Consider the following 144,179-nt stretch of genomic DNA (forward strand, 5'->3'; position numbering starts at 1 on the left):
TCCCTACTATTAGATTTGAAGATATTATATTCAAGTTTTATTTTTTAATTTAAGTCACATGGCATGCATGTGATACTTGTTTCAGGGTATATTGAAATTTTTTTCATAATTGAAGGACTTATTCTTAAAAAAAAAAAAATAGTGTATAGAGTTAATTTTGGAAGGTAAATTAGACGTTAGATTCGCAACCTATATGCAACGTTAATGGCTTAGAGACAAGAAAATGACATTATTACCCTCTAAAATGTGTCATGTTACTTAAGTTGATGAAAAATTGGATAAAATAGTTTTGAAAATAATATTAGTGATGAAATTTTTTGTTTTTAATGAATTTAGGGCTTGTTTGTTTGCCTTTCTTTAGTTTCATTGGACTGAATTGACTTAGCTAAGCCTACTAATCTGTGTTTAGTGAACACAAACTAACTTAAATGGAATTAAGTTAGACTCGCTCTGACTAAAGGCATCGCTAAGTCATCTTAGCTCGACCCACTAAAATGCATGGGATTGCCTTTGTTGTCTACGACTCCTCCTCCCTCACCCATGCCCAGATCTGAAACCTATCCCCACCCACCGCTTGGATCTCAAAATCCAACCCAAAAAATTCAAAAGAAAAACAGAAAAACCTCTGTGTGTTGCATTTTGTGGGCAAGTTAAAAAGTTTTGATATGAATCAAAATCTATGAGAATCCAAACCAATATTACTTATGGGAGATATCAAGCATTAGCCAACATTATCAATGTTTAGCTTTAATTTTTATGTTCCATAAGATCCATTCATTAAATCATTTTATACATCAAATATTTAATGACAAAATTAATATTTACTAAATTATCATGCGTCAATTGAACGAATATATTTTTTGTATCGACGAAGATGGGTATAACCGTCAACTGATGGTGAATCCGTTACCCGGTGGGTATGGTTATGGATAACCACCGATAGTTAATTGCCGGTTATGGATATGGTTAACTTTCGTGGTTAAGGGGATGGATATAGCATTTTCGTCCTGAAAACCGAACCGTTGCCATCCCTAGGTGAGGGAGAGAGTGGGGTAAGGATTCTATAGTTAAGGTGAAACAGAGAAAATGATGTGAAATTGAGAGGATGTTATATAAGGGAATTTTGGAAATATAGCCATTTTAGAGAGCACTTATTGAAATATGGCCTACTTTTTTTAACTCTTAAATAACTAACCAAAATTGATGTTCAAAGACTAAATTACCCCAAGATTAAAAACTTTCTCTTCTCCTCCGATGTTTTTCCTCGGTAAACTCCTCATCTCCATTTCAATTATTGAATTTTACTACTCAAGGTCTCGAATGCCTCTCCTAGACTCGCACATCACTCAATGACTACTCTATTATGGCTACGGTAGTATTCGTGAAACTCATCGTGCAATGGAGGGCATTAACTGCGGGGTTTCTGGTAAGAAAAAAATGGAACTCCGTGGTGTGCTAATCTCTTAGTTTAATTGCTTATGAGTAGAGATAACAATGTATTGCGGTGGTGCCTGAACCTTGTTGGTTCAACAATGAGGATAAGGTTCAGAGTAAAAAAAATCATAATGTTAGGAGGTAGAGAAAGTGTTTTAGTCTAAGGGTAATTACGTCTTATGAACATCAATTTTGGTTAGTTTTATAAGAATTAATAAAAACAGGTTGTATTTCAAGAAATGCTCTTTAAAATGGCTATATTTTCAAATTTCTCTTTATATAAAGGTGAAACAGAGGAAGAGATGTTAAAGGAAAAGGAAGATAGTGGGTCGAAGAAAAAGAGGGATATGTTTAGAGAGAGATAATTCTATAAAAAAATAAAAAGATAAATAAATATGAATTAAATAATATAAGTTGTGAGTACTGGAAGGCTTCATCTATATTTACTTTGAATTTAAGATATTCAATGTGTCATATCCCGGCCCGAGCCCCCACCACATCCTAGGCTTGACTCCACTGTAGCACGATATTGTCCGATTTGGGCCCTGACCATGCCCTCACGGTTTTGTTTCTGGGAACTCACAGAGAAATTCCCAGTGGGTCACCCATCCTATGATTGCCTCACGAGAACTCACTTAACTTCGGAGTTTCGATGGAACCCGAAGCCAGTGAGCTCCCAAAAGGCCTTGTGCTAGGTAGAGATGGGAATATACATATAAAGCTTACAGGATCCACACCCCTGGGTGATGTAGGATGTTACACAATGAATTGACTGAGGGTGAGGATTCTATGCCAATTGAAATTAGTGGTTATGAAAATATTCGTTATGAAGATAATGAATTTAAAATAATGATGGACATATTAATTGAAAATAAGTTTTATCGTGAAACTTACTTGATGACTTACAATTGACTGGTAAAATTTACTAGGAGAATTGGATGATGGTGCTTGTAGGCATCCTTCTTCTAAAAATGAAAAGTAATTACAATATTTGATTTCTTTGAATACAGTGTAAACTCAAAGAAAGTTTGAATTGGAGAAAATAGATGGAAAGTAACTTGTTTTCTTTGTCTTCAGAGTCTTCCTCTTATAGACTTGGAAAATGAGACTTGAATGATTGAGTTCTTTACTGGTGAATCACGGGATGGACGCAAACTTGCTTTTACTGTTGATGAATAATGAACTTGTCGAAATACTTATTGCTTTTACTGTAGAACATATTGAGTGATTCTTGTTGATTGATTGGATCCTTACTTTCCATGCAAATAATGTCTGAACTTCACATGGTGTCTTAAAATGATGATTGAATTTTTACATGCTGACTGACATTGTGACTAACTACGTTCATATTGCTTGCTATGATGATGCATCTAAAGAATTCGAGGAAGTTTCATCTTCTTCGTCTTCATATATTAATTGTAATTGTAACTGGGCTACTTGTGACTGTAACTGGGCCGCTTGAGGAAGGAGTTTTTGTCTAAGGTCTTCAATTTTTGCAGCTTTGTGCTTTGATTTTGATGAATTCGAGGACTTTGACTTTCCTTTGAGTGAGAATGATGGAGAGATGTCTAATAATGACTGTGTTTCAATGACTGGCATAACTGGCTGTGGTTCAATGGGAAATTCACTAAGAACCTATTCAATGATTCTCTACTAGTTGAATTTCTCCCACCATTTAACTGATCTAACTCTAAGGATTTCTTCATTGTCTGCTTCATACCCCCATTATAAAATCCATGGAACTTTATATTTGCCATCAAAATTAAAAGAAGAGGTATTTTCTTGTTGAATTGGCTTCTGTCGAATCTTGACTGAAAATGGTTGACTGTGCATGAGCAATTTCAAGATGAGACTAGTTGTTGGGCCATGGACTTACCACCACTTGGAGAACCAAGTTGGAAATATTGGTTGAAATTTCTTGTCGAAGTTGATAGAGGAATATGTTGGTCAATGCGTTGATGTAATCATAATAATTGTATTGAATATGGGTGGTTGAGTGTAAAATGGGGATTCCCCATTATTTTTCTGACATGATTTTTCCAATGTCAAATTATGATAAAGGATGTTGTCTTCATCTGTGTGATTGGTGATGGGTTTAGTGGTTATTGACTCAGTTTCAAAGAGAATGCTTTTGTAAAATCCTAGGGTTTTGTATAACTCTTCTGGTTGGTAGTGGAACTTTGGAGGAAACCAGAATTTGGCTAATTTTGCTGGTGTTGGGTTTGGAATAAGATCTGGAGGATAACTGAACAAATATTCACTGGATAATTTTGGAATGTAAAGGGATATTTGATTGTAATTGATCATTAGTTGTGATCGTCTCACTAAGGTTTTGTAAGGATCATAAGGTGTACCAAGGCTGACTAATAGTTTGGTCAGAAATTCTCTACGGTAGAACCTAAGGGACTGAAATGGTTTAATGAACTGTTGGATGAGTAAGGTACAAGGCAGAAAGCCTCATTTGATCAGGATTTCGTGTTGACATTTTTTTCCTATAGAAACGCTCTTGTTTGGAAATCAGGAATGCAATTTTGACTACCTTTTACATATTCGATTTCAAAATAAAAATACTTAAAATTGACTCCCATCGTGCAAAAATTTATTTTGATGCAATGTTTTAAACATCTTTTTGTAAAACATGTTTTGCACTTTTGCAATCGACTCTTATTAACAAAAATTGATTTAACAAATCATCTTGAAATTTTGATATGCATAGTACTATAGATAGTATTTCTTTTTTAATAGTACTATAATTACTTTGAGCTAGATTCCAGACTCCTGAATGGAACCAAACAATTTGTTCATAAGCACCAAGATGAGTTAACTGTTTAAGAATACCTATGTAACCAATATCAGAGGCATCAGTTTCAACAATTTTGAATGAATTGATTCTAGGAATACCAAGACAGGGTAATGTCTTGACATGAGATTTGATTTGTTTGACTATGGAAGTATGAGTAGAAGACCAAGATGGGGGGTTAGTCTTGAGCGTGTCAAATAATGGTTTCCATTGTTCTCTTAATTTTTGGTGGAATTCTGCAACATAATTTAATGATCCTAGAAATTTCTGGAGTTCGGTTTTGTCAGTGGTTTCATTTGGGAATTTATCTGCAAACTAGTTACTCTGTCTATAGGTTAGATTGTTGACTGATGGATGTTGTATCCTAAGAATCTTATGTTGATTTGAAACAATTTTATTTTTGTAGATGAAACGACTAATCCGTTTGACTTAATTATTTTGGTGAACATATTTAAATGTTTCCAATGTTCATCAATTGACTTTGAATAAATGAGAACATGATCAATGTAAATAAGGGAAAAGTGACTGTATTAATTGAATATTTCATTCATTATGTTTTGGAATTCACTGGGTGCATTTTTCAAGCCGAATGACATTACATTCCATTCATAATGGCCAAAGGAAGTGACAAATGTTGTTTTGTATTTATCATCCTCATGAATTTGAATTCGCCAGAAGCCCGATTTCATGTCAAATTTTGAAAAGATTATTGCCTGACTTAATCTTTTTATTAAATCTCTTTTACTGGGGATTGAATATCTTATCCATTCTAAGACTTCATTTAATGGTTTATAATTAATGACTAATCTTGGGGTACCTCTTTCTAATTCGGCACTTTTCTAAACATAGAAAGCAGGGCATGACCAAAGTGACTTAATCTTTTGGATTATTCCTTTGTTGAGTAATTCTATGATTTCATTTTTACAAAATTCTATAGTTTCTTGACTCATTTGGATTGGTCTATCTTTTGTGGGTATTTTCTTTTCATCAAAGTCTTTGATGTAAGGAAGTTTGACTATATGTTGGTTCCTATGCCAAAAGGCATTAGGAATATCTGAACATATTTCTTCAACAAGTTTTTGTTGAAAAGAATTAATTATTTGTTGTATGGGTTTGTTGTTTAACTGTTCTTCAATCCTTTTGTAATTTATTTCCTCTTTTAAATATCTGATGTGTTGTGTTTTTCTTTCAATTATATTGACTGTTTTTGAAATATTGCTTTCTTTTAACTGGTTTATATTTTTGAGCTCTGATCTGGAAGAGAACTGAAATTTTACTTCTTGACCCATATTGGTAGAAATTCCATCATAGTGTACTGTAAAAGGATATGTTAAGCTATGAAAGGCAGTCCTAAAATGATATGGTTTGATATATTTTTTATCAAAACAAATGACATTTTAAAACAAACATTGTCTTCACAAATGTGTGCTTTTCTTATTTCATAATTTAATTGCATTGGGGAATGATTGGCTGAGCTAAAGATTTCAGTTGATTTGTGAAAGTATTTGATTGGAATTATTCCTTCCTAAATACAATTCAAATAAGCTCATGAATCGATTAAAGCAATTGTTTCTAATTGGAAATCTTCGATTATTCTTTTGACTTTTGAATACCATTTTTTTATTTTAATTTTATTGAGTAAACTCAAAATTGGACTGTTGGTTGAACCTTTATCTTTTCTTCATGGTTCTTTTCTCTTGGTTCTTCGTCAGAAGAAGAAGAAGAAGTTGATTCATTGTTTTGTTTAAATTCTTGTTCAATTAATCTTTGTGTTTGAATGAAACTGAGATGTGACTTAATTTCTTGATTGTTTGTTTTAAGAATTTTTATTTTTTTCCTTAGTTTTGTTTACTTCATATTGTAAATCTATAACTGTAATTTCCTTCTTTAACTTATTAAGCCTTTCTAAAGTTGCACTGAGGCATATTTTACTTTAAGGAGTTGGCTGCTGACTAGTGTTGGCTTCTTCTTGGCTTTCTTTAATTTTTTTCAAGTAGTGAGATTTTAATTCTGGATCATCAATTTTACTATTTAACTCAATTAACAAACCTTCTTGTTCTTCTTGTTTGTTTAAGACTAAAATTGTTTTACAACAGCTATCCCTGCACCCAATACTTATGTTTGGTAAGGCAGAGCTATTTGTGTGGTTTGACTCGAGGAGTTGGAATGAAACTCTTGTTCATTTTCACTCTGGTCTGTGTGTTTTAAATCTAACGCTTGGATTTTCATTTTTATCTTCTTCAAATATTTTTAATTGATTAATTGTCTTCTTGACTTTACACTTACTTGCGTAGTGGTCAAATTTACCACATTTGTAGCAATTATCTTTGTTTTGGTCTTTGGAATAATTTTTATTAAATGATTTTTGCTTCCAATTTTTATTAGATTTGCTTTTTTTCATAAAATTTATTGGTGTTAAAAAAAAAAAATTTCTTTCATTGTATTTGTCATGCTTGTGATACCTTTTATTTGGGTATTTATTGGGGTATCTTTCTATTCTTTTCTTTTTACTAGAAGGGGCAATAAGGAGTAAACCGTATTGTTCACAAAACGTTCTTAATTCATATTTGGCTATTGATTTATCTTTGTTGACTCGTTTTGTTATTTTCATAATAATACACATTTTTAATCCTTCCTTCTGGATAATATTAATAATATTTTCACAAGTAAGGGTATGATATGGCATGGTACCTTCTTGGTTGACTAAAACTTGTCTGATTTTGTGTGCAACTAAGTTTGGTAACCCATTTACAAATTTTTCCTTTCCAAAATGACTCTTTACTGTCTTCTATAAGCATTACTTTAAACATGAAAACATCTTTGTACCACCGAAAATCGCTTAAGGTGGGGCATCTTAGATTACTTAGTTGATCATGTATTCTAGAGGTTACGTTACTTGGCGCTTCTATGAAGTGTTCAATTATTGTGAAGAGTAATGTGTTGACTGCGTCTGAGAATCCCACACCGATTCTTTCATCAAATATAGGGGTTCCATCTTCATATGTTTTTACTGCATGTTTTATTGTATTTCTAAATTGTTTAGTAAGATGTTTTTCCCACCAAAAATATAACATTCCTATAAATTCAATGACTAATAATCAACAACTTCTAGTTGACTGAGAGTATGATTGGTAACATTACTGTTAGCAACCATAGTTATATGCTGTAATTTGTTTAGAATTTCTTACTCGGATAAATCATCTATACTCCATTCATAAACTTTATCTGCCAACACTGAGAATTGACTTTGGAAATTTCTTTCCTCAAATTGAATATCCGGAGGTGTTGGCCTTGGATATGAATTCTTGGAAAGACTAGTTGGATTTATTTTTCCTTTGTTTGTTATTCTTTTTAATTTGAAATTTTGGAAAGCTACTTCCAATTTTTTGACCACATTACTGTCCTCTGATTTTGAGTTTTCAAGAGTTGTTTCTGATTGTGATTCTTGGTGTCTTACTACATTAATGGTGTTATGTTCCTTTTTAAATTCTTTCAACATTTGGTCGATTTTTTCACTAGTAGAGTTTGTTTTTAGAGCTGTTTACTAGATAAGGCACATGGGAAGTTTACTAGAGGTTTTTCTTTGGGTATGATTTTTTGTTGTGGTACCTTGTCTATTTTACTTTCAATTTTATCTTATTGTTTTCCTGTAACATGTAGGCTTTGGTTTGTGAAATTATTTTGTTCTATGACTAGTTTAATCCCTGCATCTTCTTTAGGGATCTTATAGGGTGTAGCTGTAACTTGTGATTTGAGGTGGAGATTAGTATTGTTTCTTGTGGAGGGTGACTCGAAGAAATTATTGTTTTGTCCTGTTTGACCCAATTTTCTTTTGTGATTACTTCTATTTTCTTTTCTGATTCCTAATATTCTTCAACAAAATCGAAGAAGAATATATCAATCTTGTGATTATTCATAAAGTTTTCCCATCTTTCGTAAATATCTAATTTTTGATCTTGGGTGTAACTTTGTCTGAATCTTTCTCTCCTTGGTATATTTTCTTCTGCTTTGATGTTAGCTTTTAATGATTTCCAATGTATTTTAAATGGCTTGCTTAAAACTGATAATTGTTGGTTTACTTCAAAATCAGTTGTTGGTGAAATTGGTTCTTCTTGAGTTTGGGTAGTTTTGGTTTGGGCTTGGTTTTTGTCACAAGGGTGAGCAACTTGGGAGTTTGTTTTAACTGGTTTGAGTCTCATATTTATTAAATCATTAATTAAGTCTCAATCACGATCTAATATCTTTGTTGAAGTTGATCCTGAAAATGAATTTAAACTGGTTCTTTGAACCTAGTTGATTGACTTAATTCATGAATTTGGACGCTCGACTTTCTAGCTGGAGTGTTGAAATTGATTTTAAATGTACCGTCAAAGCATTGTTCTATGTTGTCTAGATTGACTAAGTTGTTTTGAATTTCAACTGGTTTGCTTTCATTAATTAAGAACCAATCTGATGGTAACCTGACGTCTAACCATTTGATGGTTCTAGGTATTTTGATATTGGCATTTTCTTGATTACTTTGGATTAAGTGTGTTCTCTAGGACTCTTGGCTATGGCTTGAAAGTTCATATTGGTACTCGTACACTTGTAATAGACTCTTTAAATTAGAGCTAATGGTTGGACACCTTCCAAGACTTGATAACCAGAGGTTTTTATGAAAATTAGAGCTAATGGTTGGACCCCTCCAAGACTTACTGGGTTTTTGCTCTCTCTCCGCTCCTCTTGATCCACTCACGCCACATCCTTGGGACTTATTGTTTGGATACAGGCTCTTCTGGTTTGGTTCGAGATTGGAAACTCAGACAATTAAGAAATCAATGAATTAATTATAAGGAGCCGCCCCGCCTTGTTTTTGTATAAACTATATTGGACCCACCCCGAACCTGCTCCGAATTGCTTGTACCCGCCCCAACCTGCGAGTCTAAGACCCGTTTGCCCACGCCTAGTTATTATGGACCAAGTGGGAGAATGTAACAATATTTTAATATTCTAAGGTGGTCCATATGACATGGTCCATGTGAAAAGTAGGGTTTAACGAATTTATTATTTGTAAACAATCGTATTGGTCAAATTAAGAGATTCAGTTTCCTATCTTATTACCGTGATGGGTGGTAATTGATTATAGACTTCAAAAGGAAATGGTTCCTCTCTCTGCTTAATAAAGTGCATATACTCATCTAATTTGTACATCAACAGAAAACACGATTATGGCATTTACGGGCAAACTAAGGCAAAAGAGAGAACACCAATTTCCTCATCGTTTACACAGATAAGGCTTGTGAGGTTTGTGGGTATTGTATTCCTAAGCATTGCATCGCTTTCGAATATTTGGGGGATGTCTAGAGATTGAACAGACTCTTAAACAAAAATTCACCTCTACAAAAACCCAGGACAACCGGGAATGCGATAGGATGGAAAAAGATAGCAATTAATATCAGAATTCTGAAACACACCCATGTTTCGATCAGGTGTAGACACGAACAATATGAAATCCTTCAACATCTTATATATATGTATATATATGACAAACATACTGATTCGTTCTGAATGCAGCATTCTATATAATGCCTCCTTAATATTTGGAAACCCCCATGCTTTCTTCCCATATGAACAATGATTACCTGTTGATGGATGTATATAAGCACGAAACTGATCCATCGATGTAGCAGGCACGCAAACCATCCATCAACAGGTAATGATCATAAGTCTGCAGAAAACAAATTAAAGCAGCATTGTCATTGTTTCCTTCAATCACAATTTTATGTTCAAGAGAGAATATTGCAGTAGCAAGTTATAAAACAAAATAAGCATGCCTAGCCGATCAAAATGGCCAACCTGCTTTCGATCAAAGGTACATTTTAAGTATTCATTGCCATTGTAGTTTAGATTCCAAGGCCGTCCATTGCTAGCTCTTTTTCTGATAGCAGCTTCAGTTTCTGGAACATACACAATAATCATGATCGTAAATTGATACTTGAACAACAGTTTAGATAGGACTTCTTTTCGTACGATTCCACATAAGAAATGATGATAGTAAAGGTATACATACCGTAATATACTGTGGGGGTTCAATGAGACCAGTAGTACCCAGGATTACTTCCCTTCTCAGTTTCGTCGTTAGCTTGTGACAAACTCGTAACTGAGGACAGCATCAAGATAAAACCGTGAGAGAATATCTAAAAGCACTACACTGCAGATCTAGAAACTAAGCTGAGAAGTTGCTCGCAAATTCTACCTCAGATCGAGTTGCCCCACCAATCATAAATACAAAGATACGTTGCCCCATCTTCTTGAAATCAGTAGATGAACCTCTCAAAACTGAGTCACTACAAAAGGTAGTGGCAGAGCAATGATTAGTTACTATCCGAGTTGTGCTGTTCTAAGTTGCCATATGAACTAGCATAAAATCGGATGATTAAATTCAACCGCTGCCCTTGCATGGACATTCAATTGGGGAATGAGCAAATTAACTCTGACTAGAGATTGGGCACCATGACGCTACCTTGAATATCCATCATCAGAATGCCGAGCCCGTCCCCAGTTAGCAGTCCGCCTTGATCTCATTGAATGAGGAGCACCGGTAGATTGGCTTGTCTGCGCTGATGAACTGTGGCCTCTCACACTGCCCCCTTGGGGAGCCGGAGTAGGTTCATTCAAGCATGAATACTCGTTCTTTGGTAATTCACCTTTACTAAGATTTTCAATGATCTCCTGAAAAAAAAAACAAATAAATAAATAAATCTTAATAAGCTTTCTAAACTAGTTCAGATTCAAATTTTCCCATTCGGATGTAAAAAATTTCCATCTCCTTAAAAGAATTACATCTCTACACTACACACAATCACCAAGAATAATCTCTCCTTTTTTTTCTCCTCTGTCAGGAGGAAAGAGAGTGCAGTATGGGGTTGCTAATTCTAATTAAATGACTAAATGATCAAATGAAAAGTGTTAAAATGTTGTGTAACACACGTGGAGAGACCACCTTCATGATGTTCAAGCTTACGTACCTCTATCATGGGATAGAATCGAAATAGTTGCCATGTTTCCACCTCATCAGTACGATCCTTCCTCGCTGCTCCCTTCGTCTGATTGTAAAACATGATCATTTATATACAGGCCTTACTCTTTCAGCTGCTTGTTTTCTGAAACAGGACCCTACACTAATATTCAGGAACCATCTCCACAAGTAGATATGCTTACCTTCGCAGCATTGAACTTCAGTGAGAAGCTACTAGATGTCTTCTTGGACTCTGATGAACCCCCAAGCAACCGCATATTATTCACAACCTTCATGTCCTCCCGTGATAATTTTGCCAACTAAGTTAACAGACAGAAAGAAATTAACGTAACTATTTTGTTTTTTCAGCTATAAATTAACTTAACTAACCATATACACATAATATAGTAGACATAGATGTCATAGCTACCTGCATTAGCTTATTAGCTTTGTCTCCCTCGAACTTCTCAGGATATACAGATGCATAAATCATTAAAAGACGCAACTTATTTTCAGGCGTTGTATCCTGCATAAATTGGATAATCTCCGTTAAAAAATAGTGGGTATCAAATATCAAAAACTACTTAGTGGGAGAACTGCATGTCCCTTGTACATCACCTGATTTGTCCTCAGATAATTGATGACATCCTTGGCTCCTGCATCTCCAAAAACAAGATCCTGCTCCAGTTGCCCGAGGTCTCGAAGTCCTGTTTCCCTGATAATTTTGTTAATTTTCCCTGCAATCTGAGTTGAAACAATGAAGCAAAAGAAATCAGCACGAACGGCTTTGTTACAAGTGAAAGTACATATATTTCATCTAAAGACACACAATGCCTGAAAATGTTCAAAGCTAACCTCAACGTGGAGAGAAATCTTTTCAACTTGTTCAGTGTATTGTGGCAAAGCTTGAACCATCTTCTGCAAGTCCCGCGTAGATAACTCATTGCCCTCTCTGCACAAATTAATCTTCTACATTAGAAGTGTATGACAACGATAGTTCAAGATCCAAAAACACTTATATTCGATATCAATTAAAATCTATTATTGATTCTCCTATACCATAGTACCTACAAGCATACTGCTTTACAAATTCTAGGAATAAGCTTCAGTACCAGGGATGCTGCTAAGCTTGAGATTTTTGTACCTCGTATTCATGCAAAAAATGGGACGTTTTTCGAGACTATAATTCAACACTCCTATGGTGGAACTGTCTATAAGTTCATGTAGTTCTAGAAAATCTTTTTAATCTGAAACAGCACCAATAAGATAAAACCTCTCTACATCAAATGGTAAACAATTTCTAAGAGTCCCTATTATATAGTAAGACCAACCTTGCACTCTGTTGGAGCTGTGCAGCTTTATTCTTTGATTGAAAGGTGGTAAACTTGTCGCTCAACCGTTCGCTAGCCTGATATTTCAGTTAATCGATTATAGTATTCACATTTATAATATATTCATGTAAACTAAAATGTCTGAAATCACGAAATATACATCTGCTATGTGTGTATGACGAAGCTCAAGCCAGACTGGATCGTTGTCTTCCAAAAGCACCTCCTTTCTCTCAGGATCGCCACCAGTTTTGCTAGGAACCTAATATACAATATATGTTATCTCTATATCTAGGGGAGAGAATAAAAAACTCCAACTAGAATTAAATACATGAACATAAATAAAATTAAGGGTCATAAAAGGCAACATGAAGGCATACCTCATGCATATATTTGTTCCCGTCCATATCCAATAAATCGTGACACATAGCGTCGTATGTCCATTCATGTATGACCGGAGCAATCTATTTCAAATCCACCACATTCGACAGGTCAAAATATAACAGCATACAGAACGTAGAAGAAAAAACAGACGGCACAGGACAAGGAATAATAACCTGATCAACAGATCTATCCAAGATGAGCAGTTCGCATGTCTCTTTCTGCGGAAAGTTGGGAATAGAAGATTTATAATTTGAAATTATGTCCCAAACAGCAGCAGCAAGCTTTGTAGGAATTAAGTCACGAGGTGATGCTTCTGTTGAGTCATCTGACTGGGCAGCATGATAACGCACATATGGGAGCTCCTGAGGTAGTGCAAACTTGTTTAGACATTTGCACAAGGAAAAAGGCAGAAAAAACCATTTTATTGACAGAAAAAATTACTGTTTCCGAAAAGAAAAAAGGGAACCAAGAACTATAAACCTTCAAAGAAGCAAAAACCGTAGCAATTCGAGTTGCCATTATGTTTATGGAAGCATTGAATTTGCGAGCATTCTCAGTATTACCGAAGAGCTCCTCCAACGCCCTTTGTTGATCAGTGACAAAAGCCTACAATAAAGTGAATCTCAGTGAAAAATCATCCCCATGTTTCTGAAAATAGCTCCAATATCAGTATGTTCAAAGTTTGATCGAAAGCAAAGATAGTCAATTACTCATATTTTTGTGTTAAGTAGCACCTACAGGATGGAAACCGAAACTAAAGAGAATAGTGAGTTACTTTAAAAAAAATGAGATATGATGCCACAAAACAAACGCGTATAAAAAACTATACCAAATATTATAACAGTACCTGACTATCTATAGGAAAGTACTCAAAATTCATCTGCATAGTAACAATGAAACATAAGACCAGACGAGAATTTGAATATAAAAAGTAAAAACAACCGTTAGAAATACGGAGCAATCGCATAAGAAAAGACCAACCTCTCTCAGTGCACCTATGCGGGGTAAAACACTTGTATCGCTCTTTATGTGATTTACAAGTTCCTTTGGGATAGGTGAACTGAAAAATACGAATGCTCTACAGCCACGAAATTGAAACAGGCAAGAAAACAAAAGAAAACAATCAGCACATTGCGCTGTTTGAAATCGCAAGCGATAAAAGCTCAAATTTTTGTAGCACTGGGTACAAAATATACAAAATCTCAAATTATAAAAAATAGTTATCGTACTTCCTGTATAACGGCTCCCTTCCAGACATGTCAGACAGGAACATGACTATACTGCATGCTAGCAAAAGATACGGTTAAAAATAGACCATACAAAAATGAAATCGTAAATTTTCGTTACTTCTGAATAAGCAGTGCTAAACGGACGAAAAAAGGATCAAGGATTGTATGTTCTGAATAAAACTGTACTTCTCTTTTGTTGGCTGGATGAAATAAACAACATCCATGGAGGGCAATGGTTCTCTCCTCCGAAAAAGGTCTTCCACCACTGCAATAAATGAGAATCGGTTTCTAGCAAGTCCCAAGGAACAATAAAAAGCATAGGGAAGCACAGCATGAGTGTCTTTGACTACAGATGTCTTAGCTGATATTGTAACCAATGACATGTACCAAAATACTATTTGCTTCATTGGAATTAACATCAAAATAGAGTGTACATTCTCCACAATTTTCACCCCGTCGAATTCTATCACCTAACTCACTCTGCAGTCCGTACTATTTGATTCCATTTCCTCCCAATCTCGACTCTATTTAATATCGGAAAATTCAGAGTGACTAGGACCAAAAACTTGGAAGAAGATGGAAAAACAAATGCAACATTCTAAGCATTGCAGTGGTACATATGAACGAAAAATTGATAGTAGTGCTCACGCGAAATTTCTTGGTCTGTGATATCTGCCATTTTACATGAATGGGACATAACTTTCACTGTCACTTTATCCATGATAAGCACCTGGGAAGGAAATTATTTGAACTCAATACGCTGCAAGTAATTCAAGTTTCAAATGACCAAATGAAAAATCTAAATAACAAATGCCTTGAAAGGGTCATAGTTTAGCTTCTTAAGCTGGAAATAAAAATTAGACACAGAATTTAACATACCTTCCAAGACTTAGAATTCTCTGTTCTGGTAGATCCAAGCATTTCGTGCAATAACCCTAAAATCCAAAATCCAAATATAAATATATGTCACTCACATTACGACGATGTGTTGTGTTGTGTTGTCTCGCATCAGAAATTTAGCAAACTTTGCATAGTTTTATTTTGTAAGGAGTTGAGCAACTCAGCGATGGTAGAACCTCAACTTCCTTCAATTTGTCAAAATTATCAAAATTTCAATGATCTCGCACATTTTCTCAGAGAAGAAGTGTATAATAACATGGAGACCATAATTTGGAGCCTTATTAATGCTGACGTTTTTGAGATTCAAAACTTCCAGCTCATGCATTTTCTCGAGAAAAAAACAGAAAATAAGAACAAATAAAATACAAAAAGAATGTGAGAAAGAAAATTGTTGGTTCGAGCGAGAGCTTACGGTCACGGCTGACTTGTCGGAAAATTTTGTACTCCGTAGCTCCGCCATGAGAAGACGAATCAGAATCAGAAAACGACATCGTCGCAGCAGCAGATCAGATTATTGGATTCAAATTCAATAAAAAAATAAATTAGATTAATGAATTAATGATCCAGAGAGATAGAGAGAGGGAGAGAGGTTCAGCTGGAGTTTGGGAGGCGAGAAAGGAGCGGGAAGGAAGAGAAGGTCGTTATACTGGTACTTTGACGTGTCAAACGAAACTTAAACTTCGCTTAAGTTATCACTTTTACGGACGAGCAAACGCTCTCAATGCGGCGTCGTTTTCTTTGTGTTGTTCTTGTCGGGGCGACATGAAGCAGAAGTATTCATGTCTAAAATTAATCTAGTCGTAAAAATTAAGAAGATCAAGAGTTAATATTTAGTTTCGATCATGTCGGGACTCACAATAATTTTTAAATGACGTGATTCTTCCTCCATTCCTAAGAAAAAAGCATGTCATAAATATTCTCAAGTTTTCAATTCTTCCTCCATTCTTTTCATCCCTCTTTTTTTACTCAATTAATTAAAACCTTATTCATTTTCAATTTTTAATCAAGGTCCTTAGGTTTTAATAAACATCATTAATTAGTTCAATAATAAAATATTTACATATCAAGATAATTTAATTTAATTTCTTTTCATTTCAATTTAGAATTCATTTAGTGTTAGAAATGTTACATTTGGTATATTTATATTCATGACTAAACTTTATACCATATATTTCTATTTTTAGTTTGTACCCATTTTCAATTTGCAACTCTCTTTTTTTTTTTTTTTAAATTGTGCCAATTTTCTTTTTAGTTTTAATTTGTACCCATATATTAATTTCTTTTTTATTTTTTAAACTTTTATTTATACTCACAAGTTTTTTAACCTTTATAATGAACCCATTTTTCTTTAAAAATCTACCACTTTGTTATATGCAAAATGTACCAATATTTTTGTTTTGTAAGTACCATTCTTTTTTATATAAAATGTACCCATTTTTAATGTAAAATATATATATATATATATATATATATATATTAGTCTAAAATGTGCCTATTTTTTATAAAAAAATGTACCCAATTTATATAAAACGTGCCCCCTTTTTTTGTATAAAATGTACCAACTTTTTGTATGTGAAATATAACCACATTTTTATATAAATGTACCAATATTTTATATGTAAAATGTACCCAATTTTAGAGTAAATTGTAGCAATGGTCTCTCAACTTTAATCAAATTGGAGCAATGGTCCCTCAACTAAAAATCCATTACCATTAGTCCATCAACCCATCAAAATGTGTAGCTATGGTCATTTTCGTCAACTTCGTTAGAATTTTGTCAAAATAAGTTATGTTGAAATGACTATTGCTACAATTGGGATCCCTCAACTCATCAAGTGTGTAGCTATGGCCTTTTTCGCCACCTTTGTCAGAATTTTGTCAAAATGAGTTACGTAGGAAAGACCATTACTCCAATTGGGTTAAAGTTGAGGGACCATTGCTCCAATTGGGTTAAAGTTGAGAGACCATTTCTCCAATTTGATTAAAGTTGAGGGACCATTGCTTCAATTGGGTTAAAGTGGAGAGACCATTTCTCCAGTTTGATTAAATTTGAGAGACCAATGATAATGGATTTTAATTGAAGGACCATAGCTACACGGTTTGATGAGTTGAGGGACCATTGCTCCAATTGAGTTAAAATTAAGGGACCATTTGCTACAATTTACTCCAATTTTTATTACATAAATGTATTCAAATGTACCCATATTTTATTATATAAATCTACTCATATTTTATAAAATAAAATAAAATTGGATTTTTTTTTATAATCTAGAATGCACCCATAAGCATTTTTTTGGTTGAAACCCATAAGAAAAATTTCAATAATTAAATTGGTAGTGTAAATGAAAGCAAAATATATAACAGTTTGAGTCTTTATTGGTATTATTGAATTTATTTTACTATTATGTCATTTATGTGGCATGAGAGGGACTTCAATCTAAAATATAAAATGCATAAGGTTTTAGTCTATAATAGTTAGAGGACAGGGATAGCATGTCGCAGCTCGTCCCGAATTATTATTATCGACGATGTAAAATGACGGTTTTATCCTTGGACGTTAAAATTGTAGCGTGTGTGTGTTATGCTTTGGGACTTAGATGTTATTTTCTTTGGTTGGTTGGTGACCCACGTGGATCACACACACACACAAACTCTCTCTCTCTCCCCGTGCCTTCTCTCTCTCTTCTTCCTCACGGATTTTTCAGAAAGTCCGTACAAACGTACGGAAGAACGCCAAACTCACATTTCAAGCACGGATCGATGTCAAGAAGGTAAGATTCGAACTCCTTGCAAGTCCCTGAGTTCATATATGCCATTTTTAGGACCTGAAAACCTCAAAAACCCCGAGAACTCTAACCTCCGATTTGGTGCACTATTCATGCACACGTAAATGTGAAGGTTTCAGTAGATTTTAAGCTCACATGAAGCTTTAGAAGGCCCTCACGAAGCTCGGAGAAGAAAAACCAAGCATTTTGGACGTCGGGATCGTCAATTTCAAGTTTGGCCAGTTTTCTCGAATTTTTCCGGTGAGATCCCGTGATCTTTGAGGCTTTAAACAGGTAAGGAAATGTTCTACAAGTCGAGAGCTTCAATTTGGTAATGGTTTCATGAAATTTGGATGAGAAATGAGTGAGATATGAAGGTTTTCGTATTTTTCCAGTTTCCGGCGAACGGCGATGGCTAGGCTAGCCGAAGAAGAAGATAGAATATTCCAAAAAAGTTGACGGAATATTCTGACGCTGTCAGGTAAAACTAACGGATTACATTACTATTTAACAGAATATTCCTAACAGCAGTTAGGGTTTCTGTTAGGGTTCTCTGCGCGTGGCCGCGCGTGTTGCCGTGCCTTGGCCGACGCGTGACGGCACGTCAGTGGTCGGAAAACTTTTCTAAAAATATGGGGATGTTCGTGAGGTTGTGTAGATCACGTTGGTGTATTCAAACAACCCATTTGAGCATTGTATGAGAAGTTATTAGCTAGTTTTGTCTATGTGCTTTAAATAACGTTTTTATAGTTATTTCGCATATAGGTGAGACTTATCCCAAGGACGAGCGCAGTCAAGGGCGACTCAGGGGTTACAACTCTTCGACATACCAGTGAGTGGGCTTTTGGTTTTCAGTATATATTTATATACTTGATATTTTCCCAGAATGCCATGCTTATAAATTTTTATTTCCTATGTGAATTAGTATATGATGCATAATATATATAAGAGTAAATTGTAGCTATGGTCCCTTAACTTTAACTCAATTGGAACAATGGTCCCTCAACTAAAAATCCATTACCTTTGGTCCCTCAACTTATCAAAACGTGCAGCTATGATCCCTCAACTAAAAATCCATTACCATTGGTCCCTGAATTTTAATTCAAGTGGAGAAATGGTCCTTTAACTTTAATCCAATTGTAGCAATGATCCTTACAATATAACTCGTTTTGACAAATTTTTTGACATAGTTGATGAAAAGAACCATAATTATACACTTTGATGAGTTGAGGGACCCTAATTATATAAATGGTCATTCCAACATAGCTTATTTTGACAAAATTTTGACAAAATTGATGAAAAGGACTATAGCTACACATTTTGATAAGTTGAGGGATCAATGGTAATGGATTTTTAGTTGAGGGACCATTGCTCCAATTTGATTAAAGTTGAGGGACCATTTGTACAATTTACTCTATATATAATTGTGGTGTTGTGGACGCTCAGGTAAGCCCAAGTGAGTTATAATTCGTGAATGTGATTAAAGTTGTGATTGAGAAAAGTTAAGCTCATAAACCTGCACCTAGGGTGATTGTAATTTAGCCAGAGATATGGCACAGTCCTTTTTATAATGTCACCTCCCGCACCATATGCTTACATTGGATCCAATTTAAGTGCACAGTCTTGTCGTACAGACCATCATAGATGGTTCCGACTCGTAGGTGATTAGCGATTTATCACCCAATTATTATGAGAGCGTAATATTGAGCATAATTATATTACACCCAATCTTGTCATACAGACCCATTTTTAGTGGTTCCGACTTATGTGCAATGTAATGCCGTATAGGTCATTGTAGTGACTCCGGCTAGATTGACTAATGAGCTATGAATTCAGTCGTACAGACTTATGCAGAGGTTTCGGCTAATACGTTATCTTCCATGAATTTATTCTCACCTGAATTACTTATTCTGTTTATATCTTGGCATGGCATACTTATGAATATGATTATGTAAAGCATGATTCGAGTTAAAATAATTATATATATATACATTTATGCATATGTTTATATTCTATTTTTGGGAAAAATTATACATGTTTTACGGCGAGGGGTTAGAACTATTGAGAAATGAAATGGTTTTTTCAAACATTTGTTTTTGCCCACTCACATTTTCTATTTTGCGCCCCTCCAGGTTTTAGGTAGACTGTTGTTGGTGGCGTACGAGGATTCCGGCGGTTCTGACATATATATAATAAGTGTAGGACATCTTATGGTACTGTATAATTAGTACTTGTCCTACTGGACTGCACCTAGACTTTCTACGCTCTGATTAGGTGTATTTACACTTGTATTTCACTTTTAGCACTTCTGGTTTATTAGTGCACTTTAATTAGCTTTCGGTTTTTATTTATTCGTATAACTCTTATCTTTATCGCTTCCGCACTGTGCACATGGCTACGTTACCCTCACGTGACGGCCAGCATGCCTCGATCCCAGTCGGAGTGTGTCACTGCAACTAAACTATCCCATTTATTATATACAGTACAAATAAGTGTCTATTTATACTTACAAAAATTCATAATTGTATTGGGAACATAAAATGCAAAATTAAAGGACATAGATTAAGGTAACCGATTTATTGAACAAGTCTCTCACAATTTATTGAACAAAAAGAAAATCCAAAATGAAAGTTATCGATTTTTGTCCAAGTGAAAGTCATGACATAGGCGGGTGCCTAGACAGGACTAGGCAGGCTAAGCAGGTGCCTAGGTGGGCTAAGCGAACACCTAAGGAGGTCTAGACACCCTTTTTTAATTTTCAAACGGCCACAAATCAATTGTGGTAGTGACCAGCCGCCTAGTGCCTAGACTGTGCTAGGCACGGAGTTTTAGAACAGTGTTCCTAACAAATATGCATGTCATACTTCTATAACATATACTCCTAATTTGAAGACAGAGACGATTGGAAGAATATTTTGATAGTTCTTGGCATCTTTGGCATTTGTATTCTATGGTGTGCATACGTACGCACACCTAATGTTCGATGCTGATCACTTGAAACCTTTCGATTCTAAGCATTACTGTTAAATTTAAAGGCATTCATGTTCTCTGGCCCTAAAGAAAGGGCAAACTTTTTTATTTACTAAGGAGAAATTCTCGAGTTTGGGCCTTAAACCACATCAACCATGCATTACCTCTCACAAAAGAGTGAGGCTCCTTGTATTGATTCCACTTACGCCCATGTTAAATACAACTGTTTGAGTGTGAAACCTATACGAGCGTCCGCACACAAGAACTTCTCCTTTATAAGATGTGGTTAGTATCTATGGATTATGATAGTTGCATTCTAGTTTGTTGGTAACCAACACCTAATAACCATTCAAAAGTCAACTGTTTTATTTAAATGAGAAATCAGGGGAAAAAAATCAACAAGCAATCCATGAGTTTCTGAAAATGGTACGAGAACTTGCATAGAATCATATATGTTGATGCACAAAATCAGCGAGGACTTTGGTACAACAGAAAGTGTTAAGTTTGTGACCTTCGCTAGATTGCTCCGGTCACTAGTGTGGATAAATATGTAAATGGATAGAGACAGGGAAGCAAACACAAGATGTACGTGGTTCACCCAGATTGGCTACGTCCACGGAGTAGAGGAGTTCTCATTAATTGTGAAGGGTTTACACAAGTACATAGGTTCAAGCTCTCCTTTAGTGAGTACTAGTGAATGATTTAGTACAAATGACATTAGGAAATATTGTGGGAGAATGATCTCCTTTTATAGAAAAGAGTTTCTAGCGTTGTTTTGACATTGACACATGCCGTGTTATGATTGGCTTCTGATGTTAACACGTGTCGCGCTATGATTGGCTTTTGATGTCGACACATGTCGCTCTATGATTGGCTTCCTGGTTGAAGGGAAACTTTTATGGGTCCTTGACGGTATAACGTTGACCGGTGCTCGGTAGTTTCGAGGATTGGTCAAGTATGGTACAAACAGTGCTCCCCTAAGTTCTCGAGTGAAGGAAGCTCCTCGGTTAGGGACTTGCAAGATCCAAGCCGCTGAGTAATCATGAAACTTCTAAGTACCGAAGTGTGGTATCGTCTTCACTTGCCTTATCCGTCTCATAGGTAGATGCGGCATCTTCTCTGGAAGTACTTTTCCTCCATCCAGGGGTGGTATCTTTAACCGGTCTCGCACAAGGTAATGTATCAATTTCGCTTGAAGCTTAATTGTAGTTTCAAGCTTGGTCAAGCGTGATACAAACCATGTAGTAGGAGTCCCTCAAGTCGCTGACCTAGGAGATTTGCCAAATAAGGTAACAAACAAGGTAAGCAATCAAACTTCCAAGCAAGCAACCTGGATCGAAGGTTCGACTTCGGCTTCCGGTTGATTGTTCTCCTTCTCCTTGTGTCGTAAACAGCAACAAGGATAAGGAGAAGCAAATCGAGAATAGAGGATATGAAATACTTTTTCTTTTGAAGAAGTAACTTTCCACAGGCTTATTCTTGAACTGGGCTAAAGGGTTTTCTGGTTTCCTCCAGAGTATAAGGCCGACTCAAGAATTTGAGGGTCAAAACAAGTCCATCAAATCTAAAGTACGTTCGACCCTGATGATATGGGATACTTTTGATGTTGACAAAGTAGTGGATGTATCGGCACATGTTCTCTTACGCTTGTCTCCATATGCTTCCTTGTATCATTCTCACTTGCCCTATCTGTTCCTCAGGTAGATGTGGTATCTTCTCTAGAAGCATAAGATGTTGAAGATGAGTACTCGAGAGCAATGCCAGGTAAGTAATCAAGCAAGGGGTTCCAGGCAGTCAATTCCTGACTGGAAACTTGATTCCAAGTGCTAACTGATTGCTCTCTTTCTCCTTGTCTTGCAGGTAAGAACAAGGCCAAAGGAAAAGACAGGGAAAAAGCATGATATGGGATACTCTTGCTTTTAACCCTAATGATATGAGATACTCTTGCTCTAGTGTGGCTTGTTTGCAGAGGTATTATCAGGGGGAAAAGAAGCTGAGTATTTTGAGAGACTCTGCTGAGAGTGTCCTCTCGGATGTGAAGAAAAATTAAGCATTTTTTTATTTGCAGGTCTACCTGGTTGTGGAGGATGAAGGTCGACATATATAGGAATTGTCCTAACAGCGAGTGGTAACGTTGTTCCTTTACCCTTCTCGGTCATAGCAATGTAGTGGGAGCTGCAAGATTCACGTGTTTTAACTTTGTTAGAGCACTTTGAAAAAGTGGTATGTGGTATCTGGAAAGCTGATGTTGCGTGTGAAGATTGCAAACAAGCTTTATCCAAGAAAATCTAGCTCTCGAAGTTCAGAGAGCGGTGCCTCTTCAATTTTCAAACAAGCAATCCTGTTGGGGATCTGGCTCTCGAGATTCGGAGAACGGTGCCTCTTCGATTTTTGAGAAAGCAATCTTGTTGGGAGTCTGCCTCTTGAGATTCAGATAGCGGTGCCTCTTCGATTTTTGAGCAAGTAATCCTATTGGGAGTCTGGCTCTTAAGATTCGGAGAGCGGTGCCTCTTCGATTTTTAAGCAAGTAATCCTGTTGGGAGTCTGGCTCTTGAGATTCGGAGCGATGTGCCTCTTCAATTTTTAATGAAGTAATCCTGTTGGGAGTCTGGCTCTCGAGATTCGGAGAGCGATGCCTCTTCGATTTTTGAGAAAGCAATCATGTTGGGAGTCTGACTCTTGAGATTCGGATAGCAGTGTCTCTTCGATTTTTGAGAAAGCAATCATGTTCGGAATCTAGCTCTCGAGATTCGGAAGGCGGTGCCTCTTCGATTTTTGAGCACGTAATCCTGATGGGAGTCTGGCTCTCAAGATTTGGAAAGCGGTGCCTCTTCGATTTTTGAGCAAGCAATCTTGTTGGTAGTGTTTTATCGAATGTGAGTAAAGGTTGGGCATTTTTGCCAGTCTGCCTTGCCACGGAGCACGGAGGTTGACACACATTGGGACTTTCTAGTTATCAAGCAGTGGTGCTGTTCCTTTACCCTTGTGGGTAATAGTAAGGTAGCTGGACCTTCAAAATTTATGTGTCTAACCTTTGTTAGAGATCTTTGGCAAAGTTATTTGTGGTACCCGAGGAGTTGATGTTGCGTGTGGAAAGTGGTGCCTCTTCGATTTTTGAACCAACAACCCTGTTGCCCTTTCTTTTATAAGGGCACCAATTATGTGCAAGAAGTACATTCGGAGAGTTATTATTTGTAGGAATTTTCCCCTTATTTCAGAGATTTATTGCACCTTATTTCTCCTTCATCATTTCTGAGAATGTCTGGCCCATCCGACCGTCGTTTTGACTTGAACTTTGGGTTCCTCAAATGAGCTACTGTCTCAAGTGAAAGATGGCAATACCAGTTTAGAGCTCCGTCAGAGAGGGTGGAGGGGAAGAGAAGACATCGCTCTTCGTCGGTGTGCATCCGATATGCCATGGAGGACTCAAAGAGGTTAAGATGTTCAATTGGGTCATCCCTTCCAATATATAGTTGTAAACCAAGCTTTTGTTTTGTCTTCGCTTGAAGGGGGTGTCGAGGATCCTCCTTGTGAGAAGGCCAGGCCTGGGTTGGTTCCAGTCAGGTATCTCGGCCTGACGTTCAGCCTTCAACTTGATTACTTCTTTAAAAAGCTGTAGGACAAGGGGATCCTGAGTGGAGCCATGTACCACTGAAATTTTCTTTCGTAAGTCTCCATAGTCTCTTGGAAGTAGGAAAGTTTGAGCAAGGGCGTGTGGTTTTTTCTTGGACTCGTCGTACTGACTTCTAGGGTGAGTCTGTCGGAATGCCTCAGAGTCCCCTGTACCTTGATGTTCTTCTGGGACTTGTTGTTCCTTCCCTAGATTGGCAGCGGGCCTAGGTCGTGGGAGGGGACCGAGTCTTTTAGAAACCCTTAAGTCATTGATCTTCAAGCATATGTGGAAGGGATTCTCTCGACGTTGCTTTAGGAAGTCTCGGCAGTCACAATAAACAGTTTTCGATCCTTCCATCCCTTCTATAAGGAGGTATCTTCCTCCACTTTTCCTGTTTTGGGTCGAAACATCTGGGTTGAGAGAAGTCTCATGTTGATCAATGTTTTGATGATTAGCTCGCTCCTCATCAGGGATACCCATGTCAAAGGGAGGTGACCCTCCGTGTTGGGGGGTACCCAGATGACGGTTGATGTCCACAGAGGCAACGAGCTCACGTGTTTGAGTACGCCTAGTTTCATGGAGCGTCTCAAAGAGCTTCTCATACTGCTTCTGGATGACCTCATTCTTCATTGTTATCTTGTTGTTCTGAGCTTCTAGCTCATCGACTTTAGCTTGAAGAGCAACCATTTTTCCTTCCTTCTTTCGTTGCCTCGCACTAAGTGCAAAAGGGATGTCATTCTATGTGTTGTGGCTTCCTTCGCTCCCCATGTTGGAAAGGGATGCCTGGTCAAAAGAGAGTGTACGAATGGTGGAAACCAGCTTAACAAAGCTAAAGAGAGTGGGAATAAGTGTCGTTCCCACAGACGACGCTAAATGTTGATGCACAAAATCAGCGAGGACTTTGGTACAATAGAAAGTGTTAAGTTTGTGACCTTCGCTAGATTGCTCCGGTCACTAGTGTGGATAAATATGTAAATGGATAGAGACAGGGAAGCAAACACAAGATGTACGTGGTTCACCCAGATTGGCAACGTCTACGGAGTAGAGGAGTTCTCATTAATTGTGAAAGGTTTACACAAGTACATAGGTTCAAGCTCTCCTTTAGTGAGTACTAGTGAATGATTTAGTACAAATGACATTAGGAAATATTGTGGGAGAATGATCTCCTTTTATAGAAGAGAGTTTCTAGCCTTGTTCTGACATTGACATGTGTCGTGTTATGATTGGCTTCCGATGTTGACACATGTCGCGCTATGATTAGCTTCTGATGTCGACACGTGTCACTCTGTGATTGGCCTCCTGGTCGAAGGGAAACTCTTATGGGTCCTTGACGGTATAATGTTGACTGGTGCTCGGTAGTTTCGGGATTGGTCAAGTATGGTACAAACAATATATATACAAGCCTTAGTAAGAAAAAGAAACTACGTAGAAGACGCTGTTTTTTCCTGCATTCGATTGTGATAGATATTATATGTGTGAGGTGGTTAAGTTTGTTTAGATTCTGTGAGTAGAGATTATGACAAGTGTCAAGATCTTATGAGTCTTATACTAGATTAGTAGCTAAGCAATGTAATCAGATATATACAACATATAATTGTAAAGGAATGAGATCTCTCTTAATGCATTCAATACAAAAGAAATACTTTTTCTCTCTAAAACTATTCTTTCTTTCTATGCAAGAATAATGTGCTTCTTTTTGTTTACATGGTATCTTTCGCCTAAAAAGCTTCGTGCTTGACGGTTTCTGATCTTGGTTCTTCTACTTCCGCTTAACTACTTCAATTGACGGTCGTTCCTCTTCTTCTTGGGATCTTGATCGTTCTCTGCTTCCTCGACTAGGTACATTCTCTTCTTTGCACACCAAGTGCTTGTTCTAAGTTCTCAGAGAAATTTTCATCTGGGTTTTTCTCCTGATTTGCTACAATGGTGACTTCTGCTCAGTTTTAGATTCTTCAATCTCCCATAACATCTCTTATATCAATAGTTTCATTTTCTGTGACTATTAAGCTTGAAGATTCCAATTATCTCACTTGGAATTTTCAGATCGAGTTGCTTCTTGAAGGCTATGGTCTCATGGATGGGTCGCATTTGTGTCCGACTCGCTTTGTCGTATCCAATTCTGCGAATTCCTCTATTTCTTCAAGCGATATGTCTCCGACAATTGAAAGTGATGAATTCAAGGTTTGGAAAATGCATGATCGGGCATTGATGCAACTGATTACCGCTACTCTCTCTCCTTCTGTTGTTCCTGTGTAATTGGTAGTACTAGTGCAAAACATCAAGGAACATTTTTCGATTGTTACTCGGGCCACGATTTTTTAGATAAAGTCGGAATTGCAAAACATCAAGAAAGGTATCAATTCGATCTTTATGTATTTGCAAAGGATTAAAAAAACACGTGGCAGCACCCTAACAAACCTCACATTTTTTTCTCTCTCTTCCCTACCTCATGACCCATTTCCTTTCTCTCTCTTTCTCTCTGCACTCACTCCCGTCTCTCTCTCTCTCTCCCTCACTCCCCGATCTCTCACCCCTCGACCCACACCCGAGAGCTCCACACCACCCTTCCCGACATCAACGGGATCATCATCGTCATCATCAACTTCGCTCTTCTTTCTCTCTCCAGTCGTTGTGAGGAACGACAAAACCTAGAAAACTCCGGCGGGGTTTTATTAATTTTTCCGAGTGGGTAAGCCTCGAATTTCCCTCTATTCGTTCTAGATTCTAGCATGAATGTGTTTTAATGAGTTTTATATCGTTTTTATCAAGGTTTTAAAACGAAATCGGTTTGGGGGAAAGCTCACCCAGCTCCGGCGAGCCGTGACTTTCATGGGATTTTTCCGAGCATTCACGGTCGTTTCACGACGAAGAAAGGGTATAGAAATACTCTATTATCTCCCCTCTTCATTTTGGTGTATGGTTTGGACCTTAGTTTGCTAGAAAGTCGCCGGCCAGAGCTGTAGCAGCTCCGGCTTTCTTCTCCAAACAACACGCAGGCCATTCAGGCCACCCAAACCCCCACGGGCCTTAGCCTGCACTTAGACCAGCCCAGTTCTCCTTTTTGGTTATTTGGTCTACGGGCCGTGCCTTGCATGGACTCAGTGAATGTGTGTGTGTGTGTTGGGCCGTGTGTGTGTGTGTTGTGTGTGTGTACGTGCGTGTGTGTGTGGTGTGTGTGTGTGTGTGTCCATGCACGTGTGTGTGGTGCACGTGTGTGTGTGCGTGTATGTGTGTGTTGCGGTGCATGTGTGCATGTGTGTGCACAAGAGTGTGTTGTGTGTGTTGTGTAGGTTTGAGCTCAAGCCCAAACCACCTTTTTCTCTCTTTATAGTATGAACGATGGATGACTTTATACTATGAAGTGGTTTTTTTTTTTAGGCGTAACTATTTGTGCGTACCTAGTGGACACTATACCGCCTGGGATGAGGATCTAGTGTTGGCAGTTAGGCCATGAGAAATAATCCCTAGCGAAAGTTGAGGGACACGGAGACAAGCATTGGGCCGGGAGGGAGTTATCTCTAGCTACGGGCACAGAGACTTAGGTACAGGCATTAGGCCGGGAGTATTATTATTCAATGATCTTATTGGCAGCACACCGCACTTACGAGACGATCTACGAGACGTTACACGCGATGATTTATATGATGTTTTTCCACGTTATACCTGTTGAGATGCTTTATGGCATGCTAGAGATTCAGAAAACCTATCACTTATTACACTAGTAGTTTTCATTATATATAAACCTGAGGGTTAGTATGTTCATAACTGTTTTCGTATTATATATATATATATATATATATATATATATATATATATATGAATTTGGTCCACTCACCCTTGTTTTGCGCCCCCTTTCAAGATTTAGAATCGAGGCATACGATCCCGACGTCAACGTTTTCCCAATGGCATATTCGAGTCCTCTCGGTGTATGACCCACATCCTTTTATTTATTAAATTTTACATTAATTCTTTTAGTACTCTAGTTAGTTGTATGTTCTGAACACGTTCCTAAATTGTTAATTCATTGTATTTTAAATTCATAGCCCTTATTTATTTCTTATTCTTAGCTTTCGTATCAATTAATGGCCTTCATCACCCTCAGGTGTCAGCCAGCACGTGTCTATCCTGGTATTCGGGGAATATCAAGGTCAAGGCGTGTCAAGGCTGGCATTGTTCATTAAAATATTAATTTTTTTGAGGGCTATAGGGCTAAAATGAGTAATATGGTTGTTAGAAGAAGGAATAAAAAGTGTAATGATTTTAATTTTATGCACACACACAAATTAAGTGGTTTTGGGTAAGAAGACAAAAGAAAAGGGTAAATACTTCATTAGAATTGATCCAAAATTGAGTGTGTTATATGTGAAGCAAAACAACAGAAAATATGTGAACATTGGCCTTTTCCTTTAGCGGCATATACCAAGAATTGTTTCATCAATTCATAGATTATGTGTGGATAGCACCATCCAATATCAGTGTTTAAAATTTCTTCAATAGCACCACCCAATATCAATGTTTAAAATTTCTTCAAAACGGTCAATATTTCCATAGAAATATCCAAAACATCAGAGAAAGATATGGAGATGGGGGGTGAAGTCTAAACTTCACCTTATATCGGATAAACTCTTAAGTTTAGGCTAAAATGAACATATACGGTCGATATTTTTGAAACATCTGTTAAATATTGAAGAAACTCTTATATTTCGTCCAAACCAATGTTTGACAACTTTTAAAGTTTCATTTTAAATTTTCATAATTTCCATCGAAAGCAACCGATAACGATATCGATATTCGATATGTTCGTCGATATTTTCACAAATTTGCATATGGATATTTTCGATATTTTAAGCATTGCCCAATATATATAGAAAAATAAACTCACACACCCATTTTATCCTCTTCCACTTCTTTGTTTCTGTCTTATCCCATTTTTAGCCTCTACACATCTTGGTTTTTATTTGATTTATTCAATCTAATAGACAAAAATAAAAATGATGCGTGAGAAGCTTAAAAAATTTATGAAAATCATCTCCATATATATATATATTAGGGCTGGTATTTTTTTTAACCGAATACCAAAATGAACCAAAATTTAAAAAAAAAGACTAGTATTTTAGGAAAACTAATGAAAAATGCTTGAAAACTTTGAGTTTTAACGATAAGGACAAAATAAAGACTAAAGTGAATAGTACCACAATTGACTTTTTAGAGTAAAAATGTAATTTTTCATTAAATTGAATAGTACCAAGAACTTTTCGTTAAAGTTCCCTAGTATTTTTTAACCGAATCCCAAAACGTACCAAATATTAAAAAACCGAAATCGAAATTTTCCGAAATCGAAGATTATCAAACTTTTCGGTTTAGTTTTCGTAAGAGAACCTGATAGTTTAGCCAACATATCGAAACTAAACCGAAATTTATTATTAGCATTATAAAACATATAATGTATTAATGTATATTTTATTTTTGGGTTGTAACTTATTATTTCATTTGGGATGTAACTTTTTAATTTCCCTAGACACTTTCTATTTCAAGTTTCAAGTTGAACTTAACTTATCCATTATGCCATTTAAATTTTGAAGTTACATAAAAATTTGGCACTCAAATTCAATCCCTCGAACTCACATAAGAATTACACCAAAATTTGGCATTCAAAGTCAGGTCTAGTCATAATACTTACATATATTTAATATAACCATCATCTGACGGTCAAAATAATTCATATGAATAAATGTATTTAACAAAATCACTATCTAACCGTCGAAATAGTATTTGTACTAAATACATATTAGTATTGTAGCTAATTCTGTCAATGTCACGTAAATATGGGCTAAATTGGGAGAGCCGAAAAAGTTCGGCCTAACAAACAAAGTCCAATCCAGTTTTTCGGTTTACCAGACCAAACATAAGCCAATCCAATTTCTCAGTTTACGAAAAAATTTGGATTTGATTTTGTAGTTAACCAAAGTCAAATCCAAATTAGGTTTAAGTCATGACAATTTGACCAAAAGAAATAAAAAGTGATTATTACAACTTAAGAACTAAGTAAAATTTAAGATATCAAAGTTTTCCCATAACCTAATTCATCACCCAAAGATATTAAGAATGAAGACTTAAAATTTTTAGGGTTTATTTCTGTTTACTTTAACAAAAGATTCAAGAAATCAAGTGACAGCTTGATATTCTTTGTATCAGTTGAATCAAAGTAGCGTGTAGTGAAGGTGTTGGAATTTTATTTGTTATGACTTTGGGGTTAGGGTTTTGATGAACAAGTCATATTCCCCGTAATTTTTGAACGATTCCCTTGCAACTCGAGCTAAAACCATTAGCATGTCCATAATTAATTCCTAATATATGGCAGAGAAGGTTTCAGAAATATGGAGAGTGAAAGATGAGGCACAGAAGAGGAAGAAGTTCTATTACGCTACGGTGTATCTTATATTTATACATAGATTTTCGACCATTAGAGCTTGGTCATTGAATCCTTGACCAAGAGTGTAACGCCAGAAACCTTGGTGTATAAGATACCGAATACCAATCAATATACATGAAAAAAATATATATATACATACCTCAGTATGAAGTTAGATTTTTCCCATGCATATCACATTTGATTGGGTTCTGTAATTTCAATGAATGGTACAACAAACCTAAGGAGGAACATCATCAAACCACAAACCACCACATCAAAGTTTCATCTCCCTTATGTTACAGTTCCCAAATTGCCCACTACATATTTAGCACATACAATAAACATCATTCAGTCATATGCCATTCCCACTACTCCGCAACACCGCAACCCATAACCGCTCTTCCCAGTTCGCCTCTTGATAACGAGCCCTCTCTCTCTCTCTCTCTCTCTCTCTCTCTCTCTCTCTCTCTCTCTCTAACCGTTACACTTACAAGAAGACGCCCATGGGAACTAAAAGTTACGAGCCCCAGTTTGTCGCAAGCCAGTTGATTAGTTATAACTGCAAAGCATGCTGGTTGTGGATGTTCCTTCTCTCTATTGTTACAAGGAAAAGTGTTGTGACATGTCGAACATATTAGAACTCTTGGGAATCAAACTCTGGCTTAGATGGATACTCAAGACCCTGAAGTGCTGGTATCCGCCGCAAATCTTCATCCGAGTAAGCGGGGATGAACCAGTATCGTTTGTCTGTCCCAAACACCTGGTATGCAAATAGCAGCATTTCCAGTTGTATGAGTACACACTGACAATTACTACTACTATTAAAACCACGATCACAAAGATAATAGATTAAAGACAATTTCAAACAGTATTGTTCACGAAAAATATCCTGTCAGGAGTTCAAATCCGGGCAGGGTAAAACAGAAATTAGTTTAACTTGCCCATTGCTGGACTCAACCTACCCATGTACTAACATAACAATTGTTTTGAAAAAGACCTTGATGACCCTTTGTTTAATCGGGAAGTAAATTAGTTGAATAAAATGTAAGATGTAGTGCATATGCCATTACTATCAATGCTACACCGCATTATTCATGATATATCCACGTACCAAGGAAACTATCAGTATAATACTCTTCTAAGAGTATAAATAATCTGCAAACTAAGGGAAAACTTAGGGCCTGTTTGGTATTCAATTTGAATTCAACTTTTTTAACACAAAAACAGTTTTTGAATCTTAAGACGACAATTCTTGTTTGGTAGGACATTTTGAAAAACTGAACTCAAAACCAACTTGAAAATGTAGCTTACTTCATGAAAACATAAAAAGTCTGTTTTTAGAATTTTTAAGATTAAAAGCCCACTCTTCTTTCCTCCCTCTTCAGATCCTCTTTTCTCCATCCTCACTCTCTCTCCTATGTCTTCCCTCTCTCTCCTCTCTCTCCCCTCTCTCTCCCTTCTCTCTCCTCTCTTCCGATCACTCTTCTATCTTATCTCTCTTCCAATCTCCTCTCTCTCTCTCTCTCTCTCCCCCCTATCTTATCTCTCTTCCTCTCTCTCCCTGATCTGTTCCAATCTCTTCTCTCTCGCTCTGCTTACCATTTCGCCCTTTCTTCCAATTTTCTATGTCCCTCTCTAGGTCCTCTGCCTTGGGCACTAGTAGAAATGAGGAAATTGCCTACGTCAGCTCCAGCAGGAAGTCGCTGGCCTATTTTTTGTTAAATTGTTATAACTTGAAAACAAATTTGTCTCGTACCAAACAAGTTTTGGTACAAAAAACTGTTCTTAAGAGATGGTGTTAAGAAATATTTTTGAAAATTATGAATTTTTTTAGCAGGATACCAAACGGGCACTAATGAATTTACGCGTTTAGCTGTCTGTTGCAGAGAATTGTGTTCTGAGGCTTCAACAAAATGCCAAATAATTCCAGGCTCAATGATCTCTACTATTCTATACTATTATAGAACATCCAAAACTTTCATTCCTCCTGAAGCAAATGTTAACTTTGGAATTTTAACTTGTGAGTTCAAAACCAACTAAAAACGCAGCATGTTTTATTTTTAAAAGATGCACTTAAGAAAACAAAGGAAGTATAATGATGTATCGCAAATTTTACCAACCTGTTCAAAATTCTTTTTTCGACCAAGGTCATAGCGCCATTTAGTAGAGGTTTTCTTTTCATATGCCTGATCACAAAGAAAATTTCCATCAGCACGTAATTCCACACCGAAACTCCTTTCCCCTAGGGAAGGCCATTGTATTAAAACCCCAAACAGAAGATACTGAGCAATGGAGTTACTTATATGTTTGTACGAAAAAGCCTAATCTGTAAGTTACTAATATGGTGTGACTAGATTTTCCACATTGCTCATGGCCAAGTTTCTAAAAGGCGCTAGGCACTAGTTAGGTGGAGGGCAGGGGCCTAGGCAGTTTTTTAATTTTAATTAATTTATTATATAACATATAAGCAAATGTCTACTTATACTTACAAAAATACATAATTGCATTAGGATACATAAATTGCAAAATAGAATGACATAAATTATAAAGTACTAGAACATATTGAAAACATGGGGAACAAGCACATAATGATTGTTCATCCAAGTATCCAACAAGTCTCTTACAATTTATTTACAAAATAAAATGCAAAATGGAAGTAATCTATTATCTAAGTAAGAGTCGCGACCTAGGTGGATGGCTAGGCAGGCGCCCAGGCATGTCTAGGCACCCTTTCTTATTTTTTAAACCCCTAGGGATTAATCGTGACTGTGGCCAGCTACCTAGCGCCAACACTGCTCATGGCCCAAACATTAAAACAAAGGTGACATAATTTAAAATTGACAGATGTCAATCTATGGACCTCCAGCAAAATGTGATATTGGAATCAAGGAAAGCAGCATTCTCCTATAATAGAGGCCATGCAAGGAGCCTGAACTATATATCAAACGTCTAATCTTTCTATAAGAGCCTCACCTCATTGATATCGTTAAGATATAAGCACAAGGAAATCCCCAGTTAAATTGTGGACTGAAGCAAAATACATTACCTCAATGGTTGTGGTGTTCGCAGCCACCAATGATATATGCATGACCAGAAAACCCAAAACACTTAATGCAAACGCAAGATTCAAGACTGCGAAGAAAGAAACACTGTTCATTAGTTAAGCAGATACCAACCACTTTGTAGGTAATATCACTAAGAAATAGGTAAATTTAGATAATACCAAAAGCAAGAAAGGTAGTTGCAAGGGTGCTAGGTGTTCCAGGTATTTCTCCCTCGCTAAAGAACAAAATAAAATGTGGCAGCAAGGATAATGTTACAACACTTGTCTCGAGAAACGTGTAAAACTGCATTCAGATTATAAAAAAAAAAAGCCTGAAATTAGTCTAAACATAAAATTTATTCAATGGGAATTCTTATTAATTCAGAAACCCCACAAGTAGATTAGTTTAGCAAGGTAAAGTAAATCACATGGAAACATGCGCAAGAACTAGTTTCTGACAGAACAATCCAAACAATTTACCATCTAGCTGACCAACTAGTACTGACCCACAAACATGATTAAAACAAGTTATCCAGGGAATTTCCTAGAATATATATGCAATTACTACCAGTACCAACCAGACTGAGAACAAAAAACTTATTATCGAAACAAAGAGTAACTGCATTATTTAAGAAGACTGTAAAAGTTTCTTGAATTCTTAAAGCTCATGAATAAATTACAAATTTTTATTATCGAAACAAAGAGGGACTGCATTCAGATTTTCTACCACTCTAAAGCTTTTCACTAAAGTCACTGACCTACGCTACAGATTGTTAAAAGCAATAAATTCTCATGCATATCAGAAATTAGCATACTATAATGCTCCACACACATTATTATGTTCCTTCTTTAATAAATTACAGAATAGCAAGTATTTAGCATTGCCATGCGTCAAATCCTAAGGGTTTTGATTAGAAATTTTAAATGATATAATTTCCATATTGATATGGTATAAGTTAGTAAAGTAGGATAATCATACTATTTGTCTGTGTGTAATAACCCTAAACCATAAAGAAAACTGGATTTAGTTGCCACTCCCTGTCCATAGACTCAATAGGTCGTACCCAGTGCACAAGGCTCCCGTTTTGATTAGAGATTTTAAATGATATAATTTCCATATTGATATGGTATAAGTTAGTAAAGTAGGATAATCATACTATTTGTCTGTGTGTAATAACCCTAAACCATAAAGAAAACTGGATTTAGTTGCCACTGGTCCATAGACTCAATACAAACAAAAATTAAGTTCATCTGTTCAAATTATTTTCTTTGATCAAATTCTGTAACCATCAACTTAGCCTGCAGTCGAAGACCATTTCCTAATTTATGAAACAATATTCACAAGGTTATACTGTTTATAATCCAACAATTATTCCAAAAGTTATACTAGGGAGTTCCTTATTAAGAATATGGTCTTCATGGTGTGATGCATGTGGTCCTTTCAAAAACAATGGTGTGATGCATGTGGTATGAGTTATCTACCACAAGGAAAACACAGTTTACCCACCCTATGGTGGATTCAGAAGACCATAAGTGCTCATGTTAACATTCCATGAAATAATATGGTTCTAAAAGTCACTAGGCAGTAGTCAGGCAACAGGGACCCGACTCATCCCACCCAGTCACTCTTCCACCCAAACCTCGCAACATTTTCAAAGTGACAGAACCAGTCAGTGACCGCTTAACGCCTAGTCCCCCAACCCCCTTCCTCCCAAAAAAGTGGCCACCTAATAGCCTCGCCGATTTCCTAAACGATTTTGGGTTAGTAGTGGCGGTGCTCTGTCGCCGAGCGCCAAGGCGCCGCCTGAATTTTAAAGAACACTGGCTGCACATCAGAGTGGTCACCCAATTCTCTCTTTGGGAACAATGAAAACAAGCCCCAACACCCTTAACCTCTAATCAAAATAAAGTTATTGCAAATGCTCCCAACTAGAGCACATGACTTAAATGCAAATACCTTTATACTACCAGCATGACTATCCTAGATTCATAGTATCACTACTCATAATCATGTATAAGTCTCATAACTTCAGAGAATAAAGCTAAAATGCAATTTTGAATAATCCTTGGTAGTTGGAATAAAACATAAGTAAGGCATGTTAGAAGATTATGAAAATGAATTCCTCAGTAGTTGGAATAAAGTCTAACTCATTCAAACATAATCTCATGCTGAAAAGTATTTCAGCTTACACAGAAAACAAACTTACCAAGAAAAGAAGAAAATACTTGTAATTTAAGGCCCCAACACAATTAACAACCCATACACAATGGTGATCCATTTTCAGTACACACCGCCCACCTGAAAGTTGGAATAAAGAATTCATGCTCTGATTTAAAGACAAAAGAACGTAACAAAGCAAAATAAAATATCGCTAACATATCTTACTGAAAAAAAAACAAAAGAAAAAAAAATAAAACACTACAGATATGATGACTCACAAACTGAGCAATGATGGCAACGAGCTGGTTTCAACTGGTTGCACTTCCGGCAATACCGGATTCTCTGATTAGAGGGGTCAGGCTGCAAACCATTAAAATCCGACCCAGTCAATGGGTCAGCCTCCCCTCTCTCTTCATCCACAGCAGGCCTCCAATTAGGTGGCACACCCCCCGGATCCGTCAAAACAACAGAAAAGTAACTCCATAATAACATCACCAACTGCAACATTAAACAAGTTTCCAAGTTTTAGCTTAATTTACTCTAATACACTTAATCAGACACCACATCTTGACTGCTTTGAGCTAAACATTAATTAATACACACACCAATTAACCCCCGAGAGCTAAAGAATTTCTAGAAACTACAACCTCCAAGTAATTTCAAAGTTCTTGGAACATATAGCAAGAAAAATTAGCAGATTTTACAAATTTACTGCGAGCACAATAAACCCAATTTTCGAAACCAAAAGCCACAGATTCTAAAATCCAGAATCTCTAAACAGAAAACCCAACAACCCCACAAAAAAAAAAAAAAAATTGTTGAAAAAAATCCAAAATTTAATGGTTTTTCGAAGAACGCTTACCAAGCAATGAAATAAGATCAATACGGCAACAGCAATGAGAGAGTCAAGGCCGCCGTCGTACAAAGCCGGGCCGTAATTTGTCAAAACGACAGTGTAATATGTGACACCGACGACCCCAAGAACAAGGAGGATCATGACGGAGCCCAGACCTCGCAAAGCTGTGCAGAACTTGAACACGTTCCAAGCCATGGCGACTCCAGATCTATGCATAATATATCACTCAAAATTCAAAAGTACCGAAATTCATAAAGAATGATTCTTTTTCTCTGTTCGATCTAGCAGGAGTTGGGTGTGATCTAGGATTTATGATTCAGCAGGTGGTTTGGAGGCACAAGCTCAAAGAAATGCATAACAGTGTGGGAAACAGTAATTTGAAAAACAATAAATATTTTCTCTACTTTTGTTTGCAATTTTTTCAGATGTTTTGGAAGCGAAATTTAGGGAAGCAAAGGATTTAGAGGTGAGATTCCAGGTGGGGTGTGAAATTGAAATCCACGTTTCGGAGACAACGATGAGGTTTTTTCTTTTATATATTTCTTCTTTATTTTGGGCGAGACAAGATGAGCTTTTGACAAAACATACAAGAAAATAAGACTTTTTCTTCTAAAATTTTCCTTTTTTTTTTTGTTGGTATGATTTCTTTTTTCTTTTTTTTTTCTTAGCGTATGGTATAGTTTTTTAATTTTAAAAAACGGGACCAACTGGTGATGAAGGTGCGAACCAGAATCAGGAATCGAACTCAACACTTGTCTAAAATTTTAATGAGTCATTTTAGTTTCTTCTAGATCATATTGTGTGATTCACCAGCATCAGGAATCGAACTCAAGACGTGCCTAAAATTCGTCTCCATCCACCAGGGCCACCCGGTGATGGTTAACGTATGGTATGGTTTGGATTTAATGGTTTTTATATTTATTATTTTGGTAGATAGAATAGAAATCTTAGGCCAAGATTTTATTGTTTAAAGATTTACTCTAACAACTATAATCTATTCTTGAGGAGACAACAATAGTTTGGTAATTTGAGCAAAACGTTTTTCGTCATTATCCATAAATTTCGAAGGTGGTCATCAGTCTAGACCACTATTCTAAAAATTGGCTTAGGCGGCGCCTCTAGGTGTTGGATGGTGGAGGGCCGATGCAATTTAGGCCAAAACGTAGAGGAAAATTGAATAGGGGCTAGGCGAATTAGGCAATGGCTAGGCAACTTCTCCACACAGACACATTCTCTCTATCTCTTTCTCTCTTTCTTGCATCCGCTCGTGCCAACTCTAACTCTACATGCGTTGTCCCTTGCAGTTGTTGTCGCCTCGACTCTCGCGCACCATCATCTGGGCTCGTTATACATCATTCTCAAACTTTGCGAGAGGGTTTCCAATTTTTTGCTTTTTAGATTTTAATCTTTTATTTTCTTCATACTACAATTGAATAGTGTTGAATTCTAGATGTACAATTCCATTTTTATGTATTGATTCACTAAATCATTGAATAATTTGTACGGAATTATGATGTCAATTTTAGATTATGAATTATCGAATTATTGAATTTGGTTTTGTTTAGTCTATGATGATGCCCATACCATGATGGCTTAAGCTTAACTTTCCCAAATTCTCAATAAAGTATAGGTTTTTTAATACTGTAAATAGCACCTATTTTCATATTATATAATCAATTGAACTAAATCCACCTAAGCCCCACTTAGTCGCCTAAGTCTGCCACTCGACTAGCGCCTAGCGCCTATTAAAATCTTAGTCTAGAACAAATGTTTTATTCTCTGAATTCGCATGCTTTATTTCCAATTTTAAAAATTAATGCCCTTTAGTCTAAATTTATAGCATTGTATAATAAAATTCATGAATCTTTAATATTTTTGTGTAGGTTTTCATTATTACAATTTGAAAATTCATACTTAATAAGAAATTGACAAGTAGTACAAACTCCTTCACAAAGGATTTTTTTTTTATTTTGGGTTTTTGTCACAAATAGTCTTTGAAATTGACTCACACAATCCAGATGATCCCTGAACTTGAAAATCAATCAATATCATCCTTCCGTTTAAGTTCTGTTAAAAAAATATGTTACTACGCTTACGTGACACATTATGGGCCCCTCACTCCAATATTATAATAACATGTAGATTAGAAAAACAAAATTAATTTTTTAATTAAGCCTTAATTAAATAGAAAAAACAAAATGAAAAATTAAAAGAAAACCCGAATCCATTAAACAAAATTAATTTTTTAATTTAACCCTTGCACTTCTCCTTCGGTCCTACCGCTCGTCCTCTTCTCGTGTTCATCTTGCCATCAACAAAGACGATGCCCATAAAAAATTGAGCGATTCTAGCACCAATATCGTGAGGTTCGGCTTCAGGTATCCTTCCCCGATTGCGAAAGACAATAGGGGATGATTGCTCGACGATGGCGGCAACGAAGGTGGAGACGAACGAGGGGAAGATGGATGCGGTCGGGGAGATAGGGTTGGGAGTCGGAGCCTCCTAGGTGTGCTGGTGGCTGAGAGAACGATGAAGATGACTGTTGTTAATGGCAAAGCCAGGAATTGACCGGGGGGGAGGGGAGGGGCGAAGTTAAAAGATTGCAAGGTTCTAAAGAATAACAACAACCAAATCATTTTATATAGTAATGTCTTCCATAATTTATCAATACAAACAAATTACAATTGTTGCCGACGAGGTTTCATATCGTCAAAACGTCGCATAATAGGCTCATTACCAATAAAAGCAAATACATCTCTCTCAATGTAAACAAGCATGCTATCACTCAACCATTGATCTCTCATTTTGTTACGCAATGGTGTTTTCACAATCTTCATAGCAGAAAAAGCTCTCTCCACCGAAGCAGTTGCAACCGGTAACACCAAAGCCAATATAAGAAGCTTATACACTAACATATAGCTTGCACACTTCCCGGTCTTCACCAACTCCTTTGCAAGATTACCAATTCCTCTTAATGATGAAAACTCACTATGCATCTTCATATCATGAATGTAATTGTCAAGTTGAATTGGAAGATTCATGATGTCCATACGATCAAAATCTTGAGGATAAAGTTGGGCTAGACGAACAATTTTTGCTTTGTCAAAAGACTCAAAATTATTCACCGGACTCAAATAAAGGTATGACGTGTTTGAGTCCGATGAATAATTTTGCATCTTTTGACAAAGCAAAAATTGTTCGTCTAGCCCAACTTTATCCTCAAGATTTTGATCGTATAGACCTCATGAATCTTCCAATTCAACTTGACAATTACATTCATGATATGAAGATGCATAGTGAGTTTTCATCATTGTGAGGAATTGGTGATCTTGCAAAGGAGTTGGTGAAGACCAAGAGGTGTGCAAGCTATATGTGAGTGTATAAGCTTTTTACATTGGCATTGGTGTTACCGGTTGCAATTGCTTCGGTGAAGAGAGCTTTTTCTGCTTTGAAGATTGTGAAAAAACCATTGCGTAACAAAATGAGAGATCAATGGTTGAGTGACAGCATACTTGTTTACTTTGAGAGAGATGTATATGCTTTTATTGATAATGAGCTTATTATGGGACGTTTTCACGATATGAAACCTCACAGGCAACAATTGTAATTTGTTTGTATTGATAAATTATGGAAGACATTACTATATAAAAGGATTTGGTTATTGCTATTCTTTTGAACCTTGCAATCTTTTAACTTTGCCACTCCCCCTCGTCAATTCTTGGCTTCGCCACTGTCTGTGTGCTTTCGGGAATCTAGGGTTTTTGAAGACACATAAAGACTAAAAGCAAAAATATATGAGTTGAGATGAGAAGTCGAATCAATTACCCAAAATAATAAATGACAACCAAGGAAGAAGAGATTGATTAAGGTTGCTGGAGAAGAAAGGTTGCTGGGTAGCAGCAATCCCAAGTCTCTGTTTCAACTTTTTAAATTAAAAATAAGTATAAAATGAATTTCTCTAATACACTTGGCATCATAGTTTTGGAGTAGGGACCCATAATGTGCCACGTCAACGCATTAACAGATTTTTTAACGGAATACTAACGGAATGACAACATTAATTTCCACCACTCATTTTCAGGGATGACATTGATCAATTTCAGGGACCATTTATGATAAAGACCTTTTTTTTTAACAAACGATATTATCTACACTAAGAGGAAGATGGGTTGACTTAGCCTTACAATAAACTAGCAATAATGTGATTCAAATTCGCCTTTGGCGAGAATCAAACCTAAGACCTCTCATTTATAAGTGAAGATGAATATTACTAGACCATATTACTAAGTGGCGCACAAAGGATTCTTTTAAACAAATAAAAATACAATATTATTTTTTTGGAAGGAATCGAACACCCAACCAAGAATTAATTTGTAAAAATTTGAAATGTAATAAAAACTTATTAATAAACCTTTTTCATAAAGTAAGGCTCTAATAGCGAACCAACAAAACTAAATATAACTTATAAAAACCCAAAAACCTCATTTATGAAGAAAAATGTCTCATATATTGTGAAATTGAAGATATGTGTGCAGTGAAATAAATGAAATAGACACAATATTTACGAGGTTCAGCAAGTGTGCCTACGTCCTCGGGACAGCAGTAGTATTTTTTTTATTATCTAAAATATATAAGAGGAGTATAATGATAACTCTCACTATTTTCTCTTATCTCTCTAGCCCAGCTCACTGTTATTTTATTCTGCATCTCTCTTCTTTATTTCCTTCATTTCCTCTTTTTTTTCTCTTCTTTCTTCTTTTCTCCGTTGCTTTCTCCTTCTCTCCCTCCTTTTTATAGAGATTTTCATCTGACAAAATATTGTAGCAACACTATTCATTTTACAAAATTTCTTCAAATGAATAATGAAATTACTATGCATGAATTGTAATCTCTCTGATTTTTCTTTAAACGAATAGTAAAAAACTATTCATGTGGGCCATCCACATACTATATTATAATACTCCCCCTTGGATGACCATATGTCAATATCAGTTGCCTCGTTAAAACCTTGATTTATTTTGGATGCTCTCTCTGATGAGTATCTCCCCTTGATTTCGAATTCTTCAATCTCACTGATTACAAAGTTGATGTAATTTGATACCATGCATGATAGTTGAAGTGTTTGCTACTGAAGGTCGATCACATGCGCTCCAAATTTTAATGGGTCACGGGTTTTAACCAAACACATGTATTTCTAAGAGATATGAAAATGTTGCAATGAATGGTTGCTTTCTTGATCATTGTAGGATCAATCTATTCCATTTGTACATACAAATCCTTTTTAGTGAGCGATATGTATGCATGCTAGAATATATTTAGATTTTGCTTGCCCAATAAGACCATGGCTTTTGGTGAGTTTTTTGGAATAGAACAAGCACATGTCTATAATTTCCTGGAGATATCAATAGATAAACTTTACTTCATTCTAATACTCATATGTTGGTATTGTGCTTCACAGGAAGTGTAACGTCTAAGTCAGTGTATTATGCTACATACATTAAGGAACATACTTCACTAAAATGTGGAACTGTTCATCTTCATGTATCCTCTAATAGATCATGTTTTCATAAAAGAAAATCTGAGGAAAAAAAAAATTTGGTGAGAAAAATGAAGTATAAATGTAAACAACAATCGACGGTTAAATTTTGATCTATGATTTATAGATTATAGTAGTGAAGCCATTCACGAAAGTTGTAAAACTTGTCATTACGAGCGTTTATATATTTTTTCTATATTTTTCACACTTCTACATTAATTTAAAAACTATTAAAGACTTTACTTAAACAATAGTCATAGAATAAATGAGAAGAGAGTGCTAATGTAGAAAGCCTCACTGAAAATATCATCAATATAATTCTTGAAGACAATATATTAGGCCATGGTGATTGATGAAAATTGAAGAGTTTGATTGTAAGAAAATGTGCAAGGTTCCAAACCTTGAAACATAACTCCCTTAATTTTGCAAATCTTTTGAACATTTGATATTTTGTAATGTTCTAATGTTTTATTTTTATTTTTTATTATGCTCTTATTTTGGGTATGTAAATATGTAATACTTGAAAAACAAATGTTTTTTTATGTTTTGAATGTGATAATATGGTATGTATATACTTATTTAGTATTATGTTTTTTATTTGATTATTTATTGGTTTAAAATAGATTTTCCTTAACGGGTAACGTGTCGGGTCATATTACCTGTTAATATTATCGGGTCGGGTCATTTTATCTGTTTATTTTAACGGATGTTATATGACACGATCCTTTAAGATATCAAGTATGATACGAAAACGACACGAACACGACACGAATGCCTTGGGTTTTTTTTGTTCGCCCTTGCCTTAGTTTACAAAATGGGAAAGTAAACCCCCAATTGACCACAGACCATACACCATTATGTACCAATGCCCACGTGCAACCGAAAAAGTACCAAGCCCATTGGCCGCCCTCCAATAGTGAATTAGATCATCCGAGTTGAGAATCGGCCCTAGGTGATGTCACAGATATTGAGTGGTCTTCTGTCCCCTACTGTGTGCTTGTCTTCTATAGCAGAACAATTTTCTGCAAAGAATAATTTGTAATATATGCGGCATTTTCATAAGCATATAACTGCCTGCATACAAATGGAGCTTTCACATGAACTCAAGTAATAAGGCAGGCTTTTGTGTAAAGCAATTGAGTCTGTAAGAAGAGAGAAATGGAGAAAGCTGGTCCAGTTTATGTAACAGGTGGAACTGGATTTGTTGCTTCATGGTTAGTTATGCGGCTTCTGCAACATGGTTATACCGTTGGAGCAACTGTCAGACCTGACCCAGGTAAACTAAGTACACATACCAATTCATCTCACTGGATCTTTAATTTCCTCCCCAAGCAAAAGAATTATACCTATTACTAGAGTCGCCAAGTTTTTTTGTAAGTTTTAGTTACCAAATAACTTGGACCTAACATGTAAGTTTCTTACTTGTCAGAAATGATTGAGGTACAGATAAAAATTGGCATCTAACCCAGAATATAAGCCTAAATAACAGTCATTTTGCTTGTTTATGTGGCGAGTGTAAGTGAGAAAAAAGTTGAAATTATGTTATATAGCTCATGGTTCGAACTCAAGAGCGAACCCAACATATAATCACTAGGGCACCCCAACTGAATTATGGAAGAAGAGGAATGAAAGGGGGCAACATAAATTTGTTAACAACATATGTTGTCACTGTTGGTTATTTTAATTATTTTAATAATATTTTATTTTAAAGATTCAAAACTTATTATTATTTTATTTTATTTATTTATAATATTTAAGATTTGTGTTTTACTTGAAAAGTCATATTCCTTTTTAAAAGGGTATGAGGAGTTCTTTAAATATGAAACCTCAGACAGAAAAAAAAAACACGCTAAACTCTTCTGTCTCTCTCAATTCTCACATCTCTCTCAGTCTATTTACATTCCTACTTCATAATTCTTGGGCAATTGATCACTACTGGGCAATCCCGTTTGCCGTTGACGTGCATATCGGATCAGACATCCTGTGAGGCTTTGGGTTGTATCTTGGAGTTGTAGGCACCGCCATAACCTGCACGTAGGGAGGCGTCTACGGCTTTAGAGCAGCGACATCACGCCTCTCTTTGGTTCACAGGCCAGATTTTCTTATTCCTTTTTCCCAATTTAAATTTCATAAGTTTGATAGTGATTATACATTTGATTTGATATATTTGATCATATAAATAATTGGTATTTTTCTGCAATATATTTCTCAATCTAAAGCCGTATAGTGTGATAATATAATTGCATACTGTATAATCTGTTTTATAGTACCTTGAAAGCGATCAGAATTGAAAACTAGAATTGCAGTTTTTCCTATGTTGAAAGTGGGATTTTAGGGCTTTGTCATTGAATTTTTTGGGAAGGCGAACCTAGCCCTTCGTTTGCGTCTGACTCTGTGCAATTTTTATTTTAATTAATTAATTTATTTAATTCTAATTTTATTTTTATTATTATTTTATTTTATTTAGTACCAAATAATTATTAAAAGCCAAGATCACATTCATTGCATCGTTGAAACCCATGCATCTTTGAAAACCCTAATAATTAACTACAATTAATTATTAAATATTAAACAGTCATCAATTTACAGTACAATTGAATAATTTTGGAAAAGCCGTGATTTGACTAGAATTGCATACTGACATTTGTTGGTTGTTTTATGCTTTTATTAAATCTGAACGGGATTATTACAATTTGACTACATTTGCATACTGATATTTGTGAATTGTTTCATGCTTTAATTAAATCTGTGCATGATTAATTGATATGTGATTATTAAACAGTAGTATAGTTCATACTATATGTGTTGAAACCTTTGAGTGACAAACTTCTTTTAATTTCTACAATGTTGTAGCAATCTTGTTTCTCTCTCACTTATTACTAGTCAATATTACATAACAAATGGCAAGTCTAGAAGAAGCCAATAGTGTTAAGCCTGAAAATTTTAGTGGCCATAATTTTCGTAGGTGGCAAAAACAAGTGAAATATTGGTTTCCTGTCTTAGGACTTGCATCCGCACTTGAAGAAACTCAATCAAACAAAGATTCCTTTTCTAAAGAGTCATCTTCTAAACTAACCCCTGAACTCATAGAATACCATTGTCACAATAGAATCTTAAGTGCCCTTTCTAATCATCTCTATGATATGTATCATGCTACTACATCCACCGCCAAAGAACTTTGGGAAACGTTAGAAGCGGCATATGGAATTTTAGATGCTGGGATGGATAGGTTCACGGCCTCAAACTTTAATGATTATAAGATGGTTAACAATAAGTATGTGGGGGAACAAATACATGAGTATCAAGAGCTATTAAGAGGTGTTGACAAGAAAGGAATGAAGTTCAGTGAGAACTTTAAAGTCTCCTGCCTTATTGATAAATTGCCTCAATCTTGGAATGACTTTGCTAGAACCTTAAGGCATAGACAAGGAGAATTAACTTTGGTTCAAGTCATAAATTCAATTAGAATTGAAGAGAAACATAGCTCAAGCCAAAAGAAGAAAACCAAAAAGCAAACAACTGTAAACTTAGTTGAGAATGACACCAACAAATTTGGGAAAAACAAAAACAAGTTCACCATAAATGATAAGAAGAATTTCAAACCTAGAAGAACAAATCTTAAATTCAAATCACCCAACCAAAATAAGAATTTTCACAAGACTAAGGATCAAGGGAGAGAGAAGGGGGTTTGCTTCATTTGCTGAAGAACCAATCATAAGGCTAAGGATTGCTTCTACAAGAAGACTGAGGAGAACAAGTATATGTCAAATCATAATGGTCCAAAAGCCCAAGTGAATATGCTGATGGAGCGACAATCTTCTTAAACACATTTTAAGTATGATTCATTTGTCAATTTTACTTATGAAAATAAGGATTGGTGGGTATATTCTGGAGCTAACGTACATGTCTGTTTTGATCGTGAATTTTTTAAAACCTATCAGAAATCAGGTGGAGGACGTGTAACTCTAGGAAATGACTCAATGTCGCAAGTGCTTGGAATTGGAGACATTGAACTAAAGATGACATCTGGTAAGGTCTTAACTTTGAAGGACGTGCGACATGCACTTGATATTAGAAGAAATTTAATTAGTGGATCATGCTTAGTAAAGCAAGGCTACAAAGTTGTAATGGAATCAAATAAGGTTGTAATAACCAAGAATAATATATTTATTGGAAAAGGTTTTATCAATGAAGGATTATTTAAGTTAAGTGTTTCTTCCGAGTGCAATAATATTCCAAAAGTTCTTAATGTTGAATCTAGTAATGTTTGGCATGGACGTTTGGGACATGTAAACTTGTTCAAAATTAAGAAAATGATGGATTTGGATCTAGTCCCAAAGTCAAACATGAATCTCAAGCATAAGTGTGAAATTTGTGTACAAGCAAAACAACCCAAGAAACCTTTTAAGTCCGTCGAAAGAAATACCCAAATTTTAGAGCTTATACATAGTGATGTTTATGACTCAAATAGATTACCTACTAGAGCTGGTGTTTAGGCCTAAAATTACACAGTCGGCTCGAGTGATCGAAGTCGTTGAGCGTTACAGATTTTCTTCCATGTGTGATGCATATGCATGTGGGTGAGGGACTTTCCATGCAATTTGTGTATGCGTGGAGTGATCAGCACAAAGATATGTAAAAGGATTAGCATGTTCTGCATGGATGAGAATGGATCAAGTTGGAACTTGACCAAGCAAAAAGATAGTGATAATTACCATCGAAAAGTGATAAATGCCATCTGAAAGGAGATATAATTTGAAATGGATATGGTTTCTTGGGGCATGCAAAAGATAAGAGATGGTAAAGAATAAAATAATATTCTTTTGTTTTCCTACATGGTCAAAACAACAATGTGCATTGAATGTTGACAATAATCTAGCCAAAGCAAGATTGTTAGATAAATCGTTGAAACCCAAATTTGGTGGAAGGTCAGGTTTTCAAGATTACAGCGAGTTTTGATTAATGTGATAAGGTGTAGGGTTAGCAACAGATAAAGACTCAGAGTCACGGTGCAATTAGGATTGGTTTCTGCGACTTAGGCACACACATTTCTATAAATACCAAGCGGCAGACAACTAAAAAGGGACTTCCAATTCAACACACAACTGCCCTGCGCAAACTCTCTCAACAACTTTGAGATTTTTTATTTTCTCTTTTCGCTGACACATCTTTCGTTGGCATCAACAACATTGTGAAAGCAACCGGTGATATCTTCAGTCGGCATAGATAGCTCTGTCACCGTAGAATCAACTGATCTCGCAGCATCTTTCGTTGGCATCAACAGCACTGCGGCGAGGGCGGTTAGTTACCTATCCAAGTCTCGGTCGAAAAGGATTTTCGAATCCTTATTGGTCGAGGTCATCTCATTAGCCTTTTTCGGCAAAGTGAGGTTTTACAAGTTACTACATTCGGCACATTGAAAGCCGAATTTGATATTGAACTTCGCTAAGTTAGCAACCTTGTCTTCAGGCTCTAGAACCCGAAGGCCGAGACAAGTTCCTTCCTCGGCCGCAGTCGCGAGATTCAGAAGTTAGCAGCGCACCCAACGCAATATCAACAAATTTTACTCCTCGATCGAGCTTGGCCGACGAGTTGGCACGCCCCGCATACAACCGAATGACGTAGTTAACTTACTAATTACTCGGCCTGCGCGCCACGTAGGCTTGGTAGTTTTTAGGATCAACATTTTGGCACACCCGGTGGGACCCAATGCTAAAACTACGAAGTTCACATGATCTATCTTGATCAGGCTTCAAAGGATGAGTGTCATCGCCTATTAAAGAAGCAAAAACAACTTCTCGAGAGATTGGGAAGAATTTCTGAAAGGCAAGAGGTTGGGGGGAAAATTTCCACTCCGGCCACAACCAATATTCGGCCTAAGAAAATTGTTAATTTGGCCGAAGAACAAAGGGCACCTATTTTTTCGGTCGAGACTGGAAGTGTGGTAGGCCTAGAAGAAAATGTTCAAGTTTCTGAGCCACAAATTGACTCAGAAAATGAGTCGTCAGAGGAGTGCTCCAATGACGAACAAGGCCGCAACATTGGCTTAGCCCAAGAAACCACGACAATTGATATGATTATTGGCGATAAAGCCGACATGGAGAAATCTTGTTCGGCTAAGATGTTTGAATTAAAAGCCGAAATTATTATGCCCGGGGGGCATAGTAATTGTTCAATACATTCGGCAGCCGATGATAAAAAATATTTCGCCAAGTCAAAAATATTTGGAGGAAAATCTTTATTCGGCCTAGAGCGAAATCAATGTGAAGATTTTGTTAGTACAAGATCTCAACTTGGAATAAAGTATCGTTGGCCTCCTCCTAACTATGGTTCGGCCACTTTTCTTTTCATTTGTTAAATATATATACATGTTATTTTCTTAAACATACAACTATGCAAGCCGATGCATAAGAAAATAAGGGGGCAACAACATTCTGGCCCAATAAAAAATTTGGTCGAATACACTTGTTTGACTATTTTGGCCGAATGCATTTATTTGTGAACTTTGCTTACAAAAGCCTCGGCCTCAGCCCCATAACGAAACAAAGCCTCGGTCAAAACATATATATATATATATGTATGTATGTATGTAAAAACAAAAAAGAAAAAAAAAGAACCACCTTTTGGCCGAATTGTCATGGATATATATATATATATATATATATATATATATATATCACGTTGGGATACCATTATTGAATTTTAAATGCCGAGGCATGGATAGCTGAATGACAAGCTATCCACATGTAATTGTTTCTTGAAGACAAGCAGGCTACTTGGTGGTAGGCCTTCGACTTTGACCCCGGCAGGCCTTCAACCCCACTTGGTTTTTCTCAGCCTTGACCCTATTTGTTTTTCCTCGGCACAGCAGCAGCGCCATCATGCTTCTTTCATGATTGTTGACACTCGGGTCGTCGAAGATGGAGATGATAAGCTGCTCGTGCTTAACTTTAAAGGTTAAGTGCAGCTGCTGCTGCTGCTCAAAACAGTCTCTTCTCTGATGATAAGCTTGATGTTTGATTTGATGAGTGTTTATTGATCTCAACAGTATTTTTGGCATCTTTTTGAATGATGGAAGACAATACCCTTCTGGTATGGTTCCGCCAATTTATCAAATATATATATACATATGTTACATGTATGCCAACGTTTGCCGAGCTCGGCGAGAATGCGTTGGTGCTTGGCAATGAAATCATAGGGTTAAGGATATTAACCCATTCGGCCGGTTCAGAAAGAGATGTATATGGCAACCTTATGCAATCACATTGGAATCTCGGCCAACTCGTCGACCTCGGCCCAATTTCAGCATAAATGTAAATTGTTCTCAATATAGGTGGCAGGCCGAGCTACCAGGAATGGTCGCATCAAATAAGTTGTTCACCTGCCACTTACTCCTCTGTTAGGCGAAATGATTAGTTATCGATTCAGCAGAAGTACTCAATGGTGGGCCGGTGGCCAAGTTCAAATGTAAAATGCCTAGTTTCCTTAACCATTCGGCTTACGAATCGAAGCTCAAGAAAACTGGGGGGCAATGTTTGGGCCTAAAATTACACAATCAGCTCGAGTGATCGAAGTCGTTGAGCGTTACAGATTTTCTTCCATGCGTGATGCATAAGCGTGTGGGTGAGGGACTTTCCAAGCAATTTGTGTATGCGTGGAGTGATCAGTACAAAGATATGTAAAAGGATTAGCATGTTCTGCATGGATGAGAATGGATCAAGTTGGAACTTGACCAAGCAAAAAGATAGTGATAATTACCATCGAAAAGTGATAAGTGCCATCTGAAAGGAGATATAATTTGAAATGGATATGGTCTCTTGGGGCATGCAAAAGATAAGAGATGGTAAAGAATAAAATAATATTCTTTTGTTTTCCTACATGGTCAAAACAACAATGTGCATTAAATGTTGCCAATAATCTAGCCAAAGCAAGATTGTCAGATAAATCTTTGAAAGCCAAATTTGGTGGAAGGTCAGGTTTTCAAGATTACATCGGATTTTGATTGATGTGATAGGGTTAGCAACAAATAAAGACTCAGAGTCACGGTGCAATTATGATTGGTTTTTGCGACTTAGGCACACACATTTCTATAAATACCAAGCGGCAGACAACTAAAAAGGGACCTCCAATTCAACACACAACTGCCTGCGCAAACTCTCTTAACAACTTTGAGATTTTTTATTTTCTCTTTTCGCTAACACATCTTTCGTTGGCATCAACAACACTGTGAAAGCAACCGGTGATATCTTCAGTCGGCATAGATAGCTCTGTCACCGTAGAATCAACCGATCTCGCAGCATCTTCCGTTGGCATCAATAACACTACGGCGAGGGCAGTTGGTTACCTATCCAAGTCTCGGTCGAAAGGATTTCTGAATCCTTATTGGTCAAGGTCATCTCATTAGCCTTTTTCGGCAAAGTGAGGTGTTACAAGTTACTACATTCGGCACATTGAAAGCCGAATTTGATATTGAACTTCGCTAAGTTAGCAGCCTTGTCTTCAGGCTCTAGAACCCGAAGGCCGAGACAAGTTCCTTCCTCGGCCGCAATCGCGAGATTCAGAAGTTAGCAGCGCACCCAACGCAATATCAACAAATTTTACTCCTCGGCCGAGCTCGGCTGACGAGTTGGCACGCCCCGCATACAACCGAAGGACGTAGTTAACTTACTAATTACTCGGCCTGCGCGCCACGTAGGCTTGGTAGTTTTTAGGGTCAACAGCTGGTAATAAGTATTTTGTCACATTTATAGATGATTGTTCGAAGTATTGTTATATTTGATAAAGACTAAGGATGAAGTATTTGGTAAATTCAAGATTTACAAAATAGAAGTGGAAAATCAATTAGAGAAAAGGATAAAGAGACTTAGGTCTGATAGAGGTGGTGAGTACACTCTTACCGATCTTAGTGTTTTTTATGAAGAGCATGGTATTATACATTAAGTAACAGCACCTTATTCTCCACAATCAAATGGAGTTGCAGAAAGGAAGAATAGGACCTTATTGGACATGGTCAATACAATGCTTTTGAGTTCTGGATTACCGGAAAATTTGTGGGGGAAGCAATTTTGACTGCATGTTTTATATTAAATAGAGTAATCATTAAAACAATACTACTACTCCATATGAAATTTGGAAAAAGAGAACACCAAATCTCCAAGTCTTGAAAGTGTGGGGGTGTTTGGCTAAAGTTGCAATCCCCAGAACCTAAGAAAAAGAAGATAGGACCTAAAACCGTGGATACTGTGTTCTTAGGTTATGCTCATAATAGTAGTGCCAATAGATTTCTAGTCATCAACTTTGAAATAAATGAAATTTCGAATAACACTATATTGGAGTCTAGAGATGCAATATATTTTGAAGACATATTTCCTTTCAAGACTAGAATGCAAAAGCAAGTGGTAGATAGATCATGCTCTAGTACTGACAAAGCCTCCACAAGTATTAGCCATCAAGTTACAATTGAAGAAGAACCTCTAGCTGAACTTAGAAGGATTTACATGGAGTGGAGAAGAACTTTGGTGATGATTTTTATACGTTTCTAATTGAATGTGATCCAACAACATATAAGGAAGCCATGATCTCCGTCGATGCTCCATTTTGGAAAGAAGCTATAAATAGTGAAGTTGAGTCTACTTTACAAAACAACACTTGGGAGTTAACGGATTTACAATCTGGTACTACACCAATTGGTTGTAAGTGGGTATTTAGGAAGAAACTGAAGCCTGATGGAAGTATAGACAAGTACAAAGCTAGGCTAGTAGCCAAGGGATTCACTCAAAAGAAAGGAATTGATTATTTTGACACCTACTCTCCTGTGTCTAAGATTACCACAATTAGGATCCTTATAGCGTTAGCTTCAATACACAATTTAGTAGTACATCAAATGAATGTTAAAACAGCATTTTTGAATGGAGACTTAGATAAAAAAAATTACATGGAGCAACCCGAAGGATTTATAGTGAAAGGCCAAGAACATAAAGTGTGTAAGTTGGTTAAATCGTTATATGGACTCAAGCAAGCTCCTAAGCAATGGCATGAGAAGTTTGACAAAGTCATTTTAGAATATGATTTTGAAATTAATCAGCATGAAAAGTGTGTCTACTATAATGAATGCAATGGACATTGTGTTATTTTATGTCTTTACGTGGATGATATATTATTATTTGGAACAAGTTTGGAAATTGTGAAAGATGTTAAGTCTTATCTATCAAAGAGATTTGATATGAAGGATCTAGGAGAAGCCAATATTATTTTGGGAATGAAAGTAGAAAGAACACAAGCAGGTTTTATTATAAACCAAGCAAGTCCAATTGAGAAAATGCTTAAGAAATTCAATTTTTTTCAATTGTAATCCTGTCTCGACACCATATGAACCAAGTGCGTGCTTACTTTAAAATAGTGGTGAACCCGTGTGTCAACTCGAGTATTCTCAAATGATTGGGTCTTTGATGTATATAGCAAATAAAACTAGACCCGATATAGCTTATGCGGTTGGAAGGCTAAGTAGATACACTCATAATCCAAGTAAAGAACACTGGAATGCTTTAAGGCGAGTGTTTAAGTATCTAAGAGGAACTATGGATTATTCTATACACTATAAAGGATTTCGTTATGTAGTAGAAGGGTACAGTGATGCAAATTGGATCACTGATAGCTCCAAAGTGAAATCTACTTCAGGTTATGTATTTTTTTTTTGGAGGAGTAGCTATATCTTGGGGATCTACGAAACAAACAATAATTTCTAGAAGTACAATGGAATCTGAACTCATAGCTCTTGATACTGCATGTATAGAGGCTGAATGGATTAAGAATTTTTTGCTTGATATCCTATTGGTGAGCAAGCCTATACCTGCCATCTCCATACATTGTGATAATAAGGCTGTGATAGATTTAGTGAGACAGACACATACAAATAAGAAATTAAATAGATATATTAATGTTAGATACAAATATGTGAGAAGCTTATTAAATAAAGAAGTTGTTTCTTTGGACTATGTGAAGTCGGAAAAGAACATTGCCGATCAATTGACCAAAGGTCTATCTAGGAATGGAGTCCTAGATTTGTCGAGGGGGATGGGCTTAAACCCATAAGGAAGTCACCTAGGGAAGAAACCCAACCTTTGTGATTGGAGATCCATAATGCATGACTTATATTCCAGCATTCTAAAATAGGAGATTTGAAATAAAATCCCCTGCACATCCCCATGACATTTGTGCTGATGATATGTGATGTTAAGGAAAGACATTGTCTTGAATGAGTTCCAAGGCGGGCAATCTCCCGCAGAGTACAGGTCACATGTACTCTTGGAGGACTCACCTAAGTGAGAGTAGTCGTGAGGCCGCGACTGTGAGAATTGGGTTGTTCTTTAAAAACACTCATGAGAATCAAGATTAAGCACATGGCCATTAATAGTGCTAACCCGCGCTAAGTTTTTGATCAATTCTATGTGTGTCATATGTTGTAATCTGAATTAGAGGAATCTAGTTCAAGACTTAATTCACTATGATTCATTCAGATGAAAACTATGAATACTAAGTGTAGGTTCAAGTCCAAAAGACACCTACACCCATTGCATGGTATACAAATTGCCCAAACTTCCGTTTCTTCAATTGTGTCTATTTTATTCCTCATAAAGTTTTGAATCTTGTGGGGGATTGTTGGTTATTTTAATTATTTTAATAATATTTTATTTTAAAGATTCAAAACTTATTATTATTTTATTTTTTTTATTTATAATATTTAAGAGTTGTGTTTTATTTGAAAAGTCATATTCCTTTTTAAAAGGGTATGAGGAGTTCTTTAAATATAAAACCTCAGACAGAAAAAAAAAAAAAAAAAAACACGCTAAACTTTTCTGTCTCCCTCAATTCTCACATATCTCTCAGTCTATTTACATTCCTACTTCATAATTCTTGGGCAATTGATCACTACTTGGCAATCTCGTCTGTCGTTGACGTGCATATCGGATCAGACATCCTGTGAGGCTTTGGGTTGTATCTTGGAGTTGTAGGCACCGCCATAACCTGCACGTAGGGAGGCATCTACGGCTTTAGGACAGCGACATTGCGCCTCTCTTTGGTTCACAGGCCAGATTTTCTTATTCCTTTTTCTCAATTTAAATTTCAAAAGTTTGATAGTGATTATACATTTGATTTGATATATTTGATCATATAAATAATTGGTATTTTTCTGCAATATATTTCTCAATCACAACTTTTTTTGTTAAATGGTTTACCCTATAAAGAGAAGCATATAGTAACACATTTGTTATAAAGCTAAGCATGTGTTGAGTAGTAATCGAAAACATGGGAATGAAATTAAAAAAATAATAAATAAAATAAATAAATAAATAAAAACTTTCATATTTGATTTTATTGTTTGACACATATATCCTTGAAAATTTGTAGAATAGGAGCAAAATTAGTAAATTGAGGACATGATTGGCATTTTCAAAGAGTTTGAAAAAAAAAAGCATATTTTCTTAAATTATATTATAGATGGATGATATCTTTTGTATCATTTCTTTTCTGTTGTAGATTCTCTATGTGTTGCCTTATTATTGATTTTTGTGTTTATGTGGTTTTAGAATCTTTTGTCTTGTCAATTAGTTGTTTACGTTCAAACTTTCAAACTCATCCCCATCACATAATTCAGGATCCTAAATTTCGGGAATTTGTTTTGATGTGGTAAATAACATGCTTTGATGTTTGCATATTGGCCCTAGAATAAAAGAGAGACATCAGCTTCCTCACAAGCCTGCCAAGAGCATCTTCACATCTTCACATCTTCAATGTAGATCTCAAACTTTCAAACTTTCAAACTCATCCCCATCACATAATTCAGGACCCTAAATTTTGGGAATTTGTTTTGATGTGGTAAATAACATGCTTTGATGTTTGCATATTGGCCCTAGAATAAAAGAGAGACATCAGCTTCCTCACAAGCCTGCCAAGAGCATCTTCACATCTTCACATCTTCAATGTAGATCTCAACCAGCCTGACAGTTTCAATGCAGCAATTGAAGGATGCATTGGGGTTTTCCATGTTGCTCACCCTATGCCTGACAAAGAACTTGAAGAAGATTCGGTGACGAAAAAATCTGTCCAAGGAGCCCTAGGAATATTGAAAGCATGCCTAAACTCCAAGACTGTGAAGAGGGTTGTGTACACTTCTAGTGCAGCAGCTGCGGTTTACAGTGACAATGGCCGTGACTCGGTGGATGAAAGTACATGGAGCGACATTGAATACCATAGGTCTCTCAAATTATTTGGGACTTCATATGTGGCTGCCAAGACCAAGACAGAACAAATAGCGCTAAAATTTGCAGAAGAAAATGAACTGGAACTTGTGACTTTACTCCCTCCATTAGTTGTTGGTGGATTTCTCTGCAAAACTCTCCCTGCCTCAGTGTATTTGTCGCTATCCATGATTCTAGGTATGTATTGAGTAACATGTTTTGTGAATCAAAATTACGCTTGCTTTCTGAAAACAGTTTCCTAAAACTCATGGGTACTTAGCAATTTTGACACGCCAAATTTAAACTTTGGCACTTCAGTTGGAAGAAACTAAACTAGGAGTTGTGTCAAAATCGCTACCCAAACTAACCTATATTTTCTCCTTGTACATATTATTTAATGTATGCAGGAAATCAAGATCACTACAAACATCTTATGAGGCAAAATATGGTACATGTAGATGACTTGGTTAGTGCCCATATATTTCTTTTTGAAAACCCTAATGCCAAAGGGAGGTACATTTGTTCATCAAATCAGATAACCATAGATGAAATGTCCCAATTTCTTTCTGCAAAATACCGGGGTTTTCGCATTCCCACAACTGAGTGAGTAGTTTCTTTCTAATATTATTATTACATGCTCGATAAATCAGTCTCCGTCATTTTACTCTCAATGTATATAACAATTAAACTGTCTATATTTTTGACATTTCCTCTTGCTTGACCTACAGTTTGTTGAAAGGCATTGAAGGTTACAAAAGGCCTTGCCTCTTATAAAAAAAGCTATTGAGTTCTGGATTTAGGTTTAAGCATCGACTTGATGACATGTATGATGAAGCAATCCAATGTTGCAAAGAAAAGGGTTTTCTTTAAATCGTGTTTGCAACTGGCATGACCCTCTGATTTGGGATAAGATAATCTCTCTTTGAAAATCTAGTCATACGATTTTTATAAATAAGCAACGATCCTCAGAACGAAAGAAAGTTGTTGCCTATACAATTGGGCGAAGGAGTTTCTACTTTCTACAACAAGTGCATGTTTTTGTGTTTTACAAATTTTCTTTTAGTCTATAATGTGAGTGAACAATTGAGAAAGTAAATTTTTGGGACGTCTTCAAAAGTTCCAAGATTATTGTAATATGTATGTCTGCATGCAACAATCCATATGATTGGATAAATATAATTTATGGTAATTATCGTGTGATCTATTGTTAGAGGTCGCATTTGGTGCGATGGCAAGTGCCTTCGTCCATGAGCGGTAGGTCTCGGGTTCGAGACTTGGGAGCAGCCTCTTCATAAATGGGGGTAAGGCTAGCTGACATTCACCTCTCCCAGACCCTGCGTAAAGCGGGAGCCTTGTGCACTGGGTACGACCTTTACCTATCGTGTGATCTATTGTTAAGGCATTCAAATTTACATTTTCAAAATAAAAGCCTCTGAAACTTTTGCTGGGCAACTACATCAACGCCTAGATTCCATATAATTGCACCAAGTTACACCAACGTGTCTAGAAAAAACCCTGTTTTCTAATCTTAATTCCCCAAAACATATTAGATCATACCTAATTTTCATTGCACTAAATTTGACCGTCAACCAAGACTACGTAGAATTTTTAACCGCCCTATAGTTATAACTTGTAAACGTAGATAATTGACACACACGAGATTCTTTCCCTAACACATAATTCAGAGGGAAATTTTCTCAAAAATAATACGTTTTGACTGTTTTTCACATTTTTTTTAGTTGTTAGTTAGGGGTGAGGATCGGAGATCAAGAAATACCAAAGAGCGACCGTTTTCGTTACCTAGGATCTATCTTGCAAAAGAACGGAGAATTAGATGGAGATCTCAACCATAGAATACAAGCTGGATGGATGAAGTGGAAGAGTGCATCCGGCGTGTTGTGTGACCGCCGTATGCCACTGAAGCTCAAGGGAAAATTTTATAGGACGGCAATAAGGCCGGCGATGCTGTATGGCACAGAATGTTGGGCGGTGAAACATCAACACGTACACAAAATGGGTGTAGCGGAGATGAGGATGCTTCGTTGGATGTGTGGGCACACGAGAAAGGATAAGATTAGGAATGAGGATATCCGGGGTAAAGTAGGAGTAGCCGAAATTGAAGGAAAGATGAGAGAAAATCGGTTACGGTGGTTTGGACATGTGCAAAGAAGGCCTACTGACGTTCCGATTAGAAGATGCGACTATGGGACAGAGGTTCAGGGCCGAAGGGGTAGAGGAAGACCTAGGAAAACTTTGGAAGAGACTCTAAGAAAAGACTTAGAGTACTTAGATCTAACGAAGGACATGACACAGGATCGAGCACAATGGCGTTCTAAGATTCATATAGCCGATCCCACTCAGTGACTTGGATTTTCCAAGTCTCCAACTGAGAAGTTTTCCTCACTCGGGAAATTAAGGGAACACTACCCCAACCTACATGCTCCACTCAGAAAGCTTCAACATACAAGCTTTAACAAAAGAAAATTCAAAGAACATAGCGAAGAAGGCTTTGGTGTATTTAACACAATACGTTGAAATGAAGGAAAGCTTATTTATTGATATCCCCGATAAGCTACAAATATGTACATATACATGAGTCAAAATAAGCACACAAGAGGGAGCCTTCACAAAGGTTGCTTAGGAGAAGTCTCAGCAGTCGGTAGAGCCCCAGAAAGAGAAGGCACCGGAGGGGGATCATTTGGAGCCTCAGTACTGGACAGAACCCTAGAAGGAGGAGGCATCAGAGGTTGATCATTTGGAGCTTCATTACGCGGTACAGCCCCAGAAGACGAAGGCAATAAATGCCTTTGGAACAAACCCACAAATCTCTGATGATCAAGTAAAACCTGACCATCAGTTTCCTTCATCTGGTCAAGCTTCCTCTTCATGTTTGTAGCATAGTCATGTGCGAGCCGGTGCAACTGTTTATTCTCATGCTTGAGCCCTCTAATCTCCTGTTTGAGACTCATCACTTCAGCCGCCAATGATTCAACTTGGCGGGTTCGAGCAAATAGGCGTTGGGCCATATTAGACACAGAACCTGCACACTGAACACTGAGAGCCAGCGAATCCTTAACAGCTAACTCATCAGACCGTTTGGAAAGTAGTCTGTTATCTTTGGGAGTGAGAAGGTTCCTGGCCACCACCGCAGCGGTCATATCATTCTTCATCACGGAATCCCCAACGGTAAGAGGACCAGTAGGGGAGACGAAGGATGGGCGCCATATGTTGTCTGGAGAAGGCGGGGCTGCCTCTTCAACAAGGTTCAAGTCAAAACGACGGTCGGAGGGGCCAGACATTTTCAAAGGTGTTGAAGAGAGAAGAGGTCGGACAAATCAAGATCTTAGAAGTGCAAGAATGAAGCTTCTACTGGTGGAGATTCAAGTGTGCTTTGGAACTTAATGCCAGCCCCTATAAAAATCTGCACTCGACGAAGCTTCAGAAATCGAAGAGGCGTTTGCTTTCTCAAAAGCTGGGCTGCTTAGAGATCACGAGGGTTGATCTCAGAAATCGAAGAGGCGTTTGCTTTCTCAAAAGTTGGGCTGCTCAAAGACCACGAAGGCCGATCTCAAAAATCGAAGAGGCGCTCGCTTTCTCAAAAGCTGGGCTCCCCAGACACCACGAGGGCCGATCTCAGAAATCGAAGAGGCACCTACTTTTCCAGCCTTTTCCAGCCTTGTCAGCACCTGTCACACGCACACTCAGTTTTGCGGAAATTATGGGCATTCTGTCAAAGACTTCTGGGGAAGTAGAAAACACATGAATCTTACTGTTCAATCACCCACTTCCCACACGCAACAATAGCTCATGGGTACCACAGATAACTTTGCCAAAGTTCTCTGCCAAAGTTGAGCACGTGAAGCTTGCAGCTCCCACTACATCGCTCTGACCAAGAAGGGTAAAAGAATAGCAAAGAAACAGCACTAACAAAGTTTAGACCCATAAATTTTGAAGGTCTAGCTACCATATTATTACCCACAAGGGTAAAGGAACAGTACCACTGCTGGATAATTGGAAAGTCCCTGTGTGTCAACCTCTGTGCTTCGTGGCAAGGTAGACTAGCAAACATGCCCAACCTTTACTCACATTCGAGAAAACACTCCCAATAAGATTGCTTGCTCCAAAATCGAAGAGGCACCGTCCTCCGAATCTCGAGAGCCAGACTCCCAACATGACTACTTTCTTAAAAATCGAAGAGAGGGTAAAGGAACAGTACCATTGCTGGATAATTGGAAAGTCCCTGTGTGTCAACCTCTGTGCTTCGTGGCAAGGTAGACTAGCAAACATGCCCAACCTTTACTCACATTCGAGAAAACACTCCCAACAAGATTGCTTGCTCCAAAATCGAAGAGGCACCGCCCTCCGAATCTCGAGAGCCAGACTCCCAACATGATTACTTTCTCAAAAATCGAAGAGACACTGCTCCCCGAATCTCGAGAGCCAGACCCCCAGCATGATTGCTTTCTCAAAAATCGATGAGGCATCGTTCTCCGAATCAATCGAAGAGGCGCTCGCTTTCTCAAAAGCTGGGCTGCTCAGAGACCACGAGGGCCGATCTCAGAAATCGAAGAGGCACCTACTTTTCTAGCCTTGTCAGCACCTGTCACACGCACACTCAGCTTTGCAGAAATTATGGGCATTCTGTCGAAGACTTCTGGTGAAGTAGAAAGCACATGAATCTTACTGTTCAATCACCCACTTCCCACACGCAACAATAGCTCATGGGTACCACAAATAACTTTGCCAAAGTTCTCTGCCAAAGTTGAGCACGTGAAGCTTGCAGCTCCCACTACATCGCTCTGACCAAGAAAGGTAAAAGAATAGCAAAGAAACAGCACTAACAAAAGTTTAGACACATAAATTTTGAAGGTCTAGCTACCATATTATTACCCACAACTGTAAAGGAACAGTACCACTGCTGGATAATTGGAAAGTCCCTGTGTGTCAACCTCTGTGCTTCGTGGCAAGGTAGACTAGCAAACATGCCTAACCTTTACTCACATTCGAGAAAACACTCCCAATAAGATTGCTTGCTCCAAAATCGAAGAGGCACCGTCCTCCGAATCTCGAGAGCCAGACTCCCAACATGACTACTTTCTCAAAATCGAAGAGAGGGTAAAGGAACAGTACCATTGCTGGATAATTGGAAAGTCCCTGTGTGTCAACCTTTGTGCTTCGTGGCAAGGTAGACTAGCAAACATGCCCAACCTTTACTCACATTCGAGACAACACTCCCAACAAGATTGCTTGCTCCAAAATCGAAGAGGCACCGCCCTCCGAATCTCGAGAGCCAGACTCCCAACATGATTACTTCCTCAAAAATCGAAAAGACACTGCTCTCCGAATCTCGAGAGTCATACCCCCAGCATGATTGCTTTCTCAAAAATCGAAGAGGCATCGTTCTCCGAATCTCGAGAGCCAGATACCACAGACCACTTTTTCAAAGTGCTCTGACAGAGTTAAAACATGTGAAACTGGCAGCTCCCACTACCGTGCTATGACCAAGCAGGGTAAAGGAATAGCATTACTACTTATTGTTAGGGAGACTCCTATATATGTCGACCTCCATCCCCAACGGACAGGCAGACCTGCAAAAATGCTCAACCCTTCATCATATCTGAGAGGGCACTCCCAACGAAGCCTTTCGAAATATTCAGCTTTCTTTCCCCCCGATAATACCTCTGCAAACAAGCTATACTAGAGCAAGAATATCTCATATCATCAGGGTTAAAAGCAAGAGTATCCCATATCATGCTTTTTCCCTGTCTTTTCTTTTGGCCTTGTTTTTACCTGCAAGACAAGGAGAAAGAGAGCAATCAGTCAGCACTTGGAATCAAGCTCCCAGCCAGGAACTGACTGCCTGGAACCCCTTACCTGATTACTTACCTGGCATTGCTCTCGAGTACTCATCTTCAACATCTTATGTTTCCAGGGAAGATTCCGCATCTGCTTGAGGAACAGATAGGGCAAGTGCGAAGGATACAAGGAAGCATGTGGAGACAAGCGTAACAGCACACGTGCCGATACATTCATTACTCTGTCAAAAGCAAAAGTATCCCATATCAGCAGGGTGGAACGTACTCTAGATTTGATGGACTTGTTTTGACCCTCAAATTCTTCAGTCGGCCTTATACTCTGGAGGAAACCAGAAAACCCTCCAGCTCAGTTCAAGAATAAGCCTGTGGAAAGTTACTTCTTCAAAAGCAAAAGTATCTCATATCATCTCTTCTCATTTTTCTTCTCTTTATCCTTCATGCTGCTGCAAGATGGGGAGAAGGTGAACAATCAGTCGGAGCTCTGATTGCTTACCTTGTCTGTCACCTCTTTCAGCAGACCCCCTAGCTCGGCGACTTGGGGGACTCCTACTACATGGTTTGTATCGCGCTTGACCAAGCCTGAAACTACAAGTAAGCTTCAAGTGAAATTGATACATTACCTTGTGCATCTCCACCAGTTAAAGATACCACCCCTGGATGGAGGAAGAGTACTTCCAGAGAAGATGCCACATCTACCTATGAGACAGATAAGGCAAGTCAAGACGACACCACACTCCGATACTTAGAAGTTTCGTGACTACGAGATCATTCTCCTACAATATTTCCTAATGTCATTTGTACTAAATCATTCACTTGTACTCACTAAATGAGAGCTTGAACCTATGTACTTGTGTAAACCCTTCACAATTAATGAGAACTCTTCTATTCCGTGGACGTAGCCAATCTGGGTGAACCACGTACATCTTGTGTTTGCTTTCCTATCTCTATCCATTTATATACTTATCCACACTAATGACCGGAGCAATCTAGCGAAGATCACAAAAAGCGATCGTTTTCGCTACCTAGGATCTATCTTGCAAGAGAACGGAGAATTAGATGGAGATCTCAACCATAGAATACGAGCTGGATGGAAAGAGTGCATCCGGCGTGTTGTGTGACCGTCGTAGGCCACTGAAGCTCAAGGGAAAATTTTATAGGACGGCAATAAGGCTAGCGATGTTGTATGGCACAGAATGTTGGGTGGTGAAGCATCAACACGTACACAAAATGGGTGTAGCGGAGATGAGGATGCTTCGTGGGATGTGTGGGCACACGAGAAAGGATAAGATTGGGAATGAGGATATCCGAGGTAAAGTAGGAGTAGCCGAAATTGTAGGAAATATGAGAGAAAATCGGCTCCGGTGATTTTGAACATGTGCAAAGAAGGCCGACTGACGCTCCGGTTCGAAGATGTGACTACGGGACAGAGGTTCAGGGCCGAAGGGGTAGAGGAAGACCTAGGACAACTTTGGAAGAGACTCTAAGAAAAGACTTAGAGTACTTGGATCTAACGGAGGACATGACACAAAACCGAGCGCAATGGCGTTCTAGGATTCATATAGCCGACCCCACTTAGTGGGAAAAGGCTTTGTTGTTGTTGTTGTTGTTGTTAGAAAGTATGAACTAATTGATTACACAAGACATGTTGTATATACAAGCAAATTGTCGTGATGCATACTCTACCAAATGATCTAAGGAAAAGGATGGATTGCAAAAGAAATTAGTACTGTGGTTGGTCATTTTATATTTTCAATTAATTATCGCACTATACATTTAATATAAAATCCAGATTGATATAATTATAACAATTCGTTAACATGATAATAAAATACAAAGTAAACGTCATTTATCCTGGTGATGGGCTGGACATTATCTATTTAGTATTTACTAAAACCCAAACACAATGTTACTATTCATTAACAGTAAAGTGACGAAAATTTCCGCCAGATTTTTTTCTAGCTGCACTTTGTTTCAGTTTTTCTACAGTAAAAAAGCGGTTATGCCCTTTTACTCCACCTGTCCATCATCGGTGCATCCTCTCGCATACCTCAAGTTCCTTCCTTTTTGGCCGTCCATTTCTCTCCGTCTCAGACTTTGTTTTCTGTGGCTGTATCGCCTCGTCGTTTTTATTCTTCAAATTATTCAGCCTCTTGCTTTGTTGTTCACGAATTAGTTATCAAAGTTGTTTTCTTGAAAATCAATAAGAGGTTAGAAGTCTCTACCCATTTTTAATGCGGTCGAAATTTGTTCTGGGCTGATCTAATCCAACGTTTGCAGGTAAGAAAGTTGCTTAAATTTTGATTTTTATTGAACTCAAGTAAGTGTCTTCATTTTTTCAGATTGATTTGAAGGAATTTTTTGTCCAAAAAAGCTAGGGTTTCATGATGAGTGTTTTGAGTCTTCCATCTGGGGTTATCCATAATGTTTATATGATCAAAACACAATACATATATATATATATATATAATAATCATAAGCAGTTCGATGTAGAAGACTTACTTGTTGAATGCGTAGAGGCCATGCAATCAGTGCACAATCGATAGAACACCAAAACTAGTTTTGACGAGAACAAAAGAAAACACCAAGTCTTCTGTAAACACCTAGCTTTATGACAATGCTCTATGGGAAGCCTTAGTTGTCGTATCTAGGGTTAGCAGGGACCGGTGTTTATATACTAGTCAAAAGTCTTTAGATTCCATCCATAAGGGAAAGCTAAAAACTCTCATTTCTTGGCTCTCAAGTAAAATATCATAATCCTATATTATTAAGGATTCAATCAAAACCTACTTATAATGTAAGACACTTAATGTAGGATTGATATAAGGATATTGAATCACAACTTAACTGATCTCCAACTTATACATTCCTATTACAAATAGAAGACCATTTATGGTTGATTTATGTTGAATAAATCCAACATTCTCCCACTTGGTCTACTAATTTGTAATGATCATGCTTCAAAACTTATGTCGGATATCCTTACTTCTTTAATGGCCATATTACTGTGATCCAAACCCATCCTTAATTCAAATTTCTGTCAAATGGACTTCTCAATGTAGAACTAACAAGGTTGTAAAGATATTTCATCTCAGAACCTTCATAATCACATACATTGAGTCAACCATTCACATGAAAACCGTCAGATTATGATCTAGAGATGAACTTTAACTCAAGAATTGTCTTACTCTGTATCATCTCTGCTCCACTTCATCATAACTTACATAAATAAGTCCTTATGCTTTTGAACGGCCTTTATGTTTATCAATGCAATCTTTTTACCATTTCAAAAACCACGCTTCTGCTTTTAAACAGTCCGCATGTTTGCCAACGCAAACACTTTTCATCATTCCAAAACAAAACATGCCAAAAGAATTAAATATGCATGCATCATGTGAACACAATTAATTAAAAAAAAACTTTATTCAAACCTTAACTGCGGAAACAAACCACACCTTCAAAATTCAAGCTTAGTGAGTTTAGCTCACTTATTTTACTGCAACTAAAACCAGATTTCTACTCCCACTAACTCAGCATATCTAAGTTTGAGATCATTCCCATATTTGCAACATGCTTCTTGAAGGACATGACTGGAAGTGGCTTGTTCAAGGGATCCGCAAGCATCTGTTCAGTATCAATATAGGTAATCTTTATGAACCCTTGCTTAATCTTCTCCCTAACCAACTTATACTTGATGTGCATGTGCTTAGTCCCAGAAGATCTCTTGTTGTTTTTGGAGTAGAAAATTGCAGCAGTACTGTCACAAAATATTTTCAACGGAATTGTGATAATATCGAGAACTTTCATTCCCTCTATAAACTTTCCAATCCAAACTGCTTGAGAAGTAGCTTCATAACAAGCCATATATTCAGCCATCATAGTAGAGGTAGCTACGTTTTTCTGTTTCATACTTTTCCATGAGATTGCTCCTCCAGCCATCATAAAAATGTAGCTAGAGGTAGATTTCAGTGAGTCTTGACAACCTGCAAAATCTGAATCATAGTAGCCAACCAATTCTAGCTTGTCACTTCTCTTGTACACCAGCTTATAGTCTTTAGTTTTCTGCAAATACCTAAGCACTTTCTTTGCTGCAATCCAATGAGCATGTCCTGGATTCGACTGATATCTTCCCAACAAACTCAATGCAAAGGCAATGTCAGGTTTGGTGCACACTTGTGCATACATTAGGCTTCCTACAACTGAAGCATACGATTTGTCATTCATCTCTAGTTTTTCTGTTTCAGTTTTAGGGCACTGCAGCTTGCTCAGCTTATCTCCTTTTGTCACTGGCACCTCACTTCCACTACACGTTGACATATTGAACCGTTTGAGTGTCTTGTCAATATATCCCTTTTGTGATATTCCAAGCAAACCTCTTTCTTTGTCACGAGTTATTTCTATCCCCAAGACATAGTTTGCTTCTCCCATATCCTTTATCTCAAAATTATCACTAAGTGTCAACTTAGTTTCATGCAGCAAAGTCAAATCAGTGCTGGCTATGAGGATATCATCCACATATAGCACTAATATTGTAAATTGTCTCCCACTGGATTTAAAATATATACATTCATCTTCTGAATTCTCAGTGAAACCATGTGATTGCATTACTTCATCAAACCTCAAGTACCATTGTCTAGAGGCTTGCTTTAGGCCATAAATCGATTTCCTGAGTTTGCAGACTAAGTCCTTACCATCTGCATCAATGAATCCCTCAGGTTGTCGCATATAAATTTCTTCCTCCAAGGTGCCATTTAAGAATGCAGTTTTTACATCCATTTGATGTAAATGAAGGTCATAGTGAGCTACCAAAGCCATTACAAACCTGAATGAATCTTTTGTTGAGACTGGTGAGAATGTCTCAGTGTAATCAATTCTCTCTTGTTGAGTGTATCCCTTGGCTACAAGTCTAGCCTTGAATCTTTCAATTTCTCCCTTGGAGTCATTCTTAGTCTTATATACCCACTTACATCCGATTGGTTTTGCTCCATTTGGTAACACTGCAAGTTCTCATACTTTATTCTTTTTCATTGATTCAAGTTCACTCTTCATGGCTTTGACCCACTCTTCTTGCTGCAATCCACTTATAGCCTCCTTATACATTGCTGGTTCACCAATGTTAATATCTGCTTCACTCAGATACAACATAAAATCATCTGAAATGGCTGATTTCCTCAACCTTGTAGATTTTCGAAGCACACGTGCAAGAACCTCAGGAATTTGTTCTGTAACTTGTGCTGGTTCATGAGTGACATTTGGTTCTTCCATGTTGCCTATAGTATCATCAGTGACATCCATTAAACCATTCCGCACAACATCCTCAATATTTTCAGTAACTGGTGGTAATAGAAGATTTTGACTTGTGGTTGAAGTCTCTACACCAGTGTCTTTTATATTTTCTTGTAAATCTTGTTCTTCAAAAACCAAGCTGTGATTTAAGACTCCCTCTGTCATCTCTTCTATAAACTTCACTTTATTTGTCTCAATGAAACGCATGGAATTTCCAGGGCAATAGAATCTGTATCCCTTGGTTCTCGGTGGATAACCAATGAAATAACAACTTACAGTTTTGGGATCTAATTTCCTTTCCTGAGGATTATACGCCCTTGCTTCTACTTTACATCCCCATATTCGCAAATGTAACAAGCTAGGCTTTCTGTTGTTCCAAAGTTCAAAAGGTGTCAAAGTGATAGACTTGCTCGGTGCCCTATTGCAAATATAGTTTGCAATTTTAATTGCATCACCCCACAGAAACATTGGCAAGTTGGTAGTGCTCATCTTACTCCTCACCATGTCTTTTAATGTACGATTCTTTCTCTCAGAGACACCATTTTGCTATGGTGTTCCAGGATTTGTATATTGAGCTACAATTCTTTCACTTTGCAGATAAAGTGCAAAAGGACCTGGATTTCTTCCATGCTCAGTGTATCTCCCATAGTATTCACCACCTCTGTCAGACCTTACAGTCTTAATTTTCTTATCTAACTGTTTTTCAACTTCAGCCTTGTAAATTTGAAAAGCATTCAAAGCACTAGACTTCTCCGTGAGCAGGTACAGGTAGCAATATCTCGAATAATCATCTATAAATGTGATGAAATATCTATAACCATCATAAGTAGGTGTAGGAAAAGGGCCACATATGTCAGTGTGCACAAGTTCCAGTAATCCATTGCTCCTGATTGCATTTTTCTTGTGTGTACTTGTCATTTTTCCTTTAATACATTCAATACATGTAACCGAATTGTCAAACTTAAGTGGTGGCAGTATACCACTTTTACTTAGGTTCTTTATTCTCTCAATTGAAATATGCCCTAATCTTCTGTGCCAAAGAGTTGATGAAGTCTCATCTTGATTTAATCTTTTCTGACCAATTAAAAGTGCTACATGACCTGATTCTTTGCAATTTAGTCTAAACATCCCACCAATATGTAAACCATCTCCAATAATCTAAGAATCTTTGTGAATCGAAAAAGCACTGTTATTTATTGAAAAAACAAAATCTTTCTTAACTAGCTGACTAACTGATACTAGATTCCTTCGAATTGAAGGTACATAACATACATTCTCAAGATCTAATGAAAAACCAGATTCTAACTTTATTCTAACTGTTCCAATAAACTCAACATCAGCTCTTCCTCCATTCCCAACGATCACTGAGACTTCATCCCTTCTTGGCACTCTCTTGCTTATACCAAGAATCTCTAGCATATTCAACATTATTTGTTTCAAACAAACTAAAACTTCACCTTTAAAAATCATAACATTACCTTTCCCCTTGCCGCTGTCAAGCCACTTTTTATACTTCTGGCAATGTCTTTTCATGTGACCAGGTTTCTTACAGAAAAAACACTTGCCTTTGACAGCTTTGTAACCCTTGTTTACACCTAGCTTGGAATGATTCGATGCCCCCTTGTTGTTATCTTGCCTTGCAGTATTATTATGGTGATCAGTCACCATATTCACTTTCTTTTCAAAGATTTCCTGCCTTATATGTTGTTCCTCATGCACACAGATCGCAATTAGTTCATTCAAACTCCATTTTTCCTTTTGTGCATTGTATGTGCTTTTAAGTTGTGAATACTCATTTGGCAATGAGTTAAGTGCCACATGAACTAAGAAGGGATCACTCATAGGCACTTTCAGAGCATTTAATCTTGCACCAATATCTAGCAGTTCTAATATATGCTCTCTTACACAACCTATACCATTATACCTTTTGGTCATGAGCTCATTCATGAGATTTCCAGTTTCTGCCTTATCTGATTCCTTGAATTTTTCATCAATGGATGCCAAGAATTCCTTGGCATTCTCGGACTCAGGGATGCCACCTCTCACGGTGTCAGACATGGACTTCTTGATCACCAAGAGAGCAATCCGATTAGCCTTCTGCCACTTTTCATATTTTGCTTTGACATCAATTGTAGCATCTGCAGCAGGTTCTGGAGGAGAAACTTCCCTTGTTGCTATGTCCAAATCCATTAAACCTAGACAGATTTCCAAGTCTTGTTTCCACTTTTTGTAGTTTGTTCCACTTAGGGTTTGAACAGTGTTCACAACATTCATCACTGAATATACATATACAACATGCATGCATTGATTAAACTATTCCCAAAACTTTATAAAAACGAAATTGATCCAACACTTGTGAGCAAGATGGATCAATATGTTTTTTGACACTGATTTATGTGTTATACCAGTTCATGCCGATTCCCAACACTTGTGAGCAAGATGAGAACCTTCACTACTGATATAGCATATAAATCATGTCATACCATTCATATACGATCCAGAAAACAATGATCAACACTTGTGAGCAAGAAGATCAGTTTCTATATCATATATGGAATGCAATTTAATGAACAGCAGCTTTACTACATGATTCAACCTATCATGATAAACGGCTGTAGCTTGAATATATGATAGACTGAATTATGTAGATGATGTTCATATCAACTTTATAAGTACGAAAGTACTAACAATTATGCAGAACAGTTAAAACTTGTCATGAATTGAAACTATGCAAGTTGATCAATTGAAACCTCATGATATATTGATTCTTTACAGGTTTTGATCATATAAACAGTTGCTCTGATACCAATTGTTATCCATAATGTTTATATGATCAAAACACAATACATATATATATATAATAATCATAAGTAGTTTGATGTAGAAGACTTACTTGTTGAATGCGTAGAGGCCATGCAATCAGTGCACAATCGATAAAACACCAAAACTAGTTTTGACGAGAACAAAAGAAAACACCAAGTCTTCTGTCAACACCTAGATTTATGACAATGCTCTATGGGAAGTCTTAGTTGTCGTATCTAGGGTTAGCAGGGACCGGTGTTTATATACTAGCCAAAAGTCTTTAGATTCCATCCATAAGGGAAAGCTAAAAACTCTCCTTTCTTGGCTCTCAAGTAAAATATCATAATCCTATATTATTAAGGATTCAATCAAAACCTACTTATAATGTAAGACACTTAATGTAGGATTGATATAAGGATATTGAATCACAACTTAACTGATCTCCAACTTATACATTCCTATTACAAATAGGAGACCATTTATGGTTGATTTATGTTGAATAAGTCCAACAGGGTTTTGTTTTGTTCAAATATGGGGTTTTGTGATTTTGAATTTACAAATGGATTGAAATTTCCTTTTTGTGATTCACCTTCAACTTAGAACCTAATACTCACTCACTGTTAAAGCAACTTCCTTCTCTCTTCTTCTCCAACCATGGTTGCTGATCCACAGGGCATCATGGTGAATTCTTTGACATATTTGTTTCGGGTTTGGTTTTTGTGTTATCTTTTCTTTGTTCAAATTTTTATGATTTTAATTTTAAAAATCTGGGTTCAAGAATTTTTTTCTGAGTTAATTCATGATATTGTACGAAAGTATGGTTTATTCTGTTCTCTTTTGGTTGGAGGTAAGAATTTACTTGGAAATGTTTATTTGCAGGTTGGATATGCCATTTGACAAACTATGGTTTGTTCCTATTTTTGTAATTTATTTTCATTTTATTCTTTATTCGTTCAAGTTTCAATTTACACCATTGGAAGATGTTTTCTAATTGGTTATGTACCATCATGCAGCACTCAAACACTCTCAACAAATACCCACTTTCTCCCTCTTTGTCATGACGATTGCTGCGTAGAACAAGCCCCAACGAAGATGAGAATCTGTCCTTCCCAAATTGCACAATTAGAAGATATAGCCAAAGACTTGATATAAATACATAATTTTGAAAAGGTTCCTGCTGCTACTAATGAAAATTTTTCAAGAGGGTTTTCCTTTCTTAAAATGAGTGTCCTAAATGAGTGTCCACTCTCTTCACCTCCCCTCCCATCCAAAAACCCACCCTATCCCACCCACCCCCACCTTCCCCGAGCCCTTTCTCCTCTTCACCCCCACCCCCTTTCCCCCCGCACCCACCCTCACACCCGCACCTACCCTCCCTCCGCACCCACCATCTTCCCTCCTCTACACATCCCACTCCTTAAATCCACACCCATTCCTCCCATTTTCACCTCACGAACCCAGCGATGGCAACATAGACGGGATCTGGATTTTTTTTTTTTTGGGTTGAAGGTAGGGGGGTCGGGTGAAGAAAATGAAGATGGGGGAGAAGAGATGAGGAGGAGGAGGTGGGGGAAGACGAACTGAAGGGCTTTTTTTTTTTTTTTTTGGGTTGCAGGGGAAAGAAGATGAAGATGGGGGAGAAGAGAGGAGGAGGAGGGGGAGGGAGGTGCGTCTGCGTGGGTTGTGGGGGGATAAGGTTTCTAGGTTTGGGGGTTGTGGGGAGGTGTGTTTTAGCTTTTGTTTTTGGTTTTTATTTTTTATTTTTTATTTTTATTTAGAAGATTCAGGTTTTTTTAAAAAAAAATTAAAATTTTTTTTTTGCCACGTGACACAAATGTGGCAACCAAGTCAGCGCTTAACGGATTAATAGATGGAAAATGTAATGGAGGTATTATTTTGAAATAAAATAGTACGTAAGATATGAAAGTGAAATGTTTTAAAGGAAAATTAATGAAAAGAGTTTGAAAACTTTGAGTTTTAACGATAAGGATAAAATAAAAGGTAAAGTGAATAGTACCAGGTTGGACTTTTTAGTGTAAAAATGTGATTTTTTGTTAAAGTGAACAGTATTGCGAGCTTTTCGTTAAAACTCCCATGTTTTAAAGATGTATGGGGTTGTAATAGACCTCAAACCTGAGGGGATATTATGTAATTTATCCTAAATTTTATCTTTTGATCCAATGGCGGAGCCAAGATTTCATGACAATGAAAGCTTGACAAAGAAGTTCTCAAATATTGGTTGTCTATATATATTAGCCCTTATGCATGTCTAACATTGACATAATCTTTACCTCAAATTTAGTTTTCTATATATCTTTGATCTTCCAATACTTCTTTATCCAATATTTAGTGTTGAATAAAAAAATTGAATTCGAATCCCAACCTCATTGATTGAAAACAAATTCTTGGTGCTCCATAGTTTTCTTTCAAACCCAAAATATGAACTAAACATGTATGTTTATTTTAGGGGTATGATATTCACATACCATTTTTTACTTCTCACACACCTCTTATTAATTTCTGACATTTGATCTTCTTCCATTCATTTAATCCGACGATCGAAAATTAAGAAAGTGTGTAAGAAGTAAAAAGGGTTGTGTGGATAGCACACCCCTTATTTTATTGTAGTTACATTATTGTTCTAAAAATCCCTGCCTAGACCCATTCTAGGCGCTAGGTGGCTGGCCATCGTCCTAATTAATGTCTAGGCATTTGAAAATTAAAAAATGGCGCCTAGATGTGCTGAGGCGCCCACATAGACTGCCTAGCCCGCTTAGACCTGTCTAGGTCGCGACTTACTTAGACAAAAAATATATAATTTTCATTTTGCGTTTTTTTTCAATAAATTGTAAGAGATTTGTTACATATTTTAAATGAACATACATTATATCCTTATTCCTCATGTTTTCATTATGTTACAATACTTCATAATATTTATATCATTTTATTTTGTAGTTTATGAAGAAATTATATATATATATTTTAAGTATAAACAAATACTTATTTACACGAAATATAATAGATTTACTTAAATCCACCTAATCGGCTTAGGCAGGCCTTCTAGCCACCTAGGCGCTAGGTCTCAGCCCGCTGCCCAACTAGCACCTAGCGTCTTTTAGAACCATGAGTTACATATTAAATACTCTAATTAATACACATTTATATTCGATTCCTTAGGTTAGAATTAGATACTAAAATTTAGTGGTAACAAGGGCATCTTGTTTGGGTCAAACGCATGCATTGCCCCCACCTTGTCTCCACTAGTGTTTTGATTTTTTTGATGGATAAAAATTGAAAGGATTGTGTGAAACGTAAAAAGTGATGTGTGGATAACACTCTTTATGTAATTGTGATCTATTAGATAAGTTTACATTTGGAAATGTAGATAATGAATAAACACAAACTTTAAAATTTAAACACATCGAGCTATGATTAATAGGACGGTGAGTGAGCAAAAATGGACTATGCATTTGGTTGCGAAGGATTAGGAAAATTTGGAAAATTAGCATACTAAAATTTTCAAACATTTGTTTTGCCCACACCGTATGATTATGCGATACGTGTCCAATGCATGCAGATGCAGTCAATCGTTGTCTCCAGAATGTCGTGGACCAATGGAGGCGGATACGTGTAACTCTCCTGCGCGCGCTTTCTATCAGACGAACGAGTATATAAAGGCTGCCAAACCAAAAGAAGAAGCAATTAGGCCGTTCTGGAATTTTCTTGTACCAGGTACGAATGTTTCATAGATCTGGTATTCGTGTCGTGTTTTCTGTGTTCGTGTCGTTTTCGTGTTATACCCGATATCTTAACGGGTTATATCATGTAACGCCCGTTAAAATAAACGGGTAAAATGACTCAACCCGAAATCGACCCGATAATATTAACAGGTAATATGACCCGACCCGTTACCCGTTAAGGAAAATATATTTTAAACCAATAAATAATCAATTGAAAAACATAATACTAAATAAGTATGTACATATCATATTGTTACATCCAAAACATAAGAACGCATTTTTCTTTTAAGTATATTTTCACATACCTAAAGTATTTAATAGTTTTTAACTTAATGTAGAAGTGTAAAAAAATATAGAAAAAATATATAAACGCTTGTAATGACAAGCTTTACAACTTTCATGAAGAGCTTTACTTCGAAATTCTCCACTATAATCATATAAATCATAAATTAAAATTTAACCGTTGGTTGTTTTTTACATTTACACTTCATTGTTCTCATCAAATTTTGTTTTTTCAAATTTTCCTTTTTGAAAACTTGATCTATTAGAGGATGCAGGAAGATGAATGGTTTGGATCATTGATATTATGTTCAGAGTTTTACAGTTAGTGAAAATATTGTTTGAAGTTTATAAAGTTTCAACAAACTATATGACATCGACTCATATTTCAGTTAATCGTAAATATCGAAACGTTGAAGGAAGATTTTGTGAAAAACATGTTCATTTAAGCAACATCTATTAGCATGCAATTAACAATTAAATGCGGAATCATGCTTGCATGCACTTAAAACAAAACATTAACCATGAAATTCAAAGCCTAGTAGATTGGTGAACCAAGACTCAACTCAAAACAAAATGAGTTGAGATTTATACCTTTGTAGATTCCTCTTTGCATAAGCAAAGGCTAATCACCCAAAGAGAGGGCCTTCATTCCTTGCATCTTAGATCTATGGATTTGGATGGATGAAATGGTTCTCCAAGTTCCCAAAATTGAGAATCTCTAAGTATCCACACCAAGGTAAGATTGATGAAGAAATGAGTGACCTTGGAGGAGAAAGATTACTAGCTAATCCCTCCAAGGGGGCCGGCCTCTTTAGAGAGAAAGGAGAGCTTTGTGTTCTCTCCAATTTCCTAAAAAGAAACCCTTAATGAATTTTGGCTATAAAGTTCTTTATATAGTCAATTCTTTAAGTGATCTAAAGAACCAAAACTCTAATTCATATCAAATGGCCGGCCACATAAGGGATTTGGGCTTTTTGGGCCCTTGTGAATCTTTATTCATTAAATTGTCATACAACTTAAGTCAATGGGCTTGAAGTTCGAAGCCCATTGGGTCTTAAGGTCCAAAATTATCCCGAGGTCTTTAACGAACTTATTCGTTTGATTAATTAACATATTAATTAATCCTTGCCATAAACAATTAAACCATTTAATTATTCTTACTCATCTCCATTGTTTCTTCAATCTTCACCTTACACGGTGTACGATCCATTAGGTTTCTTTTAGCGAGGCAGTGGGCGATTAAAACCATTTCAAATCGATTGTGAATTGAAACTTACTTTCAATTCTCCCTTTAGTGATTATACACGTTTAGGGCTTCCACAAACCATGAGTGACACCTAGCAGCATATCATGGTTACCCAAGCTAATCAGAAGAGGTGGAGAACTTATTCAGTTTAGGATTACAAATGCAATACGGTTTTTCTCTAATACAATACTCTTGACCACATTGTTTGGTTTGATAGTTTATTCATGTCTATTATCCAATGTGATTCGTGTGCTTATATGATTACCTTGAATGTGATTTGGAACAACTTCCTAAATCTCATTCATACTCTGGCCAGAGATTCTTAATCATATCATAGAGTATTCTCCCCTAAACGGTTTGAAGGTTAGAGATCCCTTGTTGCACATTCACTTGCCTCCATAGCTAAGTGGCTTAACCCTAACTATGCCGTGGACACCCTCCTGATGGAGTGACATTTGACATAATCAAAGATCAAGGACTTAACCACAAGACAACTATGATGCCTCAGGTCAAAGGACTACTTTGCATTATCCCAACCATAAGTTCTCATGTGACATGAATATGAGAACTCTTCGTTGATCGTGTTCAGTGAACTCATTCTCTATTGAGCACCTACGTATTTGTCTTGATGTCACACACACCAATGACTCGAGACTAATCACTCTCCCTGAGAGAAGACACAACACGTACTGATCTTAACGGACTGTCAATGCCCAATTGGCAATCCTATGATCAGGAACGTTTAAGATATATATACGAAAGAATGGTCTCATGAATCTAACTTCTTTAGATTGCATTCTCCCAATCACATATTCCTTGGACTTATCGTTTAAGCATATAACATTTATATGAGACGGCTTAAAACAATAATCTTTGCCCTTGATATTAAACTAGATTAGTTTAACATGTGAAATGTCCGTAAAGTATCATCATATGATTGGTTTTAGGGTACATTTCCAACAAACGTGATATCAAAGATCTGAACCGTTCATCTTCTTACATCCGCCAGATGATTATGTTTTCAAAAAAGAAAATTTTAAAAATTAAATTCAGTAAGAAGAATAAAGCGTAAATGGCAATCGACGGTTAAATATAAATTTAAGGTTTATGAATTATAGTGTTGAATTTCGAAGATGACCCCTTCATGAAAGTTGTAAAGTTTGTCACTATGAGTGATTGTATATTTTTTTTTACATTTTTTACACTTCTACAATAATTATTATTAATTTTGCCCTTAAATAAAAAACATAATTCATGAAGTTTTGGAGGATTTTAAAAATCTAAACAATAATGTAAGTGTAACCATTATCTACTTGTGGATGAATAATGATGACTCACGAGTGTTTATATATTCTTTCACATTTTTCATACTTGTATGTATGTCTTCTTAGTTCTTGCCTATACAAATACTATATTAGTTTATTTTAATTTTGGACATCAACATATTAAGTAAAATTTATCATAGTAATGATAAGGAACTCATAATAAAAATAAATAATGACTAAAACTTTTTTTTAAAACTTATATAGAATAATACTACAAAACTATATATTTAATATAGAATATATTGTATATATTAATATGGCTATTGTATTTTATAATAAATCTTTTAGTAATTAAACTTTAAAATTATCAAAATAATTTTTTTCTTAACGGGTCGAAACGGGTTACCCATGTGTTACCCACGTGTATACCCGTTAAAAACCCGTTATTAACGTATTAACGGGTCACCCGATAATGACCCGATAAGTTATCGTGTTGACCCGAAACCCGTTATTTTCGTGTCATTTTCGTGTCGTGTCAGAAACTGCCGGGTCTACTGTTTCATCTTTTTATTTTCCTCTCCCATTTTCTCGGCTGCTAAACAGAATATAATGAAGTTTTAATTTCTCTGTTCGATTTACTGTCCATAGAATCTTATGTCCCTAATTTTAACGTACATTCATCTATTTTTCTACTATCCGTGATCATCTGCTCCGTATCAGTCGTAGAGCTCGCTTGCTGTGACGGTTTTAATTTTCATTTGAATTTCATGAGTGTTTAACGTAATTATATCTCGGGAATGGTTTTATTCGAATTTTTTTTTGGTTAATGACTTGAATGATCGTTCGCTTACATGTTAATGTAGTGGTAAATACACATTTCGATAACATTAGTTTTGTGTGATTAAGGGCTGGTTTGGTATTGTTATGCTTTGAAAAAAAAAGCTGTTGTGAGAATAAGCGACTGTGCTGTGAGAATAAGCGGCTGTGAAATAAATCAGCAGAAGTGTTTGGTAAACTTTTTTGTAAAAGTGCTTTTGGAAAAAAAAAAAAAAAAGCAGTCTAGTGGGTCTTTTCAGTAAAGGAGCACTGTAGCTCCGTGTGCTTTGAAAAAAAGTCAGTTTTCCAAAGTTACAAATAGCAGCTTCAGCTTTTTCCTTTGATTTCAGCTTATTCTCACAGCAGCTTCCAAAATAAGCCCTTTTTTTCAGTTTACCAAACACCTAAAACCCTCACAGCTTTTTTTCATGGATGCTTTTTTTTTTAAGCACCTCACTCCCAATTCACTCCTAAGTTTTATGATTTTCTCTAATTATATGAAATTGATGTGTTGATAATTTTGTTTTGAATCACTTGCCTCTGGTAAGTAACTAATCGATTTTATTTTTAATAAATTATATGAAATGCTTCAAAAGTTAGATTTTGAGTCGTATATTTTGTTGTTTTGTAGATTAGCATAATAGCATACCTAATTGAACTTAAAACAGTGGTTTTTTGAACATTTTTATTCGAGGTTTTTAATGTGTTATTATAAAGAATAATCTATACTGAGATTTTCTGATTCCAGAGGGATAAACACCAACAAAATGCAAAGTGAAAGAGACACTCGAGATGGTGTTTCTCGATCACATGGATTGTTTGATAGTTTCCAGGGATTTGGGTCCAGAAGAAGCATGTTCCCTAGCCTTTTTGGTGGAAGGGATCCATTTGGTGATCCGTTCTTCAGTCGCCCGATTGGTAGCATCTTCGAGTCTAGTATGTTCAGTCCAAGTTCCGTTTCTAGTGATACACCGGGGAGTGGTAGAGCCAACAAAATATCAGTTTCAGGCAAAGAACCATCTATTGACCATCCAGATGATGTTGTGGACGGTAGTGAAATTTCCACGTCTTTGTTGCTTAGAAACTGTTAAGGGTTATCCTCTACCTTGTAATTTAAGTTGGCTGTAAGATGCTGATGGTTGCCATGTTGAATCTAGCAGAGAGGAAAAGCAAGGATGTGACGTATAGAAATGACCGCAACAATGTGGAAGGCGCACAGTCTCAGGGCCATAACTTCTCTGTTCAGACTTGCAGAGTCACATGTGGTGATGTAGATGGAGCGTATTACACTTCTACAAGAACTAGAAGGGCAGGCGGTGATGGCGTAAGTAATTTTTCTGGGATTTGATTTTTCATTTGCATAATTCTTTAACTTAAGCTGTGATTGTACATCAGGTAGCGCTTGAGGAGACCAAAGAAGCAGATAAGACAACTGGTCAAGCAACACGTAGGGTTTCGAGAGGACTTCATGACAAGGTAAATTTCTTTTGTTCGTTAAAACAGCCTATAGCAAGAACAAATGAAGAATGGCTATAAAACCTATAAAAAGTTGTAGTTTGAGGCATTAGGCATTTCCTGGAAAGGAGCAGTCAACTAAGAAATTGATGCAAAAGGGTTACCGACCTTGTGTACCGAACACTCAGAGTCACCCTTTTCCGCTTTCTTACGGTCAAATATGGAGCAAGTGTATGGAGTGGGTTTGCTCATTGTATTGCTTGAGGGATTAATCTCATGTACGTGATAACCATGTTACTATCTTGTTCAAGTTTAATGGGACTGGATTGTATGCTATTGTTTCAGAATATATTCATTTCTGCCCATTTTATTTTCTCAATCTGTGGTTTTTGTTATTGTTGCATAGATCATTTTGTGGCTGTTATTAATTCAATCTCTTTCTCACGTCTTCTAAGTAAGCATCACGAAAGGTATCAGAAAGAATTAATTATGAACTTATTAGCGGAATTAAGATGATTGTGTTGCTTATGTCAGATGGAAGGGTGGATGTGTTGCAAACTTTACACAATTTAAATGAAGGTTTGTTTGTGCAGCCCTTTATGGTTGGTTAACAAGTGTTATGTTTTAGAAGTATGAACAGTAAAACTGATGTTGCCATTTTGTTGCAGATGAGCTTCCTGGTTTTGAAGTAGCATGGAATGGTAATGTTGAAGGTCACTTGCCTAGCTGGAAACATGAGTTTGATATGCATGGTACATAAGCACCCCCTCCAGCCACAAACTTTCTTTCCTTTGTGTTTGTTTCTTCATTTATTAATTCTTCGTTCTTGTTAGATGGGATTTTGTTAGCTTTTTCAGCAGATAGTCTTGGGCAAATGTGCCTGCAAATCATGATGTTAATTTCTCCATATCAGCCTAATATTCAGTTCACAGACATTATTGATATGCATGTAGTCTCACATGCGTGAGCATAACAGAGTTCTTTGAAAATGGTCATATAAACTTCTTTTTCCTATTAGGATCAGAACTGATAATGTGTGTGTGTGTGTCTGTATATGTTCAATGCACTGTAAGTAGTAGAAGAGAATGGTATGTGTTGCAATACCAGTGAAGGTACATTGGCAATAATAATGCTCCTATGGCTTTCTATTTAAATGGTTACGTTAGTGCAGAGTGCTGGGTGTATGATTTAGGAAAGATATACATCCGCCATACCTGTGAGTTGTCTGTACAAGTAATGTTAGTGTTTGTTCTACGGTTCCTTTCCTCTTCCCTCCTCTTTCTTGGGAGGTTTTCGAGTGTTAACTTCCTTGTTGGTGTGTAATTGTGTATGCTAGACACCATAGGGAATGTTGCGTTTCAGAATTCAGTATTTTTAACCAAGTAATGAATGATATTGGTACGACAAAATATCTATAGGTTCCGGTAGCAGAGAACAGATGGGAAATGCGTTTTTGGCGGGGGCTTCTTCCACCTTCAGAGCAAACGCAAAGCACCAGAGGAATGGGATCAGATAACGCTGCGCGGATTACCTCTGACGGGAGGACCAAAAGGGTTGTCAGAATCAACATAGACTAAACCATGGTAGATGTCTACGTATGCAGATAGTAGTTTTACATGTTCTTCCCAAGTGTCCTGAGAATACTTGGTCCTCCCATTCGTCTGAGTAACTTTCGAGCTGTCCATTTGTCGGACAACCAGTAGTCGTGTTTGTACCCCGCTGTGTACAAGATTCAGAGATTTCTGCCATGATCAATAGAACTTGTAAATCTCTCAGTATTCTTAAATTATAAATGTTGATCGAGTCAATACTCCAACAGGCAACAGCAATATGCCCTCCCTCTCTACAACCAAACACAATATTACAAGGCAACCGGCTTCAAACTGAAGGCTCCTCGTCAGGTAAGATGGACTTCTAATTTTGAATAATGTTATTCGAAAGTGTTGTATTTCCGATATTTATATGGAATTATATTTTGCAATATTCATTTTTATATCGAATTAAATTGGGTTACTGCACATCTGATTGATTCACACTCGGAGTTCAGTTTAGTCAACTGTGATTACTGCATCTTTTTAATTGTATTATTCGAAGATTAACTATAGGTTTTCCATCTTTAGTTTAACTTATTGTGAAATTGAAATATATATGTATGGACGAATCTGTGACACTTTTTTGTATAATAATTTTTAACACGTTTCTGTGAAACCGCCCTAGACCCGGGCTTGGTACAAAACCCCAATTCCAAAACACGATTTAAAATTTAATAAATAAATAAAGGATAAAAATAAAATTCCAATCAAATTGCTCTTGTACAAATTACCGAGAATTTTTACAAACACACCAGCACTAATGAACTCCAAGCCTCCTATCTATTACGAACTCGGTTCGTCTAACCTCTTCGATTGCCTAGTTCGTAAACTTGCAAAATTTAGTTAGGGTGAGCTTGAAAAGTTCAGCGGGAACCTATATGTTCATATACATGTAATTGACAAAATTCAGATACCGAAGAAGTAATTTAAATACACATAAGGGACCTCTACCTTTAGAGACGGTTCGGATCGTTAAAATACATTATGAAATATGCCCCAAAAAAATGCATCAAAAGTTATGTGAAAAAATGGTTGCACGAATTCAACCCTACACACATATTTCACTTTCCTACTTTTGTGTTGTGTAGATTTTTTGTTCATGTGGTTGACTTGTGTTGTTACTTTCGTTCTTGACATCCTTGGTTGGAAGTTTGTGAGGCCGCACTTGCCTACTGCCTGGACGTACATGGTTACTTCTTTCATGGAGTATGGTGCGGACAAGCTATGCTGTTTACTGCTTTGTTTTCCCAGCTAGAGGAGGAGTTACTCCTGTTCCGGCCGTTTTGGTTCTTCCACCGTCCGTTCAGGTTCCATCTGGTCATTTGGGGTGATTTAGGTTTGTCCAGATTCTACTGACAACCAGATTTTCCAGGTAGCTCATCCATATGACATGAATCCTAGTTAGATTCGTTGTGTTCCTACTTCTGTGTACGTTGCGGCGGATGTAGATATAGTGGTGGTCAATGTCACTCCCTTAGAGACCGTCTGGGGTTACCTCTTTGACACATGCACTCGTCGTCAAGTGACCCTAAGTTGTTGATGGTTCCCATTCGTTGTCGAATACAACAATTTTGTCCCAAAGTATATTCGATTTTTCCTTTAGTACTGTTCTATACACAAGTGATCATACAAATGTTATGTGATCAACTCATATGGTATGCTTGTTTACTTCAAAACCCACAAAGTCAGTGGCCAAACCAATATTATCTGTAAGACTAAGCATTTTTAGCTTAGAAATTTAATGTGATAACATCGGATGAAACGTTGTTACAGAGAACTGGTGTAGGTGTGAAAAATGCGAGCCACATCGATGTCAAAACTAATAACGTAGCAATCTCAAAGAATTTCAACGTCAACTCGGCAACAGGGTCGATATCATAAGTTACAAGGGATGAAACAACAATCAGGGAGAAGAAATAGCTGTGCCGAAAACTTTGAGAATATCACCTGGTGAATTCGTTAAAACATAACTAGTTCAACTTCCTACAATCCAGATCTGTATTCTCATCCACTGATAGCAAATATCTCATTAGAAAGAAAAACAAAATTTCAAAACATCATTAATTTTAACAGTACCACGCGTAAAACTGAATAAGTGAACAAGGTTCTTAGATGACCCGGCATCTTAATCTTCCTCCTCCCCTTCATTGTCGGCAATGTTGAAGTACCTCAGTTCGTAGACGTTTCTATCCTTGTTGGAAGCAATCACTCGTAGCCAATCTCGCACGTTGTGCTTCTTTAGATACTTCTTTGTCAAGTACTTCAGATACCTGAACCACCAAAACAACAAAAATATTTGTAAAAGTACACAAAAACTGTACTCCATTTTTCAGTTACAGTTACAGGCGAAGAACTTGTTTAACCTAGGGTTGCATAAAATGCAAATAGAAACCTAAAATGGAATGCCGGATGAGTCACAATCATCCAACTAAACAAAGAGACTAAATCCTTTTTTTTATTTGTTTGAGATTATTATTTCAGGATTTTAAACACAAAATGATATAAGCTATAAGCTCGAGCTCTACAAAAATGACGGTTTAACAAAATTAACAGAAGAGTCAAACAAAGGATCAAATGTTAATATTTGTGAACGACATAGAATTCAGTTGAAATGAGTACCTAGGAGTATTTCAAAAAATCAACTTCACTATGCGTTAACCTTCAGATGGCTATGCAGATTTGCTCTAATATCTACAAGCATTTGACAGTTAAAATGTAAAATAGCTATCATCACAGAGACGGCAAGTCATCAGAGCAAAATTCAAAGGATGCTCTGATGACTTCAATGCATGTTAAACATCAATGTCTGGATCAAGACACAAATATTACAAAGAAAGTCAAGCTAAACTCACCAAGCATAAAAAAGAATGCATGAATTCAATAAATTAACCACACCTTCAATTAGTCATACAAGAATTAATCACGAAAGATCAACAAAAATACCTCTTTGAGAAGTTGCTGTCAGAGGTGACAGTGATCTTGCTCTTCTCACGGGTCACACTGACAGCATCGCCAAGTGCACCAGCCTTGCCTCCGACCTTGATCCTCTCCTGAAGAAACTTCTCCAGGGATGCAATGTCCATGATCTTGTCCTCCACAGGCTTTCCACAGTCAATGGTAAAAGTCACACCCTTTTTTTTCCCCTTGGGACCTGCTGCTGCAGTTCCTCGACTCATTGTCGATTATCTCCTGCTGCCAAAATACAAAACAAATATAAGCCCAACATTAACGAGAACAAATACCGCATTTACATACATCTTTGTACATCAAAATATGCATACAAATCACACGAAACAAATCAATGTATTAAGATTCGGCACCACTGCACACACACCGTATATGTCCAAGTCTATACACAAACATATATATATATATATCAATTATTTCCTTGTAAAACCTGATAATTACATCACTGAGTATAAAACTTCATAAGTTCACACGAATACCAACCGAAAGGTGAAGATTTCACATTTTAACTACCACTTCAACCCAAAAGCACCATGAATTTAAATCCAACAAAACCACCAACGACTTCATTGAATTATAATAAAAACAACAGTCTGAACTCTGAATTATGAACCTAAGAATCTAGCAATTTCGAATCCAAGAACAACACCACCTAAAATCTGAATTAAACCCAAAAATAAATTATAAAAACAAAACAAATCCACTGAAAAATATAGTGTTATCACAGAAAAAATAAATTAATAAATCATCTGCAGGATGCGACGGAGCCACACAAAGGGTTAACAAGTAAACGAAAAACCAGAACGTACCGGGAGTTGAGAGGGAACGGGGTGATGGGTTCTGTTGGAAAATGAGAGATAACAGAAGACGACCAAGAAGGTTAAAGCTCGGCGGCAGAGTGCTAATATACAGGAGGAGAAATGAGTTAGGGTTTATCAGCCTTTTGTAGACTATTGGGCCGACTTTGCGGGCCTCCCTTATTGCGTTTGGTCCTCTTTTCGGCCTTTGGAAAACGATGTGGAATTCACTCAGTTAGGGTATTATTTGAGACGGATTTTTTTTTTTAACAAATAATATTATCTACACTATGGGGTGGGAGAGTGGCTAAACCTCACAATAAGTTTCATAATTTACTAGCAATAATGTACTTCAAGTTTTCCTTTGGATAGAACCGAACCTAAGACCTCTAACTTATCAGTGAAGAGGAATACCAATAGACCGTAGTATTAAATGACTTTGAGACGAAAATTAGTACTTGATATAAAAAAACCATGTTAGCAGTGGAGCATGCCTATTTTCATATGTTAACTTAGGAAAAGACAGACACGTAATTACTAAAAGCTAGTGCAAGTATAAATCATGGCACTTTAAAGAAATATTTTTATTTCATCTTAAATTTTTATTTGTAACAGTATTACATATATTTAGAAACAGAAGTATCACTAAACTAATATTTAGTTGATAATCACATATTTAAAGTGCATAAATTACTTGTAAAAATTAAAAAACACCTCTCTACATGTGGAGGAAGTCATAAAATGTCCGTTTGTGTGTAAATAATTAATTTTTATCAGATAGTATATAGTTTTGTTGATATTTCAATTGTCGGATTTGATCCATATACAAAAAATTGTTTGCCATAAGGTATGGATTAAATTCATATTTGGTTTCTACAATAGCGGTAGAGGCTATGGAGGGCAAACCCATTATAATGTATTAATTATTATACATCTGCTTTTTAGTTAAAATGATCTTTGAGATTGATATAATTCCTCATTTTAGTCCCTGATATTTGAAGTTGGTAGAAGTGGTCCCTAAGTTTGTCCACTATCAATCATTTTAGTCATTCTGTTAAAATTTTTCATTATATAAGGATAAAATGGCAAAAATACCCTCCATTTTTGTCAAATCACTTTGGCCCATTGTTTATTAAATAGAGGTTATTTTTATTATTTTGGTCCTTATTTAACTAGATTTTTCATGGAAATACTAAAATGATTAATAGTGGACAAAATCAGAAACCACTTTTATTGATTTCAAATCTTAAAGACCAGATGAGTTATGTCAACTTTAGTGACCATTTTGGTAAAAAAAAAAAAAAAGCCCTTTTTTAATAGTTCCATCTTTGTTAACCAAAAATGTGAAAAGACCATCTAACCCTATTAACAAAACTATAGAGTAAATTAGACACAAAATAGTTTTACGATTTTGTTCTCTCTCTCACAACTAGTTAACCTTATCATTGTCCTCATTTTTCTTCCAACCCCCCTCTTTTCCACAGTTTCTTCCAAATAAAATAAATTTTTAGTAACGAAATAGTTAAGAAGAAACAATTGCTAAGATATGAACAACTTCTTCAACGATAAAAAACCGTTTGAAAGTCGTCACCTAAAAACTTTAGCGACCAAAACCATTTATATTTTCTCCTTTTTAAAATTTTATCTTTAAAATTTTAGTAACCACATACATAGCATGTGAACAATTGCTAGTATTTATTTAAGGGAGAGAAGGAGTTGGTGAAACATGTAAAATACCAACAAATGCACCTCCCTACTTATAATTGTTCAATCTCCACGGGCCGGCGGAAGAAGGAGTTATCTTGCACTTCCTCAATGAAGATGAGATACTGAAGAGATCTACAATGCTCTTGTCCTTTTGGTCGGTTGGGCTGAAAACTGAGACGAACCAGTAGACCCCGCCGACGAAGAGAGCCTCAATAATAGAAGAGACTGAGAGCGTCCATTCGACTTGCGAAACTGTAGAAAAATAATTTTGAGCCTGCCATGGCGGCCGGGTGGAGATGGTGTCACGTAGGTAGGGGTGGGCAACGGTTATGGCGGACGGATAACCGCAGTTATTTACACATAACCGTTTGTGCTCATATCCGCATAACCATTTATTCGTTGGGTAATTGCCTAAACGATTATACCCATACCCATAACCGTTTATAAACGGTTAACCATACCCATAACCACATACCTATTTAACCGTAACCGTTTAATACCCGTTTACCCATTTACCCTTTTTAACCCGTTTATCTTTTTTTTTTTTTTTACCATTACCCATTTTTCACCCGTCTACATGTTTTTTAACAACTTGAAAATTAAAAAACAAAATTGTCATAATTTTCTTTTTTTATAACAATTAAACACCATTATAGGTACATTCATCATACATTTCCATATTTTAAATTTTTATGTTCTTATACCATTCCAATAATTGAAACAATAATTTACGAATGATATTTTTAATTGATATACAATGAAAAAGCAAGAAAATTAGTTTTAAAAAAACAAAATTGGAATATAGGATAAAGAGAATCAAGGTTGGGGAGTTTCGATTTCAACTTCAAGAGAAAGAGAATCAAGGTGAGCACTGCAAACAATCTCAGTATTGTTGCTTCTACCTATGCATTCACAAAACCAACCTTCATTTGAAATGGCTTTTATAACAGGAATTGAGGAAATAGTTCGAGATGAAAGGATGGGCGTCGAAAGACAGCTATTGAGAGCCCGATGCCATTATATAATAAGATCGTACACAATCAAACATTCGATCAACGATCATGCAGATAGATCAACAGTGAATCCCTCAGAAATGCAGATAAATCAACATTGAATCTCAAATTTTCAGACTAGGCAACTGCGATCACGTCACGATTTTTGTAATTGAATACTGAAACAGAAATATTCTAAACACCCAAAAAAAGACATTCTAATCTTAGTGTCCAAATACAACAAACAGTGAAGCATATGAATTTCCAATTCCTTACGGGCACGCATCAGTCCTTCCTCAGCTCCATATACTCGTACCGGGTGCCATCCGCATTCAGGACAACAATCTCCAAGCTGTCACCCTGTATCACATCCACGACACATTAAAAAGCGTGGTTCCATGAGCTTAATATAAAATGGACTGATATTTAAAAGACCGGAAACCTACAGTGTAAATATCTCTTTCGGTTGCAGATGCAAAACAAGTTTTGACCAAGTCGATTGCTTCTGCTTCAGACAGCGGTGTGACAGCATCCTGCACAGTCATAAATTGTAGAACAATTTAATAAACAGTTTAATAACAATCAAATATGCGGAGTCATAGCTTGTGGGACAGATTAATAACAAACAAATAACCACTAGTACGATGGAAACTAGTAAACAAAATCAACAAACCTGGGCAGGCAATAGGAGCGGGCTAGGAGACTTCAATTGGTTGTCCAGGAAAGGAATGATAAGTGTAGAACCAGAACCTTGGGAGCTATACCCAACCCTCTCGTAGGAACCAACAGCGTCGTATGTGAATACACAACCCTTACCTGCAAATTATTAATGAAAATGAGTTGTTAGCCAAGAAAAGTCTCAACTAGCAGCCAAAGGTTTTAAACTCTAATGTTTACCTTCACTATCTAAACCACCCAAAACATTAAAAGCGTAGTAGGGGAAGAAACGCTTGTAGTAAAGGGTGTTGGAAAGCAATTGAGCCATTGCAGGGCAGCTCATTTGTTTGTTATGTTGATGCTGATACGTCTGGGAAACAATGAAACAAGGGATGCATCATCAGTTCTTGACATAACTCAATATTTATTTCATGCCAACATAAATAGATATAGCCTACATATGGTCAAAAAGGTCCAACACCATCTGTTGCAACCAAAAAGAGTCCAGGAAAAACAAAGTATTGCAATAAGATTTTGAAGCCTCACCAAGTGCTTAGCTGCCAAATGCTTTTGCAAAGCTTTCACATCAGCTTGGAAACCTGAAGATGCCAATACAGCTTTGTCCGCTCTGCAAGTTTAAAAGACAAGACAATAATACTTTACCCATCATCTAGTAAATGTGAACAGAAACCACATTTCAATCTACATAAATGAGTATTGATATTATAGCAAGATGACTACTAAGAGCTAATGTACTCTCCTATCTTCATATGATAGCCACTCTCTTTCTCTTCTATCTTCACCTTTGCTTCCCTCAGTGAGCTCCCGCACCTTATAACTGAGAATTTTTCTGGTATATCTGGAAGTTTTGTCATAAAAACTAGGAAAGGGAATTTTCCCTATGCCAGAAGTTGAACCAATTTGCTTCATTTTTATTTTTTTATAATAAACTTTTATCATTATGCTTCATTATAATAAACTTTTATCATTATGCGCAGCTTCCCCAACTAATTTATCACCTTTGCAATCTGGGGCCTACAGATCACTCTATTTATACCATCTGTAATGCCAGACTTCTTTCATATGACTAGCTACCTTTTGTTCTCAGTCCCACCTCTGTCTCTTGCTGCATTGCCTTCAAATTCCTGTTTCCTCAACATAGCTCCTCTTATCTCTTTAATTTTTACGTTCCAAATGATTTTTTAAGCATAACCCAACTTCTAAAATTAGTACAGTACGGATTGGCAGGGTTTTAGAAACCTCTGGGGTCTTCAGCATCAGCCTTTAGACCAGGGTTCTTGAAAATCTGGCCTGAAAATAGGCTAGGCACTCAATCCTAGAATCTTCATTTCATCCTCATTTGTTTTCACCTTAATTTCGTACTTTCATTCTTTTTTATACTTCAATTAAGTACCTTTGATTTGGCCTCTGCATTTCACACCAAGCACTAAGAACATGGGCCTGTACCGAGCTACTGCCTTGACCTAGGATTCTTTTCCTCACATCAGGTTGAATATAGAAGCTTCACTTCATAACTCGATTTCTTTTCAGCATAATTTCATGTTTTTTTTTATCCTTTAATAAGACCTTTTCGGTGCTTATTATCTCAGATATTTTATCATCTGCCACACTTTTTCCATATTTCAGGAAGCGGGTCAAGCATAAAAACAAAAGCTATCACAAAACTGATTAGCAGTAAAACTGCAAGCATTTTGAACTTTCAACAAACACGCTGTTATAATGGCCACACTTCCAAGGCTATGAGCCAACTAAAGAGATAATTTTTGCTACCACTAAACTCTTAAGTGGTGAGCATTACCACCGTATTAACTACGGTTGGATGAATGTGACTTACTCTATGCCCTACACAAATCTCGAAACTCATACATATCAACAGTAGTCACTAGTCAATACAATAGTAATTGTGAGTAAAAACGCCCCCCCTAACCATGTACAGAAACATAAAAAAACACAAACCCAAGTTGTAATCAAAATTAAACCTAACCATAAGCAAAATTAAATCAGATAAAACCCCAAAAAACGCCAACAAAAAATCCTAAAAGCAGTAAAATCAGATAAAATTATACGCAGCAGAAGCCTACTTTCAAAAGTCTAAGACTTTCGACTCTCCGAATTCAAGTGCATAAATATAAACATTTAGAGAAAAAAGATAAAAAAAATACGAAAGAAATTTGTATAAAAGCCTAGCGTACAATTTGCAGATTTTGGAGTAGTCGCGGGTGAGAATACTGTAACCAGTCGACATCCGAGTATCGGCAGCAATCACACAGTAGTTGGCTCCGGCGATCGCAACGCAGGATCTGCAATCAGCACGAAAACACTAAAATTCCCCAAAAAGCAAATAAAAAATAAAGCGGAAAAACGATGACAACAGTTGTCGTAGGGAAGGAGGGAAGGAGAGAATACATACCCGCCATTGTTGTCGTAGGGGGACCAGTTAGCGTGCTGCTTTGTCATGGTGATCGGTCTGGTTGAAAGAGAGAGAGAGGGATTGAGAGAGGAGAGAGAGCAAGATTAGGGCTTGGAGCTAAGTGGAGGATGAGCTCTCTGGGGCACAACACTTTGCTTTTCTTCGTTCAGATCTCTCGGTGTCGTTTGCTTCAAGAAATAAATCAAGTAGACGGTGTCGTTTTGGTTTTAGGGGGGGGGGGGGGGGGGGCGGGGGGACTAGGACCAACGAGCAAGGCCCACGTAGTTCTAATTACCTAAAATTACGTTTTGCACCCACTACTTAATGTTAAGGTTCTAAAAGATGTTAATCGCTAGTCGGACGACGAGTTGAGGCGTAGCACCTAGGCGGCTAGGTGGGAATTAGGAGGGCATCTAGGTAGGTTGGGCGGATTTGAGTAAATTATTATATCTCATATAAATAGTGTCTATTTTTACTTGGAAAAAAACCTATACTAGTATTGGATGACATTGCATGTAATATTTCTTTATTTTTATTAAAGTTACTATAAAACATATGAATAATTACATTCTTACACTTGAAATTTTCAAATATTAAAAACTTTATGTAGGTCCACTAAGTCTAATAAAAAACTAGAGATGAGAAAGCCCATTAACTTTCTATTGTTTTATTGTTGTTTTGGACGTTTTTGGTTGGGTCAAGAAGGCCATTAAATTTTAAAGTCCATTTAGCTTTGGAAAACAAAAAGTTGCGGATCCACTTAAATAGGCTATAGCAAATGACGACATATAATATAGGTCATTTAAACTATTAATCGTCTTCATCTTCTCACCCTGTGCTCCTGCTAATGCATCTTCTTGTCGGTGGCCACCAGACTTCACGCTTTTCGTTTTGGATGCAATTCTTTTTCAGACAAACTCAATCGCCTACACAAATCTCCCAACTGCCCAACCTTGCCTACCCCGCCTAGACCCTCGCTTAGGCGCCGCCGAATGGATTTTCTGACTTATCAAACCATTTGACCTTAATCGGAATGGCTGGCCACCGCCCACCGCCTAGGCCGATTTTTAGAATACTGACTTAATGTAAAGTTTTTATTTTGACTGATCAACTTTTGTGAATGACGAGTTTGATACTAAATTAATTCTTTGTATAGTTTATTTGAAAGTATATTTGGAAGTGTTTTTAAAATAACTAAAAGAACTTGCAAGTGAATATTGAAAAAACACTTAAAAAAAACATGTTTATGTTGTAGCCTATTTTATTTGACAAGAAGAAGAGTGTCGGTGGCAAGGGTAGAAAGAGGAGATATGTGTTTGTAGAATCCAATGTTTTAAAAGGCTCACCTTAGGGTGCGCCTAGGTGTCGTCTGAGGTTGGGCGTGAGGGTTGCCCCCTTTGTTTTGAGGGAATGGGCGGAAGGCGTCGCAGGAGCCGCCTAGGCGTGCCTCATGGGCTATTTTTTTTTTTTTAACTCCCAAACCCAAATTTTGGGTAGGTTTTAATATAATATATGTATACGCTCAACATATATATTTAAAAAATGGGGAAACTTGATATAGGTCCAATTTTTTGAGCCAATAGTATGAATAGTCCAATTTATTAAAATAAGTCCAATTCCTTAAATCTTATTATTTTATTATCAATAATTATCTCTTCAATGATAAGATTTATATTAAAAAAAATTATATGTATATGTTCAACATATAATACATGTAGGTTTTAATATAATATATGTATACGCTCAACATATATATTAAAAAAATTTAGGTCCCGTGAGGCTTTGCCTCACACCTCACGCTTAGACCGAGCTATCCCTCGGACGCCTCATGATGCGAAATATATAAGCACACAAATTAAACCCTCTTTTTATTAATTGTAGTGAAGAATGTAAGGAGGGGTTGCTAAATCACTTGAAAACTGACTCAAAACGTAAAAACAAAGTTAAAACACTAAACTAGACTCAAAGAATGCAAAACTAAACTCTAAAACACTAAAACAAACTAAAAAAAACTCAAAACAGCACATAAACACTCAAAACTGCCTTAAAAACACAATCTGGGCAGTTTTGAACACCAAACACAAATTTGGACGAAAATAGGTTATAACTTGACTCAAGACACTTAAAAACACAAACTAAATTGATCCCTAACTAATCTAACACTTCAAAATAAAGGGGGATTTGGTTTTGACGAAATTGAAAACAAAACAAAAACTTTGTAAACTAAAATAGATTTTAAAACGAATTTGGTTAAAGTGAATGGATGGGAAGCTAGCTAAGGGGTTCTTCTCCACACATGTCACACTTGCATACAAAACGATTTCCAATTGCGTTTCAATGAACCATGAATTCTTAACGCCCTAGATTAACCGTGAATTGCACTAATTAACCCTCAGATTTTCCTAAAGTTATTGAATTGGATGCATACAACAACCCAAAGCATTCCCCACAAGTTCCGTACATGAATTGCATAATAGAGATACAAGCAAGGATCATTAAGTTCTACGAAAACCATAAGCATTAACGAGACACTTGTTACCATGAATTGCATGAAACTTATGCCAAGAATTTACTTAACACGATTGTGATCAACAACCTTTACTACTTGCGAATATAAGTTCATAACGATTAGGTGAAACTCCCTTATATCCTAGCATTAGATTTATGCATGAAAATTAAGCGTGCACTCTCAACCAACACACACAAATCAGTTTTAATTCATATAGATAAGCAAATTGAATTCACAACTTACGAAACACAATTAGAAGTAATCAAATCATATAGCAAGCATAAAACATGGTTTCGAATCCCCTCTAGTCAAGGGGGGTTTAAGTTCTCATACTCACAAAACAAAGATAAACAAATTTAGACATTGAGAACAAAAGAAAGAAAACACCTAGACGTTTCAACGATCCAATCTTGAACAGCAAGCACGCCTATGGACTGTCCTTCTTCCTCCTTGCTTCGGCACAAGACTTAGGGACAGATTCTTGGGGTTATGAATGGTGTAGAATGGATGGGGAATGGTATGGTAGTGTTTAGGATGGATGGGTGGTGCGGCAAGGGGTGGTTTCTGGCAGGAATTATGGAAGAATGGTGATGAAAGCTGCGGCACAGAGCAAGGATGAATTTCTGGCGTGATTTATGTATATGAGAGGTGGTGGTTCGGCCAAGGGGTGAATAAGAGTATATATAGGCACATAAAACCCTAGGGAAATCAGATATGGACTTGCAAAATCCAAATCCACAAAGAAAAAGGCTTAAACAATCAGAATCCTCAAGGGAAAAGGCCAAGAGGTGCGGCTGGATAGGGAATGAAGGATAAGGCTTCTAGAAAGCCTTGCAAGGCAAGGAAAAGAGGTTCCCTTGCTGAAACTGGTGCGGCAGGTATGGGGAGTGTTCTAGAACCTTTCTTTGTGTCCAAAAATGCTTAGGAAACCTTCAAAATCTCTGGAACTTAAGGCCATCTAGGTTTAGGAAAGATCCACCCAAAATAGGAAACTTTAGGCTTAACTTTCCTACTTCAAGTTGGAAACCTTGTTCGAGTAGGAATCCTCATTCTTCTAAGAATCCATCCTTAACTAGGACTCCTCCGATGATTAGGAATCCTTCTTCAATTAGGACTCCTTCGTTGATTAGGAATCCTTCTTCAATTAGGACTCCTTCATTCTCGTCCATTCCTTTCGTTCCAAGCACATGATATCCATTCCAAGCTCAATCTTGCTCTAAAAGGCTCCAAATTGCATCGTTTTGCATACTTTGCCCTTAAAACTTGAAAACACATGAAACTAGCTTAAAAGACTAATTTAACTAAGAAAACACAACGTAAATGCACAAGAACAAGCTCACTAAATCGCATAAATATGCTCCTATCACGTCACCCACGCCTCACGCTTTTAATACACTGGTAGAATCGTAGGGGAATTGTGTGTTAAGGATCTGTTATCCCCCCTTACGTAGTGCCTTTATTTATAGTAGTAAAAGGAGAGAAGAAATCCTTCATCCCTAAGGAATACAATCCATATAGGAAAGAATAACTAGAATAAAATCTAATCAAGGATTTACACAATCACACTTAAATTAGGAAAGTTCACAACACTCCCCTTTGAGTGTGTAAATACTCAAGGTAGATTCAGCATCATGTAGAAGTTGAGGAAGTCGACTAGTCGACACTAATTCTGGGAACAACGCTTATTTTGAATAAGGTAGGAACTTGCACAAAGTAGTAAGTCTCACTAAAAAAAAACCCTAAGGCTATGGCAAAAACCCATGTAGAGACAAAATCCATAGTCTAAAGAAAAATGCGTTAGAAATGCAAAAGTCAAAAGCAATGTCTACGGGATGTCATCAGGGATATGACAAGCACAAGGTGGGTGCCTCATTAAAACCTAGTTAGGTAGCAAAAACCAGTGGGAAAAATGCTCTGAATCATAGGGAAAAAGAGTACATTAAGATCATGCAAGTCTCTTCAGGATACTCACCTTGAGTTTGACACAATTTCAAAGAGAAATAGCAATGTTACAACTTAGAAATTTTACGCATATCAATTCCTTGAACAAGCTTCTGGTGATTTAGTGAAGAGGTTAGCCAAATTGTCTTGTGAGCAGATTTGTGTGACTTCAATCTTCTAATACTCCCTGTTGTTGATGTGAGAAGAAGAACTTCAGTGCAATGTGCTTGGTGTTGTCTCTTTTGATATAACCCTTCTTGAGCTGTTTGATGCATGTTGCGTTGTCTTCAAAGATCATTGTTGGAACATCTACGATGGGGTATAGATCGCATGACCTTCGAATATGGCCCACAACTCATTTCAACCAAAAGCATTCATAAGTTGCTTCATGTAAGGCAAAAATTTCAGCATGGTTAGATAAGTATCCTATGTTGACATAACCAGTAAGGCGATAATCGACTCAAGAAGCAAGGGGTGCGACATCACTCGAGGTTCCGTAGGGATAGAACAAGCCTAAATCCGTAGTACCCTTAAGGTAACAGAAGATGTCTTTCATGCCAGTCCATGTCTGCGTGTTGGTGCATTATTGTATCTTGCCAAAAGATTAACAACGAAGAAGATGTCAGGTCCAGTGCATTGAGCTAAGTATAATAAAGCACCTATCGCACTTAGATAAGGAACTTCAGACTCCAAAATCTCTTCATCATCTTTTTTCAGAAGGAATGGATCTCGTTTTGCATCTAGCAATCGAACGACCATAGAAGTACTCAAAGGCTTCGCTTTATCCTCATTAAAGTGGCACAACACCTTCTGGGTGTAGTTTGTTTGATGTACTAAGATTCCATCTGAACGGTTCTTTATCTCGAGACTGAGATAGTATCAAGCCTTTCCAAGATCTTTAATCTCAAATTCCAATTTCTAGTGCGTAACAGTTCTCGCGAACTCTTTAGGAGTTCCGATAAGGTTCATGTCATCGACATATACTGACACTATCGCAAAACTGGAATGTGACTTCTTAATGAACACACAAGGACATAGTTCGTTGTTCACATATCCTTGACTAGTTAAATACTTACTCACACGGCTATACCACATTCTTTTGGATTGCTTCAAACCTTAAAGTGAACATCTCAGCCGAATTGAGAGCGTGTTTCGGGGTTTGAAAATATTTGATTTAGTCAATGTAAGTCCTTTAGGAACTTTCATATAGATTTCCGTATCAAGATCCCCATAGAGATATGCAGTTAATACATCCATCAGCTGCACACTCAGTTTTTTGAAAACTACCAAATTGATAAGGTAGTGCAAAGTAATCACATCCATAACTGGTGAATAAATTTCATCATAGTCAATCCGGGGGCGTTATGAGAAGCCTTACGCAACAAGACGAGCTTTGTAACGCACAATTTCGTTCTTCTTATTACGCTTTTGAACGAAAACCCATTTGTAGGCAACGAGCTTTACATGTGGAGGAGTATGAGCTACAGGTCCAAACACCTTACGTTTCGCAAGTGAATCGAGTTCGACTTGGATTGCTTGTTTCCAATTTGACCAATCGGTTCTAAGTCGACATTCATCAATGGAATGAGGTTTAATGTCATCGTTCAACATGATCTCAGTAGCTACTGCATATGTTAATGCATTATCGACGATCATCTTATTTCTACACCACACATCATCTAAGCTAGCATAATAGACCGAAATCTCATGATTCTCGGAAGGATGATTCATCTCTTCAAGGACGCTTCATAATCTATAATTTCCTCATGAGTTGGATAAAATGAGTAAGCGACAGTCAGATTCACGGTAGGCTCTTCAAAAGCCTGTGTTGTGGTTTCCTCTTTTGAAGGGTGTGAAAACAGATGATTGGCTAGCCATTAATGTATGTGGATCATCAAGATTGGCATCCCGGGCCTCCAAGAGGGAAGTCCATCGTACATTTGGTACATTCATCTTTGCAGGAGCATTCACATATGGAATATGTGATCTTGTCAAGCGCGCTAGATCAATGAAAACATCTGGCATGCTCTGGAGATCTAATATGCACTGCACTTCAATTTCAGACTGAAAGGTGCGGGGATTTAAATGAGACAAAGTGAGAGTCGTCCATGATAATTCGCGTTGTTCTTTAGGAACGTTGACGTTCTTATCTCCCCCTAATGACGGGAAGACTGTCTCATACAAGTGACAATCCGCAAAATGAGCGGTAAAAAAATCGCATGTCAAAGGTTCTAAGTAATAATAATGGAAGGAGATTTATATCCGACATAGATTCTAACCTTCGCTGAGGCCCCATTTTTGTAAGGAAGACGAAATCGGCACATAGACTACACAACTAAAACCATACAAATGTGATATGTCAGGTTCGTATTTGGTAACCAATTGAGTGTCGCTTTATGGGTGGGTCGCAACAGGCCTCAGGCAGACCAACATGGTTGCGTGCAATATTGCATGGCCCCAAGCAGCGATTGAGAGCTTGGTACGTATGACTAACAATCGAGCAATCATAAGCGCTTAATGAATGCCTTTGCTAGGCTGTTCTGGGTGTGAACATGAGGTATTGGATGTTCAACTTCAACCCCAACCAACATGCAATAGTCATCAAAAGTTTTACATGTGAATTCTCCAGCATTATTCAATAGAATAGATTTGATCAGATAATTAGGATGGTGAGTTATAAGCTTGATAACTTGAGCCAATAGTTTGGAGAATGTAGTGTTCCTTGTGGACAACAAGCACATGTGTGACCAACGTGTGGAAGCGCTAACCAAAACCATAAAATATCTAAATGGTCCACATGTAGGGTGAATCGGTCTATAAATTTCCCCTTAAATCCATTGTAGAAAAATGGGAGGATTCGAACGAATCTTGTCATAAGAAGGCTTAATAATAAGCTTTCCCATAGAACATGTTTGACATGCGATTCCTTGATTTAAACCTAAACTTCAGGTTAGTGGATGTCTGTGTGATGATTTGAGGATACGACACATCACTATTCGTCCATGATGTCCCAAACGATCATGCCAAAGTGTAATTTCGTGCGTGGTCTCAGAGGTAGAGCCGACCACATAGTGGTTCTATATGGGGCGTATAGTCATAGTATACAGACTACTCGGGATACACTCCATCTTCTGTAGCATACGCTTCTGCCATATTCGTAGGAAGTTATGCACAGAAATTCAAATTTGTTTTCTATGTGGGTTTCAGCATGGTAATTGTTATCTCTAATGTCCTTAAAGCTCAACAACGTTCTTCGAGAACGTGGAGAATAAAGAGCCTCTTCAATGGTCAAGATTGTACCATTGAACAACATTATACATGCCTTACCGTATCCTTTTATCAGGTTGGATGAGCCTGAGAGGTTTGTTTGAGGTGTATTATTAGGTATGAAGTTAGTGAAATAGATGCATTCTTAGGTATGAAATAAACCTTAAACAAAATGGGGGTTCGGCCATTACTGTGGAATTCGGCCCCATGGCCTTATTTCAACTTGTTTATACCATACTTAGGGCCTCCGTATTTAGATCTCATATAAATACTCGTAGGACTCAAATGTAATTATGTAATAAAGGAAGGGGCATATATGTAATAAATGAAGAGCCCTTATTCTATAAAAGGGACTCCTCATCCTCACAATTGGGGGAGGCCAATTCTTAGGCTTGACCCTCACCCTTTCAAAGCCTCACTCTCATTACAGAGGCTCTCTCTCTCCCTCATAATCCTCTCAGAGAAATATAATAATCAGTGGGGACGTGGCCCAAACATTGGGGTGAACCACGATACATCTTGTGTTATTTACTTTCTTTCAGATTCACAATCGAATTTACGTTGTTCCAATACCTCGGGTTTTGTGCATCAACATTTGGCGCTGTCTGTGGGAAACGATATGAAAAGTTGTGTCGGTTCTCTTTCATTTTTTTTACCTCCGCCATGAATCGGCAAAATCACAAAAACCCAAGAAACCAAATCTCTCTCTCTCTACTTTCTCTCTCATCAGCAAATTCCAATCCTTTTCACTCATTCTAAAAAAAGCTTTTGCATTTTTCACAATCTGCAAATCCTTCATATCTCCAGTCTTCAAGGTCACTCCAAATTATTCAAAAACTTATTTTGGGTACTTTTTCTTACCTCGGTTTTTCTCAGAGCTTCCTATAATTTTCTTGGCATTCAAACAGGTTGTAATTAAGGGTGAGAGGATGTCTTAGGCCATGGCTGCACTTCAGAGCTCCATGACCTTTCTTTCTCTCTCCTCTAACTCCTTCCTCGGCCAACGCCTCTATCACTGCAAGAAGTTCAGTTGGATAATAATGTCAAATTGTTGGACTGCCTTGGTGTTGTAATGTTTAGATCTAAATAGACCGATGCGTCTATAGCACTACGAAACTGCAAAAGAATTGAGAAGTTAGAGGATCAAATTACTCCAGTAAAGGAAATTTTGAAGCTTTGCTCAGAAAGACTTTTGGTGACTCTATACAAGCTCTCAAGTTTCGACTCAGTTGATGACTTTCTGCATAAGGTGGCTACAGTTAAAGGAAGTCTTTCTTTCACTTCGGTGATTGAAGTGTTATCCGTTCCCGAAGTCGCAGCCCCGACGTCAAGCTCCTCCTCTTAAAATTCGAAGGTTTCAAGCATTCACCCATTTTTCCCCCTTTCTCTCTTTGACTCCCCCTTTATCCCATCCATCCACCTCCTCACCCCGCCACATCCCCCACTCCTCACAACCTCTCTCGCCGATTCAATCACTCTCATTCTCCTATACACGCCGTCGTTACCATTTCTGGGTCACGATTCTAGTGACCTGAAATTTCGGCGCCATGTACCAGCTCGTGGCCTGCAGTTTCGTCGGCCAAGCCTGGGTCTCACCGTAAAGTTCCGCTATACCCAAATGGCAGTTGGCACTGAGCACGAGGTGGTCCTGCTCGGAGATAAGGTAGTCCTGCTCGGAGACAAGATGGTGGATGTAATTGAAGCCGTAGGTGAGGTTGGTGGCAATTTGCATCCTAGAGAGCCACGACGACATGATAGTGTAGCTTGGATTCTTCCGGTTGCAGAGGCAGTTGGTCAAGTTGGCACCGGCGATGAATTTGTGAACGAGACAAATGGCTGTAACCACTTCACCGGAAGTGTTACTTGACATCCTTCCATACCTCCGAGTCCTCAAAGATGGCACAATCGGCAGACTCACCGGAACCCAAGTCGTTCATCCCAGCCTCGATTCACAAACCAGAGTTTTATCCAAAGACATCGTCATCTTCCCCAAGACTGGCGTATCTGCCTGACTTTACCGACCCAGCACCACCAAACCCAGAAGTGGCAAGCACAGAACAAGATAAGATTCAATTTCTAAAGAAGGATGTCTGGAGATGAGAAAAGCGAGGAGGAAGTGGATTCATAGTCACTGCTCACCCATGCTGTAAACCTGCAAAGCAGAAAAGCAAAAGTAGAGAAGAGAATAAAATATGAGAGATTGTGATTTGAATAAGTAGGACCGCAAGTGGTAAGGGACAAACGGTAAAGAAGAGATTAATGATTAATTGGGTGCACATGCATGACAAAGACAGAAAGAGAGGTGCGGTGGAAAGAGGAAAGGAAAAGAAGAAAAAACTCTCCAGTACGCAGTAGGTGCAGTACGCACCAACAATCTGCAACTGTCGAAACCTTTGTTTTGAATGATGTAATTTATTTTTCTTATCTTTCGGAGACATCTGTATAAACCCCATTCGAGGGTAAAAAAAAAATAATAAAATAAAAAAAGGCAAGCCCAAAATAAATGGGCTGGAATGTTGTGTAGAGGGCGAATGCCCATAAGCCCAAAATAGCACCAACTAGGTGACCAAAAGTATGTCCAGTACTACAAAACATTATTCGGCACCCTGCCGCTATTATCACCAACAAGGTGACTAAAAGTACGCCCAGTACAACAAAAAATTATTCAGCACCATTATCGCCAACCAGGTGACCAAAAGTACGCCCAGTACTACAAAAAATTATTCGGCACCCCGCCGCTATTATTGCCAACTAGGTGATCAAAAGTACGCCCAGTACTTCAAATTATACATGAGCATTACTCATGTCAATCATACATAAACATTCATGAGCATTACTCATATCAATCATACATAAACATTCATGAGCATTACTCATGTCAATCAGCTTCAAAAGCTTCATTTACAAAAGCTCTAGCTTCAAAAGCTTTATTTACAGAGCTCTAGCTTCAAAAGCTGCATTTACAAAAGCTCTAGCTTCAAAAGCTTCATTTACAGAGCTCTAGCTTCAAAGCTTCACTTGTAAAGCTTCACCTACAAAGCTTCAGTGCAGGGTATACAAATACCGCCTCCGTGAAGGGAATTCTATGAGGGATTCATGTGGGATTTCTAGTGACTAGCATGCATATACAATTCAAAATTTATATACGAAAGCAACGGAAGCATGTCAACATATATTATCAAAGCTCTAGTCATGTAAATCCCCTTCAAGATGCATAGGTTTATGTAAGATGCATCAAAAACAAATTTATTTAAGAACAAAGTTTAGGAGTAGTTTTATACCTCTTGATCTAGATCTTAGACCAAGGATGGACCACCTCCAAGCCCTTTGCTCCTTGAACTCCTTGAGCCTAGCCTCCTTCCTTGCCTCCTCCACTTTGTTTAGTATGAGTGCTCCTAGGTTCTCTTCAAGTTTCCAAAATTGAAAACCTCTAAAGATCCTTACCCACTAGTGTAGTGAGGAGGATGAAGGAATAACCAAAGGGGTGAAAAGATGATTAGCTAAATCCCCCTAAGGTGGCCGGCCCTTTGAGTGTTAGAGAGATATTTTTCTTTTTCTCTTTTTGTTCTTTTGACACTTCAAAAAACCCTAATGAAACATTTGCTATAAAGTTCCTTTTATAGCCAAAAAGAAACAAGTCAACATTTGACCTTTCTCTCCCTCCTTTGGCCGGCCCCTTTTGTGTTGTTTGGGCTTTGGCCTTTTATTTATTTCAAGTCATCCAATGCTTGAATAAAAGCCCAATGGGTTTAGGCCCAATGGGCCCAATTAAACCCGAACGTTTCTTTAAGCCCAAAACGATCTTATATCGCTTTTATGATTTCTTTAGACTTTCTAATTAATCACAACACTTAATTAATCCAATTAATTATTTCCATCATCCATTAGTTACTCACTACAAGAGTGTATTGGTGAACAATCGTTTTAGGTTCTAATTAGCAAGGCAGTGAGGTGATTGGCACCAATCCAATTTATTATATTTAATCCAATCACTTAGTGAATTAAAACTTACTTTTAATTCACCTTCTTCTTTGACGACTACATTTAATCATCTAGAAGAACTCACAAGCCATGAGTGACATCTAACCATATATCATGGCTACCCAAGCTAATGTAGAAGTTGTTCGGAGAACCTATTCAGTTGGAATTACAATGCAATTCGATCATTCTCTAAAACAATACTCTCAATCACCTCACTAGGGTATGGATATATTATGTCAAACCCCTAATGTGATTATTCCTTCTTATATAATTCAATTGAGTCGTATAGGAACGCTTTCCTTTATTACGCTCGATACTTCGGCCGAATATTCCAGAATCATATCTTACAGTATTCATCCTCTCTTAACGAGGATTAGAGATTCTGAAGGATTATTTTGTGAAAACATGTTCATTTAAGCAACATCTATAAGCATGCAATTAACAATTAAAGGCGGAATCATGCTGGCATGCACTTAAAAACAAAACATTAACCAAGAAATTCAAAGCCTAGTAGATTGGTGAACCAAAACTCAACTCAAAACAAAGTGAGTTGAAATTGTACCTTTGTAGATTCCTCTTTCCATAAGCAAAGGCTAATCACCCAAAGAGAGGGCCTTCATTCCTTGCATCTAAAATCTATGGATTTGGATGGATGAAAAGGTTTCTCCAAGTTCCCAAAATTGAGAACCTCTAAGTCTCCACACCAAGGAGAGATTGGAGAAGAAAATGAGTGACCTTGGAGTAGTAGTATGGCTAGATACACCCTCCAAGGGGCCGGCCTCTTTAGAGAGAAATGGAGAGACATGTTCTCTCCAATTTTCTCCAAAACAAACCCTAAATGAATTTTGGCTATAAAGTCATATTTATACCTTAATTCATTGGAGTGGCAAACTTGTAAATAAGTCCAAAACCTATTCCAAAAGCATCATGGCCGGCCTTGGGGTTTCATTGGGCCTTTTAGGCCTTTGTGAATCATTATTCATTAAGTTGTCATACAACTTAAGTCAATGGGCTTGACATTCGAAGCCCATTGGGCCTTAAGGTCCAAAACTAACCCGAGGTCTTTAACGAACTTATTCGTTTGATTAATTAACATATTAATTAATCCTTGCCATAAATAATTAAACCATTTAATTATTCTTACTCATCTCCATTGTTTCTTCAATCTCCACCTTACACGGTGTACGATCCATTAGGTTCCTTTTAGCGAGGCAGTGGGCGATTAAAACCATTTTACATCGATTGTGAATTGAAACTTACTTTCAATTCTCCCTTTAGTGATTACACACGTTTAGGGCTTCCACAAACCATGAGTGACACCTAGCAGCATATCATGGTTACCCAAGCTAATCAGAAGAGGTGGAGAACCTATTCAGTTTAGGATTACAAATGCAATACGGTCTTTCTCTAATACAATACTCTTGACCACATTGTTTGGTTTGATAGTTTATTTATTCATGTCTATTATCCAATGTGATTCGTGTGCTTATATGATTACCTTGAATGTGATTTGGAACGCTTTCCTAAATCTCATTCATACTCTGGCCAGAGGTTCTAAATCATATCATAGAGTATTCTCCCTCAAACGGTTTGAAGGTTAGAGATCCCTTGTTGCGCATTCACTTGTCTCCATGACTAAGTGGCTTAACCCCAATGATGCCGTGGACACCCTGATGGGGTGACTTTGACATAATCAAAGATCAAGGACTTAACCACAAGACAACTGTGATGCCTCAGGTCAAAGGACTACTTTGCATTATCCCAACCATGAGTTATCATGTGACATGAATATGAGAACTCTTCGTTGATCGTGTTCAGTGAACTCATTCTCTATTGAGCACCTACGTACTTGACTTGATGTCACACACACCAATGACTCGAGACTAGTCACTCTCCCTAAGAGAAGACACAGTACGTACTGATCTTAACGGACTGTCAATGCCCAATTGGCAATCCTATGATCAGGAACATTTAGGATGTGTCTACGAAAGAATGGTCTCATGAATCTAACTTCTTTAGATCGTATTCTCCCAATCACATATTCCTTGGACTTTATCGTTTAAGCATATAACATTTATATGAGACGGCTCAAACAATAATCTTTGCCCTTTATAGTTAAACTAGATTAGTTTAACATGTGAAATGTTCGTAAAGTATCATCATATGATTGGTTTTAGGGCACATTTCCAACAGATTCCTTGTTGCGCATTCACTTGCCTTCATGACTAAGTGGCTTAACCTCGACTATGCCGTGGACACCCGCGGATGGAGTGACTTTGACATAATCAAAGATCAAGTACTTAACCACAAGACAACAATGATGCCTCAGGTCAAAGGACTACTTACATTATTCCAACTGTTAGAGTTACTTGCTTGACATGTGAGTAGACCTCCATGCAAGTACTCTCGTTCGATTGTGTTCAATGAACTCATTCCCTTAATGAGCACCTACATACTTGTCTTAGTGTCACTACACGAATGGGATGAGACTTTCCATCCTTCTAATTAAAGCGGACATAGTATGTACCGGTCTATGCATTGTCAGTATCCCTCCGACAATCCTATGACCAGGAACCTTTTGGACATGTTGGTTATGTGAAGAAGGTCTCTGTAGTCTAAATTCATTAGATTACTTCTTCAATCGATCCATTGTCCATGGATTCACCATTTATGACATATATCGTTTATAGAGATAGTCCTAAATAGTATCTTTGCCATTTGATGTATAAGAGTCATCTATACATCCATATATTGTCCTGAAAGGTTTCTTCCAAAGATTGACTTTCAGGGCATATTTCCAACACTCCGAACAACCGCCACTTCGGCCCATACATGGATTCAATTTGAAGTCTCCAGCCAACAGACTCTATTGACCGAATACTTGGGGGACTACATTATGTACTATATATTGGGCCTCAACTGGGCCTTATGAAAAATACTTGGGGGACTTAGCCCATTATTTATGTATTGAGGAGCGAGCCATTATTCTATAAAAGGGACTCCCTCACTTTCATTAGAGAGCACCCATCACTTATGTATTGAGGAGCGAGCCCTTATTCTATAAAAGGGACTCCCTCATCATCATTAGAGAGTATCGCCGCCTGCTGAGCAACCGCCTCGCCGCGAGCACCAACTCTAGCCCATCATTTTTTGTATTGAGGAGCGAGCCCCTATTCTATAAAAATGACTCCCTCACCTTCAACGCCACAAGTCGAGCCAACCAAGGCAACATCAGCCACAAGCAAAGCATCCTTAGAACATGTGTTACTTCTAGTTGAGCATCATTTCAGATTGGGCAACACCTCATATCGAGTATCAGTTTTAGACGACATCTAGTTACTTCAGCCCACATATGGACTGAATTTCAAGTCTCCAGCCAAAAGACTCTCTTGACTGAAGACTTGGGAGACTACTGTTTATACCATACTTAGGGCCTCCGTATTTAGATCTCGTATAAATACTCGGGGGACTCGAATGTAATTATGTAATAAAGGAAGGGGCAAATATGTAATAAGTGATGAGCCCTTATTCTATAAAAGGGACTCATCACCTTCACAATTGGGGAATGCCAATTCTTAGGCCTGACCCTCACCTTCTCAAAGCTTCACTCTCATTACAGAGGCTCTCTCTCCATCACAATCCTCTAAGAGAAATACAATAATCAGTGTGGACGTAGCCCAAACATTGGGGTGAACCACGATACATCTTGTGTTATTTACTTTCTTGCAGATTCACGGTCGGATTTACGTTGTTCCAAGACCTCCGATTTTGTGCATCAACACAACTAAAAAATAAGTCTATGTCTAAGATTATAATCTTCCATAGGTGTGATAGCCTCTTGAAAGTCAAAAACCTCAATCTTTGTACTTTTCAGATCATCCACTTGCACAAAGTTTGATTCAAACTTCTTACGACGAGAACGATATTCAACTATAACCTTATAGGGAGCTTGGTAAACATATGACCAATGGTCATTTGAACAATAACGATAACACATGTTTGCATCCATGGTTTCCGGTGCTTTACGCTTATTCTTGAAGTTTGGGGCCTTTGAAGCGAGGTTAGGGTGCTTCTGGGCTTTGTTCCCCCTTTAGATGGGCCTTGACTCTGTTGACCTTGGCGGGATGGCTTAAGGCTGCCCCTACCACACCGCTTTTGGCGTTTTGGGCATTGGTTTATGCTATAGTGTGCTTCAGGCACAGTAGTCGCCCTAGTAGGTCGAGCTTGATGGTTCTTCATCAATAACTGGTTATGCTTTTCAGTGAGAAGTAAAATAAAGATCAAATCTGATAACTTAGTGAACTTCTGAGCTCTATATTGTTACTACAGGATAATATTAGTAGCAAAAAAGGTTGTTTGTACCATACTTGACCAATCCCGAAACTACCAAGCACCAGTCAACGTAATACCGTCAAGAACCCAGAAGAGTTTCCTTCCAACCAGGAGGCCAATAACAGCGCGACACGTGTCAACATTAGAGGCCAATCACAACACGACATGTGTCAACATCAGAGGCCAATCATAACACGACACGTGCCAATGTCAGAACAAAGCTAGAAACTCTCTTATATAAAATGAGATCATTCTCCCACAATAATCCCTAATGTCATTTGTACTAAATCATTCACTAGTACTCACTAAATGAGAGCTTGAACCTATGTACTTGTTTAGGTGCCCCCCAAAAAGGAGGTTCACCTTCCTTCAACATGGGTATCCCTGATGAGGAGCGAGCTAATCATCAAAACATTGATCAACATGAGACTTCTCTCAACGCAGTTGATTCGACCTGAAGTAGGAGAAGTGGAGGATGACACCACCTTGCAAAAGGGTTGGAAGGATCGAAAGCCGTTTATCGGGACTACCGAGACTTCCTAAAGCAAAGTCGAGAGAATCCCCTCCATATAAGCTCGAAGATCAATGACCCAAGGATTTCTGAAAGACTCGGTCCCCTCCCACGACCCAGGCCAACTGCCAATCTAAGGAAGGAACGACAGGTCCCAGAGGAACATGAAGGTACAAATGACTTAGAGGTATTCCGACAAACTCACCCTAGAAGTCAATATGGTGAGTCCAAGGAAAAATCACACGCTCTTACTCAAACTTTCCTTCTTCTAAGAGGCGATGGAAACTTACGGAAGAAAATTCCAGTGGTCCATGACTCCACTCAGGACCCCATTGTCCTACAGCTCTTTGAGGAAGTAAACAAGTTGAAGGCTGAACATCAGGCTGAGATACCTGACTAGAACCAACCCAGGCCTGGCCCTCTCATAAGGATGATCCTCGACACCTCCTTCAAGCGAAGATAAAACAAAAGCTTGGTTCACAACTCTATATTGGAAGGGAGGACCCAATTGAACACATTAACCTCTTTGAGTCCACCATGGCATATCAGATGCACATCGAAGAAGAGCGATGTCTTCTCTTCCCTTCCACAATTTCTGGCGGAGCTCTAAACTGGTATTGCCGTCTTCCACCTGAGACAGTAGACTCATTTGAGGAACTGGGGAAACTGTTTTTCTCTAAACACATCTTCTAAACCGATCGCTTGCATTCTACAGATCACTTGTACATAATTTACCAGAAGCCGAACGAGTCACTACGAGAGTATGCCGGTCATTTCAACCATGAGTATTCTCGCTACGCTGAGGCAGATGACAAGACCGCCCTCAAGGCCTTCACAGTAGGCCTATGTGACAGTTTTTTCAAGTACATGGTCAATGCCAACACTTGGAAGACTTATTTTGAGGTGATGGCACAAGTTTACAACCATGCATCCGCTGAAGCAATGACATATCAAAGGAAACCCCCTACAGCCATCCCTTATCAGCAAGTAGGGAGTTAAAGCCAGATCCAACCAAATGAGAAAACCTCAACCTTTCAAACGGCAGCGATGCCTCCTTTACCTTACTTAATACTTTGCCAAGTCAATAGACATATCAATCTCAGGGCAAAAGGAAAGATTTTCATCCTCACCAGTCTCATTTTAGTAAAAGGAGTAAGGGACACTACCGCGATAACCAAGGGTATCACCACGATAATCCCCACCTCCAAGCAGTCAACACAGTGGATCAAGCATGTGTCAGGACAGGCCATACCCCGAGATACGAGGCATACACACCTTTGAATGCCACATGCGTGGCCATTTACCCCAGCATAACACACCTGATATCGAAGCTAAAGCTGAGGTAGCCGGATTACAAGCCCACGAAGAACACGGGCATGTTTTGCTATTACCACGAGCATAACGGCCATGATGGCGAGAAGTGTATTTTCGTGATCATATTGAAGCTTTGGCACGTGAAGGAAAAATTGATTAATTCCTCATTCACCCTCCAAAGGATAACCGTAACCAATGCCAAGTGAATGTGATATATTTCATAAGTGGCAGCACACCCATATCTAAATCTTCCAACATGGCCATGAAAAATAGTGAACGAACTTTGAGGCCTGGCCACCAAGTGTTTCACGTGGAAGACATCAGGGAAGGCAAGTATCAGAAGCCTAACTGGAATCCAATATGTTTCTACCCTGAGAAAGAAAGAGGTATCATCTACCATCACAACTACCCACTGATCGTGGAAGCTCACATAGCCAATTTTGAAGTATGACGAATCCTGGTAGACACGGGGGCTTCGGTCAATATCATGTTTGCTGAAGCTTTCAGGGCACTTAATGTAGCTGAACACTTGCTCGATCACTCAGTTTCTCATATGATAAGCTTCTTCGGTGATATCGTGCAACCTTTAGGGAGCATACACTTACCTTTCACCATTGGTACAAGCCCTTACACAGCTACCATTACCATTAACTTCCTGGTGGTTGATTGCTCAATGGCATACAATATCATCTTTGGACGCACAGGCATCAATGATCTCAAGGCCATGGTATCCACACATATGTTGTTGATGAAATTTCCAACCCCTTATGGCAATGGTTGCATTAGAGGAGATCAACTTAGTGCACGGTCATGTTACAACACTTCGGTCAAGCAACAGCACCTGCTTGTGCCCAAGGAAACCCTTTCTATACATGACCAAGTCATAAAGACCAGACCGGACGAAGCCAACTTGGATCTTCATGGTGGCAACAGTCAACCCGACGATCCTCGAGATGACTCTTTCACCCAGCAAACACAACCCGCTGAAGAGTTGGAGAAGGTCTCTATCTCAAAAGATTATCCAAATCGCATGGTGAAGATTGGCACCACCTTGTCACCACCCAATTGGTTGGCATTGATCTCCTTTTTACAAGAGAACACTGAGGTATTTGCTTGGTCATTCGAAGACATGTCAGGCATCTCTCCCGATATCATCTGTCATTGCTTGAGTATTGACCCCAAGACTAAGCCGGTAAGGCAGAAGCGAAGATCTTATGACGCTGAACGATATGAAGCAATGAAGGCAGAAGTTGAAAAACTCAAAGGCATAGGCTTCGTTCGTGAAGTCAATTATCCAACGTGGGTAACAAATGTTGTCCTTTTTAAGAAGAATTCGACCAAGTAAATTCTCCTGCTACAAAAGGTCTTGTAGAGAATGTGTGTCGACTACACCGACCTAAACAAAGGATGCTCGAATGATAACTTTCCTCTTCTTCTCATTAATAGACTTATAGACTCTACGGTAAGGTGTGAACTTTTGAGCTTCATAAATGCTTACTCAAAATACAATCAAATCCTCATGAACCCTTCAGACCAAGAATACACAACCTTCACTATTGACAGGGGACTATATTGTTATAAAGTCATGCCCTTCAACCTAAAGAATGCAGGGGCAACTTATCAGAGATTAGTCAATTCAATGTCGCCGAACAGATTGGGAAGAGCATGGAAGTTTATGTTGATGATATGCTAGTCAAGAGCAAACATGTTGACCAACACATCACCAACCTATCTGAAACTTTCACCATTCTGAAAAGGTATCAAATGAGGTTGAACCCCAACAAATGTATCTTTGGCGTAGGCTCTGGCAAATTCTTGGGCTTCATGATTAGCCAACGAGGCATTGAAGCTAATCCCGAGAATATCAAAGCAATCATCGACATGAAGGAACCGGTAACTTCAAAAGACATCTAGAGCCTTACTGGCAAGGTGGCAACCTTAACCAGGTTCATTTCTAAAGCCACAGACAAAATGTGCTCCTTTCTCCAAAGCACTTAAAGGAAGTAAGAAGTACATTACGTGGACTGATGAATGTGCTGAGGCATTCAAAAACCTCAAAGACTACATGAGTAAAGCCCATCTGTTCTTCAAACCTGAAATTGGTGACACCTTCATTGTCTATCAGTCTGTTTCGGCTTCAACGGTCAGTTCCGTTTTCATTCGAATGGATGATAATGTCGAACGACCTGTTTACTATGCTAATAAGGCTCTACAAGATGCAGAGACACGATACTCCAACACTGAGAAATTAGCTCTATCATTGGTCATGACTGCTTGGAAGCTTCGCCCATACTTCAAAGCACACTCCATCATTGTACTTACCAATCATCCCCTTCGATAGCACTGGGTGAGTTTAACATCTCCTACTAACCAAAGCCGGATGAGAATGGCCAAGCAGTGGTAGATTCCATCACCGAATTCACTTATCATGTTGACATTGCTTCTACACCTAAAACGGTGGCTTCATTGCCCCCGGATGCTCAGAAGATAGAACCAACTTTCCCAGTATGGACTCTATATGTTGACGGCTCATCCAACCAACAGAGCTGTAGAGCAAGACTAGTCTTGACTACCCCAGACAAAGTGGCAATAGAGTATGCTATTCGTTTCAAATTCAAGGCATCAAACAATGAGGCCGAGTATGAAGCCCTCCTAGTAGGCTTACGTTTGGCCAAACACCTCGGGGTTAAACGAATTGATATCTTTAATGACTCCCAATTAGTGGTTAACCAGGTCACCAACAACTTTGACGTTAAGGATAGCTCCATGGCAGCATATCTTACATAAACACAACTGTTGCTCAAGCACTTCCACTACCAGATCACCCAAGTTCCTCGAGCGACAAACAATCATGCAGACGCTTTGGCTCACCTCGCCTCAGTAGTAGAAGACAAGATTGGGAGAAAAATTCAGGTCGAATTGTTAACAGTACCAAGCACCATGGCCGCAGAAGTGTGCAACTTACAACAGGGGGATAGTTGGATTACCCCGATTTATAAATTCTTTACTCATGGCACCCTCCCAAATGATAAAGTCCAAGTTATGTAGATTCAATACAAGTCTACTCATTACTTGATCATTAATGACCAACTCTACAAGCGGGGTTTTAACTTACCATACCTAAAATGCCTTACGCCCACGGAGGCGAAAATTGTCCTTTGAGAAATACATGAAGGAGTTTGCGAAGATTATGCTGGATCTCAATCCCTAGCATACAAGGCTTTTCGCCAAGGATATTACTGGCCAATACTCCACCAAGATGCCATTAGAATATCTAGCTCATGTGATAAGTGTCAACGCTACGCAACTATTCCTCACTTCCCTCCCGAGCCACTCATTCTTATGATCAACCCATGGCCCTTCGCCCAATGGGGACTTGATTTGATCGGCCCAATGCCTGCAGGGAAGGGCAAGGTTCACTATGCAATCGTTGTAGTTGACTACTTCACAAAGTTGGCCAAAGTAGAACCCTTGGCAACCATTACTGATTAAAAAATAGAAGACTTCGTATGGAAGAACATCCTTTGCAGATTCGGCATTCCTAATGACATAGTCACTGACAACGGGTGACAGTTCGACAATAATAAGTTCAGAATGTTCTATTCTAAGTTCAACATCAACTTATGTTTTGCCTCCCTAGCTCATCCCTAGTGTAATGGACAAGTTGAAACCATCAACAAAATAATCAAGCACACTTTGAAAACCAGCTTGGACAAGGTTAAAGGCTGTTGGCCAGAATTTGTACCCCAAGTTCTTTGGTCATACCGCACTTCGTATCACTTCAACAAGAGAAACTCTATTCTCACTTGCTTTTGGTACAGAGGTAATTGTCTTAGTTGAGCTTGAGCAAGCAACATTCCGAGTCCAGAACTACGTTCAAAGCGGAAATGACAAACAACTTACCCTCAACTTAGATCTAGTCGAGGAACACAGAAACCAGGCTCACTTGAGGAATGTCGCCTATAAGCAGTGCATCTCCAACTACTATGACTCAAAGGTCAAACCTCGTTCTTTCAAAGTGGGGGATTGGGTATTGAAGAAAAGATTACTCTGCGACAGAGTCTCGAGTGAAAAAACACTTAGTCCAAACTGGGATGGACCATTTGAAGTTGTTGGCATCAGTCGCCCTGGCTTCTACAAGCTCAGAAGCTCTGATGGCAAGACCCTTGGCCATCCATAGAACGCTGATCACTTGAAGTACTATTACAAGCAAAACTCACATTGTACAATTGTTAAGCTTCAGCCGTTCAGCATCCTATGTAACGAAGACCATTTGACATGAATTCAATAAAGAGGTGATTTAGACAACTTAGTCCTAATCTTCTTACATTCCTAGCAATGAAACACTCAGGTTCAAAGCTTTAACATGATTGCTCCCATATGAAATAAAGTCTAAGTATATGCCAATAAGACTATACGAATAAACGAACAGCTCCACAGTATATTCATTCAATCTTACCCAAGTTATGGCTTATATCCAAACAAAGGATTTGCTCAAACATAGCCAAGCATTCATCAATGATAGTGCAAATACTTGGCAATTAACATCAAACTATACAGCGCAAAATCATAAACATCCATAAATAAAAAGCTCTCAGGCTTACAACATGGCACATGCCATACAAATAACAAACTAGTACATCCAGAGTACATGGCACGTGCCACACAAACAACAAACTCGTACATCCAAATTACATGCAGAAAAAAAGGGCACTATGAGTCATCCTCATCTAAGGCCGAACCCCTCTACGTTTCAACTCCATCGCCATCACCACCATCCTCAGCATCTCCAGGACCATCATCACTCTCCTGAGACTACTCACTGATATTAGCCTTATTATCAGAGTAATCTTCACTACTAGGATCAACTGCTAGGACGAAGGTTTCACCTTTTTGTCGGTACTCATGCATCTCATCATGGTACTTTCGGATAATGCTTCCATTGTCGTAACGCCCAAGGACAGCCATCCATTTCCTTTTCTCAAAATTAGCCCTCCGAATGTAGTGAGGTCTAAAGGCATCGTGAAAGGCCTGGGAACCTAAGAACTCTTGCACGGCAGTGTTCCTCTGAGTTGGGATACTCTTCTTTAGCCCAGAAACCTCAACCAAGACACTATCTAACTCCCCTTTAACCTTGGAAACCTCGAGGATAGTTGTCTCCAACTATTTCTTAGTCGATTTCAATTGTTTCTTGAGCCTCATGTTCTCACCATTCCGCTTCTTCAAACTCTCAAATTTTTTATCCTTAAGGCGGATGGCCTTAGCTAAAGCTTTGCTCATTTTTCTGGCATCATTCACAAGCTACTTATTCTCTTTAAACTTTACCATGTACCGCTCGACCTTTCGTAATCTGTCGTCGTACTCGATCATGACCTACATGACAAGATGAACGTCACTGCTAGGAAAAAAAGGGGAGAAAGTAAAGAAATGACAGAGTAACACTTACATAAGAAGATAGCCTCATCATCCGGTCATGATCTAATTCGTTCTCATCGAGCGGCTCACCAAGCTCATCAACCATGGATCAACGTTCTGCTAGGCAATTATTGACATATCTAAAACTACTTGGTTGCATGGGAACCTTTAAGTTCTTCCAATAGATGTTGCCAACCTCTTCCTTGTACTTCCTCTTACGAATGGGATTGATGGTAGGAAGAGGAGGCACCAGTCTTCTCTCCTCCCCTGTAACTATGGTAGCAGCACACCCGATGGCCTCAGCTTCAGCCTTCTTGGAGGCAGTAATCTTGAGGACCTAATCTTGCAACTTAGGTCTAAGGGCTGGCCTCACCCGGTGCTTACGAGCTCCCTTGTGAAACAAAATGTCATCTATGGGAACTGATATAGGTGTTTTCCCTTTCTTGGCGCTAGTCCCCCCTTTCTTGCCTACTTTATCCACTGAATAAGAAAAATCAAAGTAAGGAATGCAACTTTGTAAAAAAAAGAGGGGGTGAAATGAAAGATACAACTTACTTGCTCGTCTCTGGCACTCCGACACTAGGGGCTGGAAAGCGTACTTTCGAAATAAGGGTCGTAGCTTGCCCAAGTGTCTATCCTATTTGGGCACCCTCAACACCTTCTCTACGTCAACTAGCTCCCGTTCGGATAGCTTGATGGTCCCTTGCGTCACTGCACGAAGAAAAATGTTAGAAGCAAGAGAAAATCACAACAAATAGCAAATAATGCAAACAATGGATACATTACAACCTACAGTCTGAAAGTGAGTAGGAACACGTTGCTCAGGCGTAACACCCTTAGCATACTCCCAATCATTATAAAGAAAGCACCAACGGTTTTTCCAAGTGTAGTATGCCTTTTTCTTACCAAAGACAATACGCTATCTTTCACTCCAACATGCACACTCGGCATACTCAGTGCATGCTTTCATCGAGTGCATCTTATAGCAGTAACGCCACTGATGAAATGAAGGCTTACCTAACCCACATTCCATCCAAATAATATAAAACCCGATCAAGGTATCCCAAAAACCAGGGAGTGGTTCAGAAGACAATTCTTCATGATGCACCAAGCGTATTCCTACACTACGGGGGATACTACATGACTGCCTTAGGGCCTCAAGCTGTTTTTTACTATCTAATAAGTTATTATCTAAATGGTTTGATGTGAACTCAGAACGAAATATAGGTATGGCGTAAAAAACAACCCCCTCACCCATTGACATGAGGGAGGAAGAACCAACATTGGCAAAGGTTTGACAGTTGTGAAAATCATCCAATGTTTCTTTTGTACAAAACTCTAACAAAGCCAATGAAGACTCCGACATCGCAGGCTCAAACCTAGAGCTAGAGCTAGGGGAGCCCTCATCACTAGGACTTCCATGCTCTGACATCTACAACAAACAGAAACAAACTCTATCACTACATGAAGGATCGAAACATAAGGAAGTTCCTAGGGCATGAAGAAAAGCTCAACCAGTTCGTTATGTTCTCAACCAAATACATGAACACTCAAACAAAAAGAGTGAAAGCATTTGATATAGTGGAGAAGAGTACTAAACTGAAAATGGTGCAAAACACTGCCGGAAACCCTTTTAAGTATAAGAGCAGTTTGTCTCAAAAAATCATTACAAAATGAGCAAATGAAGACAATGAAAAGAGTGGAAACTCATCATTCTTATTAGACTTGGCATTCGTGTCGTGTTTTCCGTGTTCGTGTCGTTTTCGTGTCATACCCGATATCTTAACGGGTCATGTCGTGTAACACCCGTTAAAATAAATGGGTAAAATGACCCGACCCGTTACCCGTTAAGGAAAATATATTTTAAACCAATAAATAATCAAATGAAAAACGTAATACTAAATAAGTATGTACATATCATATTGTCACATCCAAAACATAAAACACATTTTTCTTTTAAGTATATTTTCACTTACCTAAAGTCTTTAATAGTTTTTTAATTAATGTAGAAGTGTAAAAAAATATAGAAAAAATATATAAACACTCGTAATGACAAGCTTTACAACTTTCATGAAGAACTTAACTTCGAAATTCGCCACTATAATCATATAAATCATAGATCAAAATTTAACCGTTGATTGTTGTTTACATTTACACTTCATTGTTCTCATCAAATTTTGTTTTTTCAAATTTTGTTTTTTGAAAACTTGATCTATTAGAGGATGCAAGAAGATGAACGGTTTGGATCGTTGATATTATATTCAGAGTTTTACGGTTAGTGAAAATATTGCTTGATGTTTATAAAGTTTCTACAAACTATATGACATCGACTCATATTTCAGTTAACCGTAAATATTGAAACATGATATCAAAGATCTGAACCGTTCATCTTCTTACATCCGCCATATGATCATGTTTTCAAAAAAGAAAATTTAAAAAATGAATTCAGTAAGAAGAATAAAGTGTAAATGGCAATCGACGGTTAAATATAAATTTAAGGTTTATGAATTATAGTGTTGGATTTCGAAGTTGACCCCTTCATGAAAGTTGTAAAGTTTGTCACTATGAGTAATTGTATTTTTTTTTTTTTACATTTTTTACGCTTCTACAATAATTATTATTAATTTTATTAATTTTTCCCTCAAATAAAAAACATTATTCATTAAGGTTTGGAGGATTTTAAAAATGTAAACGATAATGTAAGTGTAACCATTATCTACTCGTGACGGAATAATGATGAATCACGAGTGTTTATATATTCCTTCATATTTTTCATATTTGTATGTATGTCTTCTTAGTTCTTGCCTATACAAATACTATAGTAGTTTATTTTAATTTTGGACAACAACATGTTAAGTAAAATTTATCCTAGTAATGATAATAAGGAACTCTCATAATAAAAATAAATAATGACTAAATCTTTTTTTTTAACTTATATAGAATAATAATACAAAACTATATATTTAATATAGAATATATTGTATATATTAATATGGCTATTGTATTTTATAAGAAATCTTTTAGTAATTAAATTTAAAATTATCAAAATAATTTTTTTCTTAACGGGTCGAAACAGATTACCCACGTGTTACCCTCATGTATACCCGTTAAATTAACGGGTTCTTAACGGGTCACCCGATAATGACCCGATAAGTTATCATGTTGACCCGAAACCCATTATTTTCGTGTCGTGTCAGAAAATGCCAGGTCTAATTCTTATATGGTTCAACATGGCCAAAGAAATTCAAAATTCAAAATTCAAAATTCAAACCATGAGAAAACCCCACATGGAAAGTCTTCAAACTTCCACATAAGCTAGGGAGTTTTCAAATTTCAAATTCACAGCTCCCCTTATCCCCCTTCAAAAAAAAAGAAAGAAAAAGGGAGGAGGAGGTGAACTCATTAGCTTCATCAAAAGAGTTCAACCACAATTCTCAAAAGCTCCACACACTCTTGATCAAGATAGTGTGAAGCAAAATCAATTTACGGTGCCAACAAAAGCTTCATTAATGGAGTTCAACCACAATTCCCAAAAGCGTCACACACTCTTGATCAAGATAGTGTGAAGCAAAATCAATTTATGGTGCCAACAAAAGCTTCATCAATGGAGGGCCACTACAATTCTCAAAAGCTTCATACATTCTTGATCAAGATAATGTGAAGTAAAACCAATTTATGGTGCCAACAAAAGCTTCATCAATGGAGTTCAACCACAATTCCCAAAAGCTTCACACACTCTTGATCAAGACAGTGTGAAGCAAAACCAATTTATGGTGCCAACCAAAGCTTCAACATCAAACAAAGCTTCATCAATGGAGAGCAACTACAATTCTCAAAAGCTTCACACATCCTTGATCAAGATAGTGTGAAGCAAAATCAATTTATGGTGCCCACAAAGCTTCACCTACAAAGCTTCAACACAAAAGCTTCACCTACAAAGCTTCAACACCAAATCTTCACCTACAAAGCTTCAACACAAAAGCTTCACCTACAAAAATTTCACCTACAAAGCTTCACCTATTAAAAAAAAAATTCAAAAATTCAAAAATTCAATAATTCAAAAAAAAAAAAAAAGGGGGCCTAGGCCTCCCCATCTTTGGGCCTAACAACTTTCATACCAAATATATATGAATGAGGAGTTTTGGGCCACCATTTAGAAAGAAAAATGGTGAAGTTTTGTTACTTTGGAAAATTGGCTACTAGCAAGACACCTCATTCGTCAACTCCCTCGACCGGAGACTTGGGGGACTCCTACCATATGCTACTGCACCTCAGTACTCGAAAGTTTCACGACTACTCAGTGACTTAGATCTTTCAAGTCCCCAATCGAGAAGCTTTCCTTACTCGGGAAATTAAGAGAGCACTATTTCAACCTACAGAATCCACCCATGAAGTCTTAACATGCAAACTTCAACAACAAAAAATTCAAAGAACTCAGTGAAGTATGCCTTACTGTATTTAACACAATATGCTGAAATGACGCAAAGCTTATTTATTGATATCTCCGATAAGTTACAGATATGTACATATACATGAATCAAAATAAACAAACAGGAGGGAGCCTTCACAAAGGTTGCTCATGAAAAGTCTCAGTACTCGACAGAGCCCCAGAAAGAGGAGGCACCGGAGGTTGATCATTTAAAGCCTCAGTATTGGGCAGAACCCCAGGAAGAGGAGGCATCAGAGGTTGATCATTTGGAGCTTCAGTACGTGGTACAACCCCATAAGACGAAGGCAATAAATGCCTTTCGAACAAACCCACAAACTTCTGATGATCAAGTAAAATCTGACCATCAAATTCCTGTAGTCAGTCAAGCTTCCTCTTTATGCTTGTAGCATAATCATGTGCGAGCCTGTGCAACTGTTTATTCTCGTGCTTGAGCCCTCTGATATCCTGTTTGAGACTTATCACTTCAGGCGCTAATGATTCAACTTGGCAGGTTTGAGCAAATAGGCATTGGGCCATATTAGACACAAAACCCGCACACCGAACACTGAGAGCTAGAGAATCCTTAATGAAGGAAATTTTGTGAAAAACATGTTCATTTGAGCAACATCTATAACATGCAATTAACAAATTAAAGGCGGAATCATGCTTTCATGCACTCAAAACAAAACATTGCCCATGAAATTCAAAGCCTAGTAGTTAGGTGAACCAAGACTCAACTCAAAACAAAGTGAGTTGAGAAATTATACTTTTGTTGATTCCTCTTTACATACGCAAAGGATAATCACCCAAGAGATAGGGCCTTCATTCCTTGCTTCTTAGATCCATGGATTTGGATGGAAGAATAGGTTTCTCCAAGTTCCCAAAATTGAGAACCTCTAAGTCTCCACACCAAGGTAAGATGTGAAGAAGAGATGAGTGACCTTGGAGTAGTAGGATTGCTAGCTAAACCCTCCAAGAAGGCCGGCCACTTTAGAGAGAAAGGAGAGCTTATGTTCTCATCCTTTCCCCAAAAGAAAACCCTAAATGAATTTTGGCTATAAAGTCATATTTATACCATAATTCATTGGAGTGGCAAACTTGTAAATAAGTCCAAAACTCACTCTATCTCTAAATGGCCGGCCATAGGGTTTCATTGGGCTTTTAAGGCCTTTGTGAATTATTTGTCATTAAGTTGTCATACAACTTAAGTCAATGGGCTTGACGTTCGAAGCCCATTGGGCCTTGAGGCCCAAAACTAACCCGTGGTCTTTTAACGAACTTGATTCGTTTGATTAATTAACATATTAATTAATCCTTGCCATAAATAATTAAACCATTTAATTATTCTTACTCATCTCCATTGTTTCTTCAATCTCTGCCTTACACGGTGTACGATCTATTAGGTTCCTTTTAGCGAGGCAGTGGGCGATTAGAACACTTTCAAATCGATTGTGAATTGAAACTTACTTTCAATTCTCCCTTTAGTGATTATACACGTTTAGGGCTTCCACAAACCATGAGTGACACCTAGCAGCATATCATGGTTACCCAAGCTAATCAGAAGAGGTGGAGAACCTATTCAGTTTAGGATTACAAATGCAATACGGTCTTTCTCTAATACAATACTCTTGACCACATTGTTTGGTTTGATAGTTTATTCATGTCTACTATCCAATGTGATTCATGTGCTTATATGATTACCTTGAATGTGATTTGGAACGACTTCCTAAATCTCATTCATACTCTGGCCAGAGATTCTTAATCGTATCATAGAGTATTCTCCCCCAAATGGTTTGAAGGTTAGAGATCCCTTGTTGCGCATTCACTTGCCTCCATGGCTAAGTGGCTTAACCCCGACGATGCCGTGGACACTCGCGGATGGGGTGACTTTGACATAATCAAAGATCAAGGACCTAACCACAAGACAACTATGATGCCTCAGGTCAAAGGATTACTTTGCATTATCCCAACCATGAGTTCTCATGTGACATGAGTATGAGAACTCTTCGTTGATCGTGTTCAGTGAACTCATTCTCTATTGAGCACCTACGTACTTGTCTTAATGTCACACACACCAATGACTCGAGATTAGTCACTCTCCTTGAGAGAAGACACAGCACGTACTGATCTTAACGGACTGTCAATGCCCAATTGGCAATCCTATGATCAGGAACGTTTAGGATGTGTCTACGAAAGAATGGTCTCATGAATCTAACTTCTTTAGATCGCATTCTCCCGATCACATATTCCTTGGACTTATCGTTTAAGCGTATAACATTTATATGAGATGGCTCAAACAATAATCTTTGCCCTTGATATTAAACTAGATTAGTTTAACATGTGAAATGTCCGTAAAGTATCATGATATGATTGGTTTTAGGGCACATTTCCAACAATTTCCCACTTGCACTAGAGCCAATTAGCTTGGTCATCAGTGATGATACCTCTTCTGTAGTCATTTCATAAATGGCTGAGTAGTAGGCCTAGACAATGGATATCTATATGTTATCCATAGAAGCAACCTTGAGAATAACGACGTCATCATTATACATGATTCTTAAACATGTGGTTTAGTCTCTCATTTGAGTTCGGATCGTGATGAGACCTTGATTCCCTGGCTTGAGCTATCACCCCATTAGTGTCAGACACTTTCTAGTTGGAACCAAATAGAGAGTTCATAAATGAACTTTCCCATCCAAACAACATTGTTTGTAAGCTTCTATATGGCAATATATTTGCATTCATAATGGAACACACTAAAGTCATTACTTTAATGTTTCCATCCAAATATCTCTTTAGTCATAATAAAGAGATGTCTGTTTATCTCTTCATTCATAATGAAGAAACATCCAATGATGGATTAGATTCATAATCTAATACATTTACACTTCCATTACGTTACTCTAATTCTTCCTCGATCTTTGAGGAATATATCCTTTAGTATTTCTCAAATACTTAAGGATTCACTTGACAGTTACCGTGGTTCTGATCCTGGGCTTGCACTGATATCGTCTTGTACCTATCTAGGTACAACTCATATCAATGTTTTCATACAATATGAAATTCATAAATCACCTTTCTGCGTATGCATAAAGGATTCTATTTACGCATTATTTCTTTGGGAGTTAAAGGGCACGTTCCCTTTGAGAATGGCAACTTGCTAGTCTCACTAGAGTCATCCTTCTAATTGAAGTTTATCATCATATGAGAAACCTCCTAGCATCTTTTGTCTATTATTAGGGATTGATATAATCAAATTATATCTTGAAATCTATCATTATAGATTTACTTCCCATGTTTATAGACAATGTCTCCCATATACATTCTATCGTTATAGAATTTTTAAAATCATAACTTTAACGAAGAAGTATTCTTTTCATTTCCAAAATTAATATATCATATATGTATATATATATATATATATATATATATATATATATATACTAATTTAGGAATATGATTAACTCCCACTAATCTTTTGTAAACCTAGTAAACAAAAGATTCATTTACATCTTTATGAGAAATCAAATGATTTGATCTTTCTCTCATAAGACACTTATGGCTCCCACTAGCTTGCTAAGATTCATGATGGATGGATCTCTACAACTTACATGTCTTGTGATTCATAGTTTTAGACATATATTATCAAGACTATCTTAATAATGGTTTCGGAAACCCATATTATGTCCAAACATTGAATCACCATTTAGTTGTAGCTAGCAATCTTCGAATTAATTGAAAACAAGACTACATCAAAGATGGTTTCTTCAAAGTCAACCAATCTCTTTGATTGTAGTCACCTTAAGCTACCAATTAGCTATGAATGTTTCATTATTTCGGGTCAAATGGTACTTTACCATTTCCTTGAGTATATGTCGCATATACACTCAATGTAGTCATAAGGATTTTCATTCTTATTTCTTTCGAATTAAGAGGTGCAACTCTATGACATAGTCATAAAGTTCAAACCATTCAACTAAGACAGTTTATAAATCCTTCTCGACTACCTTGGAGCTTGTGGTGTAGAAACTAGGTTGTTATATTTGTTGATTATCATCTTGTCTCTCAAAGAACCCATTCTTTGAGTTCTATCTCTTGTTCATTTGCGCTATCTTAGGCAAATCCTAGTGTAGGATTACAATGAACTACCCAACAAACAACATTTGTTAGTTGGTTTATAGAAGTGATATCCAAATGTTAATTTAAGGATACCCACAAGATAATTTTAAACAAATATTGCTTATTAGCACACAACCCCAAATCTTAACATGATTAAGATTTGTCTTTCTTTCCAACTACATCTTATGGAGTCATGAAAATTTTGGAAGATCTTTTAATTGACAATCATATTGTCTTAGAAGCATATATCCTATATATGGGTAATTGATAACATCCAACGAACTAAATCTTATTCAAGTTCGTTCTTCTCCTAATGGAGGAATCCATTATCTTTTTATGCTTCTTTCCTTGATATTTTTCAAGGAAACTGTTCTAAAGTGTTATCTTTCCTTGGATCAAATCTAAGGAGGCAAATACTTTAGACGTCTTACTCATCAACTTACATTTCTTGAATTCTTTGAAACCTTTTGCAAAGTATTCAGACTTGTGTTTATTCAAAATAAACTATAGTCCAACCGAGAGCGATCTTCGGTGAATGTCATACAACATGAGTAGTATTATGTTGTGGACAAGTGCCACTAACATCTAATTAAATTAACCTCAACAACTTTGTGATTCTTTCTTCTTTCCAAAAGAATAAAGATTTGAACATTTCGCCTTTATACAATTTTAATAAGAAGGTATTGGATCCGGATCTAACGATCCAAAGCATCCATCTATGACCAACTCGTATTTTATGTTTTTGAGGTATCACAACTCAGTTGGGATTAGTCGCTACCTTGCAACCTTTTGGGTTTTAAGCATCGTTATATTCTAAACAGTTAACACTACCATATCATCTCTACTATAGAGACAATCAATTAGATTACAATAATCTAATCCTTCATTAATAAAGAACAATGTTTTGTCAAACAAAACATTCATCCATCCCTTATAGTGATGGAATTAAGTTCCTTAAAATTGGAATGTAAAGACAATCTTTGGTTTTTTTCAATTTCTTTGGTAGTTCATATGAGGAAGTAAGTACCATCTGCTTTCGCAGAGGTCTACATTTGATTCACGTTCCAAATGTGAAGTACTTTCTCTTCTCTCATTAATCTTCTACTTTTTATTAGCCACACTTTTACAACGATTGTAAAACATAGTTACTAATACTAAATCAAGCATTTAAGTAGAAGAACCAACTGTTTTGAACTTTTCAAGAACAGTTTACAACACCTTCGAAAGGTGTGTTCTTGACACTTGCAAGACATTTCTTGCAAATACCCCTTCCAATGTCCATCCTTTCATAAAGAAAGTTTGTTCCCTTGGAGTTATTTCCCTTTCTTCATTTGACTTCTCCTTTGACTACAATAGTCATGGTCCCTAAACTCCCACTATCTCTCTTGAAACTTATTGCAATTGTGTTATACACATCAAATGATTTGGAGAGTGTGTGGTTATTGTTCACTATATAGTTTACAATAAACTTAGTGAACCATTTGGATAGGGACACAAAGGTGAAGTCCTTGCCTAGTTTCCGTTTCTAGAAGTGGTTTAACACTTCAACACTCAATGATTCAAAATCATCATAAGTCCATGTTGATGGACTATTTTTGTCAACCAACCATTATGTTCTAAACATAATTACAAACTTTCAAGAGTTGTTCAAGACAACTCTCATTTCTTCATACAACAATTTGTAAGTGAAGAATCATGGCACATAAAGTGTCCATGCCCTTGTGCTTTCTTCTTAAGTTCTTTGTTCATTTAACAAAGAAACAAGCACTAGTGTTTGCATTACCTAAGGGTTGTTCAAAGCAACTCTTATTTCTTCAAACAACGATTTGTAAGTGAAGAACTATGACATTAAAAGTGTTCTCCTCTTTATGATAGACTTATCTAACATGTTCTTCCAACGATACATTATCAATAGGAAGATTGTGAGGATTAGACTACTTAGGTACATATACAATCCATTTAAGACAATCTTTGGGATTGTTGTACCAAGTCCGGAAACTAAAGCATTTGGCTTTTCTTAGTCAAGTTTTGGATAGCGTTTGCAAATATATTGGTAAACAAATACATAATGTATATAAATTGATTGATTTTAAGCCATTTGATTCGGGTCTTTAAATCAAATAGCACCACCCACTATTTTTGGCAAATTCCATATCCCTCATCGGAATTCGAGAGTTTTGGAGGAAACTCTTAGTAGGGTATGGGAGGCTCACTATTACCAAGCCCACCTCAGAATTATATCATGTTGGCTAGCGTTAATAATAATGAGAGAGTACGCTTACTCATTTGCATCTCTTGCAAGTACCCATCTAATTTGGCCTCTAGAGAATGATGCCTCAGAATTATATCATGTTGGTGTCATTGTACTTAGTTAAGTCATTCCCACCATGCCTAGTTCGTGTAGGGGTTCAAGCATAGCCTCAGAATTATATCATGTTGCCTAAACTCGTTGCCTACCTCACTTCATCATGTATGTATATAGAACTCCTCCTGAGTGTAAGCACGCACTTTGTACTCTCCCCCTTTATAGGGTGAAGTCGGTGTACGAGTTACAAACGATCGGAGCCTACCACGGTGGAAGGCCACGAAAGAGTGTTCAAAGCACTCTCACGCTTATCAACTTAATAATGGTTTGGTTGAGGGTTTTTAGGTCTCATCACATATAAATATTCATTTTAATCTTTATTAAAACAATTTTGGTCCTATTACAACTATTGGTCCATTTGATTGAATTTAGTTGTATATAATACTCCCACTATGCTTATAAAACGGTTTTTTAAAGCAAGAGTATATGATACTACTAACATAAACTTTGCATTCATTTGATGGACTATATAGTTGCCTTAGGGCCTTAGGATGACTATGAACCTTTGTTTAGATTCAACACGAGCCTAGTGTTGAATCTCGGTCTAGGGATGGTGATTGATTTTAGTTACGCGTTTAATCACATTAAGGCGTGTTGTCTTAGGGGCGTTGGATCCTCTACTCCATTTTCATGCATATCAAATAATACAATAAAGGAGTACTTCAAAGTAAAGATGAGCTTATGCTCTTTACAACATTTGAATAAAACAAATTACTTTAAAGTAAAGAAGAGCTTATGCTCTTTTACAACATTTGATCAAATCAAATTACAACCAAAATCTAATCTACACATTCCCATGGTTCAAACAAAATTGAAACGGCCTTTCACATAGCTCAATTATCATAGGCTTAGGTTCATAATCACCCTTTAATTAATTAACACTTTAACTAATTAAATTGAATGCAACATTTTCATTTGGTTTTTGTATCCATAAAATTGATTTAAATGGAGCTAAATGAAATGAAAATCCAATTCTCATTTAAAGAGACAAAACAATTTTGTTCTCAACTTAATTTGGGCCAAAATGCAATAACCTCAACTTTTGGGCTATATTGCAAAAACATAAACTTTTGGGGTCACTTTGTAAAAACATAAAAGTCCACTACTTCATGTAATTACAACTAGAACCCAAAAATTTCAACAAATGCAAAAACTTCATTAAAGGAGCAAAACAATTTGTCCTTTAGCGTTTTTAGACCTAAACGTAAAAACATAAACTTTTGGGCCAAAGTGCAAATACACAAAAGTATCAAAACTTTATGTAATTGCATAAAAGCCCCAAAAGTACTCCCATTGAGGGAGTGGCCGGTTTTGGAGAGGTGAAAGGAGTGATGTGTGTGTTGATTGGTAAGTTTGACATAAAGCATACAAGTGGTGCAAGTGGTGTGTGTGAAAGGGAATTAATCCTTACACACCCACCAATATTTCTTACACCTTTCTAAATAAATATCTAACACATTTAAACATATGAAAAACATAAAATATAAACTTTATGAAATAAATCAAAACTTTGAATCAAAACACCAAACTTTTTGTTCTTGGCAAAATTGTCAAGAACAATGAAGAACACTCATGAAAAACTCAAAAAATTTCCATGAACATTTTTCACCCAAAAACATCCCAAAACCATTCAAACTTAAGGGAAATAACATATAACCAAACTAGGGTACATAGGGGTTCCAAAAGTTACTTGAAAACACTTTTAACAAGTCAAACAAGAACCCAAAAATCCACCCTTTGGATTTGGCCGAAAATTCCCAAAAACATGGCACCAAATTTTAGCTCCAATATTCATGCTCATATGAACTACATCTACAACATTTGAGATAGCAAATTTTCTAACAAAATTTACATTCAAAGAAACAAGAATAAAGCTTGTAACATATTACAACTTTTAAATCAAAGACTATGAACTACAAAACCCAAAAGGATTCACCAACTACTACCTAGGCTCTAATACCACTTGAAGGAAATTTTGTGAAAAACATGTTCATTTAAGCAACATCTATAGCATGCAATTAACAATTAAAAGGCGGAATCATGCTTGTATGCACTTAAAAACAAAACATTAACCATGAAATTCAAAGCATAGTAGATTGGTGAACCTTGACTCAACTTAAAACAACATTTGTTAGTTGAGAAATTATACCTTTGTACATTCCTCTTTGCATAAGCAAAGGCTAATCACCCAAAGAGAGAGCCTTCATTCCTTGCATCTTAGATCTATGGATTTGGATGGATGAAATGGTTCTCCAAGTTCCCAAAATTGAGAACCTCTAAGTCTCTTCACCAAGGTTAGATTGGAGAATAAATGAGTGACCTTGGAGTAATAGGATTGCTAGCTAAACCCTCCAAGGAGGCAGGCCACTTTAGAGAGAAATGAGAGCTTATGTTCTCATCCTTTCCCCAAAAGAAAACCCTAAATGAATTTTGGCTATAAAGTCATATTTATACCTTTATTCATTGGAGTGGCAAACTTGTAATTAAAGCAAGTTCACTACCCTTCCTCTAAATGGCCGGCCTTAGGGTATTATTGGGCTAATTGGGCATTTGTGAATCATTATTCATTAAGTTGTCATACAACTTAAGTCAATGGGCTTGACGTTCAAAGCCCATTGGGCCTTAAGGTTCAAAACTATCCCGAGGTCTTTAACGAACTTATTCGTTTGATTAATTAACATATTAATTAATCCTTGCCATAAATAATTAAACCGTTTAATTATTCTTACTCATCTCCATTGTTTCTTCAATCTCCACCTTACACGGTGTGAAGGAAAAATTTTGTCCTAGCTAAGAACAAGTATGAACATTTGAATACACATGCAAGCTATTAACACTTTAAAGTAGGCATGCATCCAAAAACAATTCAAAAAAAAACCCCATGACTTTCAAAGCCTAGTATATGGTGAACCAAAATAAACTCTTTAACTACATTAAAGAGAAGTAAAGATTTAGTGATTCTTTACCCTTGAAGCTCATCCTTGATTACACAAGGGATTCACCCAAGTGGAGGGCCTTCAAGTCACCTCCAAGCTTCTTGAATCCTCCTTGTGTTTTCCTCCCTTTAGTGCTCCTTTGATGATTTGAGGAAAAAGGATTTGTTCTCCAAAACACCAAAAGCTTGATGTATCTAAGTCTCTTCACCAAGGTTGTATCTTGTGAAGATGATATGGATGACTAAGGAAAGAAGAGATTGCTAGATGTCCCTCCCCTTAGTGGCCGGCCTCCTTAGAAGAAAATGGAGAAAATATTTCACCCAATTTCAACAAGAAGAACCCTAATTAGAAAATAGCTATAAAGTTGCTTTTATAACCTTTTCTTTGGTGAGTGGCAAACTTGTAATTAAGCAAACTTTGCCCATCCACCCTAATGGCCGGCCATCCTTTGTTATTGGGCTAATTTGCCCATTTTGTTTTAGTTGTCATACAACTTAAACATAATGGACCTTGTGGACCAAAACGCTTTTGGGCCCCGAAACCCAAAACCAACATATAAGCCCAATACGAACCTTTCGTATAATTAATTAACTAATTAATTAATCTTTACCATTCTTCAATTAAACCATTTAATTGCTTATCCATTTCATTTGATTTCTTCACATACATCCTTAATCGGTGTACGATCCATTAGGTTCCAATTAGCGAGGCAGTGGGCGATGTTACTCTTAACGATCGATTGTGAATTGAAACCACATTTCAATTTTCCCTTTTGTTGATTAGTGTTTGCTAACCATTAGGGCTTCCACAAACCATGAGTGACGCCTAGCAGCATATCATGGTTACCCAAGCTAAGTAGAATTGGTTGGAGAACCTATCCAGTTACAACTACAATGCAATACGGTCCTTCTCTAATACAATATTCTTAATCACATTGTTTAAGTGATAGTTTGTTTCATGTCTACTATCCAATGTGATACTTTCCTATTTGATTCCCTTGAATATGATTTGGAACAAACTTCCTAAGTCATATTCATTTGCTTTGGCCAAAGACTTTATAATCATATCTTAGAGTATTCTCCCTCCACCATGGAAGGTTATAGATCCCTTGTTGTGCATTCATATGCCTACATGATTAGATAGCTTGACCCCAACAATGCCGTGGACACTCCAAAGGAATGCCGTTGACAGGATCAAAGATCAAGGACCTAACCATTAGACATCGATGATGCCTCAGGTCAAAGGACTACTTTGCATATTGCAACTTTAGAGTTCATACATGACATGTATGTTCGAACTCTCTTTTGATCGTAGTTCAGTGTACTCGATTACTCTTTCGAGCACCTATGTGTTTGTCTTAGTGTCCAACACCAAATCACTTGAGACTAGTCATACTCACGCTTGAGTCAACACAACACATACTAACCTTAGCGGATTGTCAATGCCCAATTGGCAATCCTATGGCTAGGAACGTTTTAGGAATGAACATAAGAGAAAGGTCTCGATAATCTAACTTACTTAGATCACTTATCTCTTAGAACAAATACATTCCTTGGATTCTCTTATTGCTTAAACACGTGATACAATAAATAGTGATTAACAATAAGATTTGCCCTTCATTAAACATATAAAAGTTTAATACATTAAGTATTCCAAAAAGCTATTACATCAAATGAGTGGCTTTGTGGGCATACTTCCAACACGGTGTACGATCCATTAGGTTCCTTTTAGCGAGGCAGTGGACGATTAAAACCATTTCAAATCGATTGTGAATTGAAACTTACTTTCAATTCTCCCTTTAGTGATTATACACATTTAGGGCTTCCACAAACCATGAGTGACACCTAGCAGCATATCATGGTTACCCAAGCTAATCAGAAGAGGTGGAGAACCTATTCAATTTAGGATTACAAATGCAATACGGTATTTCTCTAATATAATACTCTTGACCACATTGTTTGGTTTGATAGTTTATTCATGTCTACTATCCAATGTGATTCATGTGCTTATATGATTACCTTGAATGTGATTTGGAACGACTTCCTAAATCTCATTCATACTCTGATCAGAGATTCTTAATCATATCATAGAGTATTCTCCCTCAAACAGTTTGAAGGTTAGAGATCCCTTGTTGCGCATTCACTCGCCTCCATGACTAAGTGGCTTAACCCCGACGATGCCGTGGACACCCGCGGATGGGGTGACTTTGACATAATCAAAGATCAAGTACCTAACCACAAGACAACTATGATGCCTCAGGTCAAATGACTACTTTGCATTATCCCAACCATAAGTTCTCATGTGACATGAATATGAGAACTCTTCGTTGATCGTGTTCAGTGAACTCATTCTCTATTGAGCACCTACGTACTTGTCTTGATGTCACACACACCAATGACTCGAGACTAGTCACTCTCCCTGAGAGAAAACACAGCACGTACTGATCTTAACGGACTATCAATACCCAATTGGCAATCCTATGATCAGGAACGTTTAGGATGTGTCTACGAAAGAATGGTCTCATGAATCTAACTTATTTAGATCACATTCTCCCAATCACATATTCCTTGGACTTATCGTTTAAGCGTATAACATTTATATGAGACGGCTTAAACAATAATCTTTGCCCTTGATATTAAACTAGATTAGTTTAACATGTGAAATATCCGTAAAGTATCATCATATGATTGGTTTTAGGGCACATTTCCAACAGATTGAATGACTGATGGTTATGGCTAGAACTTTCGAATATGAGTGGTTCTTCTGAATAATCTCTCTGCTATAGAAAAGATACATAGTGAAATGATATGAAATGTCATAGGGTACACACGAACCCAAAGTTGACTAAAATGCCTTATAGTACCTGGAGGTGAAACAGGGATTTCGGTTGAAATCAATATTAATCGAGACTTCAGTTAAACAAAGTCTAGAATGAAGAATTTTGCCAAGTAGTCAAAAGAATAGTCTCGCGGAATGATAGATAAAACGCTGAGTGAGTTAATCAACAAATACCGAAATGTCATCATAGTCTCCACGTGTACAAGATGGTTTGTACCTGAAATCTATGGTGACATTCACCCATTTCCATTGATATCCTTGATAGGAGCATATTTATGCGACTGAGTTAGCTTGTTCTCATGCATTTATGTTGTTATTTCTTAGTTAATTAAGTATTTTAAGCTATTTTCGTGTGTTTGTAGGTCCATAGGCCTTATGAAGCAATAAGATTGCATTTTGGTGCATTTTGGAGCAGTTTTGGGCTTCGAATGAATAGCACATGCATGAAGCAAGGTGGATGGACGAAATTGAAGACTAAAGAGGCTAGGAATGTGTTAAAGAGAAAGAAGAATTAATGTAAAAAGGACAAAGAGCTCAGCCACAAAGGGGTGTCACTCCACCATTCACCTTTCCATCATTGTCGTGCACCACCATTGCACTCCCTTTGGATTCCTATATCGTGCATCATCATCCATGTTCCCTCCATTAACTCATTTGTTGCATCATTCCACCTCCATTTCCTTTCTCTACCATGTGCACAATCATTCATGTTCCCTAACTGCAACACCACTCCATTTTACCCCTATGCTTTTCATCATCACTTCACTTTCACATTTGAATCATTTCAAACACCACTCATTGCACTCAATTGCTACATAATTCCTTGTTCCCTCCATCATTTCAGATTTATGCATCATTACATTGAATCATTGCACTCAATTGCTACACAATTCCTTGTTCCCTCCATCATTTCAGATTTCATGCATCATTACATTGAATCATGACACTCAATTGCTACACCACTCCATGTTCCCCTCCATTACCATACACTTCCTCTATAAAAGGAAGTGTGTGTAACATAAATTTAGTTCATACTTGGTGAGATCATTCACTCCCATTTCAACACAACCTTCATCTAAACACATCCATTCATCTTCACATCCATTCCTCCATACAAACAAACTTTCAAACACTCACCAACACCTTGTGTCGTAGCAAAGGAAGGGAAGGAAAGTGCTTGGACGTGCTTGCTGTCCAACTTGGATCGTTGGAGCGTTTAGGTGTTTTCTTTCTTTTGTTTCTAATGTTTAAATTCATTTCCTTTCGTTTTATTGTAAATATGAGTGGCTAAACCCTTCTTGGCTAGGGGTGATTTCAAAGCCATGACTATGTGTGCAATATAATTTGATAAATTCCAGTTATGAACTTTTGAATCATGGATGCAATTGGCTTAACTATTTGATTGATAACTTATTCGTATTTGTTAATTAAGGGTCGACACTTAATTGGCATGCATAAATCCGTTGCTAGAATATAAGGAAGTTTCACATAATCGTTACAAACTTATATTCACATGTAGTGAAGGTCGCTTATAAACGATCGCGTTAAGTTCAATTCCTAGCATGAGTGACATGATGTCATAGTTGCAAGTGCTTTGTCAATGCTTATGATTTTCATTAAACGTAATGATCTTTGATTGTATCTCTATTATGATGTCATGTAGGGAACTTTAGAATAATGTTTTGGGTTGTCGAATGATGTCATCCAATCCAATAAAACAAGGAAAATCTGAGAGTTAACTATGATGTCACGGTTAATTTGGAGCATTGTCGTCCATAATTCAATGAAGTAGTAACTGGAAATCGAGTTGTTTGCATACATATCATGTGTGGAGAAAAAGCCTCCAGTTATCCCATCCATCATCTTATTTCTCAAATTTGTTTTACAATTTGCCTAGTTTTTCATACTTGTTTGTTTGTTTCAACTTCGTCCAAAACTCAATCCCCCTTTACTTTAGTGTGTCTAATTAGTTAGAATCTGTTTTAATTTGTGTTTTTAAATGTTTTGATTCAAGTAAAAGTCAATTTTCATCCAAAGTCATTCCTAGTGTCTAGTTTAAGTTTATTTAGTTGTTTTAAGCTGTTTTGAGTATTTTAAGTTTGCTTTGAGTCTTGTGAGTCTCTTTAAGTATTTTTAAGTTTAGTTTTATGTTTTTGAGTCAGTTTAGAGGTTATTAGCAAGCCCTCCTAATCCCCGGTCCAGAACGATCCCTACTTACATTCTTTACTATAATTGATAAAAGAGGGTTAAATTTGTATGTTAAGATAATTTTCGCATCAATCCTTAGGAGGTCCCCGACAACCCAAGAAAGACAATCATGGGAAATTTCTAACTAAAAACATTATTTACGACAGTTGCCTGACCATAATGGTACTCAAAGGTGCAATCGACTCACCAATGGGTTCCATCCACTTTTTCTGTATCCAACCTAACTATTTCTATGTGAAAACACACTACAACTTCTTTGGTAAAAAAGGATGCAACATTTCTCGCTGTAGAGAAAACGTCGTCATATTTTATAGCAAGGAAGATCGTTATCAGCTCTAGGTCACAGATAGGATGGTTTACATCATACGATTCCAATTGTCTAAGGGTACACGCGTTACTCGGTCATGTTGCATCAACGTGCAGCCAAACATTTAATAATACACCATGTGAGGATTTTCAATTTCCAATGGTCGTAACCCTTTTTGGAAATTGATGAGAATAACGTTTGCTCCCAAAGAAACTCCCAAGAAAATTGTTTACTTTTAAACAAAAACAACATCCGAAGAATTTGGTGTACAGCTAATTGTCGATGTTTAACGAACCTGACATAGTGGTTGAAGTAAGCAAGAAGGTTATTGGTAGAACAATCGCTGAGAATTATGCTACAGATCTGCACCAATTTCCTTAACAAGAGCGAGTCTGAGGACATTGATTCGATCCCATTAACTAACACCTACTAAACTTCTCAACGTCTAATGTTTACTCGCTTTATCCAACACACACTTCGAATGTTTTGAACAATTTCCATAAAGATATGACTCTACCCACCATTCCTAGAGAACGCATGTCACAAAGTGACATCCCGATTCAGATCTAACAAATTCAAACCACTTAGATTTTTTCGTTTCACCACTCTTGTGTAGACACAACTCTGCCCGCAATTCCTAAAGAACGCATGTTGCAGAGTGGCATCGCCATTTCAAATCTGCAGCTGGTCTTAACCAAACTTCCTCTTATTGAGATTTCTAATTTTAGGTCACTTCATTGTAAAGCCGACTCTACTCGCAATTCTTAGGGAACACATATTGCAGAGTATTGGTTCGATGTTGAGAGTCGCCCAACAATCCATCACGTCACCAATGAGGCACAATCCTGACACGAAATTTCTTATTCTTCAATAGGATGTGACTATTCATGCATAATGAAGGTTGGACAACCGGGTCGAATGACAACAAATCCGAAAGTCGTGACATCCAAATGATGTCATGACAGACATACTACCACAATAACAGAAGATCTTAAGTATTCTTTGAACGAACCACGCTCTGATACCAAATTGACACGCCCGACCCTGATATTCCCCAAACACTAGGGCAATCATTTATTGGCCGACATATAAAGGTGACAAAGTGATATTAGGATGCATGAGAACTAAGAACAATTAACCGACATAAATAAAACTTGTAAATTTAATTATAACGAATATGCATTTATGGAACGTGTTCAGAGTATACTACTAAAATGAGACACTAAGAAGGAGTAATATAAAATTGAATGAACAAAAGGATGGGTCCTACACCGAGAGGACTCGAAGATGCCGATACGGGAGTGTCTTGATGCCGGGATTGTACGCCTAGATCCTAAGTCCTGAGGGGGGCGCAAAACAAAAACACAAGTGGACCAAGTTGATGTATAAGTACTACAGATACAGTTAACCTTTAGCGTACTAACCCCCATGTTTAGAAAACTCATATAACATAATAACTAATAGGTTTTTCTGAAAACCCTGGCATGCCATAAACTTGTCATAAAACATATATTATATAATGTGCTTAGTAGTGGTATATATATAAGGCATATACATATATACATATATATATATATATAATATTTCATTCGCCTGAAGGCATATAGAACACATCTTTATTCATCTGAAGGTTCTACATCACGCACCCGTAAACAGTGTCATTCGCCCGTAGGCAGTATCATTTGTCCGTAGGCACTACATCTCTCGGCCGAAGCCAATATAAGTATATTTTGACCCGTAAGCCCCTACATCACCCTACCGAAGCCAATATATAGATATCATTCAACCCATAGGCCCCTACATCACTTGACCGAAGCCAATATAAGTATCAATCGCCCGTAGGCAGAACATACGGATGTAGGTAAAACATATGCCCGTAGGCATAACATATGCATGTAGGCAGGACCATTTGAATAACCATTAAGTAAGTACATAAATATATATCTATCTTAATCGGGGTTCAGTAGCTAAAACGTCATATCGTAAAACCTAATCGTAGTATATAATCATTAATCATATATACTACAAAGAATGTGAAAATCGATAAAGTATGGCATGATATCTCATAAAGTGTAAATCTAATTTACTCATCAACATAACCATTAAATCATGTTTTTCATGTATACATTTCTAATAGTAAAATATGCATTTTAGAAAGGGTCCACTCACATTACACTATTGGCGAAGAGCCATGTAAACAAGAGAGGACAGAAATGCCATGAATATTTGCACCTAAGCACATAAAGGATCCAATTAATAAAATTATACTAAAACGATTGAATTTGGAAAATGGACGTCGAAACGAATTCAAGATGTCGAATTACCCTAAGAGGGGTCCCTGAGCAAATTTCGTAAAAGTCAACATAGAATATTCCAGGAATATTCTTTGATATTCTAGATAATATTCCCTAAAGGAATATTCCATCCGAGTGGGCTGGTTCCTAGATTTAGGCCGAAGGGTTTCTGGGTTGGGCTTGGGTTAGAGCCTAGTAGCCCAACCCAAGGGTTTGGGGTTTTGGTTTAAAAGGTTTTTGGGTTTAAAAGGTTTGGGCCAAGTTCTATGGGCCAAAGAATTGGGCCGGCTAAGGGTGGTGGGTCGTGTTCGACCCATTTTCAGGCCCGGTTGGCCTCTTTCGATAAATAAGAAGACCAGAGCTCTCCCAGCTCCATTCAACCTCAAAACCTAACTAAAACCTATCATGTAATACACCAAATTGAAGCCCAAGGAATAAGGATTCGAATCATACCATTTGTTTCCTCAGTCGTGGCAAGAGTTGGCCGGAAAACGGCTTGCAAGTCACGACATTCTTGCTGGAATCTGGGGAAGTATCCTAGAGGTGTTTTCAAGTCAAACCTTCACTAAAAATGATTATAAAACCTTAGATATTGTAGCAACATCTATTTGAGACAAAGAGAAAATGGCTCTGAGGTTTACCAACTCGGAAATGGTGGAGATTCGCCGAATTTTCCCCTTGTTTTTTCACAGGCTTCCACTATGTTATGTCTCGATCTGCACTTGCAGAGGAAGAAGAGGAACAAGATAGGTGATGAGGTCCAAGGGAGGTTAAAGAGAGAAAAATAAAGGTGGGTGCGAGGTGAGCTTAGGGATGAGAGAATGTTAAAGAGAGTGAGAGAGTATGAGTTTGCTGTGAGAGAAGACAGGGATCCGAGAGTCTTCCTTGGGATGACATGTGGCAACCAAAGTAAGGGGGAGGGAGAACCGGGGGACCAAAAAGGAAAGTTGCCCCACAAGACAAACAATTTAAGACTTACAAGCACATTTCAAAAATATCTTTAAACCCAAAGTGGAATTACGAAAATACCCTTTCGTTTTCGTAAATTCCGGGATGGGTCGCACATAGTGCCTTTGTCACAGCTCGTCCCTGATTTTACGAAAATGCGCTAGAGGTGAAGGATTTTGACTAACGTATAGTGAGAAGTACTTTTACTTTGGTTAATATATACTTATATATTTATGTGTTATTATTATTTTTTTTATTAGTTGATTATTAGAATTGGGGAAAGAAAGAAGAATGCATCGGGAGGAAAGAAACAGAGGAAAGAGAGAAAGAGAGATGGGGCAAAACTGCCCAATCAGAGAAGAAGAAGGAGAGGCCGAATAGGGAGAGGAGAGAGGAAGCTGATTGGCCAACCAGAAGAAGGAAAGGAGGAAAAGAAAGGAAATGAGAGGATCGGCCGGATCCTGGCGACTCGCTCGCACCTAACCCGTCGACCCAGTGAAATTTCGGCGATTCTGAGCTGTTTTTCAGGCGATTTCCATCTTATCTCCACCTGCAAGCATCACCACATCTCTTCTCCTTCATTTTTCTCTCAAAATTCAATGGAAATTGGGTCAAATCTGTGACAATGGGGCGATGGTGACTCCAGTGGGTCTAGCGTCGATTCTCCCAATTCTGAAACAATTTCTTCCAATTGACACTACACATACACTTCCCTTGAGGCCTAGAACAATGCCCAATTGTTGGTTGGAGCGGCGGAGTTGAATTGAGGACGAATTGAAGAACACCACATATAGGGTTCCGCACGGATTTTGGTGAAATTGAAGTGTTTCCAGGCCAAATTGGCCTTGGCCTCAGGTATAAAGTTTACTCTTCTCGTTGAGATCTTCAATTCTGTATTTTTTGAGAATTTTTGGAAATAGTTTGATTTTCCGGCAAGTCGGGGCGGCCGACCGCCACCCGCGGCGGCCCATGCGGCGGCGCGTGGCCAATGGCCCGTCAATGTCATTCTTAGCATGTGTTTAAGGTTTTAGGTTCAGTTTTGATAATTGATGGACGTAAATTGAGTAATTGAACCTAAGTTCGTTACGATTCGTGGTTAGGCCAAAAGGTGAATCGACGATCCAACCGTCGGATCGTCACCAAACTTTGATACGTTGTAATACGTAATATTTGAGGATTATAGGAACTTACGGATTGGGAATCCGATTTACAGATCTTTCGGAATTGGAGTTGTAAGTTCATAAAATAGAATGTTAACCGTCACTTGGTTTTGGAAATTGACGAAGATTCGACCGTTGGATGGTAATGAAATTTTAGGATGATGTCCTAGAGGTATATTGTGGACCTTTGGAAGTTATGGAGTTGAAATCTGAGTTGCAGATCTTCCGGATCGAACTACGTAGTGACTTGTTTTATATAAGTTATATATTCTATCGATATAATTTCTGAGGTTGGATTTGCTTAATGTTCTAGGCGCCGATCGTCATGACGCCTTGATGTGTTGTGCTAGGGAGTTGTTGGGCGAACTTCAGGTGAGTGGGCAGTATTTCTGTTTATACCTATATACTATTGATATTTTTCCCAGAAATTGAGTTTAAATGAAAGTACGTTTTAAAATGCCATGCATGCATATTATGAGATATATGAATTGATAATTGATGCATATATATATATGCGAATTGGTGCTATGGATGCACAGGTGAGTATCAGGTGAGTTTTATGTTATTCATGTGAATCATTGATGATGTGAATTGTGTTGAGAGCTCATAATCTGCACCCCTGGTGTTAGTGCTTATATTATTCACCGCACCGCACGCTCACCTTGGATCCAAGTAGGTGCATGTCGTACAAATCGATAGAGGGTTCCGACATGCTAGTCATACAGACCACTAGAGGTGGTTCCGACTAGTAGGTGACCTTAGATTATGTGCACAGATGATTGATGAGAGAAGCACTAGAGCGTATTCTTACACCATTCTTATCGTACATACTACTTTAGGTAGTTCCAATTTATGTGCAGAGTAGCGCCATACAGGTCACCGTGGTGACTCCGGTTGGATTGGATATTGAGCTATAGAATTAACCGTACAGGACCAACTGCAGGATCTCCGGTTGATTCCTTATTTCACCTGTTATAATGTTGCATCCTTATTATGTTTTGATGCATAGCATGGCATATTTTTCTTGAAAAGTGTTAAAGATTTGTGAATTGAGTTTTGAGATTAATTATGGTTATCAAGGAAGAAAATATCGGTAATATCGAAAATATCGGTAGTCCGAAAACACGGAAATATCGATGGAAATATCGGGATAGTATCGATATCGATAAAAATTACATGGAAACCACGGAAATTGTAAGAATAACTTGGAAATTTTGATTGAAACTTTGCAGGATGTTTATTTAGTCAATTATCTATTAGTTTATCACAAAAAATTGGAAGTAAATGCATTGCATGATGGATTTAACATTATCAAGTTGATTATATAGCGAGCTGACAAACATTATGAGTGTAGAAAACATGTAGTAATTAATGAAAGAAGTCTAAACACACCATAATCATTTATATATAATGAATTAGTACAATATTTTACACTTTATACATTGCATGGTAAGATACATGAGTGACTTAGTACCACATAAAGTTTCTATGAGGTTCAAAATTTTCACTATCTTCATCATCTCTATGTGTAGAGTGAGTGTATTGTGAAGAGTAGTTATCAAATGATAAATCCCCAAAATAGTTTTGCATGTAATTGTTAACATGCCACCCATATGGATCCGAGATTGGTTGACGTTGTCCATAAGCAAAATCATTTGAAGATTGAGTCTGGGATTATTTCCATGAGTCGCTCGATTCCATCCCAACAGGAATAGGATATGAAGGGTAGGGAAATGGTTGGTTATGAGTATTACCATAGTTACTACTTCTCACTCCAACAGAGTCCGAAGTTCTAGATAACGAGTCATCTTCTTGACTTGAGAAAATCCCCTTACCTCTTTCTCTGCGAGTATAGTCCTTCCCTATGGCACCAATTCCTGGTCCTGCCCGCCTACTGCCATGGTCATCATCCTGTGTTGCATGCGTGAAGTTTGCCTCACCAGTGAAATGGCTCATAAATCCGGGAGGTGGTCCATAATAGTTTCCATATCCACCACCACTACCTCCAACTCCACTACCTCCAGCTCCACTATGTCCTTCATCATTCCCACCTCCGGTGGTAGGTGAGTCTCCTGATCTTGTACTAGAGCTATCATTAGTATCAGCACGATGTTGTGGTTGTGTAGGATTGGAAGAAGGTGGAATTCCAGTGTTTCTTGGTCTTGGGCGCAAAAGTTCTTCCAAAAAGTCAGCGCTGCTAGATCCCACCTCCTCTTCTAATACTCTTTCTACATTTATCCCTTCATTACGTGCTTCTTTAGCAACTCTGGGAGCTGGGTTGCCTTCATCATCATCTAAATGAAGAGATCTAATCCATTGAAAAAGTTGGTTACCCTCTGTATCATCATCTTCACCAACAATATCAAACATATCTAGTGGGTCACCACGGTCGACATGATCTATTTCTGCTTCCTTATCTCGAATTTGAAGCTTCATGTTGTAGTAGCAATAAACTAATTTTTCCAAGCTACTATGAGCCAACTTATTTCTTTGCTTTGTGTGTATGAGTGCAAATGTGCTCCAATTTCTTTCACAAGCAGATGAGGAAGCTGTTTGTGATAATACTTTGATTGCTAACTTTCTCACAGTTGGTGCATCGGTCCCATACATGATCCACCATTTAGCTACAATGAAAAACAATGTTCATAAGCCTAATAACTCCAACAAATTCTATTATAAACTTATAGTGAAATATGTTTATACTCACTAGGAGACATATTTGTTCGAGCAGCAACTGATGTTGGTTTTCCAAAAGTTCTTCTTGCATCTTTAAACCATGTTAGCTGAATTCAATAAATCATGTTAGTTTAATCCAACAAAGTAATTATTATAATTTAAGTAATTGTGTACCTCATTTCCAAATTGGCCAACTGCTGGTGATGCAGGGTCTAATTTAGAGTATACATTATGTACAGCACGTATAAGGTTACCATCATCTCCAACACCGGGTCTGTATTGGTATTGGGGATTCAAATAATATGTTGTTCAAAGAAACACATACTCTAATAAGAGAAATAATACTTATGCAACTAAAGAAATGAATTGCAAATTATGACATAATTTATACCTGCTGCATGCAAATCGTGGTATAATGTTTTATACCATCGATCTTCAATTATCTTTATGACCCACCTTGCACCATGTTTTCTTTTCAATTCATCCTTCACTACACACATCAACTCATATACTGCCCTCATAGTAGGATACACTTCTGTGTCAACGATCCGTAAAACTTTGTAAAGAGGTTCAAACACTTGGCACACATGTTCTGATTGAGTCCAAAAAGCATGATCAAACACTATACTTTCCACCATACGACCTGCATTTGAGCAGCTCAAATTTGGTTGGCCCAATCGTCACTAGTGAATAGTTGCTTCAACCCTGCTTTCTTCTTAAGTAGGCTGTCTAATGCAATATAGTTGGTGGCGAATCGAGTGGTAGCTGGACGAATAATTTCTCCTTTGCAAAATTCACGCATCTTTGCCAACAACCAACCGTGATTGTAAATATAATTTGTGATCGTTCTAGCTCTTTTGACCACAGTAGCAACATTCTCTCTCTTCCCCATTGCCTCAAACATGAGATCAATACAATGTACTGCACATGATGTCCAAAACACATTATGATGCTTCATTAACTTTTTTCCAGCTTTGACAAATACAGAACCGTTGTCGGTCACGACTTGGACAACATTATGTTCTCCCACCTCCATGATTACATCCCTCAATCATTTGTAAATATACTTGTAGTTCTTTATATGGTCTGAAGCATCAACAGACTTCAAAAAAATTGTCTTTCCCTTGGAGTACACCATGAAGTTTATGTTAGACAATCTGGTCGGCCCGGTCCATCCGTCACACATGATTGTGCAACCATTAGTTTCCCACTTTGACCTCAACTTGTTAACATACTCGCCAATGTCTTTATACTCCATATCCAAATATTTGTTTCTTATCTCATAGGGAGTGGGAGGTTGCACTCCAACACCGGCCTGTTGACATCCCACTACCATATTTTTGAAATGATGTGATGATGTCTTCGCAGCAGGGACATTTTCATAGATAAAGAACTTGCTAATTAGACGCCCCATTCCCTCCTTCACATTACCTCCAGTGAAATAACTCCAAACATTCTTTTGACGTGCTTTGGATGACTTATATAAACTTGGGGCTATTGGTGGTGTTGGTTGTGATTCTCTAAGACTGCCTCCCCGTCTCATTTGTGCACCACCACTTGTCCCGGAACCTTGTGCTCTATTAGGAATTTTATGAAGGTGTTCTCTTTCCCATGCTAACTGTTTGGAGGCACGTAATGCTTGTTTCAAACTGCGTCGTTCTTCAGGTCCCATGTCATCATCACATTCGTCCTCATCGTCATCATCATCACTGTCAACCGCTTAGCCATAGACTTCTCCCCGTAGCCCAGCTCGAATATTTTCCATTCCCTGTGTTATCTTTTCCTTCTACTGTTTTTTATTTTTTAATAATGTGCTGATGAATGCCTTCATTTCTGGGGGGACATTATTGCATCGTTGGACATTTTTTGATGGATCTAATCCACTAAGATGGTACTTAAGTCGTGTCACTCCGCCACTCTTCATTACCCAACCATAATATTTGCAAATTGTGCCATGTTTGTTTCCGTCTATTGGGTCTCCATGTTCCCAAGCTGGATCACGTTTAGTAACTCCACTGGACATCTTAAACGTACCTATATTTATTTTTCATGAAAATTAGACAATTATTTTTTTATAAAATAAGAGAACCTAAATAATAAAGTTATTCTACAGAAGAATTAAATACGAAGTAAAGAAAATGATTGTAAAAATTTAAGTAATTATACAAATAATATGGAATAATAAAACCTAATATTAATGAATAATAATCCAATTTGATAAAAAAATAATCCTAATATAAAACATGGTGATGAATAATAATCCAATTTGATAATAATCCAATTTAATGAATAATCCAATTTGATAATAATCCAATTTAATGAATAATAATCCAATTTGATAATTAAAAAAACCTAATATTAATGAATAATAATCCAATTTGATAATAAAACCTAATATTAATGAATAATAATCCAATTTGATAAAAAAATAATCCTAATATAAAACATGGTGATGAATAATAATCCAATTTAATGAATAATCCAATTTAATGAATAATAATCCAATTTGATAATAAAAAAAAACTAATATTAATGAATAATAATCCAATTTGATAATAAAACTTAATATTAATAAAATAATAAATAACATTAAAGATATTAAAATTATCCTAGGAAATAATTATACAACATTACTTAATTACTTAAAAAAATTAACATGTAATTGTTAACATTACTTAATTACTTACAAAAATTAACATGCAAGTATTAATTACTTCAAAAAATTAACATACGAGTCCACACAAATTTATTTGTTGTTGTATAAATTGCAATAATATAAATTTAAGTTTGTAAACTTACCTTAAATATGGAACCCTTTGTGTTCAAGCTTTGGAATGGATCTGGAATGGCTTTGAAAATGGTAAGGGAAGAAGAAGAAACGAAAATGCTCTGAATGCCTCTGATACTCCACCTCTGATAAGGTGAAAGAATATAACAGACAATGACACACTGTTTTGCATGTGAAAGAATCTCACGGACTCACAGTGTCACACGGTTTCATTATGAAAGCACTATTATTTGTTGTCCCTGGTCTGAAATTGCAAAAAGTTATTTGGATCATTGGATCAGAGAGCTAGAGACAGGTTTTGAATTATTTGGATCATTGGATGCTTTTTTTTTTCTTACAGGCCACTACACAAACAGACAGTCAAATAGTGAGTCACACTCACACTCCACCACACACGCACTTCGAGACCCCTTACACCACACCACACACGCACACAGAGACTGAGCTCAGTCTCTCTCTCGATCCTTCATTCTCTCTCTTCTCTCTTCTCAGTCTTCTCCCTTCCTTCTCTCTTCTCAGTCTTCTCCCTTCCCCCTTCTCCAGTTCTTCCACACACACAGAGACATCATCTCTCGAATCTCGATCTATCTCTCGATCCTCCTCGTCCGCATCTCCCTCTGCTCCTCCCATCTCACCCGTCCTAAACCCAGCCGTCGACACCACTCCATAACCGCCCCCTTCTCCAGTTCTTCCACAAACACACACAGACATCATCTCTCGAATCTCGATCCATCTCTCGATCCTCCTCGTCCGCGTCTCCTTCTGCTCCTCCCATCTCACCCGCCCTAAACCCAGCCGTCGACACCACTCCATAACCGCCTTGTAAACCACCTTGTTCCATGGAGAAGCCGTGTCGTTAGTCCCAGTCGTCGAGTCGTAACTGTCGCGTCATCGCAAATCAATGGTTGTGGAGAAACTGAGCGGAGGCAGCGGACACCGGACGATGGACCGGAACTCATCGTAGTCGTCGGTGAGGAGGAGGACGACGTTATCCCAGCCGTCTTGGATTCGTAAGGAAGACGACATTCCCAGGCTCCTACTTCTTTTCTTCTCGGCATGTAATTTCATTTTTGTACAGAATTTGAATTTTCTGCATGTAATTTCATTTTTGTACTGAATTCGAATTTAAGGATTTAGGAATTAGGGATTCAGTTAATTTTCTTTGAATTCGAATTTGGGGATTTAGGGATTTGGTTAATTTGCTCCGGCGTTCTTCTCCGATTAGCATAGTGCCAAAATATCGCGATAGTTTCGATAATATCGCGATATTTTGACGAAAATCATTTGGATAGTTAAAAAAATATCGGACCCTGATCGGATCATATTTATATATATTTTTACTTCAAATTCACTCGTCTTTTCTTGGTTAGTTCCTTATATTTTTGAGCTATTTACGTTATTTTTGTGTTTATAGGATCTGTTATGCAAAGAAAATAAAAATAGCACAAATGAGTTTTAAATAATAAACAGAAATTATTTTATGTAGGAGATTATTTTTGGCTGATATGTTGACCATTTTCAAATGTTTCACTAAAATGATTAAAGTCACACCACCAATAATTTATATTGCTTTCCAGCTCACAACTTCCACATGCTGTTGGTGCTGCGTATTCTTTAAAGATGGATAGGAAAGTGCAGTGAATGGAATAGGGTTGGTGAAGTTAATGGACCGAAGAGAAATGGGACAGTAGTGGGGAGATGAGTGCGCACAAGGCGCGGGTAGATGCTGGACAGCAGAAAAGAAGAATAAAAGGGAGACTGCGAGGGGAAAAGAAGAAAAGACAAATACATGCTGCCTTTGGCAGCGGGAGGGGTGAGAGAGACTGACAGCGAGGTCAGGCGCGCATAAAGGAGGTCAGAGAGGACTGTGCAGCGAGAGGTCAGGGTGGAACGAAGTTGCGGGGAGAGAGGAGAGGTCACGGACCAGAAAGAAAAAGAAATAAAATAATAAAAGTCAGAGGGAGAGTGAAGGAGCTGCCCTTGGCAGCGGGTGAGAGATCAGACATACTGACTGGACAGAATGAGTAGGCTGCCTTTGGCAGCATGAGAAAGCAGTGCGCACGGATTGGAAGCAGATCACAGAGGCACGGACGCAGCAGATCTTCTTTTCTTGGTTTTATCTTCTCAAACCCATGTTTTACTTTTGGTTTAATTTGATAATAATGTGTAACTAAATTTATTTTGGCTAGAGGTTAATTCAAAGCCATGAATATATTTGTAATATGAATTGATTACCTTCAGTTGTGATTTATGAGTTGTGATTTAATTTGCTTAACTGCTTGATTGATAACTTATTTTTGTATGTCGATTAAGAATGCATACTTAAT

At 37.4% G+C, this 144,179-nt stretch overlaps 6 protein-coding genes and 1 long non-coding RNA gene across 8 annotated transcripts; 3 read left to right on the forward strand and 4 right to left on the reverse strand.

Annotated features, from left to right (window-relative positions):
- Positions 1-9,643: 9,643 nt before the first annotated feature.
- On the reverse strand, positions 9,644-15,698 carry LOC126629503 (protein transport Sec1a-like). Its single transcript, XM_050299564.1, has 22 exons — positions 15,485-15,698; positions 15,052-15,107; positions 14,821-14,902; positions 14,359-14,437; positions 14,173-14,223; positions 13,925-14,021; positions 13,791-13,823; positions 13,424-13,549; positions 13,117-13,305; positions 12,940-13,023; positions 12,723-12,821; positions 12,563-12,639; positions 12,087-12,183; positions 11,850-11,975; positions 11,662-11,757; positions 11,435-11,551; positions 11,242-11,319; positions 10,737-10,945; positions 10,470-10,560; positions 10,284-10,373; positions 10,070-10,170; positions 9,644-9,941 (listed from the first exon to the last, which is right to left on the reverse strand). The coding sequence occupies exons 1-21, from the start codon at positions 15,561-15,563 to the stop codon at positions 10,117-10,119; spliced, it is 2,010 nt and encodes a 669-aa protein (XP_050155521.1). The 5' UTR covers positions 15,564-15,698; the 3' UTR covers positions 9,644-9,941; positions 10,070-10,116.
- Positions 15,699-30,964: 15,266 nt separating this feature from the next.
- Positions 30,965-37,465, reverse strand: LOC126629504 (probable protein S-acyltransferase 14). Its single transcript, XM_050299565.1, has 7 exons — positions 36,899-37,465; positions 36,315-36,534; positions 36,083-36,174; positions 34,056-34,179; positions 33,879-33,964; positions 32,953-33,018; positions 30,965-31,592 (listed from the first exon to the last, which is right to left on the reverse strand). The coding sequence occupies exons 1-7, from the start codon at positions 37,106-37,108 to the stop codon at positions 31,467-31,469; spliced, it is 924 nt and encodes a 307-aa protein (XP_050155522.1). The 5' UTR covers positions 37,109-37,465; the 3' UTR covers positions 30,965-31,466.
- Positions 37,466-55,355: 17,890 nt separating this feature from the next.
- On the forward strand, positions 55,356-56,864 carry LOC126629505 (vestitone reductase-like). The gene is made up of 3 exons (XM_050299566.1): positions 55,356-55,864; positions 56,074-56,269; positions 56,395-56,864. The coding sequence occupies exons 1-3, from the start codon at positions 55,486-55,488 to the stop codon at positions 56,438-56,440; spliced, it is 621 nt and encodes a 206-aa protein (XP_050155523.1). The 5' UTR covers positions 55,356-55,485; the 3' UTR covers positions 56,441-56,864.
- Positions 56,865-63,524: 6,660 nt separating this feature from the next.
- Positions 63,525-70,724, forward strand: LOC126628979 (uncharacterized). Its single transcript, XR_007625643.1, has 3 exons — positions 63,525-63,759; positions 70,447-70,473; positions 70,581-70,724. It is a non-coding gene; the product is annotated as an uncharacterized LOC126628979 (long non-coding RNA).
- A 6,921-nt stretch (positions 70,725-77,645) lies between these two features.
- Positions 77,646-80,391, forward strand: LOC126628978 (uncharacterized). Its single transcript, XM_050298866.1, has 6 exons — positions 77,646-77,966; positions 78,074-78,240; positions 78,312-78,409; positions 78,874-78,950; positions 79,040-79,123; positions 79,790-80,391. The coding sequence occupies exons 1-6, from the start codon at positions 77,684-77,686 to the stop codon at positions 79,885-79,887; spliced, it is 807 nt and encodes a 268-aa protein (XP_050154823.1). The 5' UTR covers positions 77,646-77,683; the 3' UTR covers positions 79,888-80,391.
- A 1,416-nt stretch (positions 80,392-81,807) lies between these two features.
- Positions 81,808-83,889, reverse strand: LOC126628977 (60S ribosomal protein L22-3-like). Of its 2 annotated transcripts, none has more exons than XM_050298864.1 (3): positions 83,740-83,889; positions 82,907-83,155; positions 81,808-82,233 (listed from the first exon to the last, which is right to left on the reverse strand). In XM_050298864.1, exons 2-3 carry the CDS (start codon positions 83,137-83,139, stop codon positions 82,089-82,091), a joined length of 378 nt encoding a protein of 125 aa, XP_050154821.1. In that variant the 5' UTR covers positions 83,140-83,155; positions 83,740-83,889; the 3' UTR covers positions 81,808-82,088. The 2 variants fall into 2 exon arrangements, with proteins under 2 accessions (XP_050154821.1, XP_050154822.1); XM_050298865.1 differs by having other exon boundaries at positions 82,907-83,152; positions 83,740-83,881.
- Positions 83,890-86,399: 2,510 nt separating this feature from the next.
- LOC126628976 (proteasome subunit beta type-1-like) lies at positions 86,400-89,692 on the reverse strand. Its single transcript, XM_050298863.1, has 7 exons — positions 89,515-89,692; positions 89,297-89,404; positions 87,630-87,711; positions 87,324-87,453; positions 87,100-87,242; positions 86,873-86,959; positions 86,400-86,786 (listed from the first exon to the last, which is right to left on the reverse strand). The coding sequence occupies exons 1-7, from the start codon at positions 89,559-89,561 to the stop codon at positions 86,712-86,714; spliced, it is 672 nt and encodes a 223-aa protein (XP_050154820.1). The 5' UTR covers positions 89,562-89,692; the 3' UTR covers positions 86,400-86,711.
- Positions 89,693-144,179: the final 54,487 nt, after the last annotated feature.

The sequence above is a fragment of the Malus sylvestris genome, chromosome 7 (genome assembly GCF_916048215.2).
Source record: "Malus sylvestris chromosome 7, drMalSylv7.2, whole genome shotgun sequence".
Classification (NCBI taxonomy): Eukaryota; Viridiplantae; Streptophyta; class Magnoliopsida; order Rosales; family Rosaceae; genus Malus; species Malus sylvestris.

Bases quoted from the DNA above. Each gene is read 5' to 3' on its own strand.
- LOC126629503 (XM_050299564.1), bottom strand. From the start codon at position 15,563: ATGTCGTTTTCTGATTCTGATTCGTCTTCTCATGGCGGAGCTACGGAG. The intron at 13,024-13,116 runs GTTATTATTCCT...GATTTGAAATAG, and splicing joins TGGATAGATCTGTTGATCAG to ATTGCTCCGGTCATACATGA. The intron at 11,552-11,661 runs GTAGCTATGACA...CTGTTAACTTAG, and splicing joins AAGCTAATAAGCTAATGCAG to TTGGCAAAATTATCACGGGA.
- LOC126629504 (XM_050299565.1), bottom strand. From the start codon at position 37,108: ATGCATAGATCTGGAGTCGCCATGGCTTGGAACGTGTTCAAGTTCTGC. The intron at 34,180-36,082 runs GTAAGTTTGTTT...ATCTGAATGCAG, and splicing joins AGTATTTTCTTCTTTTCTTG to TTTTACACGTTTCTCGAGAC. The intron at 33,965-34,055 runs GTATTATCTAAA...CTTTCTTCGCAG, and splicing joins AACTACCTTTCTTGCTTTTG to TCTTGAATCTTGCGTTTGCA.
- LOC126629505 (XM_050299566.1), top strand. From the start codon at position 55,486: ATGCCTGACAAAGAACTTGAAGAAGATTCGGTGACGAAAAAATCTGTC. The intron at 55,865-56,073 runs GTATGTATTGAG...TAATGTATGCAG, and splicing joins GTCGCTATCCATGATTCTAG to GAAATCAAGATCACTACAAA. The intron at 56,270-56,394 runs GTGAGTAGTTTC...CTTGACCTACAG, and splicing joins TTTCGCATTCCCACAACTGA to TTTGTTGAAAGGCATTGAAG.
- LOC126628978 (XM_050298866.1), top strand. From the start codon at position 77,684: ATGCAAAGTGAAAGAGACACTCGAGATGGTGTTTCTCGATCACATGGA. The intron at 78,241-78,311 runs GTAAGTAATTTT...ATTGTACATCAG, and splicing joins GAAGGGCAGGCGGTGATGGC to GTAGCGCTTGAGGAGACCAA. The intron at 78,951-79,039 runs GTTTGTTTGTGC...ATTTTGTTGCAG, and splicing joins TTTACACAATTTAAATGAAG to ATGAGCTTCCTGGTTTTGAA.
- LOC126628977 (XM_050298864.1), bottom strand. From the start codon at position 83,139: ATGAGTCGAGGAACTGCAGCAGCAGGTCCCAAGGGGAAAAAAAAGGGT. The intron at 82,234-82,906 runs GTATTTTTGTTG...TTGGTGGTTCAG, and splicing joins GACAGCAACTTCTCAAAGAG to GTATCTGAAGTACTTGACAA.
- LOC126628976 (XM_050298863.1), bottom strand. From the start codon at position 89,561: ATGACAAAGCAGCACGCTAACTGGTCCCCCTACGACAACAATGGCGG. The intron at 87,243-87,323 runs GTAAACATTAGA...AATAATTTGCAG, and splicing joins GGGTGGTTTAGATAGTGAAG to GTAAGGGTTGTGTATTCACA. The intron at 86,960-87,099 runs GTTTGTTGATTT...ATGACTGTGCAG, and splicing joins CGCTCCTATTGCCTGCCCAG to GATGCTGTCACACCGCTGTC.